Genomic DNA, 144,179 nt, shown 5'->3' with positions numbered 1-144,179 from the left:
ACAGCACTGAAGAGCAGCCGCGCAGCCAGCTCGCAGATGTTTTCTATCCCCATCAGGTTGTTTCCTTGCATACACTGGGCCCCGTAGCGAGACGTGGGATAGGGCTCAGCGCGCAGCAGCAGAGAGATGAACCCAGATAGGTAGGGCTGGCCGTTGTAAGGGTCGTTGCCATTGGTCAGGTACTGGCCGGGGCTAGATTGGGAGTTGGACATGCGGCCTCTCTGGACAGCTGAGGGAGGGAAATAAAGGAAGGGTTAAAAATACAAGGGATTCGGTACAATCTTTTCACATTTAAAGGATAGTAAAATAAAGAGGAAGAAAATCTATCATGAAGCTGCTCATTTCCTCAGTTGGAAGGTTGTCGTTAAAACAGCCTTAGAGCATTAATAAGCTGGAGAGGTGAAAAATCTGTCATTCTGTCCTTGAGCAAGGCAGTTAACATTAATTACCAGTAAATTGGAGGGATGGAGGCCTAAGCGTTTGTTAGAAGGTAACTGTTTGACAAGTGTCGGGTGCTAAGAGTGATGACTTACGTGTTTAGACATCTACATCCCTCAATAATGTGGCTGTACACTATCCATCTATCCTAAGAGGCTTTATTTCAAACCAGCCTGGCACAGTTAGCGTAATATTTAGGACCCGATGCCTCCCTGTCAACACGTAGTCATGGCCGCGTCCAGCACTAACCAACTTGATTTAGTGGCATCCAATTACCACGGTGTCATTAAGCCCCGTCTAGGCGCACTCAGACCGCTCTGCTCTTTCTAAAAAGGAATATATAGTGCCAAATCACATGGGGCCTCGCAGCTAAAACACATGTCACGGGAGGGAACACGGGAAAGGTGGACGGGGTGGCGGCTGCAAAGTGTGGCGAAACCAGGGAAATATCCCGGCTCTAAATGTGTCGACACTCTGTCTCCTGACCGGCAGACCCCGGTGCCATGCATCAGCGAGTAATGACAACCAGCAGCCGGTAAAGACACCCCAGGTCTCCTACTCCCCCGCCACACACCCACCTTCACCCCACGCCACGGCCAAATGGCTCAGCCAGAGGGGAAGGGGGCACGCAGAGGCCAAGCCACACACCACCCCCACCCCCAACAGGCTGCGATGCGGCGGCTCAAAGCCCATTTGGAAAACACCTGTTCGGTCATCCCCGCGGTTTGACTAATAACTCCATCTACAGTTACAGTGCTGGGGGGGGGTGTGACAACGGAAGGTGGAGGCTGTGACAGAAAGAGACGGAGAGATAGAAATAGACAAGGGAGTGACATGTAGAGGAACAGAAAGGAACGTAGGAGAGGGGGAGGGTGGGGGCGGGAGACAGGCCAGGGTCTGGGAAACAATTTGGAACTCGGCATCAACATCCCTTGGTACAACAGGGACAATATAATCCACTACAGTGTGTCAAAGAGGACAGGTCAAATCCATCAGATCACATCCACAGAATTCCAAGACTGTGTACTTATTAAAACCATTGTAGTCTGGGACCTTACAATGCTCCTTGTCCCCACTGTCTCCTTCTGCTTGATAACATTGTAAATACAGAGGTGGTTCTGGATGCAGAACAGGGCAGACCGGGTCACTCTTAAAACCACGTTCAGAACAAGCTTTTATAAAATAATGTAAGTTAATGTGCTATCACTATCTGAATTAAAAAAAGAATAATCAATGCCTCATAGTGGAAATAAAAGACCCTCCAGACCCCAAATCCACTCAATCCACTTGACTTTTGAAAAGCCTCTTTGAGTAGGTTGTGCAAGAGCCAGAGTACTTGAGTCAGCGTGTCAATTCTATCCCTTATTTCTGAAAAAATATGCATCAAAATTGCCTCTTTGTTAAAGACCAAGGGAAAAGAATGAGAATGAAAGGGCAAAGACAGACAGAAGGAGAGTGGGTGGCATGAAAGAAAGATTGCAAAAGAGAGAGAAGGTAGACAGATGTGAATGCCAGCCATAATCTGTTCCCTGATTTCTATTTGGTCAGCGGTGGCTTAGTGTGATTAAACACACCAAAGCCATTTTGTCTAATCCAGACAGAAACCGGAAAACAGTGCAACCAAACAACAAGGGCACCACAACTGACCTCATGGAACTAAAATGGCAAAATGTTGCACGACATTAAGAAGCATGGAAGATTTTAGCAACAAAAACGTCCCCACAGAATCTCACAGAGAGTGTGGGTTGTTAGAGTTAAGTACGCCAGTCCTTGTTTGGCCTTTGAGTTTCTGTGCAAGAAGTACAACACTGACTCAGCAAATAAAATAGACTAATGTGCAAGTGTAAATGGCTAGTTTAAAAGGCCAGTCAGGGGTTTTGCACTACAAACATGACAGATTTGGCACAGCCGCATCGCCAACCATGATCCTTTAGTGCTATAAGGGTTTTCTTCAAGTCCCATTGAGGTCTGCTAACAAAAAGCACTAGCGTTCAGATGTAGTGAGAAATAAGAAAAGAGCTTGAAAGTAAAGCAGTTTGTATATTGTGTGAGCCCATTCAGAGAAGGACGAGTGGATGATTAGTGTGTGATGTGACATTCAGGTGTTATTCCAATGCTTCTCACAGTGACTCATTTAGCTTGGATTCAACTCTGACCTCTGGGTTCACTTCTCTCTCATGCAGCATGCAAGTGTCACAGCAAAGCACCAGGCCCTCCGACAAAAGGTCAAACCCTTTACCCTTGGTGAACTACAAACACACAAAGAGGGAGAGGCCAAGGCTGTGAGAAAGCCAAGGAGAGAGAAAGAGAGATTTTGATGGTGAGCATCGAGAGAATTGAGAAATGGGGGAGAAAATGCACTACACAGAAGTGGTGACATGGCTTTGTCCACTACTTGACTGAGTGAGAGAGAAGATAAACAGAAACAGAGAAAGACACAGGTATAGGACATAAGTATAGAGAGCTGTCTGTGAAGACGCTCAGGCGTTTTTAGCTGCAAATGTAGTCACTTTAATTTGTTCAGTAAGGGTAGGCAGTTCTTACCCGGTGATAATGCATCCGAACAGCTATATGTTTTATGATTGCTTTTTTTAAAATCTAATACTTAGCTATATCAATGATTGTGGAAGATTATGTGTAAAAAAAAAGGAAAATATTTACTAAAACTTCATCCACAGGTGCCAATGAATTGCTTATTGCCAAATCACCTAATAAATATTGTTGTTGTTTGTCATGACAAGTAGCTTCCTAGCGACATTTTAATGAGCTCCGCTAGCTTGTTTGTTTAAAACCGAATGTGACTGAGTTGAGTGTGCTAATCATATAGTTCCTCCATCAGTCTTTAGTGCCACCTGTCAGTTGTGGATAGCCACATTTGTGTTTCATATGGCGGTTTATATGTGGTGAAAAATATATATGAATTTTGCTTAGCCTATATAACTGGGTGATTAACTGGATCTTTCTGGTGAATGGTGAACTTTTCTGAGTGAATCTGGCATTGATAATAGCCCGTGCTTACCCAGCCACTGACCTAACCGCACATCACTGCTTGAATATCCACCTAGTCACGCTGGTAAAGCTTTGATGACGCAAATATGAATTAGAAACTGAAATGTGACCTGCACAGAGAAGTGCTCTGGCTTTCTATCCGGCTTTCTATTCACTTATTTTTCTAGTCTGTCCATTGCTACAATGGGAAATATCAAAGAGCACGCTTTGTAGTGACTAAATCATTTTCTATTGCATTGAGTTTAAAAACTCTCTCTATAATAAAGATAATTTGTGTGAAGTCACCTGAAAAATAACACATATTTCATTAAGTACCAATGAATAAAGATAATGCTAGACTCACAGTAAAGGCTAACTGTTCATTTTGGTGAAGGCCTAACCATGCTATTGTACAAATGAGAATACATTATGACAATACTATATCACAAGCTTTATTGTAGACTGTAAAACTATTCACCTTGAGGTCTCAAACAAAGCCCATCTATGCACAGTGAGCTTCATTCCTCCACACACCTCCCCTCCTTTAAATATTAAACCTGGCCTTGGGAATATCAGAATGGAAAACGAGTAGTGCTTTGGTTCTTTTGGCTCTTCAGGGCCTATCACTTGAATGGTGGTTGCTTTCAGGCAGTGAATTCTGACCTCTGTCAGTGTAGAAGGCTCTCTGCTAGAACCTCACACACAGTTTGGACTGGGGGAAGTGAATGAGCCTAGCACCTTTATGTAGAGAGACCCATTCTAAAATGTCAATAAACGATGACAGTGTCGTAATAGAAAATGTTTTAGCGGCCGGTGTTTAGGAGGCTAACTAGTCTTGGCTTTTGATTGCCTTCTCATACAAGCTTGACAACAAGTATTGATTAGTCAATAAAGTCAGTCCGTTAGCAGACCGGTGGTATTTACTCAATAGAGACGTTTGGACTTTGCCTTGAACATGTCCATTATTAATGTTTAGTTTCTGGTTCCTGTTGACATAAATCTTCCTCTGTGTTTGATGGGTTTAAATGAAGGGTCACGGCTGTAGCAGGGAGTCACGGAGAACATGATATGTTTTGTTATCCTACGTACGAGTAACTCAATATTAATAACAGGGCTTTCCTTGTGTCATTTACCACTGAGGGAAACACACTAGAAAAACACAATGGAGGGAATATGTATTAGAATGTTGTCAGTGAACAGTTGTAACTGTCTATTTACTATTACCAATCAACAGTTTGTACACTATGTGAACAGACCATGCCAGACTCAGTTTGTGTGCATTTCAGCATGTGAGTTGGTATTTGCGTCCATGTCATTGTGTGTGGCAGCTGGCAGGGAATGTATTGTATGCATAGGAAGGCTAATAGTAGTGAATGTAAATTGTAGTGTGTCAAATACACAGTGGGGTCAAATGTGTGGATTTGACAAACAACAGTCTATATTCATTCTATAGTTGCCATGGCGCCTTAGCAGCCTTAACACAGAGATTCTGTACAGTTGTTCATATTCCGTTCATTTTGTGTTTTTAAATACTTTTTTATGAACTGTTTTGCCTTTTTTTGATTTTGACTGGCTAAAGTAGCTAATTCGGCATTTATTTTTTTGGTAATCAGGACATATCACCGGCTGTCTGTTTCACTTGGAAGCACATTCCTGACTTACTTTAAGAGACGCCTTGAATGAAGAGTGAGACCAATATGAGATGAGGTGCTGAGGAAATAGACTCATAGAGGGGGCAAGTGGCTAGTGACGCATCACCCAAGTGGTCCAGTGGTGATCTAAGGCTTGCCCTAGACAGGATCATCAGTAGGTTCCATAGCCTACCATCTACCTCTGAACACCTCTATCTGCTCATGACCTGATCCTCTCCATCTACTTAGAATGCTCTTAAAAACCTGGCCTCAGTTGACTGACCTGTCATGATAAATTGCTTGATTGTTTTTTGCTCTTGAATCACTCTGAGATTCTATGAAAAGCACTTTACAATTCCAATAAATTATTATTAACAGTTAATTTGTATTACTATTCTTTTTTGTACTCACTATTTGGAGCGCATTCAGAATATGTAGACAGCAAAACAAATTAATGTTCAGTCCCAACCATCCCAAAGAACTGTCAGCCAGTTACACAGATTCACTGTTTCTCCCTCTCTCTTGACTTTCTATCTTCTGCTTCAGAGTTAGGATCTATCCATTTAAACTCCTGTCCATTCAGGCGAACCAAATTCAAATTAAACTGTTTACTCTTTGAAAAGAGTTGAAAAGGATTGAAATAGTTGTGTACTTTCTATTGAATTGACCCCAACATTGATGTTTACTATATAAATCAATTGTTAACACACATACTATCAAGATTTTAGATATTAGATATCCATATGTATGTGTGCTGTAATAGAGTGAACTTTAAGTCAAGATACACATAAAGGGTCACCCTAAAGATCAGATAGATCCAAAGAACACTCCCAAAATAACCACATCCCAAGAGAAGTTGACACTCCTGAAATAGTGAAGCACAATACTGCAACTTAAGAATTCTGTTGCTAGCACAATTATTAAATAAAAAATTGTTGTGTATAATATACACTTGTAGTATAACAAGAATTACAATTGCAGTATTAAATGTAACTTTCATTGTTTTGCTATTGGTTTTGATTTAAGTCTCACATTTCTTCAGTCTTGGTCTGGACTCTTAACAAACTAATGTTAAATTACAAATACTGGCAAAGGTAAACCAATGTATTAACACTTCCTACTTTGTAGAGTATGAATATATTTATTCTGACGTAGTATTAAAACCATTTGGTCTGTTAAAGACATGTTGCTATATATAAGGAATTACTGCCTACACCTTACTACATTCGTTTTAAGCATGTTAACAATCCATGTTTTAGAATAGCGTGTTACAGTATGTAGGCCTATTTTATTATTTTTCCCATTGTAGTGTGTTTCTTTAAACGGTAGAAAATTAATTAAGCTATTTCTGAGACGATGATGGATATATGCCTGGATGTAGCCTCTTACATTCTTTACACTAAGTGAAAACAAACGTTTATAAATGGCTATTTATAAAAAGTTAATTAATGATAGTTCAAAAGATCAAATTGAGATTATTTGGATCCATATTAACGACAGAAATATAGCATTAATTTTAAGCATTTGGGTAGAAACGTTCGTGTTAGACTACGAGATGACCCTTTGAAAAAAGTTAATACTGAAATTATGAAGTAAGATAATTTCAAAATGCATTATAGTCTACTTTGGGTGGAATTTGACATTTGATTGGGAAATATCTTGTATATAACAATTCGGAAATTCACACAGATCATGACTCCAACAATGCACTCCACTCGTCAATCCACCGGTTGTAGGATATACTATAGAAGAAACATTACTTTGGATGTATGTCCTCTGGTAAGACGAAAATTAGTTTCTTCAATCAACAGTTTTACTGTGTTCTCGCTGGTATAGGGGGCTTCTAAACAGATCTCTATTGCTACATTTTGAATGCTACTTTAAAATACTCTCACCATTACATTAGGGCGAATGGACTTTTGGGGCATAGGTTTAACTGCATCGTTTATTCAGGCTATATGATCAGTCTGTCGAAAAATTGTGTTTAGGTGTCCAAAAACATAATTAGGTATTGGGGAAGAAACCTCGTATTATTGTTTCGTCTACAATCTCACAAACGTTGACATTTCAAAGCAACACTGCAAACAATCGCAAAATATTTCAGTTGAAATTATGGACTGAAAGTTAGTTTTAAAACTGTATATTATCCACGTGGTCATGTTTAACTTAAACCAAACGCTTTTTACGTTTCAAAGTCGTTGTCCCCGTTGTCCAGAAAAGAGTATAATGTCCAACAAGACGCAATGGTAATTATGCTAATACCTGTACGGAAACTGAATAATTTCTTGAAAGAGTGGGTCTATGAAGGTTATGGTGAATTCTGGTCAGTATTATAAGAGTAAAACAACAAAACAAATCCATTTCGAAATGTCCTCTCACAGTAGTTAATATCTAATGTAGCCAAATAATGATCAGATAACAGCATGTTTATGTAGATGAAAGGTCAACAGGCTGTGGAGCGTCAGGCGATTTCCTCGGGTTCATTCAGTCAGAAAGCGGCATGACCAACTACATTTGCCCCGCAGTGCTCTACGAACTGTGTATAGAACACTAAACCAGATCCCTTAAAGGTCATTTTAGGTAATAGGACCGGTATTTCCGCCTCACGTTTATTGTAATGGTTCATGGTGACGCACTGGTGAAATAAAGATTTAAAGTTCAAAAGATGAATAATAAGGTCATAAGTGCACAGAGGCTTCAGAAAGGTTATTCTAAATTGATCTTGGCCTACTTGTCACACTCGCACACTGGAAGTTTACAACGTTTGTCCTTGCACAAAGGGAGTTGTCTCCCGTTTGCGCCACTATTTGTGGTCATATCATAGGGCCCTTTGGAGTTTACGAAGCGCACGTGGCCAAGTTTACCTAAATAATTACAGTAAGCCTATTCTATTTGCGATAACATCTGTTCACCAATAGGCCAACAAGGGTAAGTATTTAAGCCAAATGTATGCACCTACACATACATGAGAAATAAAGTGTATTCAGTAGGTAACGCATACACGAGCAATCAGAAAGCAACAGTAACATCCAATATGGAGGAATTTACTGTATTGGCAAAGCGTTTTTGAGGTTTTCAGTTGCCATTGATTCGCGCGGTATTAGGCTACAATTACCACAACTAGTCTGATTGAACATGACGAGGCGAGGTCCTAGCTAAATAATTAGAAGTGAAACGGTGCTTTGCGAACACTTTGCCAGTGTTCATCTTTCGCACTAATTGACCCGTTCTTAATCATGCACAACACAATAAATGTAACAGGGCCCCCTTGTAACGGTTAGGGTGTCGGGCAGCAAACACCAGAATTAATGGGAAAACAAAGGGAGCTCTGGAGTGAAAAAGAACTGCATACATACGGTACGAATAGGAAATACAAAGGTAGCCTATACTACTTGAAACCACAATCGCGTTTTATTACCATGACTTTAAGCTGTACACACTGCCCGGTGTGATAATGTGATTTTACATGTTTACATGTTTAAATGTTAATATACAGAAAATCGAACAGTGTTCACTGAATCCCACATTTTGCCGTACCTTCTCTTCTCATGCCGACTTTGAGGCACTTCTTCAGTCGGCAGTACTGGCACTGGTTCCGATGATGTTGGTCGATGGGACAGTCTCGGTTCCCCCGGCAGGTGTAACTAAGGTTCCGTCGCACCGAACGCTTGAAGAAGCTTTTGCAGCCCTCGCAGGTGAATTGGCCGTAATGCTTGCCACTGGACTTATCTCCGCACACCATGCAGTCCACGTTGGGGATCTTGTCCCCGGAAAGCGCATCGTTCCCCGGGGTGGAACCAGAGGGTGTTCCCGGTGTCCCGCCTGGCTCCTGACTGCAAATCTGGAGCTGGGACCCGGGATCCGCCGAAATGTTCTCTTGCCACTGGTTTACTACCATTGCCATGCTATCCTCAAACACTTTGGTTAACCAACAGATAGAGTCCAACTCCGAGGCGCGAGGAATAGATAAGAATCCGTTCTGACGTCTTGGGAAAAAAGGCACGGCAAAAAGGCGCTTCCAACCACCTCCAATAGAATGGCTTTAAACTATTCTATAATATATTTTCTCTAGTTAAATCAGATTTTCCTTTAATAAACGTATCTTCTGTAAACTTTTATCAAAGTTTACGAAGACAGCACCGTGTCAACATGACCATTACGTAAGAATGTAGCCTACTGCCAGGGATCTCTTCTGCGCGGAAATCCATAAAACACGCTCTCCCCAAACTTTGAATGTTTTTGAATAATCGACTACCTTTACCGAAAACAGGCTGACGTGGTCTTTAAATGGTCATTTTCATGAATAAGCCAATGTTTTGCTAAATGATATAAAACACAAAAAGCTATTTGGCTATAGACTATACTTTTTTAAACATTAAAATCTCAATCAGAAAAACGCTATACCGACTGACCACAGTTCTTCACAATTGTGCGATCGACCTCGTATTTTAGTCTCATACGGACGTGCAATTCCGAAAAATGAATTGCATTCGTTCCTCAAATTTTGTGCGACACGATAAGGTCTGAATAGAAACTTCCATAAACCACGGATGGAGTGATCTTTGATAGATACAGTATGTTCACAAGCAGATATCTTTGCCAATCATGTACTTCACCCGTCGGCTGTCGGTCCCATCTCTGAGAATCATAGTTAGAATTTGGTGAAAGTGACACTAAACACCCGTGCTTGTATGGGTCCCCCCTTCGGGTTCCATATAAGGTCAGAACGACCATATAAGGCATAATCCCTCCTCCTATTGAGAACGATGGGCAATGAACGAGCAGATTCAATTGGTCAGGGTAGCCGAAAGATGTAAGGAACTGTCCAATTGGACAAGAGTCGATCATGGAAGATCTGATTGATAGAGTGGGTGTTATTATTGTATGGAAGTGTAGCCTACTCGGACCGCGCGTAACAGAGAACAGGTCCAAAACAAGCTCGCGTCTTTCAGGCACATCGATCACAATTAAGAAATTGGTCTTGTATAAAGAAATCTATGTAGAAATAAATCTGGATATTGATTTCGCATAGAATTTCAAATACACTGTCTGGCCTGAAATGATTGCCGCAGGCTATTCAAATGGTATGCGGTATGAAGGTAATACGCTTAAAATAAGTCTCAAAACATCAGTCTTTCTAAACATTTTCAATATAACTTTTATTTTCATTGTTTAGTAGAAGCCTATTTCAAGTCATTGATCCATACTTTAAGCATCATTAGTATTAGGCTACTAAAATTGCTGCTTCGCAATATTAATACCAAAGTGCAATATTTTTGTGTTGCCTAATTATACAAACTTATCATAAATATATTATGATTGTGACGAACGAAGGTGACAAACTTCTCACCAAAAGACTACTGTTAAGTTACAGTGACTGTGCTTTTCAGTTTTTTTTCAAGTTGAAATAGGACGGACATTTTTTTTTAACCAGATGTGCCTTGATCTGTCATTTCAAGAGTAATAATACTTTTGTTGATGATCGGAACTGAATTCCACGTAAAGGCTAAAAGTGAATTCAAAAGTAATCAGTGTTGTCAACCTTTCATCGTGGGGAATTTGAATGCTATATTAATAGCTGTCCTTAAATGCCAATGTGCATGCAATATCCATCCTTATGTGTAAATCGACTGTCGGCCTTTTAATCAAAGGCAACAATATCACAGTTAACCATTTCGAAAAAGACCTGACACCTTTGAAATATCAAATACTGATAAAAGCATTTAGGCCAAACAACTTCGAAGTGATTAACACTGTATAGCCTATGTTTTCTGGCAACAGGTCTGTGAGAGATTGTCCTCAGACGTTGTCATAATATAGTCCTACAGAGAAAAGGACCCCTTAAATGCCCCCCTCTGGTGTGCCAAAAGTCAGCTTTCTCCCATAAGGCCAATAAATTGTTGTCGCAAATGGAAATGCCATCAACCTGTTAAACCCATTATGACCTACATTAATTTATGCAGTTTAAATGAGTGCCATTTAGAAAACCTTCTTTACTCACCATAATGCTGTTTGAACAGTTTAACTTAACAGACTGAATTCGAATAGTGTGTAACGCTTTGTTCGCGTTTAGAAATCTACATTAGTCTAGGGTTAATTGCGACACATTCTACTATGATTGTTCTTATAATATATGTGTGTGTTCAGTAGGACTAAAGTAGTATATATACACTGAACACAGCCTGGGTTATTTACAATCACAGAGATAGGCTAATGCTTCTGGAACGGAAATCTTAATTCATGTCGAAGTGATTTCACTATAGGAAAAAAGCGCGAAGGACAGGACCTCACTTAGCTTTTGGCCAGGTTGAGTGCAGTGCTTCACGTGCCTGAGGCAATATAGCTGGCCTCGCGCTCAGCTTAATTGTTGTCACATGTAACCTTACCTGTCTTCCAATTAGCCCCTTGACTTGCTATTAGAGCATTCCTTGGGCTGTAGGCTAGTGACCAAGGGCACTTTTAGTTTTTGGGTCCAATAATTAGGGTGTAATTCAATACACTGACGGGTTATGAGGAAGGTGGCATGAGTTTCCAGTACATTTCAATGACAAAAGCAAAATTGACAGTTTCAATCTTATTTGCTTCATGTGTTTGAATTAATACTGTCTCCCTTCTCCATAATTTATGAACATAGACCAAAAGTTGTGAATATTGTTTTCAGAGACTCAAGTGAACTGTTTAAAAAGTGGTCAGTTTAATTGCACATTAATAAGGATGCACAAAAAGATCAAGGTATTTCTTTGATGGACCTTTGACTATTGGTTATTGTTAATAATATCTAACAAATTAATAAACAGCTTCATGAAGAGCTTTTCTCCCACCTAAATCACCAAAGGAAAATTGTAATACATATACATAATAATATCAAGAATAATATAAAATCAAAATCCAGAACATTAAAAGCAGAAAACAATTAGTGCTATGTACCGGTGATGTCAGATACAGTAGATAATAGAGCAGACTTCAAGGTCTTTTTTTCTTTAGCTGTACTAAAAAAGACCAAAAAGCTACAAAACTGAAAGCCCTATTACCCAGACTATTTAGTCTTCTGTGGTGCTGCTGAATGGAGATGGACTAGGAGGAGTGAAATGTATCTGCGTGGGCAAGAGGGTAGAATGAGGTCACATAAATACTTGGGTCCACAGTTGTTGGGTAGATTGGTAGAGGTAAACCAGTATTTAAAGAAGCGCATGCATGAGCATATCGGAAGACAGGAGAGGTTGAAATGCACAGGGGTAATAAAAGTGAAAGCCTAATGCATGTCTCCTTTACCTCTTTTCCGCTTGTGGCATGTAGATTCAAAACATTAGCAGCCCTAAGTGTCAGCCTTGAGGGACTCCCTGGTAGAGCACCACTGTGTCTAATGCTACTGGGGCTAATGTCAACAAACTGGGAGCAATCATAAATAGGACCTAAACCAGACCCATGATCTGTGTCGGACAGGCCCAGGAGTATCTCCATGCAGTCCAGCGTGTCTCACTGCATTGAGGTCCAGCAGTATGAGGATGCTGGCAGGCCCAGAAACAGCATTTACAAGGAGGTTATTGGTGACCCTCACCCAGGCAGTGTCTGTGCTGATTCTAATGCACAAACCTGACTGGAACAGCTCAATGAGCTTATGAGAGGCCGATCGGTTTTGGAGTTGGCTACAAATAGGTTGAAAATAGTAGTCCGCAGTTCCAATTTTCTAATCAGCTTGTTTGAATCAGCTGCAATTATTATGGAGAAAACGGAGCATAGAATTGTGACAAACAGTGCCTTACTCGTAAACTGGATATCAGGAAATTGACAGGGCAGACACAAATTGGATATGTTTATGGTACAGCTACAGTACAGTTCCATGTGTTACGTGCATATGTGCACGTCACTTTAATTAATGTGACGTTTTGCTAGGGGGTCTTGTTTGGGGATGGTGGATTGGCGTGAACACCACCTACTTGGAACCCAATGCTTCCAAGATTGAATTATGAGAGATGCGTTTTATTTTTTTTCTAGTAGCATTTTTTGTTGTCTAACCTTACACCTAACCTGGAGTATTAGGAGTACTTCCCTCTGTGTTTGGGAGTCAATGACACCAACACCGAAGGACTCCCCATACATCGCTTATATACAAGAACCAGAACACATAATTACAAGTCTATACTACCGTTTACAGGTCTATGTTCATATTCAGAAATTTGGTGGAGAAATGGGATTGAGTGAATATAAATGATCACACAGATTAAAGTTAGCTGATACAGTACAGAACAGTGTTCAGGCAAAATAATTAGACGAGGATGTGCAAACACAGCATTGTACACAAAAATTCAGGTTCGTATGTAATGGTTCTAATTACAATCGTAGAGCACCACAACACTTCTCTTATGTCTCTTTTCATTAAATATGGAAATATGCACTAAGGGATGCTGGTATTAATTTGAGAGTGGACAAACATGTGCAAGGAGCCAGCATTTCCCTATGAAGTGATTGTTTGACAAGCAGATCTGAGCATGTTTGAGAGTTCTTTGATAGTCCCCTTTGAGATACATTAAATGGTGTTTGTCCAGCAGTCTAGATCAAGTCCAACTAGAGTGGCAAATTTTCAAGAATCTAGCTAGTACAGGGACCGACTGAAATGTACTTTATGTGCAAGGATTAAAGGTGTGCGTTTGTGTGTGCGCATACATGCGTGTCAACATTAATTTGTGAGCATGTTTACTTTATATAATGGTCTGAGCTGACCATTTTTAGGCCATGCTGTTTCCTTTGGCCAATTGGGGTTGATTAAGAGGTTAACCATGGAGAAGCATGGCGTCTTTAAAGGAGATTTATCTGTTCCTACATTGACCCCGTAGGGGTTGCTTCCCTCACCCCAGTGTCCTTAGGATTTATTTAGTTATTTGTTTATCTGTTGGAAGGGGTCACTTGTTTCCCCACTCCATTTTCCCCCTGTTTGTTCATCCCAAGCTCATTCCTCATCCTTTTTTTTATTTTTTTGCAGTGATTATGACGTTGGTGCCATTTTGCTGACTAAGTTATGACATAAATATAGGCTCCGCTAAGTCTCATGACCTTTAACAAAACCAGTGAGACTCTCCCTAAAATTATTTTATTTATCAGTTCAACTTTGACCCTAAAGAAATTACTGTGTTTTTTACAATGTTGGCTGCCAATTTAAATGTACTAATATTTGAATGTGTTTATTTGATTTTTTAAGTTTGCTATGCCATTCATTTATTTATGAATGTTTGTACTAACTCCTAAAAAGTACATAAGTCAATGTAGTCCAAAAAGTGCATAATAAGTGAATTTATATCCTTTTAGAGTGCATTTGAATGTATACTTACACTATAACAAGTACTGTAGTTAACTATAACAACTCATAATAAAAACATGTCACTGATGGTTATTGCAGAATTACTGGTGGTCTGTAATTACAGAAATATAACACCAAATGGTTGTTACCTAAGCTGCAACCTGTTAACATCTGCAATAAAGGATGGGATCCCATATGGGTGTTCTGGGTGTCTGAGAGATTACAGCCTATGCGTAATACACTAGACTATGTTTAAAATACATCTTTGTTCAACATTATAAACACTTCCACTTAAATAAAGTGTACTTTCTGTGTTAACTTGGTTGACGGAAACAGACCAGTAGGGGATATCTGAATCTAATCTGAATATCATTATTAGCTAGTTTCTGCCCAACCACATTAGTGAGCCCGTTCCAGAGAAACTAGTTAGCCGTTTCTCTGGAAACGGTAGATAAATTTTTTCAAACTACATGCAAACACACCCAGTGGTGTTCTATATTTAAAATAATAATGATAATCAGTATTTTCTTCTCTTTACTCTCTCTAAATGGAAGGTTCATTCATGTCAATTATCAAATAGCATCAGAAGACCATTGTTTTAGGTTACACATTTTTTTATATTCTTTGTGTAATCTTCTCTTTAAATTAGCTACAATATGCTGGCCTAGCAATGGTTCAACTGCTGCTGTTTATTTAATGGCAAAGTTTTTAGTAATAACCAATAATAGATCCGAATTATATGCTTAATAATTTCATAATCTGCCAAGTTTGCCTACTCGGCAGTTTTGGGGAAAGTTAAAAGTTCTTCTGTTAGGTAGGTAGTAATCAAAACCCAAATGGGTGCAGCATATAGACAGCAACTATTGCTGAAAAAATTGCCCGACCTTGTATTAAGTTGCTCTTTTTAAGCAAATAATTTGATGAGTTGCTATTGCTGGGAGTGTGCCATATTTGAGCTTTGTTTATGACAGTTTGTGATGAAAAATCTGAAAATTGCACATACTTTAGAGTGACTTCCGATAGTATTCAGACCCCCTCAATTTCTCCTATTTCTTTTGCGTTATTGACTTAATTCATAATTATTTCTAATTTTGCCATCAATCTACACACCCAAAACATGATGCTCCCCCCACCATGCTTCACCACAGGGGAGGTAGTAGCCAGGTGATGAGCGTTGTCTAAATATTAATCTTTAGGCCTAACAATTAGGCATTTGGGCCGAATAGTTCAATGGTCTCATTAGACCAGAGTGTCTTTTTCCTCATGCTCTGAAAAGTCCTTCAAATGACATGTCATATGCTTTTTACACAGGAATGACCGACTATCCACTCTACCCTAATTGATGGGGTGCTGCAAATGGTTGTCCTTGTGGAAGGTTCTCCCATCTCTGCAGAGAAACTCACTTGAGAAAGTGAAAGGGTCTGAATACTTTCTGAAGGATATTATGAACTGGGTGGTTTGAATCCTGAATACAAATTGGGAGATTGTATGTGGTATGTTTAAGAAAAAAGGCACAATTGTTGTATATGGTCAATATACCACGGCTAAGACCTGTACTTGGGCACGACTAAGCCGTGGAATATTGGCAATATCAATTTCCGAGATGTCTTACTGCTCTTATAAACCGATTATCAATGCACCTTCATAGGTAAGTCATTGGATTCTGTTGGGTGTGTAAGCCATGATCTCACAAACACCCTGCACATAAAAAAAGATTCCCATTCTTTGTCACAGTTATTGATTAATAGCTTGCATCTTATTAAAAAAATTTAACTTAAAGAATTTTGTGGAAACCTGCCCCTTTGTAAAAAGCATGGTAACACAGATTTGTTGTTACACATGTAATTACACTGTTATAACAACCCCTTGTTATTTACAAGATATGCTTTTTTCATAATGAGGTTATTCTAAATATGCTATATGTCATAATGAAGTTAATTTAAACAACTATATGTGGCCTTACCTTCTTTAAGGAAATTAGTATTGCGTAAACACTCATAAAATCTTCTAAACAAATGAAAACTTTCTCCCAAAAGTCTTTAAACATTTTCAACCGACCGTTTTTCAAACACACATACTTACTCAAACACACACTTACTCACACCTCTTCGGTTAGGGGCCAGCCACAGGCTTAAGTCTGTGGGCCTTTTCAAGGGAGCTATACAGGGAATGCTATGTGCTAGCATGACCCGACATGCCTCTGAAGCTGGAGGGGGTCTCGACCTCTGAACTCGGGCTCCAAAACTAGGAAGATGAAAAAAGGGATTGGGTGCGAGGGTTGCTCCTAAACAAGGGCTTCTGTTTCGAACACTCCAGGAATGTCAGTTCCATAAAAAGATGCCTACTGAGAGAAATCAACAAAAAGAAAGAAAGAGGTGAAAGTGGAAAATACAGAACTTTGACCATAGCCCTTTACTTATTCACCTAAAAAAACGATACGTTATCAGATTTCCACACCCTTTATGATGCTGAGAGGGTCCACAGTTAAAGAAGTTGTTAGTTAACATAAATTGTTACAATCAAGTAACAGAAGCATAACTCCTTTGAAATATCAACTGCATGTTAACATTCCAGTATCTTTTCTGTCAAGCCACGTAGGGTAATGTAAATGCGTAGCGGCGTTACTCGTCCCGTCAGACTGTGTAAGGAGGCCTTGAGGCAGGTAGCCTTGTGGTCTAGTACAGCCAGTATTTAGATTTCCAGGCGTTGAGACTGTGACCAATGGGTTTAACAAGGCAGTGTATTGGGGGCAGAAACAGATACTCTTCAATCTAGCCCTCTCCACCTCCACCTTCATAATGCTAGGTTTACAGACATTTCTACCCTGAACTGTGGTCATGCGATCAGGCAATAAATTAACCCCTGGCCCTTGCAGAGCGAAAGGAAGCCCTTGTAAATGGCTCACTAGCCTAGCCGGAACAGCTCTGACATGGCATGGCTGGGGCCACATCAGCAGATAACCTTGTGTTTGACACTGTTTACCAGTGAAAAAAAGCACAACGACGATATGCATCTGGACCGAAGATTACCCAGCAGGGACCCTAATCCGTTCCTATTGGATCCCTGCTATTTGATATAGCCAAATGTGGCGATAAGGATGCCAACAACAGGAAATGAGGCAGCATACGAGAACAATGTGAAAAGACTCAGGATCTGGATGACGTGTAATTTATCTCAAATAAATCCTGAAGAAGATTAATTAATCTCCCAGTGTTTTACTTTCATGGTTGTGGAACTTCATGTGTAGTTGTCATGCTTTGGTCCGACATAGATTTAGTCTCAACTCGTATCAGGCTGTATACCTTTGTGTACGTTCTATTTTGTGATTATGATTCACCAATGGTCATGTCAAGGGCAAAGCACACAGCCTTTCATATAACTGGTTTATGACTGATCCCAGACCTCCAATAGCCTCTGATTGCATCAGATGTCCTCCGTATGTCCTCCCGATAATGGAATCTCCACTGGGCAAGCTACAACATATAGTCCAATCTCTAGGCCCCAGATGACCAAAATCACCACCACGTTTGCAGAACTGCTCTGATCTCATTAACAACCACTTGGAGAAGTTTCCTCTGTTCTTAACATAACATTAGGCCACCAGGCCCGGTCAGTCCAGCCGTCCTCCTCTGCATAGTTAACGTGTGCAGGAGTGTAAAAAGGCCAAATTCCCTCCCTGCAGTTAAAATCTCAGACGGTGGTCTTTAACACATTCTCCCTCTCTCCCTCTCCCTCCTCTTCTCCCAATAAAATCCTCTGACCAACAGTTGACCTCCTCCTCTCCTTCATTCCCTCCTTCTCTCTCCCTAACCTCCAGCACTGAGACCTACTTCGAGCCAATAGGAACCAGCAGCTGTGTGGAGTTGGGGTGGGAGGAATCGGGGACCTGAGAGGGGGGAGGTGTGAGGAGGTCGAGGTCACCAGGGTCATGGCACTGGTAAAGTCATCGCTGAGGCTCCAATGTGGGGCATCACTTCCCCTTCAAAGGCTGTGTGGTGACGTCTATAGCCCCTCCCCCCCGCCCACTTTGGCCCTGCTGTTCCTGGACTCTCAGGGTCGAGACAGCCCAGAGTTAATAAAGTGATACCAGGTGTTGACCAGAGAGGATTTTTTTTCTTCTCCTTTTTTTCCTCCTCCACCAAACAGGGGCCCCCCATTTTGCACTGTGGAATCAATCCTGCTGAGGATCAGACGTGAGCTCGAACTAGCCAGGAGTGGTGGCCACGTACTGTCTACCGAAATAAAAGCACCACTCAGATAGCAGACTCACAAAAGCATTGAGGCCCGGGACGTGTGGGTTCCTGAGCGTATGAGATCGCGTTGGACACACTAAGCACAGGGGAGGGCACAATGAGAACATGGTGGATGAAAATGTACCATAGAGAAGGATTTCAGCCCCAATCCCAAATCCCACCAGCCCACCAGTCCCCAACCCCCCCGGGTCAGTGAGCACACAGGTCTACAGTAGGTGAAGGTTTTTTTAGGCTGGTTCTGGGTATAGGGGGGCACACTGGGTGTAGAGGAGGAGCTGTGAACATAAAACCCGGGGACAGAGCCAATAACCTCAGACAACAAGGGAAGAGCAAATGGAGCGAAGCCGTCAGTGGACAAGTGCTAGCGGCTGCAGTTGTGATACCAAACAAGATTCCTTGGCTTGAGTGTTTGGGTGTGTGAGTGTGTATGAGTGGGTGCTTGGTAAGAAAGCCGACAACATGCACGCAGGTTCCCCAAAAGGTTCCACGACCGTAGCCCCATCCCGTTAAATGAGGGGCTCCTAATTAACACTAATTAATTTCAATGACAGGCAAGGGGCCATTAAGCTGGGCTAATCCACAGTTTACATTCTCCCCTCTCCTGGAACCCTGCTGGCCAATTCTCACCCCAATCACAGAAAGGACACTTTGTTAAGAAGCCCGACTAGCATCAAAGCCACAGCCCTCTCAATGAGTTGCCGATTAGGGCCTGAGCTAGAGAGCCAGGCCTGATCAGAACACATAACTCAGCACAGCCCAAGGACTGGAAGTGGTGGTTAGTGGGGTAAGGAAGGGCCCCCCCCAACTGAGTTTAGATCCGTGTCCGATCCATCAATGACTCGTTTGGGCTCTTTCATGATCCCTAGCTGCGTAAAAATTGTTGAGCGTGAAAGATCTGATTCTTAAAAAAAAAACCTCAGTGTATGGTCTCTGTTGGGATGGGCCGGTCGAGGGGAGGGTGGTTTGTCTGTGAGGGTCTGAAGACAAGTGGAGGGGAGGTGTGTTAGGGTCTGAAAGCGATGGGAGGGAAGTGGTGAGGGGCTTATGGAAAGGGGAGGGTGAGACGTTCTGGTTTTGGAAGTGGAGCTGGTGGGAGTAGGTCCTGACCTCTGTGTGTTTCTCTGTGTGATAGCCCTGTTCTCTGAGACTGGGCTGTGCAGTGAAAGATCTCAAAGGGACAGTGAGAGGAGCGCTTGTTCACTGTTACACTGTTCATGCGGAATAAAGCAGAGAAGTACAAAGAAACTGAAACCGCATGATCTGCAACGCACATTTTGTGCACCAGTCAAATACGGCAATTAACTTTGTGATGTTGGAATGTCATCGGAGCTTCTTGAGACATTTCTGAATACATGGGTTGACATACGTTGGGGAACTTTGAAGCAGCACTACTACCTGGAATATTGTATGTGTTGCTTCAGTTAATAAAAAATGACCAGGTGGTTCAATGAACATAAAATCACCACCTCCTTGATGGTATGTGAAATGTACCCAGACAATAACGCGGCTACTACCTCCATGCTAATATAACAAACATGGCCTGTGGGAAATGTTGCTGTACTTCACTGACATTGCTTCTGCTCGCGATGTAAACATACAAGACAGTTCTCTGAAGATTTGCCTGGCTGGGTGTCCTTCTAGTCCTCCTTGGACTTTTATCAAGCCACAAAGAAACTCTGCGCTGCCTGAATGTTCATAAATCACTCTTTTTCCAATCATACAACTGATCTCCCACGTTTACTCAAGCGCTTCCGATGCATCAATCGTCCAACGCCTTTCTCACTCTTCTATTCCAAAGCACGGAAAGTAAACACAGTAAATTCCGGCACGTAGCCAGGTTGTAGGTTTGGGGTGCTGCATTATTTTGTGGGTCTGCGCGTAAGTACAATGGAAACACAGCTGTGCTCCGTTTGAGGTCCTGGAGCCCCTGGAGACTGAAAGCACATGTTCGTTAATGATCAATTACAAAGGCTACAATAGAGGAACTAGTTGCTGAGGGCTGTAAGTCCTTTGCATCTCCAATCACTGAAATAACTGAGGATGTCATCTTAAATTGATCATGGATGAGTCGACGATTCAGACCCATTGTGTGTACAATCGGTCATTAAAGCTAGAATCACTTTTAAAGCCATGGCAATGGATCAGCCTTTCACAGACTTTTAGAAAGATTCTATCCATGTAAATCCCCATTTCCAAAAAAGTTGGGATGCTGTGTAAAATATAAATAAAAACAGATTGCAAAGATGTGCAAATCATTTAAACCCTATTTTGAATAGATAATAGTACAAAGACAACATATCAAATGTTGAAACCATTTCAGACATTTCATTGTTGCTTAAAAAATATATGCCCACTTTGAATTTGATGCCAGAAACAAGTTTCTGAAAAGTTGGGACAGAGGCAACAAAAGACCAGAAATGTTGTGTAATGTTAAAAAAGTAAACCTGGTGGAATATCACACAACAAATTAGGTCAACTGGCAACAAGTCAGTAACATGATTGGGTATTAAAGATCATTCCAGAGAGGATGGGTGTGTCAGAAGTGAGGATGGGGAGGGGTTTATTACGCTGTGAAAGACTGCATGGGCAAAAGAATAAAGTTTCTCAATGTAAAATTCCAGTTTTTGAGTTTGGGGATCTCATCATCTAAAGTACATAATATCATTAAAAGATTCAGAGTATCCAGAGAAATCTCTGTATGCAAGGGACAAGGCCCGAAAAACCAATACTGGATGGCTGTGATCTTCGGTACCTCACGTGGCACTGCATTAAAAAACAGACATGATTCTGTAGTGGAAATCATTGTGTGGGCTCAGGAACACTTCTGAAAACCATTGTCTGTGAACACAGTATGTCACTGCATCCACAAATGCAAGTTAAAACTAAACCATGCAAAGAAGAAACTACATATAAACATGATCCAGAACCACCTCCACCTTCTCTGGGCCCAAGCTCATTGAAGATGGACTGAGGCAAAGAGCCAAACTGTCCTGTGGTCTGACAAATCAATTTGAAAATCATTGAAAATTATTTTTGGGAATGGTCGCCGGGTCCTCCCGATTAAAGAGGAGAGGGACCATCCGGTTTGTTATCAAGACACAATTCAAAAGCCAGCATGCAGTGATGGTCTGGGGGTGAAGGCACCATCTGTGAAGGCACCATTCTTGCTGAACAATATATACAATATACACAATACACTGCTCAAAACATTAAGGGAACACCTAATCATCACAGTATAACAAGTCAGTTATACTTCAGGGATATCAATCTGTCCAGTTAGGAAGCATAACCAATTGTGAATCAGTATCACTTGTTTTGGTACAAATCAAAGTGACAACACGTCCTCAGACAATTGTTCTCTCCTTATCCTTCCTGACTGATTCTTCTCTAGTTTCGCATTTTCCTTGTCACTACTGGTAGCATCTGGACAGGGCTGTAGAAGGGTACGGTATCTGCTTCTTTGTGCGTGGAGGAACAGGAGGTGCACTGCCAGAGCCCTACAAAATGACCTCCAGTGGGCTACTGGTGTGCATGTTTCTGACCAAACTGAAACAGATTCAATGAAGGTGGCATGAGGGCCCAACGTCCTCTAGTTGGACCTGTGCTCACAGCCCAGCAATGTGCAGCTTGATTGGCATTCGTCAGAGAACACCAGAATTGGCAGGTCCACCATTGGTGTTCACAGATGAGAGCAGGTTCACACTGAGCACATGTGACAGACGTGAAAGAATCTGGAGACCCTGTGGTTCACGTAATGCTGCCTGCAACATCATCCAGCATGACTGGTTTGGCGGTGGGTCATCGATGGCCTGGGGAGTCATATCCTTGGAGGGTCACACTGACCTCCATGTACTAGCCAACGATACCCTGACTGCTGTTAGGTACCGGGATGAAATCCTCAAACCTTACGCTGATGCAGTGGGCCTTGAGTTCCTCCTGGTGCAGGACAATGCCTGGCCTCATGAGTCTGTACACAATTCCTGGATGACGAAGGCATTGATGCCATTGACTGGCCCTCACATTCCCCAGACCCAATGCCAAACCACATTTTGCATTTTTATGCTCCATAGTAAAAACATTTGAGTTCTAAACTGTCCTGCCTGCAGTCCAGACCTGTCACCCATTGAAAACATTTGCCGCATTCTGAAATAAAAGATACGATAAAGGAAACCCAGAACTATTGAGCAGCTGAAACCCTACAGCATGTCAATCATGAATGGGAATATATTTCATTTTCAAAAGTACAGCAATTGGTCTCCTCAGTTCCCAAATAAATACAGAGTGTTGTTAAAAGAAGAGCTGATGGAACACAGTGGTAAAGATGCCTCTGTCCCAAATTTTGGTATCAAATTCAAAATGGGCATGTATTTTGGGCATGTAAATGTATTTTTCCAAAAACAATAACATTTCTCATTGTCAACATTTGTTATGTTGTCTTTGTACTATTTTCAATTAAATGTATGGATGAATGATTTACACATCATTGCATTCTGTTTTCATTTGCATTTTACGCAGTGTCCCAACTTATTTGGAAACGGGGTTTCTGTGCATATATTCACATCTGTTTCTGAAATATATAGCCTATGGCCTATGTTTTGTAGGCTATCGTTGTCAGGGTATGTCAGGGTATCGTTGGCTAGTACATGGAGGTCAGTGTGACCCTCCAAGGATATGTATACCTGTTAATTTATGATTTTATCAAGTTTATAGTACGTGAATTACACCAGCCTGCTGCTTAGACACATAATGTATACTTTTATGTGTCATAGAGGTGCCATATCAAGTTAAAGTTGACTACATTTAATTGCTTGCCTGCCTTTTTAGGCCATATTAATATGTTATTTTTTAAATAGCCACTGGGTTTTTATGTTGGCCTTTATTATTTTGGCTCGGCAACAGTATTATATTGATCAAATCAGAGCAGTGTGCAAGAAACATGGAAGTAGGGAAGAATTCAGTAGCAGATAATAAAAGTTGGACGGGACGAGCTGCTACTAGCCTACTGTGGAAAGACTATATAGAGAATAAAGACATGCACAGAACGTTATCCTCACCTGCTCAGAAGCTTCTGGATCCTTAGTGAAAGGGATACTTATTCTTTAAAGGTCAGGGAACAGATAGTTCACCAGCCACTCTGTGTACATTTACATACTGTATACCTGTTAATTCTTCAGGAGCTTACTGTATTTCAACTGCCGTAGTCCACCAGATCCTGAAATAAAAGCTAATTTCACCCCAATGTTCCTAGAAATCCTGTTTCTCACAGCACAGTGAGAAACGTGATGTCTCTGTTGATTCTATCTTCGTAGTGTGAGGTTTAAGTAACACTCTGTTCTGGCCTGGTCTGGTGAGATGGATTTCCCCAGGCAATGACGTGAACTCCCCATTGAATTGGATAATAAACCAATAAGAATGTTTTTTGATAACAAAATATATGTGTTTTCTTTTGACTGTTTAACAAAGATTGTTGCACATGTTGATTTTATGCTATACTTTTTTAAGGATAGACAGTCAGTCCTTGCATCCATACCTTGTCTACAAACTTAAGATTGGACCCATTTCTGAGACCGATTTCAGACTGTTTCAAGTAAGGAGTCTAGCTTTAACAATTAAGCACCAATTTACTTGATTTCCTGAAGAAACAAGTTCTTCATGTACAGTATTTGAAAACACCTGTTATGGTTTCAATCAGGGATTTTCAACTTTTTTATACTCAGTTATCAAAAACGTCCTGTTGAAAGTTAATAAAAGATAAATAGCTAAGAGTATGAGTAAACAATATACAGTATGTACAATTTTTAAATATGACTGATTATTTTGTTCTGCATCAACCGTTTTTAAGTGGGAGTCAGTCACTCTTTCAGCCACAGGTAAATTACTCTAGCGTTAGAAACGAGCCATCGAAGCCTTTAGTAAACTCATTGCTTTAAAACAGCAAATGTTTCTATGGATGTGGGAACCACTCATGATCAGTACAGATTGTTTTCTGGCCCCACCCCATTAAAGTTTCCTATCTCTGGTAATGTATTTCAGTCAATCTACAAGTGTTACTTGTTAAAAGTGTTCAGAATTAAACAGATGTTAAAACACAACTATTAAGGTGCGACAATTTTAGAAGATTAAAAACTCTCTCTATATCCTGCCTGTAGCATTTCAGATGAAGAAGCTTTGGTTCTGTCTATAAATCTCTTCACAACAGAGTAACTTTATCAGTGAAGGCTTACAATAAAAGTCATTACAGTTTGATGGGGATGAGACGTTCTAATCCAGAAATCAAGATAAGAGGGTTAGGTTTGCAACATGTAGGGCAAGTTTTTACTAAAGCCTTTCACAGAGTAGTGAACTTCACTAGAGGATTCCAAATGCTGTGAGTACTCACGCTTTTTAAATAAAGAGCTGCCCGGACAAGCTCACACACACTAACATGCACATGCACATGCACGTACACACACCCACACACACCCACAGAGGCACCTATCCCTCTAGGGCAGTCCTCATCCCTCCCCCACCCCTGAAACCCGATCTGTCGGCATGCAGCACGGAATTCTCCAATCGCCCTGACTTTTGACCTCTGCCCTTTTTGGCAGCACAGAGAAGAGAAGATGAAGTGTCCAAGCCTCTCTTTTCCCCAACACAAAAAATCCCCTGTTCTAGCAATCCTCCCACACACACACACACACACACACACACACACACGCACTCACACACACGCACACACACACTTAGATACCCATTTGGGACGCCTCTAAGCCAATCCCTCCACTCCACTCAGTTCCCGTGTGGCATATGGCATATTATGGTGGAATATCGTGGTCGCTAACTAAGTTTAAATGTTTAAATGTGTGTGTGGGTATACTTGAGTAAGTGAGCTCGAATGTGTATGTATATACATATATGTGTTTGGGTGTAAATATAAGTGAGTGTGTGTGTGTGAGATGGGTCCTCCGTTCTCACCCGGCTGTCCCAACACAGCCCCAGTGAGACTTTAAAACCCCAGGGTCCACCTCCTCCCTTTCCCCCCACTGACCACTGCCATTTGTGCATTGTGTGTGTCCGGCGTGACTGCTCTCGTCATTTTCCTCTTTGATTGGCCCTCTCACAATGTAATCAGTGTTGCAGTCGTCTGAAAAGGCCTCTTGTGTAGTAGTGGAGCAATGTCCATCAGACCAATGTGTCCGTATTTCGCTTTTAGTTCCATTCAAGTTTGTGACAAACGGCAAGCTGTCTGGTGACCATGTGTCAAACCACTTGATTTACTGCTTTGTTTGACTGTGGTGGCCTTTTAATGTCTCTTCGTTCCTGTATTTCTAATTGCCATGGCCATAAGCTTGAAATTCTAATGTACAGACTGATAGACTGGGAGAATAAGACCACAGTCTGAGAAGAGAAAGTCACATGATCCTGCAGACCCCGAAAAAACAGAAAAATAGATTTGTTTTTTCCTCCTTTGCAAATTGTTCAAAGATTGCTTCGTTTTGAATTGATCGATTGGTTCGATTAAAAACATGGCTGATCAACTGAACTACCCAGTCTAGCTTCTCAGATGATTAAACAATCCTTAAACATTAGTTGTTTAAGTTTGAAGCCCAAAGAGAGGAGGGACCTTATAGGAAACACCATGTGGTTTCAGTTTGTTAGTGACTGGCATGCCTTCAGCTAAGGTACCTCAGTGTGGTGGATCCCTAAACTGTAGCCAATCCATTAAGACAAAGCTCTCTTGATCCCATTCTTTAAACCCTGCACCGTGCCTGATTAAATGTAGCCAATTTTTACGCCTGTGGTATGGAGGCTATGAGCTTGAATGGGTCCTCACAGTCGAACCACGGTGTGCTGTCACATCAATAGCCTGAGGAAAATAAGCCCAACAACCTCCAGACTGGTTAAACTGCCAGCTTGCACTATGAAGATACATTTCATCTAGAGCTGTAGGGAAGGACGGTTCGTAGTTGTTCTCAAAGAGCTGTAACATAATATGCCACTCTAGATGTACAACATAGAATCCATGTTGAATCCAGAATCGTTAATTGAAATGATAGCAACCCTGCACTGCAGCTGTGTTGGTAATAAGTTCATCGGATGGGCCCAGTGAAATGTGACCACTCTCAAACTCATGGTCCTGGCTATTAACCATCTATACACTGTTTAGATGTACAGTCTTCACATAGCTTTTACAATCACAATTCAATTGACCAAAGTGAGTGCTGTAGATTGTGTCCCAAACTAACCTTGCAAAATACTAGGCCCGTAAAAGATGGTAAGAGAAAACAAGCCAGTTGAAGACAAAATCTGTAAAATAATCAGAAACAAAGAATTAATTATGCATCGCTCGACTCTTAATACCTGTCCCCCAGACAACAACTCACCCATTCCCTCTATTCACCCCTACCCCCCCCCCCCCCAAAAGGGCGTCCCTACTCTCTCCCTTGGGAATCCTGGGAAAGGAAGGCCTCGGCATCTGTCCTCAGCCTCAGGGGGAAGAGAGGGAGAGAGAAAGAAACAAAAAGGGACATCGAGAGAGAAAAAAAGAGGGAAAAGAAGAGTGGGAGATCAATTAAAACAGAGAGAGAGAAAAGAGAGGAGAAAGATGGAAAGAGAGAGTGGCTGGAATTCTTTACCACTATCAGGAGAGACAGGGATGGAGACTGATGAGCACCTCCGCCATTTGCAAAAGTTTCTCAAAGCTGGGGACTGAAAATGAATGGTGTTGGGGTGAATTAGATACTCGAAAAGCAAGGCTGCTGGCGTCACAATTAAGTTAAATACCCAAATTTACAGCCATATCTTTGGTGTTTGTACAGAAGAATGAAAATATTGTTTTATGGTGCATGCATTTGTAATTTACCTCCTTAACTAAATATCTAATTATTAGAATGGATTATCATTTTAATTTCAAGTTTTCTTTATTGTTTAAATGTGGACCATCATGGTCTAGGATCGCCTAGAGGTCTATGCCAATGCCTCCGGTCCACATGTACTGTTGCAACATGGGTTCGAATCCCGCCTGTTGCTCTAATAGCAAAAACACATTTGTGTCAAATAATATATACAAATTTCAGGAAAATGTGTTGCTTTGCTAGTCAGAACTAGAAAATTCTAGCATGTCCTACTTGCCATTACTCTGCCTTGACTTTGGCACCATGTAAACAAACAAAAAAATATATAATATTATTATTCTAAAATATTTTCTAAGTCCTTTATACCGCAAAAACTTTAATTATTTTAAAACTACTGGAGGCCTTAGGAAATTGCCTTGTTCCTTTGGTTTATGGGATGCAGGGATTTTGGAATAGTGGACAGTAAGCAAAATTATGTATTATATTTTAGCAATCAATAAAAAAGCTCTTAAAATGATTTACTTGTATAATGCATACCTATCGTATCATTTGATATAAAATGGAATAAAACCCCCACATTGAAATGGCAAACCCAAATGTTTTTGAAAGAATGTCCCAATTGTATATGGGGTTATTGATCCTTTCGCCCCTCTGGAGGTTTTCGTCAGCAGCACAGAGCTGGTTTGGTATTCACAGAGAGTCTTTATGAAGCCATCCATCACGTCTTCAATAGCCCAGCGGGTCGAGGCAGAGAACCAGGCACCCCGGGCCTCCCCTCAATGGGATGGGGAGGATAGAGGGAGGAGAAAGGAGGAGAGGAGGGAGCAGAGGGAGGAGTAGGGCACTGCTGCAAGGTGCTAGCGGGGCTGTGATCTTTCACTCCTTCCCCTCTGAGAAGTCAGTGGGGAAAGTGATTAAGCAAAGCAACCTCTCCTCCTTCTCCACCTGTTAATGCAAGTTGTGACAGTATGCACTGCTAGTGAGCCTTGTTGCCACTTCCCTCACCTCTCAATGGACTGGACATGCAGGGTCCTCCTATCTTCACTTCCCAATACACATCCTGGCTCCCCCTCAATACACATTCGAGCTCACTTACTCATCTTTCTCTCGCTTCCTCAGTTTTGCCTCTCTTTGTCTTGTTCTCTCGCCTCTCTTTCTGTCTTTATTTCTTCCTGTTTTCCAAATAAGTTGACTGTGATCATCACTCTATTTCCAATCTGGCGTTAACATGTCTTTTAAGTTGTCCATCGAACTCCCCATAAAGAAAAGTGCATTGCACACCAAACCAATGCAAAGCCATACTCGGGCAGAGTTCATCATTGTCACCATTGGGTTTTTGCTTGCTTACTCTGTGCATGTTGTCAGACGTTTGGGATATTGTTGACCTCAGCTTGTCCTCTCTCTTTCTCTCTCTCTCTCTCTCTCTCTCTCTCTCTCTCACTCTCTCTCTTTCTCACTCAGTTTCTAAACATAAAGGTCACAGCTCTGCAGGTTTTATTGGCCCTCTAAAGTCATCAGTGCTTTGGGATTGGGTGAAAGCCTACTAATGGACTTGGTAATTGGTCCAATCAGTTTATTAGTTGTTTTGGAGGTGGGAATAGCTATAGAAGAAGTTTATACAATCAGCATAATGGTATTTTATTCCATCAAATCACTAACACAAATGGAATTCAGGAAGCTAAAGATGATTTCATTTTAGAGATAAACATAACAAATAAAAATGAGAGGAAAGGGGTTGATGTACTCTAGAAATTATTTACAAATGTTCTCAACCTCCCTAATTGTTTAACGGTATTTTAAAGGGATTCCCTAAGGGTCTTTCCACAAAGTGGGTGCCTTTTCCATGCATCGATACTCTAATTCTATATTGTGTACCAGTAAGTAAAAGACTATCATTTTATTAAGTTCCAATTAAAGCTGGCACACTTACTTTTAACAATTACAAAGCAGTCACCTCACCAGTGTTTGCAGAAATATGAAGTTTTCACTATCATTGTCAAGCCCTTGTTATTTAGGTAACAGCTTTTACATCATGTGATTATTAATGGAATTATGTACAAGGTCTACTCCCTGGTATAACCTGAACACTTGTGATTCTCAATATGATTAAACCATTGCTGGACAAAACAGGAAAACTGAGCAGGTTGAGCATACCACATCAACCCTGTTACCCACATAGGCTAGACATGTTTTAACAATGAAATTTTTTGGGTTGCAAAGGTTGCATTCAATTATCTGTCCCTGTTGTTGACAACCTTCCTTCACCCCTGTCACAAGGGGATTCATGGCTGATTTAAGATGACCATTGTCAGCCCTGGTACGGTCAGCCCTGCTAATAGGGCTGGTGGCTCGTGCTATATCTTTTGTCAAATTCAACCTCATAAGATAGCATAATATGTTATGTATGCTTTTTATGACAGTGTTGAAATGAGGTGAAATCAATATATTTTAAGGGCCCGATTCATACATGCACACTGGTAATGAAAGTGAATTTCCTGCGTATATTTCCTGCGTGGTCTGCAGTGGGAGCTAAGAAGACTGACAGAGCTGTAAAGAATCTCTCCACTGTGCCTCTGAAAAAGGAAAGCTTTGGTCTTTAGCCTCCTGTCTCAACCCCATTATCTGTGTGACCTGTCCTCTTAAAACACATAGGGAGGAGTGAAAGGTCCTGACTTTGTATTAAGCCTCAGCTTAGATGTCAAACTATGGCATTCAATCTGCAACACCACTCTCTATGACAAGGAAGCTGCATAAACCCCCCGGCCCCCCAAACCCTCACTTAGCTTGCATGCATGCACGCACGCACACACACACCTCGATAAAGGAAGGTCTTCTAAAACCAGGGGTTCTGCATGAGCTGACGAGAAAGAGAAAGAAAACAAGAGTTGGACAAGCCACCCCCCCCCCTCCCCCAAATAGCCCAACACCCCTTTTAACCCCCAAACCCACGAGGTCCTTTCTCCACTGACCACTGTTTGGAGGCACCCCGCTTCCCCCCAACCACCTCCCTTCTCTGGCCCTTTCACCCCGGCACAATGGCGGCCTGGCCGTGTTATTTGAGGCACTAAAGACGTAGCCCTCCTGGCCGCCCCCAGGACAAAGGATCTCCATTGAGGCTTTTCTTCCCTTCAACTTTCTAATGACAGGTTTCATCCTCTCTGCCCTGACCTCAGGGAGGGGCCCAGCCCAGCACAGCCTTTCCCCTGCTGACTGACCCACCAGCCCTACCACACACACACACACACACACACACTCATGAATGCACACACGCGCAGACACACGCAAACGCACTCAAACATGAAAAGTTCACGTAAAAAAGCACACACACACACACACACACACACATACACACACACACACAAATGTCCACACCCATGTGTACTGTACATACCTGCATACTTTTATACAATTGCACCAACACAAACTACATGTAAACTAAAAAAGATTAGCAGAAAGGGTTTGTAAATGTACATTGTTTTGGGGATGTTTTGTAGTCAGTGTAACTCAATGTAAGTATTTATGTGATCATGTAACAAAAATTCATCTTCATCTTTTCCATTTTCAAAGCTATTATAATAAATGTTTACCACCCAACACGCCTCATCCTTTCCATCTCTGGCTCCAAGGCTTATCCCAACATTCTGAAACTCCACTCCCGTTGATTGGCCTTTACTGAATTTCTCAGACATCCCTTCCAAGCGGTCACCAAGGCTACCATTAATGCTTGTACATTATGTGAACTTTCAGTATGGTGGCATATAACCTCACAAGGAATATTAAATCACTCAACATGTTCTTACAATGAGTTTAGAAAAAGTCTCACCTATGATCGATTATGGTTTGGATTCAAGTTCTGAACAGTTTAGATGTGTTGTACAGCTTTTCATCTTCCCTGAGTGACAATGATTAAAGCATCACTTTCTTGTATTTTTCATTAGCTTAGGTCCAAATCCTAACTTAAGACCTTTGTGCATTGCTCATGTTTTACCCTAATTCTCCATGTTTGGGACGAGAAATGAGAACACCTAATTCAGGGCTACTTGTAACCATCATAGGTAGGATTCTTAAAAATCTAGATAACAGTACTATCATGAACTAACAGTATGTTTGAAGGAAAGATAGTGAGCCTAATTAGAAGAAAAGGTAGTGAGCTAAGTGTGACTAAGGGCCTATTTGCTTTAACCACGGAGGTTGTGATATTTCAATTTAAATAACATTTACATAATATGTAAATACATCTTTCTATTTACAAATTTTTCACATTTGCAACAGGAACATATTGCATCAAAAAAGCTCAAGTGAAAATACATTCGGGGAGCACCTTATCTGGTCAAAATATTATCTGTGCCTTTGGCAGCAGGGCTAGCTTGCTTTATTAAATGTTTTTTGCTTCAGTTATTTTCATGAACTGGACTTGATTTCAATACAACAACTGATTATATCCACATAGATTACTAAATTAATTCTAAAAATACAAACCCTGCCATTTCTGTTAATTGATTTCAGGCTGGAACAAAGCGAAAGCTAATGTGGTTCATCCCAAATTCAGTGCTCAGAATATAAATGTTTTGCTATTTGACATGTTAAATTACGAGCCTATATGACATGTCAAATAGTATTATTGGATGTTTTCATTTTGACATGCAAGCCAGTTTTAAAAGGTAGCATGCTAGCTAACACTGTAGCCTTGCCAGCCATTCAAACCTGATTTTAAATTAAAGAGAATAGGTTTAGGGATACTGATAACCAGTGAAGCCCGCATAAGCTTGAATATAATGTTCAACAAAAAGCTAGCTAACTAGCTGCTTTGGCTAAGTTAGTAATGACTTAGCAACACAATTTTCACAAATCAGCTGTTGCCTTCTCCTGCTAGTTGCTGCAGTGCGCATAATATATCAACATGAGCACAACGAAACTGATATTCAATAATTCAGGGCAAAGTTAATGACATTAGGACTTAACGAAACAAGGCATATTTAAATATCTCTGAAATTGCAGTATAGGCACATTTAACTTCCAATGAAACATACATTCATATGATTCCACAACAGGAAGTGTCTTATGACCTCCTACGTCAACACAGATGTTTACAATACAGGCTGAGCAATGCATTCTATGGACACTCCAGTGATCCACTACGGGAAAAGAATCCCATGTTACCTTGGAATGTAACAACCAACTTTATCAAAAAATCCAAATTGTTTTAATCTAAATAAAACAATCATAGTGTGAAAATTCCCTACGTATGCCGAAATAAAGATGGAAGGACAATACATTATGAAAAGACAATGCATTAGTAAACAAAGGGTAGGCATAACAGTAGGTGGGAGGAGATGTGGTTCTGTATGGTAGTAGAATATAGCTGTGTTTCTGGTGGGTGTATTGTGGTTCTGTATGGTAGGTGGGTGTATTGTGGTTCTGTATGGTAGTAGAATGTAGCTGTGTTTCTGGTGGGTGTATTGTGGTTCTGTATGGTAGGTGGGTGTATTGTGGTTCTGTATGGTAGGAGAATGTAGCTGTGTTTCTGGTGGGTGTATTGTGGTTCTGTATGGTAGGTGGGTTTATTGTGGTTCTGTATGGTAGGTGGGTGTATTGTGGTTCTGTATGGTAGATGGGTGTATTTTGGTTTGTATGGTAGGTGGGTGTATTTTGGTTCTGTATGGTAGGTGGGTGTATTGTGGTTCTCTATGGTAGGAGGGTGTATTGTGGTTCTGTATGGTAGATGGGTGCATTTTGGTTTGTATGGTAGGTGGGTGTATTTTGGTTCTGTATGGTAGGTGGGTGTATTGTGGTTCTGTATGGTAGGTGGGTGTATTGTGGTTCTGTATGGTAGGTGGGTGTATTGTGGTTCTGTATGGTAGGTGGGTGTATTGTGGTTCTGTATGGTAGGTGGGTGTATTTTGGTTTTGTATGGTAGGTGGGTGTATTGTAGTTTTGTATGGTAGGTGGGTGTATTTTGGTTTGTATGGTAGGTGGATGTATTGTGGTTCTGTATGGTAGGTGGGTGTATTGTGGTTCTGTATGGTAGGTGGGTGTATTGTGGTTCTGTATGGTAGGTGGGTGTATTGTGGTTCTGTATGGTAGGTGGGTGTATTGTGGTTCTGTATGGTAGGTGGGTGTATTGTGGTTCTGTATGGTAGATGGGTGTATTGTGGTTCTGTATGGTAGGTGGGTGTATTGTGGTTCTGTATGGTAGATGGGTGTATTGTGGTTCTGTATGGTAGGTGGGTGTATTGTGGTTCTGTATGGTAGGTGGGTGTATTGTGGTTCTGTATGGTAGGTGGGTGTATTGTGGTTCTGTATGGTACGTGCTGACGTAGAGAGAGGCCGTCAACTGTGATGACAAAGGGTGACAGTGGCGACACGGAATGACAAGGATGAATAGCTCCAGGGCGAATAACTCGGAAACTCCCATCTATAAACATCCACACACACACTTCATTAGCACTTACTCACGCACACATGTCACAAAAAAAATATTACACGCACAAAAACACAGAGTTAAAACATTCATTGTATTCACACACACAGACACTCACATACCTTTCCAGTCCTCATGGCTCCTCCCTGGGGGGTCACAGTGGCAGAGAGGGGGAGATTTCACGGTTGACCTTCTCCTTACGCCTTTGTGAGCCCCTTCACCCCTGTGTTGATTCTCTTGACCTAGTTGCCATCCAGAAGCAAGCCACTTATAATATCCACGTCTTACCCAACAGCAACCTCTTACATCTGCCTGCCTGCCTGCGTGTGTCTATCTGCTGTCAGCCTCCTATGTGTTTTTATTGTCAGTGGGAGACATGGAGTTCAACCCTTGCCTTTCTACTGGTTGTGCTTTTTTTTACAGTCGTCTTAGAATACCTGTCTTGGTTTGACGCTATCAGGAATCTTGCCGTATTCCACAATGAACAGGTGACATCCCTTTGAGCTACCTGTGCTGTGTTGTGCTAAGCTGGGCTAAGTTAGGCAGTTCTGGGCGAGGCTGTGCTTCGTAGAGTTGTGTATAACTCCTGTGTTTTCCCCAAGCTCTGGGGTTTCCCCCCACCAGGGAAGAGGCTGGCACTCCGTCAGATTCCCTCTCCCAGAGTGGGCTAAGTACTCCTGCCTCGCACCACAACTTGACGCCGGTCCCACTGCTGTTGTATGTGAGGCCGTTTCTGCTCAAATGATCCCAAACAAAGATGTGCATGTGATGAAAGAGGGGAGGGCTGCCTGAGGCTCTGTTTACTAAACAGTGATGGGAGCAGCAACCTGTAAAGTGGAGGAGCAGGGGAAGGAGGGGGTACCCAGAGCAGGGGGGCTCTACGGGGGCAGTGGAGCGGAGACCTTCCGCCTGTGGACACTGTTTACTGTAAAGGGGATCCAGGAAGGGCAGGGGCTGCCTCCCCACCACCACTACCACCCATCAGGGACAATCACAGAGTGATGTCAGTGACGGCAACAGCCTCTGGCAATGAATACACACCATACAGGGCTTATACAGGCGTATGTGTGCGGGTCTGTGTTTGTGTGTGCTGATGATAGTGAGGTAGCTCATTCAGACATCCTAAGTTGTGTTGGTCGCATACACTTTACAGCCGATATTCTTGGGCTGTATTGAAATAGTTGTGTTTCATTTCTGAAACAATGCATCTTGTAAAATGGGTGAGGTTGACACGAGAACAAAGTGTACATTTACAAATGACAAAGAACACATTCCTGCAAGCCGGTAGTTGAAATGGGAGTGTGTGTGTATTCACCGGGCAAGGGCTTTTCTCATTTGGTGCTTCCCTTCCCCCTCTTTTCTCTCCACACTTACACACCGGTCCAAGTAGCACTGTGGAAGACAAAACAATGCAAGTAACAGGATATGAAAATGAAAGGTGTCCGGTCAGTGTTCAGCATAAGTGTTCATTATGTGGAAGAAGAGCAAGAACCAGATGCATGTACACTATATGATCAAAAGTATGTGGACACCACTAATAATTATTGAGTTCAGGTGTTTCAGCCACACCTATTGCTCACAGGTGCATAAAATCCAGCACATAGCCATGAAATCTCCATAGACAAACGTTGGCAGTACAATGGGTCATACTGAAGAGCTCAGTAATTTTAAACGTAGCACTCTCATAGGATGCCACCTTTGCCATAAGTCAGTTTTTGAAATTTCTGCCCAATTAGATCGGCCCCAGTCAACTGTAAGTGCTATAATTGTGAAGTTGAAGCGTCTAGGAGCAACAACAGCCCAGCCAGGAAGTGGTAGACCGCGCAAACTCACAGAGCAGGAACGTCGAGTGCTGAAGCGCGTTTTGAGTAAAAAACGGCCATCATCTGTTTCATCACTCACTACTGAGTTCCAAACTGCCTCTGGAAGCAAAATGCGCACAAGAACTGTTCATCAGAAGCTTCCTGAAATGGGTTTCCACGGCCGAGCAGCTATGCGCAAGTCTCACATCAACATGTGCAATGCCAAGCGTTGGCTGGAGTGGTGTAAAACATGCCACCACTGGACTCTGGAGTAGTGGAAACATATTCTCTGGAGTGATGAATCACACTTCACTACATGGCTGTCTGATAGCGTTCTCCTGGCGCTACCTACCGGAATGGTAAGTGCCTACAGTAAAGTTTGGTGGAGGAGGGATAATGGTCTGGGGCTGTGTTTCAGAATTTGAGCTAGGACCCCTAGTTCCAGTGAAGGGTAATCTTAATGCTAAAGCAAACACAGACATTTTAGACAATTGGGTGTTTCCAACTTTGTGGCAACAGTTTGGGGAAGGCACTTTTCATTCCAGCATGAATGTGCCTCTGTGCACAATGCGAGGTCCATAAAGATATGGTTTGACGAGGTTGTTGTGGAGGATCTCAAGTTGCCTGCACAGAGCCCTGACTCATGGGAGGAATTGGAACAGCAATTGCGAGCTAGGCCTTCTCGTCCAACATCAGTGCCTGACCTCACAAATGCTCTTTTGGCTAAATGGACACAAACTCTCACAGAGACACTCCAAAATCATGTGGAAAGTCTTCCCAAAAATAGTGACGGCTGTTATAGCTGCCAACTCCATATTAATGCCCATGGTTTTGGAATGGGATGTCCAACATGCTCACATAGTTGTGATGGTCAGGTGTCCACATACTTTTGGTCATACAGTGTATGTGTGTGAGTGTGTGTCCATGGTGAGTGAGCTGGAAATTTGTAATTTGTATTTATTTCTGCTAAAAGTCTCTGTGGTGCAGATCAGAGTGTAGGGCAGAGAGGTAGTCAGTATAAAAGTATTTAAAGGACTGGGGGTACAACAATGTCTTCAGTTTCTGTCCTGTTATGGTGCTCCTTTGTCTCTTTTAGTCGATAGCAGCACAAAGTGGCTGAGGTCCACGAGGACCTTGGAGGTCTCTCTTTGGCACCACGTGGAGGTCACATTGTTGAGGGCAGGCATCGGGCCCCAGATGGTGTTGGGTGGATGTCACCACCCTCTGAAGAGCCAGGTGATTGGGTGAAGGTGACAGAGCGTATTGGTAGATGTTCTTTACGGTTGAAGAGTCATGGTTGGCCTTCATTCACCACGGTGTTGACGTAGCAGTACCATCCTAGGGCCCCTGTGATGTGGACGCAGAGGAACTCCAAGCACTTGACCCTCTTCCTGATGATTTGTAGCAGGCGTGCTCTCTCTCCTTCAGGTCCTGAGCACAGCTCACCTCATACGTGTGTACGTAAAGTTTTTGCATGTGAGCTTGGTGGGGGAGGCGGGGGGGGGTTAGGGTGTAAATGAATAAAGATAGAGAAATAAGCTTCGTCTCGTGCCTCTGTCTGAGGGCATGTGGTATCCAACCCCTCTAATTCACTGATGTCAGAATATAATCTGAGGTGGAAATGTCTTGAAGTCTGTGTTTTGAATCATTTCAGAGCTTTGAGGTCAAAGACAAAACAGAGTGGGTTCCTAAAATCAAACACAGCGACCCCCCCATCTGACCCTGCACTTTACCCCGGCCCTGTTGTTTTATTTGAACCCCAATAACTCTTCAAATTAAGGGGATATACTATTTTCCCTCTCCTCCCCTTTAAAAGGCCTGAGTTTCAAAGTGCTAATAAAATAAACTAAAGGGCCCCATTTCTTTATTTGTGTGTGAAGGTTGTGTGGGAGAGTGAGGAGGGACGAGGTTTTAAGTTCAGATGGTGGGGAGTGAAAGGAACAGAGGTCACAGCGAACAAAAGAGCAGAAGACCGAACAGGTCAAGCGGCCTGGTGTCCAAACTCCCTGAGCTGGCGTTGTTGCAGGCCAGCGGCCCCGCTTGTATAATCGCCGGGTGTGTTTTGTCCGAAAGTGTAGGATAGAATATATCACCGGCGCCCGACAGATGAACAATAGATCACGTTTTGTCGGAGCGTCGAGTCAAGCATTCAGGCTCTTTTCAGTTTGACCGTACATCTGGAGTGACGAAGATTAACCCCCTATTCACTGGCTTTGCGCTGAGATGACCTTTATGCCCGACACCGGACTAAACAGTCTCTCCCGTGGGTTATTGTAGAACACCACTAACACTGCCAGTCCCCACCAGGTGCCCTACCTCAGCAGTTCATCAGTTTGGGATAGAATGGGGGCCATTCATGAGTTTACTGCAACGATAGCATTGGATGACCCAACTGTGAACACAACAAGAAATAAAAAAAACACAAGCACTGTGAGCAATCACTACTGTTTTGCTCTTAAATACTTCCTCATAACCTAAGAACGAAGCTTGCATCTGTTGGACTTATCTGAACGTGGTCCGGTCACAACCTATAGATAGAGAATGCGTGCAGTGTCGAGGTGACATTTACAAGCAACCATCAATGGCGACAGGTTTTGTTTCCGACAAACTAAACCACAAATAGAATATAAGGAAGAGAGAGTTGCTGCTAAAGCAGGAGGCACACCCGATAGCCATGGGCTCATGTTTCTTTGTTGGCTGTCACACTAAATACTAAAAGATTCCTAACATTGGTGTTTGAATAACTTACAACCTCCAACTAAAAACACAAGCATTAAATAATACTCAAGGGGCAAAGCAATAACATCATATTGTAATATGATAATGGCTTCAGGCTGTGCATTAAACATAAATATAATCATAGGCTCTGTCAGCTCTCTGGGGGGCTCCGCGTTGGTATTCCTCTCTATAAGGAGCAGAGCATGGGTCTCACATGAATGGCAGGGCTGTCCAGATGAGTGACCCAAAGACGCAGGTTGTTAAGGGGATTTTGAAAAACCTTGAGGGGAGGTTGGAGGACAAAATGCAGAAAGGCTACGTTAGGGGGGTCCAAAGTGGCTTGAGATTAGGGCCTAGAAAACGTTAAAGGTTCAAGGAAAGGATGATAGAGGAATGGAGAAAGTTCAAGGTTGGGAGAAGGGTTAAGAGAAGTTAAAAGATAATGTTGAGGGAGCAGAGGTCGTGATATATCAGAAAGCGTATTCAAAGGGACTGCTTTGAATCAGTCGAGAAACAAACCTGAGAGAGGACTGAGGGGATCGAGAAGAGACCCTGATCTAAAAACGGTTGAAGGAGGATCAGAATGTAAGGCAAGTGAGAGAGTGGAACAAAAACATTAACAGTTGGATCATGGATCAGCGAAAGATTGGAGAGGATCGCAGAGGTTGAGCAAACGCTGTTGGGGGTCAGGGAGGTAGCTCAGAAAGAGAAAGTCGGAGATACGCTGGTGGGTGGACAGAGACAGGCCATGTTGAATGAGGAAGTCTTGTCTGTGTCCCATCTGCCTTGACATGTACACTCCCCTTGGCTGAAGCGCTGCAGGGGAGAGAATGAGGCATGCGTGTCAGAGACTGAATGTGGATCCTCCACAGGGCTTAAGGGTAAGGCCAGTGATCTCTGGCCCAGAACCAGCCTAACCAGCCCAAGCCTCAACTCTCCTGACTTCCAGCTGTCACCTGAGTGAGGGAAGCACGTACACACAGTCATCACACAGAGCCAGAGCCACATGCCATTCCATTTGCACCTTTTTTTTAAATATATATTATTTTACACAAAATAATATCTGAGCTTTGGTTGTGGTCATTCCCCCCCAAAAAGAAAGAAACTATGGATGTGACTGGTTATTTAACTTAATGAATGGAGTATGTGTAGATGTCAAATGTTCTTGAACCCAAACCAAACCATAAAATATATCAAACCTAGGACAGAAGTGTAAAAAAAAGAAAAAAGAAAATCATTTTGAAATGCTTCACAAACGCACAGAATGGAGTATTTAGATTGATTGCACAAGATTGATTGCAAAAGTGTGTTTAATTCGTCTTCCATGGAGACTAAAATATGCTTAGCCTCATTCTCACCCTCACATCACAAACCAAGTAGTTACGACTGTTTACTGACCATTACAAACCAAAGATGTTTCATATCAGGCTAAATGTTTTACTTGACTTGGCTGCGCAGCACACCTGGGAGATTTGCCTTAATGAAAACCTGATGTGTAGTGCCAGTTAATTCCCCTATAAAATAACTCCCTTCCTTTTTCCTGTGAGCCCGGCTGGTGTTTATCAAACGAGGGAATGTCCTGTCATGTGACCCTGGATTCTAGAACCCACCTGTGTGGACTTTTCTCTTAATCCCCACAGCCCTTTTTCACTGCTTTGAATACTTAGACTACTGAGTGTAACTAATTCTCCCATACAAGGATATTGTCTTCCCTTATCTCTTCCTTTGTCCTTGTCTTTCAAGCTCCCTATTCAGCGATTTCATTAGTAGGCAGTGTGGTGCAAGAGAGAGAAAAACTTTCCAATTAAAGGACTTATGAGGCTATTACCGTCACCTTAAATTCAACACTTGTTTTTTTCTCCTATTGTCAAACCGGATAATTATTATTTATCAGATTAACGCAGATTTTAAAACCCATTCTGAAGTTTATAACTTGTAATTAGTGTTTTGAAAGGAATTACTTCTCTGTTCTGATCTACAAGTCTACGGTGAGGGGAGACCAATGTGTTTTCAATGCAAAATAGGATAGACAAATTAGTTGAAATCTTTCCAGCAGTATATATGTTGTGGTTCTTTGTGACTTTCCCGTATGACGAATAGTTTTAACCTGAAACACACCCAGATCATATTATTTAAAACACATACTTCTGACATTATTGTTATTAGTAGTGTGTGTTCCTCCACACACATGCTACACAGATACCTCAGTGGACAAGGGGGCTGAGGAGACACGTAGACCCCTGGGACCGCCAACCAGGCCCCGGCAGGGGCTTTTCTCAGAGTAGACACCCATTTGGTGTCTCCCTCCCCCTCTCCTCAAGCCGCGCTGACCCCCGACCTTATGGGGTCATCTGTGCAGAGGGAACCCTGGTCCAGAGCCGGGGGCATAAATCAGGGGCCATCGCGGGAACCCTGCCTTGCCCAGGGTCTCAGCCCGGCCTGGCACCATCCCTCCTGGTGCTCTGACGCAGACCAGGCTGCCACTGAGGAGGGTTCCCACTGACGAAGCACAAGAACTGGGGTAAACAGGGACCCCGGGACCCCTGGAAGATTCATCATTACCAGGAACCAACCAGAGAGAGCAGCCTATCTAAAAGATCGGCCATAAATTATTTTGAATCAAGTTGGTTTAGGAATTGAATTCCATAATATTTAAATATCAATAACATTATTTTTCAGAACGATTCACTGATTCAAACTGAATAAAGATACACTGTGGGATCTTAAATATACCAAATTCATACTGTCCTCTTACAAATTAGATTTGGAACTGAACGGATACAAAAACTCCACAATGCTTCATTAACTTTAAAGTAGTACTAACTGAAAAGAAAGTGACCCCAAATCTGCTACGCATACAAGACTATCTTTAGAGTTGTGACACTGAGATAACTCGTGAATGATAACAAGCAATTATGAAAAGAGTTAATGTCTGTTGCTACAGTGATGATATCCTGGTTTAAAATGCTTTATTTTTTTTCTGAAAGTGAGACAAGTCTGTGCACCCTCACCATCGTGGCAGATGTGTCCTCCTGGCCACTCCATCATAACAGCACCTGGAATTGTGACACGTAAATCTAATTTGCAGAGACAGTCTTTGCTTCCCGGGGCAGTAGACCTTATTGCAATTGCTTTCAACCTTTGCTTTCTTCCCCTGTGTAGTAGGTTATATCTCCCCCTAAGGCCTGACTCCAATACAGGGTCATAAAATGGTTGTGTTACTATTTTCCTTTCCAAACCAGTGACACCAGTTGTTCACCCTCCTCACAGGACACTTTGTGAGGCCTGACAGATCGTCTATTCCAGACTGGAATGACTAGACTTACCTTGTGTTGGCTCTCCATACTGACTGAAGGACCGTCTTAATCAACTTAACAGCAAATGTTGGGGGGAAACACTTGCTCGGACGATTGTTTTTGCTCTGTTAAATATTGTTGATTTTGTAACATAGCTTAAAGTTATCATGCTTGTTGATGCAGTAACATATTTCAACACGACTCTTTAAACATTAAGATGTTAATTAATTTATTGCATCAACAACACATTGGGAAGGGATGTCCGTTCACTGTTATTTTAGGCTAACACCAACAATGGTTTTCATGCCATTACTCTCACATGCATTTATAACAACATATATTTTGGCATGTCCTGGGGTTGGGAGAAGGACAAGAGGACATTCACCATGACACAGAGCTTAGACAGAAATAGAGAGACACACGGCCAGGAAGGTGTTAGGACGTGCCATTCTGAGAACAAAAGAGTAAACTACCAAGATGGTTCACCCTGTCTTCTGGCCTTAAGCCATTAACAATAATTAGCCAAGACATGCTAATAAGTCAAAATGATAAGGAAATAAGTGAACTGTGATACACTGTTTTGTGACTCAGGAAGTTTGACCGTCTCTACTTAACACCACTCTTTATTCCACACTTGGAGTGATTTTCCTGTTGCTATAACACTTATATGTTGTTATGGTGGGAAATTAAATTAAAAAAATATATATTATGGGATTTGAGAATGACTGTATTTAAGAATTGATGCCAGGCAGTGTTCATAATGAAATAATGAAGACGTGTCCTCATTCTGTCAACCCTCTAGTTCACAAAACATAATATTTGCACATACCGCCCTCAAGTGGTAAGACTGAGACATAAGTATGTTTTATATGGAGTTAGATTTCTATTAAAATGAGGAAAACGTGTAAATTGTAAGACACAAATATATACAGCGAATCACAAATAATCACTGCCAAGAAATACACTCACCTAAAGGATTATTAGGAACACCATACTAATACTGTGTTTGAGTGGTTATTTCAGTCAAAGTTGCTCTTCTATCAGCTTGAATCAGTCGGCCTATTCTCCTCTGACCTCTAGCATCAACAAGGCATTTTCACCCACAGGACTGCCGCATACTGGATGTTTTTCCGTTTTCACACCATTCTTTGTAAACCCTAGAAATGGTTGTGCGTGAAAATCCCAGTAACTGAGCAGATTGTGAAATACTCAGACCAGCCCGTCTGGCACCAACAACCATGCCACGCTCAAAATTGCTTAAATCACCTTTCTTTCCCATTCTGACATTCAGTTTGGAGTTCAGGAGATTGTCTTGACCAGGACCACACCCCTAAATGCATTGACCAGGACCACACCCCTAAATGCATTGAAGCAACTGCCATGTGATTGGTTGATTAGATAATTGCATTAATGAGAAATTTAACAGGTGTTCCTAATAATCCTTTAGGTGAGTGTATATGCAATATGTACTTTCACATACATATGTCCAAATCCCCAAACAAGTACTGGCTGTGTGCTACATGTGACAATAATCTCCCTTATTGTTCATATGAATGGGCTATGGGGTAGGGTGGCAAGACGGAAGCCTTTTCTTACAAAGAAAAACATCCAAACCCGGCTGAAGTTTGCAAAAACAAACATCAAGTCTCCTAAAAGCATGTGTTATTGTCTGATGAAACCAAGGTTGAACTTTTTGGCCATAATTCCAAAAGGTATGTTTGGCGCGAAAACAACACTGCACCACCCAAAGAACACCATACTCACAGTGAAGCATGGTGGTGGCAGCATAATGCTTTGGGGCTATTTTTCTTCAGCTGGAACCGGGGCCTTAGTCAGAGTGGAGGGAATTATGAACATGATTTATCTTTGTCTCATTCTTTTACATCACAAGAACCTGGCATTTTAACAGGGGTTTGTATACTTTTCATATCCACTGTAAGTATGATATATGTTTACATATTTCAGAGTTCAGCATAATTTTAGGCTGTATGTTGTTGATTTCTACCACTGACAGCATTGTGTGGAAGTTAGTTTTCAAACATTCCAGACAAACATTGACTTTGAACATTGGCGGACGGAAGTCGTCGCAGGTGTCTTTCAAGTTTTCATCACCCAGTTAGTCAATTGAATATTGGCAGTCATTCTAATTTTTCAAGTGTAGCAGTGTGAAATGGTAAAGTACCCCACTGACCCATGTTATGCGTTACAGTAGTCAAGTTTAAAAAAGTGTTACTTTAGGAAGACTATACCATTCCATTAGAGGGGTGTCCAATCAAAAGTTTCTTCAACTTCCATTATGGGATGAAATATTTTTTTCTTACAAATAAGATCACAGCAGCATCATTTTTTTTTTTTATGTACCATTCTGCACAGGTGGATACAATTGTTTTATCCGATATAAGATTTTGTCAATTTTGAGATCTACCCTATTTGCATGTCCGAAAGATGCAACTGATAAGCATATGGAGCCAAATTGAGCTCAAATGTATTGACTGTAAGAAAAGAAAAACATAACTGAAATATTTAATAGTATTAAGAACTAAATTCAAACGTATGAAAATTTTGTATTTAAGCGTGGAAAAGGTGTATGCTAAAATTTTTAAATGGATTTTTGCGTCCGATCTTAAAATGTCTTTGTTCAAAAAAAATTTCCATGTTGGCTTCTTCTTAAGATAATTTATTCCCACCTTTGTTTGAGTCATGTTTTCTCAAAACCAAGTTTTGAGCCTTTATTGGCCTGGAGCCAGTGTGAGGCTGGCAACAAGCTAGCCACACATTGAGCAAAGATGACTACTCTAGTAACCAAACATCCTTATACTATTACTAATTATGTTAATACCAATATTATTATTGCCTGAATATCTCCCTTGGTGCTTCACTATAACATACTACATATTGTCAATTAGGTGACTTGATTAAGTAGAAAGACTGGCAATATTCAATAAGATAACTGGATGATGGAAACTTGAAAGTCACCCGCAACCGACTTCCATCCGCGTTCAAAGTCAATGTTTGTCTAGTTTTGAAATTCTACACAATGCTGGTGAGCTGTATAAATCAACAACATACATTATTTGATAAAATTATGTTGAAGTGTAAAATGTGTAAACATATATCATACTTATTGCCCAACACTTTATTTGGTAAGTAATTATTTCCGGTGTTATTTTGAAAGTACATTTTAAACATATAAGCTTTCTGGAGACTAAGCATAACCAGAACTAAAAAGGTCCTAATCCGGATGGATTCCGTATGAAACTGATCCATAAAATAAGACTCACAAATATGAAATGCGACTCATAAATATGTGGAGCAATTCACATTTAAGTAAAAATAATGCAAGTCACAAATCTGTAAAAAGCAGTTGACAAATGCTAGAACATTCACGAAAATATGTTTGAACATAAAAACCGTCTTACATTTATTTGGTAATCATCCACTGTTTTTGTTAATGATTCATTATTTGTATTTTGACATATGTTTGTGAAACTATAGGCATATATTTCTAGACAGTGATTTTTATGACAGTTGCATTATGTATTTGTGACTCACGGTATATATATATATATATATATATATATATATATATATATATATATATATATATATATATATACGCATACATACACACACACACACACACACACATATATATATATATATATGTGTGTGTGTGTGTATGTATGCGTATATATATATATATATATATATATATATATATATATATAAAACACTGTAATAAAGGTGTGGCCTCACTGCAACAGGTTTGGGGTAGTTGAAGATTGAGACATGCCATTCTGGTTCTTATCACACTTCTTGCTCAACCAAGAAGTATTTGCTGACACAATAGGAGAGCAGTAGAACAACCACGATTCAGCTGACAGTTGCCTGCCCAACCACAAGTTGCTAAAGAGTGACAAGGCAATTAACAACCCTGTCAGACATCCCTCCCACCAAGTCCAGATGATGGTGAGTCAATTTGAACAGCCTTATGAAAGACCCCAGGCACTGTCAGAAGGTGACATCATTTAAGCCATGAAACTGTTCCAACACACCTGCCGTACTGACTTTGCTGTTGCAAACTGAACAGTTCTTCCTAACAAAACAGAAACAATTAACTACTTGTCCTATCATATTTTTATAATTATTTTACCTTTATTTTACTTTCTGGAGAATAAGCATAACCAGAACTAAAAAGGTCCTAATCTGGATTCAGTCTTAAATTGATCCATAAAATAAGACTCACAAATATGAAATGCGACTCATAAATATGTGGAGCAATTCACATTTAAGTAAAAATAATGCAAGTCACAAATCTGTAAAAAGCAGTTGAAAAATGCTGGAACATTCACAAAAACATGTTCGAACACTAAAAACGGTCTTACATTTATTTGGTAATCATTCATTGTTTTTGTAAATTATTCATTATTTGTTTTTGGATTTTGACATACGTTTGTGAAACTAGGCATTTTTTGCATGACACCTGGATTTATTTTACTGGGTAAGTATGCCTGAAAACAACTTCACATTTTCTGCAATCTGGAATCAAGTAGGTTTAACTGTCAGCAGGGACTAAACAGATTTTGCCAACTTGGGGATTTGGTCTAACAATTTTTTGGTTACTGATTAGATGCTTGAACCCACAGTTAATGGCCCATATACAGTAACACACAAAAGTGAGTACATCCCTCATATTTTTGTAAATATTTGATTATATCTGTTCATGTGACAACACTGAAAAATGACACTGACATGTGTTATTTCTTCAGTGCTGTCACATGAACAGATATAATCAAATGTTTACCAAAATGTGAGGGGTGTACTCACTTTTGTGAGATACTGTAAAATTGGACCATAAAACATTCTAGTGATGTCCATTTTTCTGAAGAAAACCTCCCCACACTGTTGAGAAACCAGTGTTTATAGGCATCTTCTTTCTGCATGTTGAAAGTCCAGTCATATGGGCTACACAGGCCTTTTCTTCGGCTAGCTCTTGAATACATAACAGTCGGATTTGTTGGAACCACCTGCACAGATGGCTCAGTCAGAACCAGCCTTGAGTTTCTCCTCCACGGTGTGGTCCCCCTTGGATCCTCCCAGGCAGGGTGGACTCTTGGCCAGGCTGGGGTTGCTGAACCACTGCTGGGGCGTCTTAGCCTGGATGGCCAGGGCATGCACACAGGTCCTGAGCTCCTCGGCTAGGGTCTCATTGACCAACCGGTGACGCTGTAGCAGGGAGAGTCCCTCGAAGCGTGGGCTGACCACCAAGACTCTGAAGTGAGACTCTGAGCCCGGGGGGACGGCGTGCATGTGGCTCTCGTTATGGACCTCTAGGTGTTCTGGCTCCAGCTGCTGAGTTAGCTTGGTCCGTATAGCCCCCTCCACGGGTCGGTTAGGAGCCATGTGGGTTGTGAAGTTAGCCAGGGGCCTGGTGAAGCCGAGGATGGTAGAGAGGGGACGGGCACAGAGGAGAACACTGGGCAGCATTCAGAAGACTTGGTTCAGCAACTGTTGGCAACCTGCAAAGAAGTAGTAGTTTGGTCTCTTTTCATGGTCACTTCTCATTGGATCCTGAGTAGAGATACACTTTAGCAGGATATGCTAGCAACATCATTGTGTCACCAACCTTTTATGACCTGTGCAATTTCATTCTGTGCATTTGTGTTCTATTGATAGGCCATTTTACGGTCAGCCACGGTCAAACGATGCACTTCATATGCAAAAGAGTCACAACACAGCGACAGTGAAATTGTATTGTTATTGACAGCATAAGGGAACATAACGTTAGTTAATGTCAGTTTTAATCTTCCACTGTTCTGTGTGGATATTTATTCTCGTCAAGCGTCCATGTTTTTGTGTTCTAAGTTTTGTACGTGACTTGCGATCATAACTTGCTACAGTATAATTTGGCTAACATCTCAATATCTTGTTTACGTTTACTGCTTAATTAGACTGTTATTTTACAGCAGTCTCTACTTCAAATAGCTACGGTTTCGCTATAGATTCAAGAACATACCTTTACCAGCTTGCAAGTTGTACTGTTGTTGTGGGCGATGCAGATAATACATGCCTCCAATAACGATCATCTAGGACGTTACTCAGCTACACTAATAACCTTAGCTAAGTACTCAAAATGTAATCGCTGATTTGGATAGAATAAATTGTCTCGGACCCAATATGGTTGTAATAAATGTCTTAGCTAGCTGCTTACCTTTTCAGTGTCCTCAGCCGCAGTTTACGTCAAATATTGCATTGTAGAATATGAATATACGCAAACAGTGCTTCTCATGCCGACGTTAACTTACTAACCGTGCGCAAAAACACGTCATTGGGTTTACTGTTTTGAGGTTTGTCTTGTCCTGCTGCGTACTGGGTTTTTGAATGACGTTTAATATTAAAACTCTGCAACTACAAACTGTACGTTACGTGTGGACGGTCCGTGACCTTAAATTTTGTGTGCATTTGTAGTCTTGAGTGCCTGAGACTAGTTTCTACACAAAGGTGGTTTATGGCGTATAGCGTTTCCTTGAAGAAGACAATTTACGCTTTTTACTCTGGTTAAGTGTCTGCTAATGAATAAAATGTCATAAATGCATACAAATGACAAAAGAAAACAATCTTATAGAAACTCTAAACAGAATTGTGACATTGAAATAACCAGTAGTATTTATTTTGTTATATTTACCTATTTTCCATTCTCATTTACAAAATACACAAAATCAAAGACAACATACAATTAATAGTATTCTTTCATTTATACTTATTTTTGTGTACTTTTTTTGTCTGCATGTTTATGGTTCCACATGTATACAGTATCTATAATGAAAAAAAACACTACAGATTCTACAGCACACTACAAAGACAATGTGATAAATTATCTGTAATATTTAATTAATTGCAATGCATTCTTAGACATGAACATAAGCAATTCTGTCCCATTTAGTTGAACCCAACCCCCAGCATTTCAGTGGAAAAGGCCCAACATATAATGTGTTTCAATTCCCAATAGTTTTGGGGAGAGAGAAAAAAGGCAAATACTAACACTTATTGCTATAATTACTTTTTGCACTCATGATTGACCGTTGACCAAGCAACAAGTTTAGAATACAAAAAAACCCTGTAACAGAATTAAAGATTTGCAACTACAGGTACTAGAAACAATCTTGACTGACTAGATCCTGAACTGATTCACTGAGAGTAAATAGATAGTTAAGAATTTCACAGCGTTCCATTTCATACTGTACAACATTAATGACATCCTTGTATAGCATTTCATGAGTGGTTTAATTAGGGCAACAGATAGGATGGAAATACAGACCTGAAACATGCTGCAATGCTGAGGCTGGTTCTTCAACAACAAATTAGAATATTTAAGCATGTGCTTCTTAAATAAACTGGGAACATTTACTTTCAGACTGGCAGTCCATGTCCCAGTACTGCTACTACAGAAATATTTAAAAGTTCAAAAATCATTCATAGCTATAATATGAATACATGATCTTGGTAATATTTGATTTCATTAAATGTACATATTTATGTTATAATATACATCTATATATATGTATATCTATATTTCATAATTGAATGTGTAAACTTAAGACATAGAAAAATATTTGGCGATAATCAATGAGAAAATGTACTCATGGTACAATTATCGATGGGCAGTCACTAAACCATCAGTAAAGGTTTAGGGTGTTGACCACTGCATGTTAATAGGGAAGAATGTGGTAATGGCCTGAAGTTCTTGAAGGGTCCTACGTTATACACACAAGGTGGTGTAACAGAGGACGGTGAGAGGTTGTGAAGTCAATGAATTGGCAACTGCATTGGACAATTGTAAATCAGTATTGAATCAGTACTGGTTATAACGTGTCACCCATTTCGTATCCATTAGCATTGTGGGTACTGGCTACCATCTTAAACTGGTCGCTTATGAGCAGTTGCTGTACGTACATCAACTGCTTTTGTTACCCTTTGTGTAGTAGCTGCTGATATCTCATACCACCTTTGACTCATCGTGAGCCTTTTTAAGAACACAAGGCATTGAAAACTGTGCATGTACAGCTACGGTACATTTAGTGCAGCGGATTGGTCTTCATCTAGAATTATTTGAAGTTTTTATATGGCTGCTATCCTACAAAATGGCAGGTTATGATAGTATCCCTTTGTGAATCAGTGCTTTACCCTTTTTTCTGTTAAGGGGAATGTGACATTTTATTTGGTACCAAACCAATGTATAGGAAATCTACGGATACGATATCCCATAAGGCCACAGCCCTCAGCAGTGTGTTTAGTCCAAGTCGTATCATGTGCAAGACCTATGGTGTGAAAAACCCATGCAAAATAAAATCAGTGTGTGTGCCCGTCTATCATGTTGTTCCATCCTTGAAGAGAGGGACATCAAAGGAAAGGTCTAATACTCCCTTCTATTTCTATATTTAGTCAAACCGTTCTAAGGGGCATCCCACAATTTCCAATGATGTTTCTCTTTCCCATCTAAGGTTGATAATCGATCAATTAAGCAGTGTATACATGTAATGCTAAATCCGTTAATAATATCTCTTGGAATAAAATAAAACCACAAATAAACATGTTTTCAAGAAGCCTTAACAAAATACAATACCTGATGAATGAAAAGGTGATCAGTAGAAAAAGAAGAGAGAAGTTCAATATTGCACCAACAAACAACCATATTCTCAAACCCATCCAAACACCTAACTCAGAATATATAATGGGTTATGGTGTACATGTTAGGATTATTTCAGTGCATACGCTATGTGCTTACTAATGTAGTCTCTTTTGAAACACATATTGCACCCACAAGTTAATATGCCTTTATATCTTTCAAATTGAAATTAAAAATTCATACATCATATGTCATCTACTCAAAAGATTTTACATTGTTGCAACGTTTCAAAAAGTTTCAAATTCAGTGCACCCTTTCTAAATCTGTGTATTATTCAGTGAAATTATTTTTAAGATTTCACTCCTTCTGCAGTATATCTCCAGTCAACATAGCTTTTTGAACAGTGGATTTTCTCTAAACTGCCTGGTACTTAATCTTCCTTTCAAGTTTCAATGTTTTCCATCTAATTAGAAGGAACATTAAATAGTACAGACTGTAATATGGGGTGTATTTCTTTTACATTACACTATCATTCATCCAAAATGTAGCATCTGACACAAAAACTGATACATACGGAAATGTTTTGGTTGTGCATTTTAAAATGGATTGGTGTGCTTAAGGGTTGTGAGAATGTTAAATAAATCAACAAGATCAACATTGAAAGATCATAATAGTAGCAGAGGCAGTATGATTTCTCTAGTATTGTAAAGGGCTGTTAGAACTGACACTAATATAACATCTAACATCTGACTTATGGATATAGTGACATGACACAAGGAAGTGCCACTTTGAATTGTATCTTTCAACAACAACAAAATAAATCTAAGAATTCACATACATTGTTACATGCATAAACAGATTCCAAAAACAGATTTCATAGGAGCAAAACATCATGCCTATGATGTAGAGTAGAAAGAAGGCTTTTTGTTCTACGGGATATATGAAGCCAGAATGACGATTGTGGGACTGTAACGGTTTGTTAAAAATGTATCAAGAGTAATTACTATTGTAACAAGTTGTGGCAATGGTCATATTTGTGCTTTAAATACGGAATGTTAAAACAAAAGAGTTGTTCCAAACATGACAAGTCACCAATGCACAAATGTCCACATTGGAAATTAATCCATTGATTTTAGTGACCTTTCATGACTGAGATATACAAAGTCTTGAAGTAATGTTTTAAAGGGAACAAATTCAACAGACCACCTTTGTCAATAGCCTCATTTAAACAATAATGAAAACAAACACAGAACTTTCTAATACCTATAAATTGGCAGTTATTCTATACATAAAATCAACTCAAGGTCATGAGAGTTTTAAGAATGAGAAGAGGCTTTGGTTTAACAAAGTGTCTTGGTTTACCCATTAAGGAAACCGATTTTGAAATCAAGGCATAACTTTATCATTTTTGATAAATGAGCTGAGCTTAACCCGAGAAATGGATGGGATCATGGACTACTCCTGAAGTGGATGGCTAAAGTTAATTTCTATTCCGGGTCTATTGGAATGGCTTATCAAGTAGACCCCTGTCCCAACCCCATAAGCTAAGAGATCTGTCTTCATTTACTGAACATGCATTGAAACTTGCCCCTTAACCCTCCTCTGAATACTGTGCTGAAAAACTCATACGCTACAACCATTAATGTTGGAACAGCTTGTATTGGTCTAGGGGTAGAGTTTGACTGCATTTCTCTTGCTCTACATCTCACAGCCTATTCATGGGGATGAATGGCAAGGAGTGGCTGGACAGTTCCACAGATCTTAATAGTATAGAGATGTGTCTATTTAAACAGTACTTCCAATATTAGGCAATCCACAATATTTACAGCGTAGTGGATCTGAGAAATATCTGCAGTGAACTGATTCCAGTGAATAGGCTGTTACTATAATAGTGCTTACGGGGCGGGGTTCAGGGGTTTCTTGTGGTTCCGCACCCCCACCCCCACGTCATCCCCTGGGGGGTGGTCACACTACTGCAGCACATGGCCCCGCGTCTCCGGCAGCTTGAACGCCAGGAAGCTGCCCGCTGCCAGTGCCCCCGAGGCGAAGAGGATGGGCACTGCCTTGGTGATGCCCACGAAGGAAGTGAAGATGCTGATTCCCAACACGGCTGCCAGCTTACAGAGGGCGTTTAGGAAGCCAAACGCTGTGCATCTGGAAACGGAGAGGAAGATCAGTAGGTTCCTTAATTAATGGCCACTTCTCTATACACGAGGGCTGTGTTCAACAGGAAATAGGAAGTAATTGTATATGAAACCCAGGGGCTTTTGCCTCAAATGGAATTCATACTGCAGCACCTACACTTGTACTGTTCAGCCACTTGGGGGCGCTCTACATTTTGACAGTCGACGTAAATGTGACATCGGCCAGAAATGTCCCAGTCAACCATAGTGAAGCATGTATTCTCATTATAGTTTGGTTGAACCAGTACAGACAGAGTGGCAGTAACCATTCCAACCCAGTCTCACACACAGACACCAGCCACTACCACCAATGCTGCTCTACTGCCAGTGTCACCAGTGCCTCCATCTTCCTCCTGGTAAATCAAATCATTTACAACTTCCTGCAGTGTCATGGAGGTTTTGGTGTGGGGCTCGGGTTTGGGGTTTCCCACCTCTTGTCAGAGGGGTAGAGTTCCACGGTCAGCACATCCAGGGCATTCCAGGAGGCAATGCTGATGCCCCCGAACAAACACAGCAGAGCGATCATGGCCGACTCACTGTTCCCGAATGACAGAAAGAAACAGCTGACACAAGAGATCACGCTGGAGCCCGCTGGAGAAGGAGAAAAGGGGGAAGGAGATGTGTAGGGAGGGAATGAGAGATGGTGGAGGAGGGTGGGGTAGGAGCCAGAGAGTGGAAGAGATGGAAAATGTGTGAATCTATTAATATGTCCTCAACTATTGACAACAAATAGCCAAATGTTGTTTCCAAATACAATTAATTGAATGGCTTTTGGCTGTAAATTCAACCTCATGTTGTGTCATTAGGTGGCTGATCTCTGTGTATTTAATTACACGCGCTCACAGTAGGGTTTGCGACTCGATGACCACAGTGTCACCGTGACGGCACTGTTGCCTATCATCGCTCAATTACCCAGCATCCTCAGCCGTCCAATCTTGTCCATGAGCAGCGCCGACACAATGTTGCCGGGCAACACGGCCAGAGTGCCCAGAAAGCTGACAAAGTAGATCATGTAGGCATTGTTCTCATCGCTGAAGTCACTGAGCATGCAGCCCTCCTTGTTGTGCAGAAAAGTACTGTTGATCAGCTTGCTGTTGATCAGCCTGTACTTGAAAAGATCTGCAGGGGAGACAGACAGGCTGGGGCTTACTGACTAGACTTGAGGTTCATGTTTTCGGGCTGGGATTCAGGTGGATTCCCAGCCCGAAATAATGTCAGGCGTGACCAAAGTACTACCCCTGCGAACAAAACCCAATTCAGATATTCTTCCTTCTTTTAATCAATCACAACGAAAAAAACATATTTAAGCGGTTGTTCTCATCCACAATGATTTAGTGACTGAATAATATAGTCTTTGTACCTCCCTCTGTGGGAACAGGCCCCCAAACCCCGGCAATGCAAGCGCCATGCTCTTCCTAAGTGAGCTACATAGGACCTTTTTAAGAGCTGCTCTGATTATCTGAATTGAGCATGTCTGTGTGTAAAAGCAGCATGAGTGGATTAAGATCATTCACTAGGGAAACAACATCACAGCTTCTTCCTTTTAGTAGGACAGCACAGAAGGATTAATCACCAATAAAGCAATAACATTGAGATTAATTTCCTATTCAAAAGGGGACCTCCTGGGTGTCATTGATAGCAGGAAAGAGTAATCTCTTGACCACTCTAACAATAGAGAAACAGCTAACATAGACAGTGAGGCATTTAGACCCTTTGTATAGGTCTGATAATGTTTTTAAAAAGAGATAGAGAGACTATGCGATTACAGTCTTATTATATATTTGATGGTGTAGGCTAAACGTCAGAGATAAAATTAGATTTCCCTTTTGTTTTCATCTGCTATTGAAATTATCTGCTGGTACTACTTAGATTTTGTTTTGAAAAAATATATAATTTGGTTTGAGATTACTGGCATTCTGTTTTCATGCTGAACTAAAATGGAATTGGGTCTATGTTGCTAGGATACCTCTCTGTGATCTTGGTTGATAGTGGTATAGGCTCATTAAGTACAGTGATTTAGCCATTATGTCTTGCATTAGGCAGAGTATAAATACAACATACTAACAAAACTCTTTATGAAGGGCACTGTCAGAGGTTTAAAACCAGTAAGTAACACCCAAGAGACATTCATAGCTCCAACAACAATGGAGAATTTTACGTGTCAATCAAACACAGAAGAAACAAGAAAGTTGAGGTTACTTGAATGGTTATCACCTTCAGGCCTTGGAAAACAGAGTCCTGCACCTTATCATTCTAGTGCTCTGATTAGGGACCATTCAGACTTGGTTAAACTGGGTGACCATTTTGAATGACTGCTTGGTAGAATAGAAAGAACAGAACTCCAGGCCCCTAGGTTTAAAGCTGAGAAACCCTGATAACTTCATTAACAAAATTTTTTTATATAATCTAAACAAGACATTCACAACTTCTAGACGCAACAAACACAGATCCAATTCAAGCCCCTGTGTGATCTGTGGGAATATTTTTAGGTGTAATAGCTTTTTTTAACAGAGAATATAAAGAACCAACCTGTGTTGTAAAAGAGGGTGGCAATAAATGTACAATTCTTAAAGAAAGTGTTGCTGGAAGTTATGTCCTCAAAGTAGCACTCATCAAATAGTGAATCCTCAAACACCATAGACTTCATCTTTAGATTCATGAACCTGGCAGAGAGATCAGGAGAGAGAGCAAGAAAGAGGGAAGAGAGAAATGAATGCTTTTAGGACTTCGGAACCCAAACAAAATAAAAGTTATTGAGTCAATTACAAGGTAAATACTGACTAATCCTTGACCTGTGTCTTCTAAGACTGCCTGTGTACTCTGCTTTGTTACCATGACAACATCACTGAGGAAAAAGGGAAGGCGACCTACTTGTTGTTGAAGTACTCTCCATTGCGGTGCACCTGGTTCTCCAGGGTGAAGTTGAAGGTGACGTGCTCCACCTTCTCCTTGATGAAGACCTTTGTGCGGGAGGAGTACTCCTGTTTCTGGAGGTACTTGATCATGTCAGGGAACCACACTGTCAGCCCATAGTAACTGAGGGAGAGAATGGAGATAGATGTAGCAATCGTGATGATATGCTAATGGTAGAATCCACTTCAAAAGGGGATAGGACAGAGGAAGTGTTTACTTGGTGTTAACTCAGACACTCTAATTTCGAGCAACTGGAATTATGTGCCTAGGATTCTGAGAAAACGTTTGATTACTGGCCTGACACTCTAACCCCTCGGCTATCTGTAGTTGATTCTAGTTGATTCTATGCTGATCTGACTTTGGCTGTATATTATTTTCCACTAATGTGATAGCAGCGTTATGACTTTACCTGAAAGACATTGAGAACCACACAGCCATCATCATTAAGGTTGTGCGGCGGTACTCAGGTGAGAAAATAGCAAGGAAGTTGCTCCATACCTGCAAAGAGGTTTTATGCGCAAGCATGCACGCGCATGCGCACACACACACACACACACGCACACACACCAAAAATATCACAAATGATGTCACTCTGCTATGTATGTCTGCATGTATGTCTGTACACTAACTCCCCACATAAGTACACTAACTCCCCACATAAGTACACTAACTCCCCACATAAGTACACTAACTCCCCACATCATCTGGGAATCATAAATAAACAAGAAATAACATTCTCCTATTATTGTATACAGGATCACCAAAAACAGGAAAGATGAATGCAAACTGTCACCATGAAACCCTTTAATTTACAAAAAAGTAAGCACCCCTAGAAAGTTACATACCATACTTGGACAAAAGAATATCTGAGTTAATTCCATCCACATTAATTGATACAACTAACCAAATTGTAACTAATAATACAACAAAAATTTAAATTTGAAACATCACAACATAGTGATTCACGCTTGAGTTCCCAAGACACGTTGGGGAAGGTTTGGTTGAAAATGATTATTTATTAAACTAATTACATTTGCACCCGGAATTTCTCAAAACTTCCTAATTGGCTAATGAAGGCTCGGTTTGAGGATTGGTCCACCAGACCTCCACCATATCCACGGATCTCAGGATGCTCTCCTAAAATTACACTTTGCATCTGGCCCATGTTAGTGATCGTCAGGAATCTCTCCTGTACTGACTTTGATAATGTTGACTCCAATGTGATGTGAAGCCCCAATGAAGGCTTAATGCAAAATATCATGTCTATATCCTACATGACTTCCAGCTATTTCCCTTTTAGGCTAAGCCTGACCAGGACCAAAGGACATGATCTGTGTCAAGTGTGTGCATTTCACAGATACAGGAACCAGATCAAAGGGTTCTGTTAATGAGACCAGCTCTTTCTCTGCTTTCCCATATTGGTTTGGGGTCAGGCTCTGTATAAGCACAGCCTCCTTATCATAATTATGACTGCAGAAGTTAAAGGTTTCCAAACAAGGTGCATTCTGGGCACTGTTCAAAGGGTCGACTGAGGCAGATATTAGTGCGACAGCATTTCAATTTCCTGTGACACACCCAGAGTTCAAGACATAGACTATGAAAAACACTGCCCTAAGATCCCACTTCTCTGTGGGCAAGTCAGTTTCCTTTGGGTAGGCTGCCAAGGGCCACCTTACTTAGGGTGTCCAATATTAATAAATATGAAAATGCATAGGTACTCACTACTGTAAGTCGCACTGGAAAGGTGTATAGACACCCCACCATCAAGGCACAATAAAGACCAGACCTGAATCAAATTGTGAGGACCAAGCTGTGATTTCACCTGGATGTTGGGGCTTACAATGGGCTTGAGACATCACTGGCCTTGAAAGGTATGATTGTATGAGTTTATGCAATTACATAGCAAAATATAACTTCTCTCCCTTCTTCAGGGAAATGGAATTATAGACATCATCAACGCCCAACATTTTGGCTCAGGAATCATCTTAACTACCCCAGGACACCGTTTTCAAATGAAATTAAGTGTGTAAGACACGGCAGAAAGTTTCAGAGCTTTCGGTTGCAATAGCATTGGTCACTGACAATCATTAAAATAGGATAGAATATACACACACTTTGTGTTCTATGTAGAATGTAGCTGTTCATTTAACATGCATTAAAAACATTATTCATGTAAGGTAGGAAAGCAACCATTACACTGGATGATGTTCTTTACAACTGTAATTCAACCTGGTTGACATGGTTATAATATATTGAGGTACACTATGTTACCTGGCCAAACAGGTCAGTCAGCTTCATCCTCCATCTCTGATGCCAGGCAGTGCCTTCTCCCATGTCCACCAGCTCATCCATTTGCTTCACAGTCTTGATGGTAGTCACCTGGGGGTAGTGTCAACACCTCTCATTCATAATGTGTAGCTCAGTGGAACGAGCACTGAGAGAGCATGGAGGTGTATGCATGTACAGTATCTCAGAAAAGTGAGTACACCCCTCACATTTTTGCAAATATTTGATTCATACTTTTCGTGTGACAACACTGAAGAAATGACACTCAGCTACAATGTAAAGTAGTGAGTGTACAGCCTGTATAACAGTGTACATTTGTTGTCCCATCAAAATAACACAACACACAGCCATTATTGTCTAAACCACTGGCAACAAATGTGAGTACACCCCAAATTGGGCCCAAAGTGTCAATATTTTGTGTGGCCACCATTATTTTCCAGCAATGCCTTAACCCTCTTGGGCATGGAGTTCACCAGAGCTTCACAGGTTGCCACTGGAGTCCTCTTCAACTCCTCCATGACGACATCACGGAGCTGGTGGATGTTAGAGACCTTGCGCTCCTCCACCTTCAGTTTGAGGATGCCCCACAGATGCTCAATAGGGTCTAGGTCTGGAGACATGCTTGGCCAGTCCATCACCTTTACCCTCCGCTTCTTTAGCAAGGCAGTGGTCGTCTTGGATGTGTTTTTGGGGTCGTTATCATGTTGCAATACTGCCCTGCGGCCCAGTCTCAGAAGGGAGGGGGTCATGCTCTGCTTATATCACAGTACATGTTGGCATTCATGGTTCCCTCAATGAACTGTAGCTCCCCAGTGCCTGGCAGCACTCATGCAGCCCCAGACCATGACACTCCCACTACCATGCTTGACTGTAGGCAAGACACACTTGTCTTTGGACTTCTCACCTGGTTCCCACCACACACCATCTGAACCAAATGCGTTTATCTTGGTCTCATCAGACCACAGGACATGGTTCCAGTAATCCATGTCCTTAGTCTGCTTGTCTTCAGCAAACGGTTTGCAGGCTTTCTTGGGGATCATCTTTAGAAGAGCTATTCAGACCAATTTGATGCAGTGTGCGGCGTATGGTCTGAGCACTGACAGGCTGACCCCCCACCCCTTCAACCTCTGCAGCAATGCTGGCAGCACTCATATGTCTATTTCCCTAAGACAACATCTGGAAATGACGCTGAGCATGTGCACTAAACTTCTTTGGTCGACCATGGATAGGCCTGTTCTGAGTGGAACCTGTCCTGTTAAACCACTGTATGGTCTTGGCCACCTGAGACCTTGTAACACTAACGAGTCACATGACCCCGGGGAGGGAAAATGGCTAATTGGGCCCAATTTGGACATTTTCACTAAGGGGTGTACTTACTTTTGTTGCCAGCGATTTAGACATTAATGGCTGTGTGTTGAGTTATGTTGAGTTATTTTGAGGGGACAGCAAATTCACACTGTTATACAAGCTGTACAATCACTACTTTACATTGTAGCAAAGTTTCATATCTTCAGGGTTGTCACATGAAAAGATGACTTGACTCCCATTCTAGTAATTCTAAGTCAAAGCTCCACAACTCAAAGCCACCTTCACAAGTCAGAGTTTTTATCATCCAAATGCCATATATCCCGCCTTTTAATTCTCATTTGACATTGTTTCTTTACAGGAGCTAAATACTCACAGGATTTGGGTAAACAAGGTCCTTAATGAAAAAATTTATAATAATACTTTCATTTGAATTGGGTTGATCATGATTTTGAGTGTGCGTGTGTGCGCGTGCATGTGTGTGTGTGTCACTCACAGAGAAGACTCTCTCTGGGTAGCCCTTGGCCCTCATATTGGTATCATGGACTTGCTTCAGTATCATCCAGGCTTCGTCGTGTTTCCCATTCTACAAGAACAACACAGACCCATCATGCTATTTTTACAACTAATCAATGAAACACATCAGCACAACAGGAATGATGGCATTTTAACAAATAAGACTTGATGTGAGGTCAGTTCAAAACAGTCATTTAATGATCATTAGTGGCCCCATTATTTGGTCCTTCCTCTCTTCCAGGGTTTTTTGCATCTTCATGCAACAGCATCGGTTGGATCTCATTCAGTTCTTCTAACAGTCAATTCAAAGTTCCAGACAGAAAATCAGCACACATTTCTTTGTTGTGACTTGGGACTGACCTCCAGGAAGAAACGGGGGCTTTCAGGCATGGTGGTGAGGGCCGAGATGGCTGCCACGGATGGGAAGGCACACACCAGCACAAACACACGCCAGCTGTGGAACTGGTACGCGGATCCCATCTGGAAACTCCAGCCTAGGAGTCAGACAGAGGGAGCAGAGTTTCAGGAACTATGTAACTGCCAGGGCAGTGCCAGAGGCGGAAGATCTGAGAGGACACATAGGACATGTCTGACCATAGTGAGGGATGATGGCCCAGGCCATGGCAGACGCGTAGATCCCACCGATCATCCAGAACATACAGAGCCAGCTGAGGTGCTCTCCCCTCTTCTCCTGGGCTAGGAACTCTGAGTAGTAGGAGAACACTATGGGGATGGAGCCACCGATACTGAAGAGAGGAGAGAGACATAGAGACAAACAGAGAGAGACAGAGAGAGAGAGACAGAAAGAGAGACAGAGACAGACAAAGAGAGACATAGAGAGAGACAGAGAGAGACAGAGAGAGAGAGAGAGAGAGACAGAGAGAGAGAGAGAGAGAGAGGTGGGTAAGGGTCCAGAAAACCAAAATAGGGGGGTGAGAGGGAAAGTGAGGGACAGGTAGAACAGGGCAAACATTGGAAAGAGAGGAAGGAGAAAAATGTGTATTAGGACAGACAGAAAAGGGAAGAAAGGAAAAAGAGAGAAATAAAGTATCTTTGTTGTAAAATGTGACCAAACAGTAACATGACCAACACCAACAACAGAATCACCTACAGACCTCCAGCTTTGGGAGTGTTCACAGTTTCTGTCTGTTTCTGTCTGTTCAGGACGAGTCATAGTGTGACACCCCGTCCTTCCTTACCCCACACCGGAGAGCAGACGGCAGAAAAGAAAGGAGCTGTATCCTTGAACGAAGGAGGAGAAGAACGCAAAGACACTGTTGATGGAGAGAGAGACGAGAAGGGTCTGTCGTCGTCCGATCCGGTCGGCCAGGCCACCCCACACGAAGGCACCCACCATCATCCCCAGGTAGACAATGAGACCTGACACAGGGAGAAGGTGAGGGAGCACATGGATGAGGGAGAGACGGGAAATCAGTCATTCATATGTTTCAAGTGGAGGATATGGGTCAACACACTCTTCAGCATTTAATTTAGTTTTCCACAGAGGTTCAAAGAATCTTTCACCCAGAAAAAAGGTAGACATCAAATATATACCTTTTGTACCAGCAAATGTTCATAAACAATGTTCTGTCATTTAAATATTATATATCAGCTGCCATATCTAGCCAGTGTCTCAGATTATGCTGTTCCAGGACCAACTGTAATATTTACTCACCTAAAGGATTATTAGGAACACCATAGTAATACTGTGTTTGACCCCCTTTTGCCTTCAGAACTGCCTTAATTCTACGTGGCATTGATTCAACAAGGTGCTGAAAGCATTCTTTAGAAATGTTGGCCCATATTGATAGGATAGCATCTTGCAGTTGATAGAGATTTGTGGGATGCGCATCCAGGGTACGAAGCTCCCGTTCCACCACATCCCAAAGATGCTCTATTGGGTTGAGATCTGGTGACTGTGGGGGCCATTTCAGTACAGTGAACTCATTGTCATGTTCAAGAAACCAATTTGAAATTATTCGAGCTTTGTGACATGGTGCATTATCCTGCTGGAAGTAGCCATCAGAGGATGGGTACATGGTGGTCATAAAGGGATGGACATGGTCAGAAACAATGCTCAGGTAGGCCGTGGCATTTAAACAATGTCCAATTGGCCTAAAGTGTGCCAAGAAAACATCCCCCACACCATTACACCACCGCCTGCACAGTGGTAACAAGGCATGATGGATCCATGTTCTCATTCTGTTTACGCCAAATTCTGACTCAACCATCTGAATGTCTCAACAGAAATCGAGACTCATCAGACCAGGCAACATTCTTCCAGTCTTCAACTGTCCAATGTTGGTGAGCTCGTGCAAATTGTAGCCTCTTTTTCGTAGTGGAGATGACTGCCGCATACTGAATGTTTTTCCCTTTTCACACCATTCTTTGTAAACCCTAGAAATGGTTGTGCGTGAAAATCCCAGTAACTGAGCAGATTGTGAAATACTCAGACCGGCCCGCCTGGCACCAACAACCACGCCACGCTCAAAATTGCTAAAATCCCCTTTCTTTCCCATTCTGACATTCAGTTTGGAGTTCAGGATATTGTCTTGACCAGAACCACACCCCTAAATGCATTGAAGCAACTGCCATGTGATTGGTTGATTAGATAATTGCATTAATGAGAAATTGAACAGGTGTTCCTAATAATCCTTTAGGTGAGTGTATAAAGCAGTGTTCTACAATCTATTTGATGACCTACTGTAATATTAAAAGCAGTGTTCTATAATCTATTTGCTGACCTACTGTAATATTATAAAGCAGTGTTCTATAATCTATTTGCTGACCTACTGTAATATTATGAAGCAGTGTTCTATAATCTATTTGCTGACCTACTGTACTATTATAAAGCAGTGTTCTACAATCTATTTGCTGACCTTCTGTAATGTTATAAAGCAGTGTTCTATTATCTATGTGTTGACCTACTGTAATGTTATAAAGCAGTGTTCTAAAATCTATTTGCTGACCTACTGTAATATCATAAAGCAGTGTTCTATAATCTATTTGCTGACCTACTGTAATATTATAAAGCACTGTTCTATAATCTATTTGCTGACCTACTGTAATATTATAAAGCAGTGTTCTATTATCTATGTGTTGACCTACTGTAATATTATGAAGCATTGTTATATTATTTATGTGCTGACCTACTGTAATATTATAAAGCAGTGTTCTATTATCTATGTGCTGAACTACTGTAATATTATGAAGCAGTGTTCTATAATCTATTTGCTGACCTACTGTACTATTATAAAGCAGTGTTCTACAATCTATTTGCTGACCTTCTGTAATGTTATAAAGCAGTGTTCTATTATCTATGTGCTGACCTTCTGTAATAGTATAAAGCAGTGTTCTATTATCGATGTGGTGACCTACTGTAATATTATAAAGCAGTGTTTTATTATCTATGTGTTGACCTACTGTAATATTATAAAGCAGTGTTCTGTAATCGATGTGGTGACCTACTGTAATATTATACAGCAGTGTTTTATTATCTATGTGTTGACCTACTGTAATATTATAAAGCAGTGTTCTATTATATATGTGCTGGGCTACTGTAATATTATATAGCAGTGTTTTATTATATATGTGCTAACCTACTGTAATATTATAAAGCAGTGTTTTATTATTGATGTGGTGACCTACCGTAATGTTATAAAGCAGTGTTCTATTATCTATGTGCTGACCTACTGTATTATTATAAACCAGTGTTCTATTATCTATGTGCTGACCTACTGTAATATTATGAAGCAGTGATATATTATCTGTGTTGACATACTGTATTATTAGAAAGCAATGTTCTATTATCTATGTGCTAACCTCCTGTAATATTATGAAGCATTGTTATATTATTTATGTGCTGACCTACTGTAATATTATAAAGCACTGTTCTATAATCTATTTGCTGACCTACTGTAATATTATAAAGCACTGTTCTATAATCTATTTGCTGACCTACTGTAATATTATAAAGCAGTGTTCTATTATCTATGTGTTGACCTACTGTAATATTATGAAGCATTGTTATATTATTTATGTGCTGACCTACTGTAATATTATAAAGCAGTGTTCTATTATCTATGTGCTGAACTACTGTAATATTATGAAGCAGTGTTCTATAATCTATTTGCTGACCTACTGTACTATTATAAAGCAGTGTTCTACAATCTATTTGCTGACCTTCTGTAATGTTATAAAGCAGTGTTCTATTATCTATGTGCTGACCTTCTGTAATAGTATAAAGCAGTGTTCTATTATCGATGTGGTGACCTACTGTAATATTATAAAGCAGTGTTTTATTATCTATGTGTTGACCTACTGTAATATTATAAAGCAGTGTTCTGTAATCGATGTGGTGACCTACTGTAATATTATACAGCAGTGTTTTATTATCTATGTGTTGACCTACTGTAATATTATAAAGCAGTGTTCTATTATATATGTGCTGGGCTACTGTAATATTATATAGCAGTGTTTTATTATATATGTGCTAACCTACTGTAATATTATAAAGCAGTGTTTTATTATTGATGTGGTGACCTACCGTAATGTTATAAAGCAGTGTTCTATTATCTATGTGCTGACCTACTGTATTATTATAAACCAGTGTTCTATTATCTATGTGCTGACCTACTGTAATATTATGAAGCAGTGATATATTATCTGTGTTGACATACTGTATTATTAGAAAGCAATGTTCTATTATCTATGTGCTAACCTCCTGTAATATTATGAAGCATTGTTATATTATTTATGTGCTGACCTACTGTAATATTATAAAGCACTGTTCTATAATCTATTTGCTGACCTACTGTAATATTATAAAGCAGTGTTCTATTATCTATGTGTTGACCTACTGTAATATTATGAAGCATTGTTATATTATTTATGTGCTGACCTACTGTAATATTATAAAGCAGTGTTCTATTATCTATGTGCTGAACTACTGTAATATTATGAAGCAGTGTTCTATAATCTATTTGCTGACCTACTGTACTATTATAAAGCAGTGTTCTACAATCTATTTGCTGACCTTCTGTAATGTTATAAAGCAGTGTTCTATTATCTATGTGCTGACCTTCTGTAATAGTATAAAGCAGTGTTCTATTATCGATGTGGTGACCTACTGTAATATTATAAAGCAGTGTTTTATTATCTATGTGTTGACCTACTGTAATATTATAAAGCAGTGTTCTGTAATCGATGTGGTGACCTACTGTAATATTATACAGCAGTGTTTTATTATCTATGTGTTGACCTACTGTAATATTATAAAGCAGTGTTCTATTATATATGTGCTGGGCTACTGTAATATTATATAGCAGTGTTTTATTATATATGTGCTAACCTACTGTAATATTATAAAGCAGTGTTTTATTATTGATGTGGTGACCTACCGTAATGTTATAAAGCAGTGTTCTATTATCTATGTGCTGACCTACTGTATTATTATAAACCAGTGTTCTATTATCTATGTGCTGACCTACTGTAATATTATGAAGCAGTGATATATTATCTGTGTTGACATACTGTATTATTAGAAAGCAATGTTCTATTATCTATGTGCTAACCTCCTGTAATATTATGAAGCATTGTTATATTATTTATGTGCTGACCTACTGTAATATTATAAAGCAGTGTTCTATTATCTATGTGCTGACCTACTGTATTATTATAAAGCAGTGTTCTATTATCTATGTGCTGACCTACTGTAATATTATGAAGCAGTGATATATTATCTATGTGCTGACATACTGTATTTTTAGAAAGCAGTGTTTTATTATCTATGTGCTGACCTACTGTAATATTATGAAGCAGTGATATATTATCTATTTGCTGACATACTGTATTAATAGAAAGCAATGTTCTATTATCTATGTGCTAACCTCCTGTAATATTATAAAGCAGTGTTCTATTATCTATGTGCTGACCTCCTGTAATATTATAAAGCAGTGTTCTATTATCTATGTGCTGACCTACTGTATGATTATAAACCAGTGTTCTATTATCTATGTGCTGACCTACTGTAATATTATGAAGAAGTGATATATTATCTATGTGTTGACATACTGTATTATTAGAAAGCAATGTTCTATTATCTATGTGCTAACCTCCTGTAATATTATAAAGCAGTTTTCTATTATCTATGTGCTGACCTCCTGTAATATTATAAAGCAGTGTTCTATTATCTATGTGCTGACCTACTGTAATATTATGAAGCAGTGATGTATTATCTATGTGCTAACCTACTGTAATATTATAAAGCAGTGTTTGATTATCTATGTGCTGACCTACAGTAATATTATAAAGCAGTGTTCTATTATCTATGTGTTGACCTACTGTAATATTATGAAGCATTGTTATATTATTTATGTGCTGACCTACTGTAATATCATAAAGCAGTGTTCTATTATCTATGTGCTGACCTACTGTATTATTATAAAGCAGTGTTCTATTATCTATGTGCTGACCTACTGTAATATTATGAAGCAGTGATATATTATCTATGTGCTGACATACTGTAACTTTAGAAAGCAGTGTTTTATTATCTATGTGCTGACCTACTGTAATATTATGAAGCAGTGATATATTATCTATTTGCTGACATACTGTATTATTAGAAAGCAATGTTCTATTATCTATGTGCTAACCTCCTGTAATATTATAAAGCAGTGTTCTATTATCTATGTGCTGACCTCCTGTAATATTATAAAGCAGTGTTCTATTATCTATGTGCTGACCTACTGTAATATTATGAAGCAGTGTTCTATTATCTATGTGCTGACCTTCTGTAATAGTATAAAGCAGTGTTCTATTATCGATGTGGTGACCTACTGTAATATTATAAAGCAGTGTTTTATTATCTATGTGTTGACCTACTGTAATATTATAAAGCAGTGTTCTGTCATCGATGTGGTGACCTACTGTAATATTATAAAGCAGTGTTCTATTATATATGTGCTAACCTACTGTAATATTATAAAGCAGTGTTCTATTATCTATGTGCTGACCTACTGTATTATTATAAAGAAGTGTTCTATTATTTATGTGCTGACCTACTGTAATATTATAAAGCAGTGTCCTATCATGTGCTGACCTACTGTCATATTATAGTGTTGTATAATATATGTGCTGACCTACTGTAATATTATAAAGCAGTGTTGTATAATCTATGTGCTGACCTACTGTAATATTATAAAGCAGTGTTGTATAATCTATGTGCTGACCTACTGTAATATTATAAAGCAGTGTTGTATAATCTATGTGCTGACCTACTGTAATATTATAAAGCAGTGTTGTATTATCTATGTGCTAACGTACAGAAAGTTCACATTTACATTCATTCTTCAAAATATTCTAAAATATTTAAATAAACCAGAGTGCAATAACAGTGATTTATAATCTCAATAATCTTTAGTTTCTAGTTTAAATCAGTAGCAGTGAAATAACCACGCCCATTTGCGGTATTACACATTTCTTTTTCTTCAAACATGGTTTCTCTTGTTGCTATATGTTCATTTCCTCCTGAGAAAAACAGTAACAAATGCCTGGGATGGACATTGATTTGCCAATCGCGGATTTCAGCTTTAACAAGCAACAAAGTGGTTGACAATGTAACCATCGCCACCATCATTAGTCTTAGTGGGTGTGATTCATACCCAAACACACTTGCCAGGTGGGCAGATCAGAACAGCCAGACACACACACTATCTCATTCCCTTTTCCTTTCTCTCTGCCTCCCTCGATCTCTGTCAACCCCATTGACTTCCTGTCAGTACCACTGACACTTGCTAAACACCAAATGAAACAAGATAGTGGGGTGACCACCCTGACTAAAATAGGAAAGTGTTCGGTACATTCTGGCTGTCTGACAGCGCATTATCCAATCCTGTTTATTGTCTCCTCCCTCTGTGAGAGCTTCTCTGCTGCTTATTGAGGCTAATTGATTATTGTGTAACTAAAGCAGAGGAAGATAAAAACTGTTTTAATGTATCCTGGTTCAGGGGTTACTAGATATAATGTCATTGTGAACAATTTCTGAGGTGAACAAATTGAGGATGCATAGCATTCGTACGGGCTGTAGTGTACATGAGGATGATGGATGGCAGCCATTTTCCTCCAGGATGCTTAGTTGTTCACCACACAATGGCTATGAGGGGGAAAGCACCCAATCTCATTGAAACACTAGCACAGCCGCACCATTGCTAAGTGGCACAACCAGTGTTTATAACCCACCACGGGTCCCCTGACACAGATAAGGCAACAAGCCCATAATGGGTTTAAGGGATCTGTAATATCAGCTGTGCAAATCCATCACGGAGGCTGGGAAGCGAACCAGAGTGTCAGTATGGTATTGTACTGGTGTTGTACCACGGCTGACAGCCGCACTACGATGCCGTCTGTGACTCAGAGAGCAGTGAGAGGTCAGGTGTTCCACCACTTTAAGTTGAGGACACCACAGAGGTCAGAGTCTTAGAGGAGGCAACATTCTCCGTCTTGCTAGCACTGTTCACAACAGTGTCTGTGTGTGTGTGTGTGTGTGTGTGTGTGTGTGGGCCCAACAGCCCCCTGTGGCCGACGGCGGTGTGGAGAGGCAGCTGTCAGCACTGTCACTTCTCCCCCACCTTAACAATGGGCCTGAGCGGCAGGAGGGAGCTGGCGATGATGACTGAGCTTGATAGTCATCGCCGCAATGCAGTAGCACTGGCAGCCAGTGGCCTGGGTGGATGGGGCTCTTCTCTCCGTCTCCTCTCCAGCCTATTGGATCTGGGAGCTGTACTGCACACTGTATCGGCCCTGGTTTTTACCAGGAGTCAGCAGGCCTTTGTCATGGGGCTCGGGGACAAAAGTATTGCCATTCAGGACACAGACTGGATATCTGTGGTCAAGTTATCCAAAAACATTATCTCAGCCACTGCCAGCAGCAACTCCTTTATCTACTGTATAAATGTAGTGAAGATATCCACCAACATTACCTCAGACACCTCAATAACTCCTATAACTCTATCTGTAGTCAGGTTAATTACTAACATTATCTCATCCACCGTCAGTAACAACTCCTAAATCTCTATCTGTAGTAGGTTAATTACCAGCATTATCTCATCCACCGTCAGTAACAACTCCTAAATCTCTATCTGTAGTAGGTTAATTACCAACATTATCTCATCCACCGTCAGTAACAACTCCTATATCTCTATCTGTAGTCAGGTTAATTACCAACATTATCTCATCCACCGTCAGTAACAACTCCTATATCTCTATCTGTAGTCAGGGTAATTACCAACATTATCTCATCCACCGTCAGTAACAACTCCTATAACTCTATCTGTAGTAGGTTAATTACCAACATTATCTCATCCACCGACAGTAACAACTCCTAAATCTCTATCTGTAGTAGGTTAATTACCAACATTATCTCATCCACCGTCAGTAACAACTCCTATATCTCCATCTGTAGTAGGTTAATTACTAACATTATCTCATCCACCGTCAGTAACAACTCCTAAATCTCTATCTGTAGTAGGTTAATTACCAACATTACCTCATCCACCGTCAGTAACAACTCCTAAATCTCTATCTGTAGTAGGTTGATTACCAACATTATCTCATCCACCGTCAGTAACAACTCCTATATCTCTATCTGTAGTCAGGTTAATTACCAACATTATCTCATCCACCGTCAGTAACAACTCCTATATCTCTATCTGTAGTCAGGGTAATTACCAACATTATCTCATCCACCGTCAGTAACAACTCCTATAACTCTATCTGTAGTAGGTTAATTACCAACATTATCTCATCCACCGTCAGTAACAACTCCTAAATCTCTATCTGTAGTAGGTTAATTACCAACATTATCTCATCCACCATCAGTAACAACTCCTATATCTCTATCTGTAGTAGGTTAATTACTAACATTATCTCATCCACCGTCAGTAACAACTCCTAAATCTCTATCTGTAGTAGGTTAATTACCAACATTACCTCATCCACCGTCAGTAACAAATCCTATATCTCTATCTGTAGTCAGGTTAATTACCAACATTATCTCATCCACCATCAGTAACAACTCCTATAACTCTATCTGTAGTCAGGTTAATCACCAACATTATCTCTGCCACCGCCAGTAACAACTCCTATATCTCTATCTGTAGTCAGGTTAATTACCAACATTATCTCATCCACCGTCAGTAACAACTCCTATAACTCTATCTGTAGTCAGGTTAATTACCAACATTATCTCTGCCACCGTCAGTAACAACTCCTATATCTCTATTTGTAGTCAGGTTAATTACCAACATTATCTCATCCACCGTCAGTAACAACTCCTATATCTCTATCTGTAGTCAGGTTAATTACCAACATTATCTCAGCCACCGACAGTAACAACTCCTATATCTCTATCTGTAGTCAGGTTAATTACCAACATTATCTCAGCCACCGACAGCAGCACAAGACATGTGATGTAGCACTTAAAAACATGGCTAATGTTTATTTTACATTACTGCATAATTCAGTGAATGTATTGTAACTGTATAGTGCCAACTTGCGTACAGGGGTGGTTTGTATCATGTGTATTTGATGTACTGTACCCAAGAGGCCGTTGGCAACAGTAAGCTGAAAGGGAGACTCCCATGAGAGGACGTTAAGAAGAACAGAGCGAGGTAGAGGCTGAGGTAGAGGGAGGGCTACTTCTCTTTACCTCTACCCATCTCTACCTCTCTTTAGAGGTAGAGGAGATAGGGGTGGAGACAGAGGTAAAGGTAGTGGTGGTGAGGTCGGATGAGAGAGGAAGAAGGAACCTCCAGACAGCTGAGCTACACACCAAAAGAGAAAAATGACGGGGGAGGGGAGGATGAGAGAGATGAGAGGTGGGCCACAGTCGACCAGTGGCAGCACTGTGCCCGAGCTCACTGAGGCTCCAGGGCTGTGGGATGGTTTGTTTGTGTGTGTCTGTGACAGAGGAAGAGAGGGAGGAGGGAAAGGGGAGGGAGGAGGGCAAGGGGAGGGAGGAGGGTAAGGGGGGGAGGAGGGCAAGGGGAGGGAGGAGGGAAAGGGGAGGGAGGAGGGAAAGGGGAGGGAGGAGGGCAAGGGGAGGGAGGAGGGAAAGGGGAGGGAGGAGGGAAAGGGGAGGGAGGAGGGAAAGGGGAGGGAGGAGGGAAAGGGGAGGGAGGAGGGAAAGGGGAGGGAGGAGGGCAAGGGGAGGGAGGAGGGTACGGGGGGGAGGAGGGTAAGGGGGCCCTATTAATAGCCATTTCCCCTTTCTGCGAGAGAGCACTGAGCTTTCTGCGAGAGCCAGGGGCAGAGGATCCATCACTGAGTGAAGAGCAAGGCGGCCAGTTGATTTTACCTCAGGCAAAATGCTACTACTCTCCCATCTCAAAAACTGCCCTCTGACGAAAATAGAAGCGCATTTGAACACCAGCTTCTGGATGTCCATAGAAATAACACTAATGTTGCCCCTAAAAATACTGAACACATCTTTTAGCTAACAATGGTACAGTAATTGACTAATACACTAATAACATTGCTAACATGCTGTCTTCATGGAAAATACCAATGCATGGCCAAAGTTTCTGCTGAGAGAAACAGGCACAGCTCAGCTCTGATGTCACAGTCTGTCCCTTTTACATCTCTCTCTCCCTTCTATCCATCTCTCCCTTCAATCCATCCTTCCTTCATTCCATCTCTCCTTCCTTCCATCCCTCCTTCCATCTCTCCTTCCTTCCTTCCATCTCTCCTTCCTTCCATCTCTCCTTCCATCCATCCCTCCTTCCTTCCATCCTTCCTTCATTCCATCTCTCCTTCCTTCCATCCCTCCTTCCTTCCATCTCTCCTTCCTTCCATCTCTCCTTCCTTCCATCCCTCCTTCCTTCATTCCATCTCTCCTTCCTTCCATCTCTCCTTCCTTCCTTCCTTCCATCCCTCCTTCCTTCCATCCTTCCTTCCTTCCATCTCTCCTTCCTTCCTTCCATCCCTCCTTCCTTCCATCCCTCCTTCCTTCCATCCCTCCTTCCTTCCATCCCTCCTTCCTTCCCTCTCTCCTTCCTTCCATCTCTCCTTCCTTCCATCCCTCCTTCCTTCCTTCCATCTCTCCTTCCTTCCATCCCTCCTTCCTTCCATCTCTCCTTCCTTCCATCCTTCCTTCCATCCTTCCATCCTTCCTTCCATCTCTCCTTCCTTCCATCTCTCATTCCTTCCATCTCTCCTTCCCTCCCTCCCTCCATCCCTCCTTCCTTCCATCCTTCCTTCCATCCATCCTTCCATCCTTCCTTCCATCCTTCCTTCCTTCCTTCCTTCCTTCCATCTCTCCACCTTTCCACTGTTACTCTAAGCAGTTTATTTTGTGTTACCATCTAAAGGCCAAGGAAACAGCGGGAGAGAAATGTTCTCTACCCCCTTGGGGCAAGCAGCCAAGGTAGGCCTAAAAAACACGGCACAACACACAATGGAAGACCAAAGATGGCAATAGTAATGATCCCAAGGTTTTGGCTGCTCACCTTGAAAACATCCAAGGTAAAGCCTAAAGGCAACATGTCATTTCAATCTAGTCTTACCATTCAACTAGACCCAGTGGTATCAAGAGAAAGGACTCTTGATATTGTCACTAGAAGTTAATTGTGCGGTACAAGTGGTATCTGTTCAACAGTGAACTATTACAAAATTATCCTCAGCAGTTCTCCAGTAATATCTTGTGGGAGACGGCAGAGACATATTCTCCATGTCAGTCATAAGTTATACAGATACATGTGACAACGCATGTTTCCTGTACCAACAAAAATCCCATTCCCATACCTGTGCTGCAGACCCAGCCAACAAGATTCCCAAAGCCACTTTTAGCTCTGTCTGCTCCCGATGAGCGCGTCCATCCACCAGTGAAACACGCGTCACTACGGCTGGAGTCCGCCTTTCATCCGTTCGATATCTGTTCAATACCCCCCATCCCACCTCAGCCCTCCTCCTGATCACAACATGTCCCCGTGGCCATTTATGTTCCAATCACCTAAAGCAGTGTACCTCCACCCTGTTCCAGAGAGCAGAGAGATCTAAAACACGCAGGGCAGGAGAGCGTCCAGGAGGAGGGTGGTGAAACACTGACCTAGAGTCTCAACATATACATCACCTCTTTTCCTCAATAATAAGGCTTACTGCTGCTGTGTGAGTGAAGCAGGTGTGAATATACTGTGGGCCATTACCGCCCATACACACAGACACACACACACACATACACACACACACACACAAGCTGTGTTGTTCTGCCAGAGCACTTGAGAATATGGAGACAGGCTCCCTGACAACAGTAACAGTGCTCTCTCCTGACCTCAGTGTCAGGCTGGGTGGACACTAGGACCCAGGGGCAGCGTGGCAGCACACATTAGAGGCACTCCAGCATGAGTCAGGCCGGTTGTGTAACGGGGAGAGACCAAGGGCCTGTCCCCCTACTGTCCCCCTCCCTCCCCCTCAGAGACCCAGTCAGAGACACACATACTGTACAAGACCACAAGTGCCCACACACAGACACAGAAACAGCAGAGAGAGAGAGACACACACAAACACACACACACACACAGACTGACCTCCTAGAGCACATGGGGGTGTGTGGCTGCTGGGAATCCATAGCTAGATCCATTACACACACTTGAGTTGTCATATAACATACAGAACTAGAAAAGTTACATCCAAATGTATGGATGTCAAATGGGTCATTTCTATGTTAGTGTCATGTGGGATGTATAGATATATTCCATCAGCCACAGCACCTGAAAACAGAGCCAATGTGACAGATTGACTTGGCAGGACTGGAGAATATACACAATCAGCCATAACATTATGACCACTGACAGGTGAAGTGAATAACACTGATACACCAATCAGCCATAACACTATGACCACTGACAGGTGAAGTGAATAACACTGATAATCTCATTATCATGGCACCGGTCAGTGGGTGGGATATATTAGTCAGTAAGTTAACATTCTGTCCTCAAAGTTTACCTCTTTCTATCTGTGAATTTTGTAACGCATGTAGACATGCAGGCAGAAAAATTCTAACACTGACATTGAGATGGAGTGATAAGACTAAAAAGTGAAAAAGACCAAATGGACCAGGAATTCAGAGAAGCAACAATATAGAGCAGCGGGAATAGAGAGCATGCTATATACAGTGGGAATATTATATAGCATGCAGGCCATTTGAACCATCTTACCCAACATGCCCTTGCTTTCTTCGGACAGACACATATCCTTCTCTGCGCTAGGCAGCACAAAGCCCACCACAAAGATCTCCACGCCGTCCGCCATCAGAGCCAGCCCCAGCACGAAGTACAGCGTCCACTGGAACTTTCCGTGGCCACACTCCTGTAGGATGGTTTCGTACTGCTGTGCCAGCTCCTCCTGGTCCTTCCTTCTCTCTGCCTCAAACTGGGCCAGGTCCCGGAACTGTGCCTGTTGGGCCATCCCGTCCACGGGACCCATTTTACCAGACTCTGCTCCGGGGATACCCTGGTACTCGCCCTCGTAGATCTCATCCTCTTCGTCGTGACCTTCTGTGGAGTCACTGTGTCCACCGTCATCGTCGTTGGCTCTGCTGTCGTTGCGGTAGTATCCGTCGCCATCTTGGCTCCGTTGCACAGGGTAATCATCATCATCGTCCTCTTCTTCAAAGCGCTTATACGAGCGTTTGGTGTATTCATCGGCCACTTTGTCCACGCCGCGGCCCACCTTCTTGCCTGCCTGCTTCTTCACTACCTTGGCGATATCTTTGGCACCACGAATGAAATCCTGCCGTCCGTCTCGACCATAGTCGTCATCCATTTTGGCTCTGTAGATGAGGCTGGCTGCTGCTGGGAATGGGAGATATCACAAGTGGATCAAGAGCATGGAGTTCCACTGTCTGGTATTCAGCACCACAGGACTCTATCAGCTGCAGCCAGAAGACTTTCCTCCAAATACAGACCTGGGGATGAAAGAAGGAAAAGTGCTTTTAGGGAACCTTACATTTTTAAAACCACTATAACACAACATTTTCAGCTTTCAAATATAAACTGTGGTGTTTCCATACTGTTGCAATTACAGCAGGATGTCACATGTCTATAATACAGCAAAAAGGCAGAGTCAAAAAACAATAATCATCAGTCCAAAACAAAAATGAGCTTTCATGTTTTTGGTTGAAGCCCAACTCATCTAACCCAATGTAATGGCCTAAGTAAGTGTGGACATGACAGCTTTAAGTAACTAACGACAGAAAAACTACTGTTCTAATTCAATTGCCTGCATTGATTTCACAGTAGTTATCTCATATAGCTCTTTCCTAGCTTCTGCACAGTCCACAGCATGGCTCTCGGCATTAATCAAACCTTCAAGGGAACTTAATAGCGAAAGCAACAACCATGGATCTGGAACTATCTGTGCTGACAACCCCATTAGAAGCTCATCACAATTGCTCACAGGAAGTCTACAAATAAACATAATTTCCTGTCGGGCAATATGTCTTACAGCTACATCACTTCAGATATTCTCTGGCAGTGTTTAGTGAAATAATGCATGGAAATAATACTTTCTTGCAGATTTTTGGTGTTTAATTTAGTGTGTCTAGCTCATTTCCTTTCTTTTGTTTTCCTTTTCACCTGTCTCTGCCCTCCCCTATTACCCATCTAGTTTCCAGTCACCTCCCTTTCTCCTCTTCTCCTAGTCATCTCTCCCTCTGCTCCTCCCCATCTCTGGTTCTCTTCCTCTTCCCCCTGGCTTCTCTCTGTTATTTGTGGCTACGGATAATTGGTTTTCAGCATTGCTCTGTTCTCTCTGTTGTGTATTCCTATCAGCAACGCTAACCCGGCTGGTCTGGGATATTTAACCCCCCAGTGTCTGCCCTCCTGCTACAGTCCCAGAGATAACAGGCAGGTCTGACATCCACCCGGGGGAACAAAGTCGTCTAAATCTGTCGGCCGAGAGCCCTGCTTTTTTTCCCTGCATCTCCACCACACAAAAGCCTGGCTTATTTCCTTCACAAAGATACACAACAGTCAAACATGCAGTCTGATTGTCAGATTAGTATAAATAAATCCAAAATGCGCACACTTAATTAAAATCCTTGCATAATGTGGGCTATTGAGTTTTCAAATACAAACATGATTGTTTAAACAAACCGAATAGAAACAGTTGATTGGGGGTTTTCAGAAGTCGACTGTTTTCTGTTGCTGTGAGAACAATACAGATCCAAAGTGATGGGGCACAGGAGAGCCGTGTGGAGCTTGGTTTGCCTAGTGCTGTGACGCCCAGATGACCAACTGCATGACAGAACAGACTGAACCATTCATACGACCGTCCAGATACACTCCCCATCCCAGCATGGTAACAGCGGCTGACTTTTAATCCGTTAACACTGTACAGTCAAACACTAGGAGACGTTCGACGTAAGAGGTACTCTGGTCCTGGGACATGGTATAATCCGTGTCTAAATGGCACACGCATAATTACCAAGGCAACTGTGTAACAGCCAGCTAATGTGATACAAGAGGCATCAGATGTGACAGAAACTAGAGGAGAAAGGCTGCAGGGTTGAGGAGAGACGCTCCCTCAGGGGGTCTGGCACCTCAGACGTCATGCTGGCCCATATCCCCGAGGACTGCTAGGAACACTCCCTTTCCAAGAGACGTTCATTTAAACGGACTGAAACTGATCCGCAGAAACAGTAGCGTCGTTGTCCGTTTGTCACACCTCTGCTTGCCACCAAGGTATTGAGTAGTAATGTGCAGCAACGTCCGCCGTTTCTTTGCTTTGCATTATGGTTCCAGCATTATGGGTTTTACATTCCTGTTTCAACTAAGATTGCCAGCTTTGATTTGAAGATCAATTTCTGATCCTCAGTGGTTTAACCGTTAAGATAATGCAGCAATTTTTGTACATTTAAGTTCAGTATTTCAAAACAAATTGCAGTATTTCAGTATTTCATTCCCACATTTCTAGCACACAGTGACTACATCTAGATACTGTATACATAAATCACCAGCGACCGTGACACTGACACACGGTCAACAACACTGCTAATAGCACAAAACTAGCATTTGTGGGAGTGCATTGAATTTTAGGTTCATACAATCCTCTGTACATATCTTGTCGTCATCTCATTCGCTGCTGGGCAAATATAGGTCAGTATATTGCACGTGCATTTTCCTCATTCACTTCCCGCTGTGCATTTTGTGGCACCAGAATGCTGCATAAAAGCCAGCTCTCCATGAAGACGGCAGTCAGGGAGATGACCCACACCGGTCCTTCCCATCCCTACCTCTGACTCAGAGCTGCTATAGCCCTGGCTCGGGAATCCTCTGGTCACTGCATTCAAACCACGGTCCGTCCTACCCCATCATCCAGGGAAGAGAAAGCGAGAGAATGAAAAACACAGCCACAACAGTCTTTCGATAATGTAAAGCCAAGAGGCTGAAATAGTTGAAAAACAGAAAGGGAAGAATCTGAAAGTGAAATAAATAACGATAAGTAGAAATCTACATGACCAGTGGCTGTTGAATGAGAGCAGCGCCTCAGTATGAATAAATCATGAGGCTTGCAGTAAGGTTTCCCATGAAGGGGATGACCTTGTGCTTGGCTTTCGTACACAGACAGTGAGGAAGTAGAGAGCTGGAAGCTCAATAATAGTTATTTATGCCGACTGCATGCCAGAGGCATTTATAAGAAAACTACATTTACTCACGGAATACCCTGGGACCAACATATCAATGGAAAATAACACGGGTGGGCACGTGCACAGGTAAGGCTCAACCTGTGCAGAGCACATGACACTTTGCTATCTAGTGCCCTTTCCATTTGACATGTGCCCGGTCGCCCTGGCGACATACGTCGTGCACACCGACCGGTCCGTTATCCGCACATCACTCACTCTGATGGGCATGTGTCATCCGTCTTTTTACCGCGTCACTCTCTCCAACACATCGTCCGTCCGTGTACAGCACATGCCCCTCGGAAGGCCTGTGCACGGTACTGAACATGGGAGATGGGAGATGAGAAGGGAATCCTATTAAATCAGCGACGATATTCTCCCATCCAAGCATGAAAATGACATAATACAACACAGACTAATAAATGACCAGTTAGTAGATCTTAATTTGACCGATTTGGTCGTAGAAGTAAATTAATCCTACAGCAGAAAGACAATAATTTGTGATTCCTCTGTAGGCTTTAGCTGAGGTGTGTAAACTAAGAGATGAGGAGAAGAACGGCAGGTTTTAGTTGCAGTACAGGAACGCCATGTAAAAACATCGGTGTCCTCGGAGCCTGGTGGGAGTTTTGCCTGACATCATCATTAGTGTAACTAAATGAACGGCTCCTTTTCCCAATGCGATCAGTTTCCAACATTCACCAAAAAGAAACACCTAAAAAGAACCATCTGTTAGTGATGAACCATCACTGGAAAAAAACAATTCCCCATCAGAAAAGTATGTTACTGCAAATATGCAGATGTTTGCATTTTAAATTGAATGAAAAACCATTCATTTCTCAGAACTGTTGAGTCACGACGACGCTTACCATAACATAACAACACATTTATGCAACAACGTATGGCTTAATATAGCCTACAACAGAGAGACATTTGATAAGATAACAGGGTAATTAGTTAGGCTATTCCAAAATAAAGCACATCTTGTACTAGCTCTGGCAACTTTAATTAACTATATATTGATAATAAATTAAGTGTCAGAGAGCAGACAAACAAAAACTGTTGTTTGCCAAAGATGAAATAATTAATTATGTAATCTTATATCCTTCTAGTGAGCTGACAGAATGACAAGGGGAAAGTTGATCTCCTCTATCCACCACACACTATAGGAGTAGCACCAACTGGCTTACAACAAACGAGAGAAAAAACTAACTGGAAACTACCAGATCCCTGAGGCTAAGATAACGCTGTGCTAAAGGAAAAAAGTAATTTGCTTGTCTTACAGATGAACTCCAGGATGTTAGGCACAACAGATTTATAACATAATACATTGGTTTTGTAACATGTTGCAGGTTGTAACGAATCATATTAAATGGGAAAATGAACAGCGTAATACACAAAAAGAGAGTTTTGGCATGTGAGCACAACTTTCAAAACTGCTGGCTGAAAATATGGAAAACCCCTGGAGCGCATGTATAGCAGGTCCTGCCAAGCTAAAGTAAAGGTAGCATTTTTCAGTTACATAAGTGCTAATGCTAACAAATCTGTAACTCAAATATATACTGGAAGATAATATAACCGACATAAGCCCATCTTTATGTCATGCTGGATAAGCGTACTGTAAGAAGACATCAGTAAAGTTTACATCGTAGTTCATGGGTCATTGGTTTTGTTACTCTGATTAGTTAGAGATGATCCAATTACTTTTTGTACAGCACTCTTGATTCTAACATCACCACAAATGTTTTCCAAAGAACAGTTTCAGTCTCCACAGAAGCAAACAGAGCTCCACAGGATTTCAGTTTGAATTGTCAGGCAATGGCTGGGTGTCCTCCAATCTTATTTGTTAAAGAGTACAGAAACGATGCATACCTTTTGGTGTAGTTTAATACGTTAAGCTTTATTGATTTTTGCACACAATGTGGAGGGAATAGGTTTAGGTTTTAGTCAACTCAAACTGACTCCTCTGTTTGCAGTTGATTTGAATGCAAATTGCCATTCCCTTTGCTAAGAACAAGTCAAGAGCCCATTAGAAAATGGCAGCAGTCAATTAGGGAGCCCATCAGTAAAATCTACTTTCTACAACATCTTCAGGCAGAAAAAAAATCCAACAAAAAAATCTGAAATACCCACAATTGTGCTTCATAAAGACACTGGCAAGCTAGGTTAGGTATGAAATATGCATATAAATCAGTAATTGGGCAGTTTGGGATTTACCAAAGACATTAAAGTGATAAGGGAGTGACATTTTAATCAGCAGCAACTCCATAAACATTTAGGGTGAGACAGGGCTGCTAAGAAGAGGTCAGCCAGTAACAGAGTTAGAAGATGGATGACAGTCGGACTAAACCACTAATGAGATAGATGGTGCACCCTGTAGACAGCAGGGCTCGACTCCCTCACTTAAATCAAATCCCACTGACTCATCTGTGCTTCGATGAAACCCCACAGGTACTGTACGTGGTTACATAAATATACACTAGTAGCACTGTTTTTCTGAAAGAATAAGTCAAAAATCTATGCTTTGACCGTCCAGTGCAGTAGTATCCCAAGTGCTTGGATGACCAAGCCAATGAGATGTCTTGATCTACGCATTTTATCTGACAGGGTACAGGCATTTGTATAGTGTTGGAAAATGAATCTCAGACAGAAACACAGAGAGCCCATCACCACAATACAGCAGAGACAGATTGTTCTATTGTTCGTCTTCTGAGGGAAGACCGGTTATGAATGTACAAAACCTGCTAGGTTGTACTGGGAGAATCAACTGGTGAGGGACTGTCAGTAAGCCAACCACTGGCTGCCAAAAATCTGCAGAACATATAAAAATTCTGAAATAATTTCTGTCCATAACTGAAAAGATGTTAAAGACATTCATGCCGCATCTTATTAGCAGCTTCTGGATTTCAACACCGATGACTCAGTTTGGTATTTTATTTATAACTCATCCGCTCATTACACATATACACTCTTCAGAACACCTCCATTTTGGACCTCTGCCACCTCACCTGAATGCAGACGTCTGTAATTTGTTTCCTGTGTGGCTGGGGGTGAGCCACTGCTGTCACTCCGGGTTAAATCACATTTAGCAACGGCCTTCATAAAAGGAACCATGTTTGTCTTAATGATTAAACACTAAACCTATAGGCTGTTGCTTCCACAGCTTAGCTCTTCACAATACTGAGCAAACAGCACCAACTGCACACTGTAGGACAGGCCTTTACCCATGATGACCCTTCAGACGATAGACGTTGTTATGATTTGATGAGAAATGTCCTTAGTTACAACCCAAAACAGAGCTGGTTAAAAATCCAATAGGCAGGTAAGTACATATCAACTCTTTGATGTCAGAGGTTGCATAATAGAAGAGTAAATGTAAACCTAACCACCATGGAGCAAAATAAAATTATTCATTACATTTTCCCCCCTCCCAAATGAATGAGGTCCAATTTGTGACTATGGTCTTACCTCACATGTCCTCCAAAGTATATATTAAAAATATGTGTGTGCTTCCATTTGGTGAAGGTTAGGAACCTCTGATTCAGGACAGAAAACAATTGTTTTTTTTTTTTTATATATGGGCAAACTAAGTTATTAAATTACACAATGACGTCTGTAATTGGCAATCAGAATTGTAGCATCAACAAGCAAATTGTTATTGGTTTGAACCATAAGACTTCATAAGGTGTTCTGTGAATCACTTAGAACATAATCACAGTTTTTACAATAGTTCCCAGGGAATGTAATTCTTGAGATATACGGCAGTAGTGAAGCCATGTCTCGCCTGTGTTATGTGAGCATTAGTCTCACCTGTGTTATGTGAGCATTAGTCTCACCTGTGTTATGTGAGCATGTTGCATGCTGGGCCGTCAGCGTGGCTCACTCACTGCCGGCACACGTCTGGTCTGTTGAATATGATCCTGGCAGAACCCAGTCAGGAAACACCTACGCTGGTTCCATGCTGTCCACCACGCTGAGATACACACTAAGGAGGACTGTTCACTCAAGTCTATTGGCTGGGCAGTATCCAATCTACAAAATGTTTCACACTTACCGTCGGTGAAACAAAGAGTTAAGCCTCATAGAATCATGCAGTAACAACGATAAATCTGAAGTGAACAATCATAACATGGTCATTACAGAGGAGAAAGCAATTCCCAGTAAATCTAATCATCCCAAATATTTAACATTTAATAGATTTAGTCATTTGGATTGGCAATTCTGTGAAAATGCCATGCTGGACAAGGTTTTGTTTGGGTGGGCTGGTCGAAATGGAGACAATAAATTTTTTAGATACAAATCGTGGTGTGAACACACCCTCTCCTGCACCAGTGTGGGGCCAAGCCCCAGGGAGAACTACCTGGCCTCGGCTGCGATACAGGGCCCTGTTTCGAAATGCAGCTCGGGCTCCACCCCTTGACGAGGCACTGATGCCCCCAATCAGGCCTCGTCAGGGCGAGGCTGAAAAGGCCCCTGGGAAAGCAGAAAGTGTAAGTTGTTCAAAGAGCTGGATATTGGTCCCTGCGCCTGGGTTTATGTTAGTTTGTTGTGTTGTATTGATTTTGAACACTTTTTGTGAATAAGTGCCCTCCAGGGCCCAGGACACTGGTAATGTGTCTCAACGTGTTCCAAAATGAAATGACCTGACCTGGCCTAGATGTTGAAGTTACTGTATGTATAAAGATCCTATGACGCAGTTGGTCCTGTGAATGTAACTGAAGAATCCTCTTGAATTTGTGCAATGAAGTGTAGGCTATGTGCTTAAAATGGTTCCCCTCGAACAGGCAAGGTGCAATTCTAAATGGCCAGAGGTTAAACCAATACCATTTCACTTCATTTAATTCTACACGGAAGAGAATCTACTGCATGAATTGGAATTCTGAGAATACTCCAACATGACAGACTATGCTGTAAGTAGTAAAGTAATTGAATTGCCCTCAGATTATACATCATGTTGGACAATTGAGATCTCTTTTGAGATGAAGCAGACAGATAGAGAGTCTTAATTATAACCCTAATCCTAAACTCTTGCACTAGAAATGTAAATATATTGAACATAAAACTTGGAATATTTGAATCTCATGATGACACCTTCCATAATCATTGATGCTTTAACAGAAATATATATTATACTGTAAAAAAAAAAGCCTACAACAGGATCTCTATTAAAACATAACTGTAAAAATAGTAATATAATAATCTTGAACATTTTAACAGGCACTATTTCCCTTCAATCCTGTTTTGAGACTTTGCTCACATCTTGTCAATGACACATGCAACACCAGAGTTGTGGGTTCAATTCCTGGAATAACACAAAGATGTGTGGACTTACACAATTCTCAGATTTACACAACACAAAAGCAGAAATATGCTAATGATATTATTAACGGTATTTGGAAAATACGTTATTGGGTACGGAGTACCTCGCAAATAGTATGCTGTCGTTGGTGTATTCACGCTGTTATTTTTGGTGTTTTATTTTTCTCTAATAATTGTGTAGTTGCCAGGGTCAAAGAAATTCAGATAAAGCTCTAGAGAAAAATCTAATAAATATAGATCTAGAAATATAGAAACCTTTTAGCTATGGAGGAATACTGATATGGATCTGAATTGGGCTGTCATGATTATTTTAGATTTAGATTTAGATTAAACTTTATTGTCATTGAAAAGGACAGTACAACGCAATGCAGTAAACATCTAAACTAAAGTGCAAATAGAGGGCAGAAGTTTACAAGTATTTACAAGTATTAAGCGTATGCATATTACAAGTAGTAAGTGTAGTTGTCCAATGAAAGCAAATGCAGTACAAATTGCAATACTAAATGTGCAATTAAGGCAAATAGAGGAGGGTGGAAAGTTTACAAGTATTAAGTGTAGTGTATGTTACAAGTGGGATAACAGTTGTTCGGGCACAATTGGCAATTTCTAAATGGCACATAAGATGTGCAAACGTGGCAAATTAAGGAGTACTGTAGGAAGGTAGCATGAGCAACCATGACGCAGAAATAGCAGCACTAATGTCCTCGAGGTAGACGTGTGTGTAACAACCGTAAAAATGCAAGTACAATGACAACACTAAATGTGCAAAGAGGCAAAATGAATGTACAAGGAGCATGCGCAACTGAAATGCAAGGATAGCAGCGGTGAGGTTCCTGAGGTAGACACATACCAGTAACAACTGAAAACGTCCATTATTAGGCATAGCAAGGAAGTGTCAGAGTAGTACAAGGGAGTAGTGCAACAAGGTCCCTGAGTGGTGGGGTGGGGGGGGGTAAGTGATGGGTCACAGAGTTCAGCAGGGTTACGGTGGATGTGAAGAAACTGTTCCTGAGCCTGCTGGTGCGGGACTGAAGAGTCCTGTACCGCCTGCCTGATGGTAGGAGGGCAAAGGGTTTGTGGCCTGGATGTGAAGGGTCCCTGATAATCCTACTGTGCAGACAGCACTTGCGCTGGAGGACTACGATGGCAGTAAGCTGGGCAGCAGTGATGTGCTGGGCGGTTTTCACCACCCGTTGCAGGGCCTTCCAGTCGGTTATGGAGCAGCTGCTAAACCACACTGTGGCACAGGTTGTCAGAATGCACTCAGCCTCCTCAAAAAGTACATGCGCTGCTGTGTCTTTTTGACCAGAGTTGAGGTGTTGAGGAGAGGTCCTCTGAGATGTGGACATTTGATACCCTCGATGAGGACTGGGGCATGGCTGCAGATTTTAGACTTCCTGTAATCCACAAGTTCCTTATGACATTTTAGTTCATGATTAACTGTCACACAATTAATTGCTATTAATGATTTAATTGTCTATATTGTTGATTTTACGGCACTATTATAGTGTAAGACTAATAATACTGTAATAATACACCTGGTGACCAGGAGATGGTTCTTCAGATTTATAGTGTTCGCGCTTTTGACCACCACCGTTCTGGAACAAATCCGACAATTCGGCTCTTCCAAATAACTGGTTAATTTGGCTAAAACCCAAAATGCGCTAAGAGCGGTGCAGTTGTATTCAGCTTTGGAACTACCACTAAATCGGCCCACCTGCCCCATGCCCCCGAGTTTTTTGTCACCCTCTTGGATGGTGGACAAAACATAATAAAGTACTCTCTACGGAGGCCCAGTTTGCAAGAAAACGTGACAATGTGCCCTCTAGGGTGCCCCAACGTGCGAGAAAACGTGATGTAGGGCCTTAATGGGCGCCCTTCCAATAGAGAAACTGTGATGCAGTGCCCTCTAGGGTGCCCATACTTGTGAGGAAATGTGGTTAAGTGCCCTCCAAGGTGCTCCTTTCTTTAAAAAAAACATGAATAAGTGCCCTCTGGGTGCTTTTCCAGTGGAGAAAATATGATGCAGTGCACTAATGGGTGCCCTTATGTGTGAGGAAATGTGGTAAAGTGTCCTCCAAGGTGCCCCTATGTGCAAAATAATGTGATGAAGTGCCCTCTGGGTGCCCTTCCAGTGGAGAAAATGTGAAGTGCTTTCTGGGTGCCCTTCCAGTGGAGACAATGTGATGCAGTGCACTAATGGGTGCCCTTCCAGTGGAAACATTTTATGCACTGTACTCATGGGTGCCCCCATGTGTGAGGAAATGTGATTAATGATCCTAGTGGGTGCCCTTCCAATGGAGATCATGTGATGCAGTGTCATGTAGACTGCCTTACATTCTAGAAAATCTGTTGGCCTCTATGTGCTCCTACATGCAAGACAATGTGCCCTCATAGGATGCCTCTATGGTGGAAAATGCCCTCCTGGTGCCCCCGGTTTTTAACGTTTATCTACTCTGATTCCACCACCCTGACTATCTCCCTACCCTGACTATGTTCCTCAAAATACAGTTGAAGTCGGGAGTTTATATACCTTAGCCAAATACATTTAAACTTAGTTGTTCACAATTCCTGACATTTAATCCTAGTAAAACGTCCCTGTCAGTTAGTATTGCCACTTTATTTTAAGAATGTGAAATGTCAGAATAATAGTAGAGAAAATGAATTATTTTAGCTTATATTTTATTTCAACCCATTCCTAGTGGGTCGGAAGTCTACATACACTCAATTAGTATTTGGTAGCATTGCCTTTAAATTGTTTAACTAGGGTCAAACTTTTCAGGTAGCCTTCTACAAGCTTCCCACAACAAGTTGGGTCATTATTGGCCTATTCTTCCAGACAGAAATGGTGTAACCGAGTCATGTTTGCAGGTCTCCTTGCTTGCACACACTTTTTCAGTTCTGCCCAAAAATGTTCTTTAGGACTGAGGTCAGAGCTTTGTGATGGCCACTCCAATACCTTGACCTTGTTTTCCTTAAGCCATTTTGCCTTAAGGAAGTACTCATGATGCCATCTATTTTGTGAAATGCACCAGTCCCTCCTACAGCAAAGCACCCCCACAACATGATGCTGCCACCCCAGTGTGTCACAGTTGGGATTGTGATCTTAGGCTTGCCTAAGCCTCCCCCTTTTTCCTCCAAACATAATGATGGTCATTATGGCCAAACAGTTAAAAAAAATTTTACATCAGACCAAGGGATATTTCTCCAAAAAGTATGATCTTTGTCCCAGTGTGCAGTTGCAGTCTAGCTTTTTAATGACGGTTTTGGAGCAGTGGCTTCTTCCTTGCTGATCGGCCTTTCAGGTTATGTTGATATAGGACTTATTTTACTGTGGATATACAAATGTTATTTTCAGGGAAACCTGGGCTACAAGTACATCTGGACAGTAATATTTGTCCATTGATCAATAGTGATGAAAAATGTTTTATAAAATAATTAGTTGGAAGTTAAAACATGTATGCTTGGGTTTCTCACAGCATTGCACTGGTGTAGTTACACAGTGCAAGATCACAGGCTGCTGTCCTGAAGCAGCAAACAAAGACAGGACAATATGTATTTATTTTTGCTGTTCTTTGTCCAGCTCGAGTGCCATGTTTGGATGTGCGTAAATATTTAATTGCTCATACAGTAGCACCAACCACCCAGATATTGGGGAGGGGTCTGCAGAAAGAGGTCCCTTGGAAAAAGGCACAGCCCAATGTGTCAGTATTCCCCAGGTGTAACCTCCGTGGGCAGATCCACCCTGGGCTCAAAACAGCAGTCAGCAACAACATGTTAAACAGCATGTCATCCCTGCATTTAGTCTTTTCTCTACCCTGGCATATTAAGTGGGAAGAAAAACAGCTGAGGATGCATTCCTGTGTTCAGTAAGTGTATCTGTGTGAACATCTACAATCCATGTATTCAGGAATGACTCTACATTTGCACTATTTCTTCATTCAATTAATGTTACTAATTATAACACAATGGATTTTCCCCTTCATATTTTCCAGATCTTATATGTACTGCAGTGAGACTCGTCCACTCTAAAATAAAGCAATATAGTAATATGAGTCTAGATTATTTGCTGTGATTTAACATCTTAAAGTCATCTTATCCCACTGCCTATAATGAAAAATGCTCAAGGTTGTACTGTAACATGTAGATTGGCTCAATCTGTACTGTAATATATAGATTAGCTCAGTCAGTACAGTAACATGTACATTGGCTCTTTCAAAATTGATATGTTAATATGCATGTTTGTCATCATACCTTTTTATGTTGCTGTTAATCTATTTTTTTTACTGCTCAATCCCTTTTAAGCATGAGTGTTTTCTCACAACTCTACAAAACACACCTCAGAGGAAGGCTATAGTCAATGCTTGTATCTTTACATCACTAAAGATTGTGTGCCTCTATCTGAAATCATTCAAAGGTTATGCCCAATACTACCAGTTAAGTTTTAATAGAGATCCTATTAAAATACTAGTGTATTAGACTGTGTGTGTGTGTGAGTGTGTACAGTGTGCCAGTGTTAGATTTTGACTAACCCTGAACCAGGTATGTAGGTCTAATTAAACATTGTGAGCTTTAATTGCTGAAAACTACATTGACTTTTGTTATTTTTGCTATTAAAAACATTCCAGAAAAGGTGTTTTGTGTTACCACCCCTGACAATGAGAACTTAGTATGCCTCTATGTCAGTGCACCCTAAATTAAGTCTCACATTAGGGCCCAAAAAATATAAAATCAGATGTAACTAACAGAAACTAACCGGGCAGATCTGAGCCAGTGCTGTGGAGGTACATGTGTAATGGACCCAGTGGCTTAAACGGCCTATAGGGCACATACTTATTTTCATTTCATATTTTTATATAATTCAACAACCCTTATAAAAAAATATATGTGGCCGTCAGGATAGTTGCTATTTGAACACGCAAAGGTTTACTGCGTTTCAAAGGCCTACTTGAGATAGCTTCAAAGGGGAAATGGGAGGTTGAAATTAGTTGATTAATGCAGCGTGAAAGTAAATTACATTTTTATACCCATCAATGACATTATGGTCCACCCCGTAGGTGTTTACAGTCCCACACTAAAAAGGTTATGTAAGTGGTGTATGCACGTCATACCAGTTGTGTCCAACATTAATCAAAGACTGATACTCTAGATGCTATTGGCATTATCAATCTAATTTGACCTATAGCAGTTTAATTGTGGCTTCATGACTCATAGCAACAATTTGGTACTTGATCTGCAGTTTCAGCAGGCATGCGTCAAACACATAAGCGAGAGCAGGCACTAACATAACTACGCCTTTGAACAGAAATGAGTTAAAACGTGACCACTTGTGCCAGATTGGGGAAAGTTTGGGGAAAGTATACAGCTTCCTTGATGCAGGGAAGGGAATCATTCAGAGCATAGTGGCAGGTTAACAATAGCTTAGAAATTGTACACTGCAGCAAAATACCAAAAAGGAGAGGGACATTTCTCTAAAAGAACTGCAGAATATTCTGCAGGGTTTATAGGTGGAAAAGATTATAATGCTGGCGTCAGAGGTACCCGATATCCTCAACACCACATTCTATACATAAATATACTACATTTCCCAAAGTTCAATATTATGCATTGGTTTATATTGTTGCGAAATTGTGTTGTTGGACAGTAAAGTATTTACCCATTTTGAAGCATGGTATTGTGCTGTGCATACTGTGCAATGAGGTGTTTAAAATGACTACTGTACAATTACATGGTTTGCTCTTGTTTTTCTACAGGGTGCCGCAAGGCTATTTGTTTTGCTGTTGTGCAGTTGAACTGTCTGGTTTACTACCTCTTTATACCATAATTGCCTTGTCTGGATTATCACACGATGTGCCTTTAAGGTAGACCCCCCATGACAGATTAAAGGTAAATGTGCTGTCAGTGGAAGACTGATGTTAACAAGCTTTATACTAATCACTGTTTCAAGTCCTCTGTCGAGGGGCAAAGAAAGGCATTGATTGTTTCTTAGTAGTACAATAAATCCATACTGGACAAGAAATGTCTAACTTGTAGTGAATCTGACCAATGGTCTGTGTATTTCTTGGTCCCTATAAGTGGTGAGGGAACAGGACTGTCTAAACTTAGTTCCCCATGGATCTAGTGATCTCAACGATAGTGGATTGGAAATTGGAGGATGGGGATGAAACCCAGTGGAGGACACTGTGCCATGGTCCACAGCCTGTATTAGGAGGTGTTATGGTAATGCAGTAAGTCTCAGTGCTGTCAGTTTTCACAGAGGCAAAGCAAGTGTTAACTTGTGACAAGGCTAATCTCTGAGGAGAGCCAAAGCACACCCTAATCAGCAGAGCAAGTGGAAAATAAGACCCAATGCCCAACAGTCCCGCAGCCTTTCCTGGGCTCTTGTTAACTAAGGAGGCACAACCTGGTGTCTCATACCTGGGATATTATTGTCTTTAATGGAGAACTTCAAACTGAACTGTTATTGCATTATTAGAACTACTACCCTACAAAGCCAGTGCTTCCCGACACTGTCAAGCTTGCTGGACTTTTAGGGTTGTCCTGTGCCACATGACCACTTAAAGAAATGTGACGTCCACTGTATTTCACAAATACTGCCTTTAACACAAGTATGCAAATAACCAATCAAGCCTCAGTGGCTTCTTTATACAGGCACAAAAAACAGGAGTTATATTGCAATGCCAATGACGATCCTCCACTGAAGAGGAACGTGCGATCATGTGCAAAATAGTTGTACAAACAAACAGTTGAGTAGTCTCTCTAGGTTGCACTACAAAGAGCACCACAGTACCGGGAGAATTAAGTCAGCCAAGAAACGGACAGGGGGATAACTGCAAGGTTAAAACATAAATCAATAGCTGAGTCACCACTGGCTTCACGGGCTGCTACAGACGGAGTTGACTGACAACCAGCATGTAAAAAGAGAGGGAGTGTATACTGTGTAAACCTGGCAGGGACTGTGATCTCATGCATATGCCTCATTAATTGGATGATAAATCTGATGTAAATCACAAAGCATTAGTCAATTACATTTTAATCTTTATGTGTAAATCAACTCCCCCTCCCAAATAAAATATCTACAGTGGCAATCAAAAGTATTCACCCCCCTTGAATTTTTCCGCATTTTATTGTGTTACAACAATACATCGAAATTGATTTTGATTTGTACACTTCCAAAGCAAATGCGGAAAAAGGTTCTTCTAAAGCACCAGTTATGTCTATTGTAAAGAAATTACAAGAATATGGCACATGGGTGAATCTGGTTAGAACAGGCCATACTCAAAGATGGAGTATCTGGGTGAAAAATTAACTAGTTACCAAGGTGGTCACCAAGATGTCTATGACAACTCTAAAGGAGTTGCACTCTTCCATAGCTGAGCTTGGAGACACTTCAACAATAACCTAGGTATTTAAAAAAGTGTCAAAGAGTGGAAAGAAAACATAAAATTTCAGCTAGAGGGCATGTAGAAGACCTTGAAACAAAGTGGAAGACGATTCCATCATCTGATGAGACTAAAATAGAGCTTTTTGGCCTCAGCGTTAAACACTACGTTTGGTGCAAGCCTTACACTGTACATCATCCTGAGGACACCATCCCTACCATGAAGCATAGTGGTGGCAGTATCATGCTTCTTCTCATCAGGGCCTGGAAAGCAAAATGGATGCAACCAAGTGCAAAGAAATCCTGGAAGGGAACCTGCTGAAGTATGCAAGAGACCTGGGAATTGCGAGAAGATTCATCTTCCAGCAGGACAATGACCTCAAACATACAGCTACACAGAGTGGCTAATACAAAAATATCAATGTCCAGGAGTTGCCCAGTCAAGCCTGCTAAAGGAAGTAAATATTTATGCAAATAATAATTTTCTGTTTAATATTTGTAATACATTTAGATTTCATTTAGATTTTATATTACACTTTCACATTATGTTTTTTTTTTATGTTGTTCAGTGGCAGAAATCTGAAATAAATCCAAGTGATTGAATATTTTTGAGAGCTACAGTCAATAAAAAGGCAATCATTTTATGCTTAATCATATCCAAGGAGACAACATATTCCCTATCCAAAATATGACAGTGATTGTGAATAAATAGTTGTGAAAGGTCTCAATTGTTTACTGCTAAAATATATATAATGTCAGATTTTAGTCACCAAAAGTGGCTTGTCTATTTGGTTAACATGCATATCAAGGTATCATATCAAGTCAAAGACCGACAACATAACATCGTAAACATAAAGCCTCTTCAATCCGAGCCTTCAGAAATCAACCGTAGTTTTATTTTAATGGCAAGGTTATGGAAGCAGAACTTACGTGTCACTGAAAAGAGAAATATAAAAGTAAAAAGTCTCTCTGTCTGGTTCAGAAATTCGTTTCAAAGTACTGTAGTAAGTGCAAGGTCACTGTCGCGTACGGTTGAGACTGACGGAAACGACGGCCGTTTGTGGTGATCATTTAAATAGAGAGAAACACATTCACTGATGTTCAACGTGCTTTGTCACGTACAGTACGTTATGGTTCAGGAAAATGAATATACCCAAACATCAAACATCTTTATCTAAATCACATAAAATAAACGATGGAAGTTACCTTACTACTATAACTGCATATGTATATTTAAACAGGTTACTTTAAATTTGAGAAACTCAGCTTTTAATAGTAGCGGTACGCCGAGTTGGCAAGGATAGAGCGAGGGATCTAGGTTTACAATATTACACACCAGACCCCGGGCCAACGAAAGACATTTGATGGCTATGGAAATTGTTTTCGTCCTATGCATATATAGTGTTTTTCACCGATGTGTCACTCATAACACACATTTTCCCAATAGACCTTTGACTTCTCTCTTTACCTATAAACAGTCTATTTCAGGATGGGGTGGAAGGTTATTTTCAACCCGTTGTGCTTCTCGATATCAATGAACCTCCATAGCAGAGCGTGGACTGATGTGAAAGACTAAAAATCTTTAGTATACAAAATTACCTAGATTAACAACAAATGAAGACGAAAAAAACATGCAAACAACACGAATGACCCTACCTTCGGTAGGAAATGTTGGCGTTTTTCCAGCTGAACTTACTGGGTTTGTATCTTGAAGTTGTCACAGTGTAAAAATAAAGAAATCAAAAAGGTGTTAAATCCGGTGTATGGAAAATGTCATCAGCCTACCCAGTCTGGAATACAACCTAAACCTAATATGGGCACAAGGCTGACGTTGATGAGAGCGTTACCCTAACGCGTACAGCATCCTTCTTGGAGCAGCCCCCTCCTCTTTTTACATTCATCCCTCTGCGCTCGCGTACACCATTGTCTTTGTAGAGGGGGTTCCTCTTTTGCTTTAGAGTGGACGTTAGAATTTTAACGGTGCTGTATGCTGTTTGTGGTGTGGCATTCATTAATCATTCAAAACCCCTGGAGCCTTTGAAGACATATTGGGTAATATGATATCTAGTATCATATGGGGTTTTCGTTTCTTTATGGATTTATTTTCAAAGTGAAATGGATGCGACATAGATTTTTGGCCATATATGCTGCAAATTGTTGGTGCAATGAACTGTGCACCACACGTGCTGGAGCTCGTGCCTGTAATTGGCCACGAGAAAGGCGACTGATTGACATAAACGAAATATGACTAAAGTATTATTCTGAATTAAAGAAGCACTGAATTAAACTGAAATATGACAGTTTTGTAGCATAACTATAGTTTTGGGTTTTAACAATCGTTTAATTAGGCCTATGATTTCTTTCTCACATTTTAACAAATTTTCTACAATCCCAATTCATTGAAAAATCGAGATGTAAAAAATGCAAACACAACAAAAGGCACTGATTTGAACAAAAAATTTTGAATCCTTTGCGTAAATGTACTTTTACGTATTAACTTAAATTTCATTCTAATTTATGACAACAAGAAAATTATCTGCAGTTGTTAAAGGAACCTGTTTATATTGTCTTTTTGATAGGTCTTTTTTCATTTCTTTGGAATATGCACCAAAAAAACCATATTTTTCTCCCCTCACAATTCTGTGAAAGATTGAGATGTAAAAACTCCTCAATTCTATACCTAATCCTTACAGATAGACCTCGTAAGTACTGTGCGAATGGAATGTTGGCAAATTTCATTAATGCCCTCTGTCAGATTGTCTGCATTGGAGATGCCAGATTTTGAGGGGGAAAAAATCTGACTGTTAAATAATCTTGTAGAGAAATGTCATATATTTGTAGTCCTTTATGCAATTTCTCAAATATTTTTGTTCTCTAGTTGCATTCCCTACCCTTTATTGGCACATGAACTCAATTTTGTCTTTCACATGCACCTTTCAAGAGACTCAGTCAGAGTCAGGAAATGTACTAATCCATGGTACTCCCCTGAACTCCCCTGATCTTTTCATAAAAATAAATCAAGTTTAGGCTAATGCTAGAAAGACTGGATTTTTAGCTGACTGGCAGCTCTTTAAAAAATTAAGAAATATATGTACTGCTTCCATAACAAATGCCACATCAAACTATTTAGTTAGTGCTCTGTTGATACTACTTCAGTATTTTGGAAAGCTTTTAATTCTCTAAAGTGGGGAAATATATTTACTTCTTTATAACGTTTCTGACTTCTTCATGATTGCTGGGAAAGCAAAGAAATGTGATGCTTTTAATCAATAATTTATCTCTGCTGAGTTTTACTTGAAAGCAAGGTGGTCTAACTAGCCTTGACCAGTTTACTGCTCTGCCAATAAAGAGCCTCCTGCTACCTCAATAGAGGATCAGTCACTTCAAGTGACCTGAGAAAGAGTAATCAAGTTAAATAAATATTCTGTTAGTTAAGTTAGTGCAAAAACAAAATGCATGTTTTTTAAAGGTCACATAAATCAGATTTAAATTAATACTAGTTCAACATTTTAATAAATTGAAATTTGTATTTGTATTTTGCACTAGGTTACTGGGAGAAGTTTATATTGAAAACATTTTCTTCACTAAATTTTTTTGTGTTTGATAGTTATCTCAGATAGAGTATTACCCCAAGTTTGGGAACCACTGTTCTAACTTCTCTTCCTTCTTCTCTCTCTCTAACCCTCTACTTTCTCCTGCAAGAATTGCAACCTGCCTCACAATGAACACCACTGACAGTGGCATGTTAATCTACTCTCTGTAAAGGAAAGTTATTATGAGAACTAAGTAGACAGTTCTTTGCTCTTACTCAGGCAAGCACCTTTTTATGTTGGTTTCTTAGGTACTTCAACTTTATAGCTGAGTACTATCCTGACCCATTGATATAATCTTGTTCAACACCTGTTAATTATCAACAGGTAAAGACTAACTGTGAATGCTTACAAACAGTCCCCTTTCCAAGAATGCAGGTTGAAGCAAAATAAATATTAAAAAGAGAAAATTACACAATATATTGTGCACAGTATTGTGAATAACAACACCAAGGAATACAAACAAAATGATATGAATAAGAATGTATACAGAGTAGCGGATCTATGTGGGGGGTATGAGTGGTTTCAGTTTATGTACATATTATAGGTAGGGGTAGCAGCAGATATGCAATAAACTACAGCAGAAACTATATACTGTATGTTAGGTTAATGAAGTGGTGTGTGAGTGGAGACGAATGTGTCTGTAGACAATACCAAAGAGATTCAAAAATGGAGGCTGTCTCATTGTCATCACTGATGAAGCTTACCACTGTCGAGTTGTCAGTAACTTAATTACGGTCTTGAAATCATCAAGGTCTAGCAGTTATGGGTGAACAAGGAGGAGATTAAGTTTGTTTCATATCTAAGCCCATTGGCCTTTTGCTTCAGTGGGTGAGTTACCATTAGAGATGGAGGTTAAAAAAGGCAAGTCCGTGGGATGCGTATTAATATAACAAACAAACCACGGTTTATAATTCTACTCATTTGCAGGCAGCCTGTAAATTCAGATCAAGGAGCACTCTGGGCCGTGATTAACCCTGGTACAGTATTTAGATGAGGTCCAAACCTTTGTCTTTATAAATAGTTACATTCATGAGAATGTTATAGGCAATTTCATTTAGGCAACCTGAGATTAAATTGGCAACCTTGCATGATACTGTTTGAAGTCAGCTTTTTAGTCAGCATGTGTATCTCATTTGCACTTTAGTCAATTATCAGACACTGTTATCAGGGTAACTTACAGTTTCCAGCTGCACTGGTCACCTTGTTAGCCAGTAAGATATTAGCCTGCATCCCACTGCTGGCTTGCCTAAAACTAAGAAAGGTCAGTCCTGGTTGGCCCTGGATAGGATATCAGATGCTGATGGAAGTGGTGTTTGGACGGTCCTCTTAGATTGCATCCTAATGCCCCAGGACAGTAAATGAGACATTGCCCTGGATAGGGCGGCTTCTTTTTTACTAGACATTAAATGGGTGTCCAGGTTAACCCCAGTGTGTCACGTCATTCAGAGTCTCCATCCTATTAATCACCAGTCCCAGTTTCCAGTAAGTCGCAAGGCCCTAAGTGGACATGAACTGAGCAGCCACACATGTGTTCTTTTTGGGATTGGTGGGGTATTTAGCTCATAGGTTGGCACCTGTATTTTGTCGTTGATTGTCTTTTGGTTGTAGGGGACAGGCTATGTATATTTTTACGTTCATTCAGGCGAACATTACAACCTAGCTTCAGGATTTCTTGGTGTGAGTTTTGTAAGCCTGTTTTGGGCTCAGTGCTCTGGTTTTGTTACGTGCCCTTTTGGAAGGTTGATTTGTGTTTGGAGCTACCATTAAACAACCTGTTCAGTTCTACCTCCCTGGTGTCCTCGCAATTGTTTCCACCATCCATGAACGTTACACAGTGACCTGGATACATTAAAAATGTTGGCCAAATCATCATGGTCACGCAATTCACCTGTCACAAAAAATATATAAAATGGTGTTACATTAAAATCAGGTTATAAATATAAAATGTAAATAAAACAACAAACAGAAAAAAATGTGTAAAAAATGTCAAATGTAAAAAATTTCAATATTAGTCTGGATGTATTTCACCTAGTCTGAGATACATATCTAATACTTAAGAACTACTGCAACAGCACAGGGTTTCAGTTGAAATGAGACACCTCCACTTATTTCTCCTATTTGAAATTCTACATGCCTACTTTTTATTTTATTTTTAAAATGTTTTACTACGTTGGTGCACTATGTTTATTCTATGTTGGTGTGGGGTTTTATTTTTGGTTTGCCTCTCCATGAGGGAATTTCATTAGGGCTATCTTTTAGGGCACATTTACTCAAGGAGTATGCTGTTCAGAACCTGTTTTTACAACCATACGTTTTGCTTTTAGTCATTAATGACTTCTTTGTTTAGTTTTAGCGATTATATTTCAGTTTTTTGGTGAATAACTAGCAGGGGTAGCCTGGAATCTCATCTAAACATAATTCCACAGATGGCCCAGACTCCAGGGAAGGGAGGAGGAACAACACCTATCTTTCCATTGCCCTCAGAGGAAACTTTTAGAAAACTGACAGACCTGATCAACACTCCCACCCAACTGCACAAATTGGCCCCAAGCCAATCAGCAGATGGTCTGGCTGTTGTGAGACACACACATAACTGACAGAACAGATTAAAATCTTATCAAACAATTGTGTCTGAAAATAAACAACACAATTCTAGCTAAATCTGATTGTGGCCTAATAGAGTTTGGTTAACTAATTATTCATATCTAAAGCTACAGAGCAATCCATAAGCACTTGGTGACACAAGTTATGTTGTTTTGGCTTGGTATTCCTGCACTTTGGTTATTAAATTAAATAATGATAATAGGGTTAAATTACAGAATGTCAGATTTAATTTGAGGGTATTGTCATCCATATCAGAGGAATAATTTATAAATAACAGCAAGTTGGTTACATAGTGCCCCCGCTTAAAGATAAAAATATAAGGACAATTTGATTCTCTGGTGTCTCTCATTAGGCAAGAGTGTTTGTTTGCAACATTAATGCATGCACAAACTGTCAATGTGTAGGCTTGATTCTAGGCATGACATTTGCATTTAGAGTTGGTTGCTTGTGTCTTACAGCATGAGGACTTAAGAAGTGTTAATGCAAGACAATCTGGCCATTACAATTTAGATTAACCTGAATTCACAGAAGATTTCACTTGCTGAACTACAAGGTCCGGACTGCAAGGTGCAAAAAATTGATGGCCTACAAATAGCAAAAATAGCTTAGAGATCTGGAAAAAGGTATTGTGAACAGATGAGAAATGTACCAGATTGATGGCAAGCGTGGAGAAAACAAAGGAACTGGTATACCAACTTTTCCGGTGGGGGGTGTTATGCTTTAACATGTGTGCCACTAGGACTGGCTCACTTGTCTTCATTGATGATGTAACTGATGGCAGCAATAGGATTCATTTTACATTGCACAGAAAGATTTTGTCATCTCAGATCCAGCCAAAGGCCTCAAAATGAATTGGACAGCATGTCACCTTGCAGCAGGACCACCCCAAACATACTGCTAAAGCAAGTAGTCTTCAAATCCAAAAAGTGCAATGTTGTTGACTGACCAAGTTAGTTACCTGACCTAAACCCAATTGAGCATGTTTCACTTGCTGAAGACAAGACTGAAGGTACAAATGTCTAAACAAACTGGAAATGAAGATGGTTGAAGTACAGGCCTGGCAGAGCATCACCATGGAAGAAACACGTCTGTTGATGTCTGTGTGTTACTCAAGACGTACTGGCACCCTTCATGAAACTTAACAAAAGTGAATGCAAAAAAATCAACAACAGAAACAATTAGTCATATTTTCAAACGCAAGAGTGAGCCATATTATTTAATGTTAACACAATAATTTCTCAAACAATTCTTTTTAGTATTATGATCTGCAAAACATATCCAATTCTGTTCAACCATACTGTGACTCAAGAAGTCATCTTGTTATGACTGATGGAATCATCTACAAGGGACTGTGCATACGGTAACATGCTAAGGCTCATTCACCAATCTCACTTAGGAATGGTGAAGTGCAAGCAGAGAGCTTGTGAGATCCTATACTGGCCAGGCATGAGTGCTGACATTAAAGAAGTGATCAGAATCTGTAGCAAGTGTGATGATTTTCAAAACAAGCTGCCCAGACAACCTCTCAAGCCAACCGAAACACCAGAGTTACCTTTTGAAGAAATAGCACCATATCTGTTCGAGTCTGAGAAAAACTGTTATATACTGAGAGCGGATTATTACTCAAAGTTAATTGAAGCAGATGAATAAAAAAACCAGCGCAGCCGTACAGTAATAGAGGCCTTCAGAATCTCAATTCAGCAGATATGGGATTCCCACCACTCTTTGGACAGAAAATGGTCCACAGTACTCGGCGGAGGAATTTGCAGACTATGGAATCACACACAAGACATAGTCACCAAACACACCACACTCTAGTGGTGAAGCAGCGCCTGCATTACAGACAATGAATAATTTCTGGAGCAAAGCTACAGACAAACACTTTACACTGCTGGACTACAGAACCACTCCACTTGAATCTGTAGCCCTGTCACCTGCTCAACTCCTTACGGGCAGAAGGACTCGGAACAAACTACCCACTGCCCATTCCTGCTCACACCAACAAGCTATGACCCGTCGAAAGTCAAGCATCTGCTGGATAAAACAAAAGATGTACAAAAATTCTACTATGACTGCAAGAGAGCAGGTAAACCCTGTGCTGTTCTGAAGCCTGGAGATGAAATCAGGATGCAACCGTATCCTGGAAACCGCAATTGGTCCCCTGCAGTGGTAATGAAGCAACACAGTGCTCCCCGATCCTATGTAGTGGATTGTGGAAACAAAGAGTACCAAGAGTCAACATCTACAGTGAGGTAAAAAAAGTATTTGATCCCCTGCTGATTTTGTATGTTTGCCCACTGGCAAAGAAACGATCAGTCTATAATTTTAATGGTAGGTTTATTTGAACAGTGAGAGTCAGAATAACAACAAAAAACCCAGAAAAACCCATGTCAAAAATGTTATAAACTGATTTGAATTTTAATTAGTGAAATAAGTATTTAATCCCCTCTCAGTCAGAAAGATTTCTGGCTCCCAGGTGTCTTTTATGCAGGTAACAAGCTGAGATTAGGAGCACACTCTTAAAGGGAGTGCTCCTAATCTCAGCTTGTTACCTGTATAAAAGACACCTGTCCACAGAAGCAATCAATCAGATTCCAAACTCTCTACCAAGGCCAAGACCAAAGAGCTGTCCAAGGATGTCAGGGACAAGATTGTAGACCTACACAAGGCTGGAATGGGCTACAAGACTATCGCCAACCAGCTTGATGAGGTGACAACAGTTGGTGTGATTATCCACAAATGTTAGAAACACTAAATAACTGCCAATCTCCCTCGGTCTGGGGCTCCATGCAAGATCTCATCGTGTGGAGTTCTGGGTAGTTCTGGGCTGATTCCTTACGAGAACAGTAAGCAATCAGCCCAGAACTACACGGGAGGACCTTGTCAATGATCTCAAGGCAGCTGGGACCATAATCACCAAGAAAACAATTGGTAAAACAATACACCGTGAAGGACAGAAATCCTGCAGCGCCCAGAAGGTCCCCCTGCTCAAGAAAGCACATGTACAGGCCCGTCTGAAGTTTGCCAATGAACATGATTCAGAGGAGAACTGGGGGAAAGTGTTGTGGCCAGATGAGACCAAAATCGATCTCTTTGGCATCAACTCAACTCGCCGTGTTTGGAGGAGAAGGAATGCTGCCTATTACCCCAAGAACACCATCCCCACCTTCAAAAATTGAGGTGGAAACATTATACTTTGGGGGTGTTTTTGTGCTAAGGGGACAGGACAACTTCACTGCATTAAAGGGACGATGGACAGGGCCATGTACTGTCAAATCTTGGGTGACAACCTCCTGCCCCCAGCCAGGGCATTGAAAATGGGTTGTGGATGGGTATTCCAGCATGACAATGACCCAAAACACACGGCCAAGGCAACAAAGGAGTGGCTCAAGAAGAAGGACATTAATTTTTTTGTTTTTATTCTGTCTCTCACTGTTCAAATAAACCTACCATTAAAATTATAGACTGTACGTGCAAGCACTGTAGCCGCCAACCTGCCACTCCACTGGGTTTGTGTTGAGTGTTCCAGAACAATCGATCCTAGCTCAAACAAATCCTCCTCATCTGTCTTCTACTAGGTGGGGCAGAGTTAAACCTCCTAAAAACTAACATAGTAAGGGGTATATTTTGCTAGCAACCTCTCCTCCCAAGCTGTTGTGTTTAGTAGTATACGGTGACAGGACATTGTAGTGTGGTAGTTCAATGTGTTTTGTTTTTAGCTGCTAACTCAATATATTTGTTTACAGCAGCTATTCAATCTATGATTGCATAACTTGTTCACATTTGAAGCGCTATGCTCTGCAAAGGATATCGTCTCTGTCTCAGGAAGGAAGATGTAACATATTTGTTGGTACTAACAATGTAATCACGCAAGTGCAAATGTACACTTCTGTAGCAGTGGATTTGCACTCGTGCATTAATTTATGTTTGACGACATAACATTTTCTGTGGAACAAGCCATTGGTGTCCGTGCCTGCATATGCCAGTATATTACATATAATGCGCGTTAAATGCATAAATGCATATAAAAACATATCTGTTGTCCCATTGCATATTTAGGCCTATAAAATGAATCGTCCTTCTACATGTTTAACTGAATTTATCAAATGAGCGTTAAAACACGTTTAGCTACGTTAGGAAGGCCTACAAATTGTCAATGTCAACTTTATTTATATAGCACATTCAAAACAAGCATGGTTGATCAAAGTCTATGCTGTTATGCAAGCAAGTCCACAACCAGCAAGCCCACCCATAAGTACGTCCACTCAGGGGCGTGGCTATCCAAATTATCGATTTCAGTGTGTAGGGGCGATGTGATGTAAATCTTATCACTCCACCTACTTCAAAGGACTATCACGAGATTGTGAGGGGAGTGCTAAAATAGACCATTTTGGAATGTCTCTAGAGGAACCACTGGCGGTGTTAAAAAGCATAGGCTATTGGTTGTTGCAGTTAGCTAATATAAAAACCCAGCGCAGCCATACTTTGCAGCTATACTTTGGTGTGTATCGCCACTCTGTGGTTACTTTCTGAAGGTTTGTCTTAATATGTAGTGATCAAATGGGCTATTGCACAGTCCACATGTTCCAAGAGAAGCAAAACACGACGTGGTGCATTTAAGATTAAAGCTTTTCAGAATTTTGTTATGCACCGCATCATAAATCAATGACGAAACATTTACAACGATCAACATACTGTCCCAGTTTCATCACATTGGTCAAATCCAGTCTACGTCGCGTTCACGTCTTGTTGGATAGATGGGTCGAGTAGCCTGATTACTCTAGCTGCGATATTTTTAATCCGTTTCTGTTCGTACGCGCCGTGGACACTCAGGTGTAACCTACTGTAGATTAAACAGCAATCGAAAGCTATTCCCGGTTTCTCGACTGGAACTGGCACAAAGAGACTGCTTTGTGATGCTTTTCGATTAGCCTAATTTCCATATTTAAATGGTGCTGTTTAACTGACAACAGCGACAGTGTAACATGACTGACGCAAAGAGGATGTGCCCCAAGAAACCAGGTCGATGAAATATTGGCACTATGAGAAACAGCATTATGGACTTTTTATGGAAAATCTTTGCTGCTCTGAGCTTCGATTGCTTTAAGAATTCGTCGTCTTCACAGAGGTAAGTGTGTGTGGAACATTTCTTTTTTTTTTTTCAACAACGTGCATGTGACCCTACAATACATATTTTTTCATTTGATTTGTTTATAGAATTGACATAAAAGCATATGCATAATCAATTGATCTCAAAAGTTTGTCAAATCACAGTATTGGCAATGATTGATTTGAAAGGGACAACCCTTTCTATGCAGTTGTTATGACAACAGGGCTGTGAAGTAAAAAATATCTGCCTTCCTTCTCCAACATTGCCTTTTTGACCAAAAATATATAATAATGTTTTGGATGACCTATATAAAACAGATTTATTAGACCTTTCTACCTCCATGAGTTAACATCTCTTCTATGCAGGTTGATACAGGGGGCTCTGTACTGATATGACTCAATTACATTATATTTTGCCTCACAGCTTGGTTGGGCTGAATTTATTTTTGAAAGATTCTCAGTGAACTGTACATTGTATTGGCTATTCACACTGCACCAGCAGAATTCAGCAAACACTTTTCACCTAGAGTCCAACCCCAAATTCTCATACCCTTTTCAGATCTCCAGGCAAGCTGAGCTCCAGCCAGGCAGGTAGTCTGGAGAGCAGTTCCCTGACTGGCTCTCTCTCCCTGGGGCCAGACTTGCCTCACTGTCAGTGCTGTATCTCCTATGAGGCTCGCCTAAAACGCTTGTCCTGCGGCCACCTCTACTGCGACCCCTGCACAGACCAGATTGTCAACCTGGCCTTCGAGGACATTGAGGGCCTCTCTGACTACCCCTGCCCCATGTGCAAGTCCCTCCGCCAGCTAGGGGACCTGGGCCCCCCCTTCGGGTGCCAAGAGACCCCTTCCTGTGGTCCCCGTTGGACCCTGCAGCAGCAGGTGGCTAAAGAGCATGGGAGCAGGTGGGGGTAATGTTGAGCCAGTTCATACTGTGCACCAAGGGCTGTGTTAATAAATTAAGGCCTAAACATTTTGCTCCCTGTCCGGATGGAACAGGAGCCATCATGTCTATTCAGCTATGTCTGAAGTGTTTTGATTTTTAATATTTTAATGCAATACCATGTGCTAAGATTGTGATCTGGTCACTTGTGATGGAAAGTGTCTCACTGTCTTTCTTCTTGGTGAAACTAATTAGTGCGTAACATTACCGATAATGTCCATTGATGTGCCCTAATGTAAGTGGATGTTGAAAGGTGATTGAGCGAGCACTAATATAAATATTAGATGTTTGTTTCAAACAGTTATTTTTATTTGGGTGTAGGTTATTTTCTGTGAAAGTTTTGTATTGAAAGTGTACATACATTCATTTGACTTAAACTGTAAACATTAAGTACAGTCCCATGCTGCTTTTAATGAATTCAATGTCATATTGTATATATTTATTTTGCTAAGAAATAAAGTTTGTGTTGTATATTACTCTCATTTTAAGAGTTGAATGTCTTCCAGAGGTGCCTGCTCTCCACAGGGGTGGAACTCCACTGTCAGCTGGTCCCCATACAGTCTGGGATCTCAGGCCTCACTGGTAACATCCAGCGGTTGATTAGCAGGAATGTTCTTCTCCCTGCAGACATGGCTGACCCACATACTGTACATATACACAGAAAACAAAGGCAAGAGCAGGCAGAGATTTTATGAACTTAGAATAGTTTATTAATCACGATCTTAACATGATACAAAAAATATGTACATCTGGCAACCTATGTGTCTACCGTACCCAAATATATGTATAACGTAAAAATTTAGGACATGGGGTTGCATGATCAAAGGGAGTTTCATTTTGTTTCTTGGGAAGATCTCCACAGGTTCTTCCTCATCTCCTTTTCAAACCCATTGGAGTTCGAAGTGTAGGGACTTACAGTACTACCAATGTGTATGCAGTTGAGATCATCCCAGTGTAGTCATGGTGATGACCTAGTGCAGTTTTCCATGGAAGACAAGGGCAAAAGTACTGGCATCAAATCCAAAAACAGACAACCTGATATTCAGTAAGTGATATCAAACAGTGTGCTTTGATATTCAACAATGAATATTTACAGCCATTTAATAATTTAAAGTGTCCGTCATAATCAGACAGGAATGACATGAATCTAGGTGTACACCAATGTAAGTCACATACCAGCCTTCTGCCAGTTACTGAATTAGGTTAATGTGGAGCCCCCTCTACTGCGCCAAGGCAGGAGGATAGCAGGGAAGGAGTAGGACCCCAGGGAGAGCAGGAACACAGGTACATTTCATAGCATGGAAATGCTCATTTGTACAAATATCCCTGTCATCAGAAGTAAGCTACAGTGTAGGGAAATAATGAAAGCGTATTTGCTGTTTAATTTCCACATCATGCAAGCAACAAAGCTCTGGTTGGACTGGCCCACTCCCAATAACTTTCTGGGCTTTGAATGAAGTGACGCATTTAGAAGCCCTTGACCTGAACGCTAGCTGCATACGAAACTACTAGCATTGAGGACATGAAAAAATACACTACTGAAGAAGTCTACTTCCATTTTTTTTAACTAGCAAATGTACCAAAACATATTTAATTATAAATATGAACCATCTGAATGGATGGCTTGCAGAAGTAAATCATAAGGGTAAAAAAAAGAGTAATACTTTAATTTGGTCACAAAAACTTACATTTCATCATTACATTTCATAAATGAATCTGCAAACAAAAGTAATACATATAACTTTCTACCTAAATTTACAGACCATAACAACAGCACGTATAACAATAGCATTGATAAAACTCAGCGTATGCCTCTTGTATTTCACTAGTTAGCATACATGCAAATATAAACTATAACAGTAACAAAATAGCTCCAGTGGCCTAAATTCCAGATCATAATTGCTGGACCCAACACCTGGAGCTAAAACTGCCCATTTGTGAGCAAGTCTCTCCCTAGTGTTTAGTTGGTAAACAGCTCTCTGTTTTGGAAATGGCGGTTAATTATCCCCTTGTCATTAAAATGGACTTACTGTAGGGACAATAGAGTCAGGAAAACAGAAGGAAAACAGAATCAAGGCTGTGACCACTGTATGTTGAAACAGCTCAAGTTTTCAGTAAATGCATTAGGTTCCGTAATTTCAGTCATTTGTGCTCTCGTCTTTAGCTTATCAGTCTTTACCATTATTCATTTAGGGTACTAGTGTACTCCTTTTGGAGAGAAAAAAGTAAGCAATACTAATAACTTGGGAGACAGAGGCATAATGAATAACTAGCATCCACAGTGGGGAGAACAAGTATTTGATATACTGCCGATTTTGCAGGTTTTCCTACTTACAAAGCATGTAGAGGTATGTCATTTTTATCATAGGTACACTTCAACTGTGAGAGACGGAATCTAAAAAACAAATCCAGAAAATCACTTTGTATGATTTTTAAATAATTAATCTTCATTTTATTGCATGACATAAGTATTTGATCACCTACCAACCAGTAAGAATTCCGGCTCTCACAGACCTGTTAGTTTTTCTGTTCTCCACTCATTACCTGTATTAACTGCACCTGTTTGAACTCGTTACTTGTATAAAAGACACCTGTCCACACACTCAATCAAACAGACTCCAATCTCTCCACAATGGCCAAGACCAGAGAGCTGTGTAAGGACATCAGGGATAAAATTGTAGACCTGCACAAGGCTGGCATGGGCTACAGGACAATAGGCAAGCAGCTTGGTGAGAAGGCAACAACTGTTGGCGCAATTATTAGAGAATGGAAGAAGTTCAAGATGATGGTCAATCTCCCTCGGTCTGGGGCTCCATGCAAGATCTCACCTCGTGGGGCATCAATGATCATGAGGAAGGTGAGGGATCAGCCCAGAACTACACGGCAGGACCTGGTCAATGACCTGAAGAGAGCTAGAACCACAGTCTCAAAGAAAACCATTAGTAACACTACGCCGTCATGGATTAAAATCCTGCAGCGCACGCAAGGTCACCCTGCTCAAGCCAGCGCATGTCCAGGCCCGCCTGAAGCCCCAAAACCTGAAGGATCTGGAGAAGGTCTGTATGGAGGAGTGGGCCAAAATCCCTGCTGCAGTGTGTGCAAACCTGGTCGAGAACTACAGGAAATGTATGATCTCTGTAATTGCAAACAACGGTTTCTTTACCACATATTAAGTTCTGCTTTTCTGATGTATCAAATACTTAAGTCATGCAATAAAATGCAAATTAATTATTAAAATATCATACAATGTGATTTTCTGGATTTTTGTTTTAGATTCTGCCACTCACAGTTGAAGAGTACCTATGATAAAAATTAAAAATACCTTTTCTCCCCACTGCACATGCTACAGTGGTGTCAGATTCAGTAATAATAACAAATATTGGGGTTCCACCCTGCACTAACAGAAATGTCCTTAATGCTTCTGCAGATCAAATAAATGAACACACATTTGTCTGCTGTTTGTTTTGACCTCTGCGGCTAAAAAAACCCCGGAACATTTAAAGGAAAATGTTTGGTTAAAAATAAAACAGAATGTGTTAAACAAACCATTTTAAAGAAACACTTTTCAAATATTATTTGTGCTTTGCTCTACTTGCATTATTACTGCAGTTCAGTACCTCCTTTCCGGCCAGTTCATGACTTTCCTACTCCCATATTGCCTTAAAGCCATTCAAACCAGTCTTGACAGGAAAATCTGGTTCCACCAAGAGATCAGCAATGATAGGGAATGAAGTCTTGCATGGTCTGTGGTGGGTGAATTAATTTAGAGTTCAGAGCCAGGGTTAACACTCAGTACTGTTCTGGTTAACTGGCAGGGGACGCCCAGAGCTCAGGACCCTAGTGAAGAACTGTTGTTCTTTGACAGCTTGGCATTATTATTGGCCACTGGGAAGTAGCGTGTGTCTGGACGGGCCTCTGAAGAGGATGGGTGGCTAAATAGGAACGTGTGCTTGCTGCCGTCTCTGTGGCCAGGTATAGATGGAGGGGCGGAGGAGGGTGTCGGACCCCAGGGTTGCAGGTTGGAGGTAGGGAGCGTGGGTCTAGAGGCTGGGAAGAGGAAGGTGCCGTTGTTGGTGTTCTGGTTGAGGTTGGAGTCTTTCCAACGGGGCTCCTTCCTCTTGGCCGGGGCTGTTTTAGTGGGGGCTAACGCTAGCTTCTCTCTGAGCTCCTGGACTTCCCAAGCTAGCAGATCCACTGGGTGCTGGCTGGATGAAGAAATGGGGTGGGAGAAAGCCTGTCGACAACACGGCAACAATTAAATGTCCATATTTATGCAAATAAAAATGTTATATTCAATAAATGTTTATCAAATTTAACATTTGATTTTTATATAAAAATGGCTGTCCTGTCCACCAAACTGCTTCACCAGTTAGCTACTTACCAGCTGATATTGTGCCCCGTCATACATCAGTACTGTTTTCTATTATAAACACTTCCAAAGCCATGGGCCCATAAAACAACATGCACTTCAGGGAACATGTGCAACACATAACATTTGACCTTTTTAATTGTATTCACAACACAAGATTTACAAGATACACTCTTTCACGTATTTCGTATTTTTCACAGCATTTTAGACCCCCTCCTAATGTACCTGAGCATGGAGGGCTCCACGGAGGTAGCAGTCTTTCCACACGCCTATGCAGGGCCCCAGGAGCAGGGGGAGTAAGGGCTCGTAGGGGTCCAGGGGCCCCTGGAGGTTAGCAGTGGAAGTGGTTTGGCCCTGGGGAAGCTCTGTGAGGGAAAAGGCCTTCATCAGCCTCTCCAGGCCCGGCAGATTCTCTGAAGAGGAGCCTCCCCTCCGATGGCTCTTCCGGTAGGCACCTGAGCCCCCTCCGCTGCGCCAGGGCAGGAGGTTAGCAGGGCAGGAGAAGGACCCCCGGGAAAGCAGGAACACAGACCCTTGGATGGTATCACTCAGCTGGGGGGGAGAAAAGGGGAACGGGGAGGGAAGCCAAAAAGGAGAGAGGCAGGTAAGGAGAAAGGAAGGGTGGGAGGAACGTTGGGATAGGGGGAGGTGAAAGAAAAGATAGAGAATAATACATGTGAACATCTTCTATGTATGAAAATAAAAAAGCACAGATGCTTCCCATACCTACATCCGTTGCAGTACTGAGACCTACCACACAGGGGTGTAGTGAACCTGTGCTATACAAATAGCATTTCATGTGTTGGTGGGGGGGCGGGGCTCATGGAGACAGCAATGTGACACATAGCATCATATCATGAACAGTCCTTATGCCTGCAGAACGTCACGCTCCTCCTACCCTGTGTGTGTCAGGGTTTGTGTTCAGGTTGCCGTTGAGTGTGGGCTGAAGAGGGACAGGCGGTGGAACGGGCTGGGTGAACCGCGCCCGTCTCTGGCTGCTGTACTGCAGGACCCAGTCCCACACAGGGGGCAGAGGGGGGTCGGTGGGGTCCAGGGAGGTACCCCTGGGAACCGCGTCTCTCCAGCCATTCACCGGGGTGTAACTCTGGGACAGGTTCTGGCGGAAGAGGGGTAGGGGCGGAGGAATGACAGCTCAGACGGAGTTCGTACAGCAGTTATCGTTGAACAAACAGAGCTGATAGTTTTGTGACAACTGAAAACACGGAATTCAACGGAGACATCGGCACACTATGAGAAGTTAGCATTAGCGCCGGCAGCGAAGTGGCTGACTGCAGGCTACCTGTGAGCGCTTGCACCTCTCACGGTTGCAGTTGGCCAGGAAGCTGCTGAAGAGGGGCAGGTGGAGGCTGTCGTGGAGGGCTAGCAGGAACTCTCCTGTCAGCTGGAAGCGGGAGGGGAACTGAACCCACAGCTGCCAAACACAGTCCAGGAAGAGGAGGAACACTGGCGCCTATTGGGAAGATCAACACGGACCTGTGAGGGTCATCCAAGGCTGGGCCCTAACTCTTACTCCATTAGTTTCCTGTCATGACGTTAATTATCTCATGATGTTTGATCGGTGAGGTGACATTCTCTCACCTCCTCCTTGTCACTGTCCCTGTGGTAGTTGATGCGGCTCAGAAAGCGGTGCCCGGCCATAACCCATTCCTTCTGCACCAAGCTCTGGAAGCCTGCCTGGGTCCTGCAGTGAGGGTCACACATCACTTGGACCAGGCTGGACAGCAAGCAGGTCATGTCCCGGTCTTCCACCTCTGCACACAACAGGAGCACATAAACCATTAATAATCAGCAGACGGCGTGAGCTGATCTGATAACACAATCCGGCCGTCCCCGTGAGCTTCTGTACATTCAGCACAGTGCACATGTCCTGTTCCTGGAGAGCTACTGTCCTGTAGGTTCTCTCTCCGACCCCAGTTGTGACTAATCTGATTTCGCTTTTTATCCAGTTTTCTTAGAATCAGGTGACATAGATTAGGATTGGAGAGAAACGCTACAGGTCGGTAGCTCTCCAGGAACAGGGTTGGATGGAGAGAAAAGCTACAGCCTTTGTGGTATCCATGAGACCAATTCTAACTACAAGACGGCTGCAATATAAAAAAAATATTAAAAAAAGATTGTTCTAATTTATTGGAAAACTGTCACACATTGTGTCTGAATTACTCTAATGTATGCATTGTCGCCATTAGACCTAATTCAGCAACTGCACGCATATTCAGGGTGAAGATATCAGATAAGAGAAGTATACTTGAGTTTATCGTCCCCTCTGAACACACACACAGAAGAGATTTGAAGACCGTAACGCCTTAAAAAGAACATCAACATGACAGATGCCAGTCTCACAACAGGCTCTGGGCGGACTAGAATAGAAGCACTCCCAGAACCCCACATGTGCTGGGCAGGTTTCCCCATGCCCGTTGTTTTCACCCTAACAACAGGGTGGAGACAGGGTGTTGGCTGGGCCTGTCTGACTAATGCCAATGGGTCCTTTCTGTTCCTGTTGACCTGGTGATCAGGACACTCTGAGCTCTGTGGTTTTAAGGGGGGTGACCTACTGCATGAGCAGAAAGACCAAATGAGAGCGGCCAGACAACACAAGTCATACACTGAGGTCAAGGTTTGCTAGTGTTCATAGCACCTATAGTTCTGTGGACAGTCTGTTACCATTAGGACTCAACCACATGTCTGGTCTGTGGAAGGGTAATAATAGAATGTTTGTAAGTGCCAGAAGATTGTCTTCCCCATAACACATCCTCATATAACACTGTTTTATCTCTTCAAGGCTTTGCTTACAGACTGTTTTTGTTCCACAGCACTTCATCCTTCCTAGCAGTCACAACACCACTGGCCCAATCTGGGTATTCAATGGGCACCAACCCAACAATAAGCCCACTACAGCCCAATCCTAACACAATCCGGCCCAACGCCAAGCCCGCTCAGACCAACACAAACCCAACATGGAGCTCACAACAACCCATAGCAATACCACTCTAGCCCAACACAAAGCCTAGATCCAGCTTAACATAGGCTAGTGCACACCAGTTCCACTTGGGTTAGCTTCAGCCGTGACTAAGAGAGCGAGATATTTGCTTAAATAGACACAGGAACAAATTTTGCCAGGTAAAGTATTTTGTTAGGAATAAAATACATATAAAATAATCCAAGTTATATTAGCCTGACTAATTGTCCAAGAACATTGTTCTTTTAACTATTGAGCTGTATGTTGTGGAGAAGTGTGCACCATCTCTTTAAAAATAGAAAGATCCTATGGTAAGTGAGGGAGTGCATTTGGAGTTCACCATTTTATTTTAGTCGAGAAAGTTCACTAGCCACAGAGAGAATGTATCTTAATATTCTATATTGTTGACATAATAACAATGATTAATATATACATAGATGAGACAAAACATTATGACCACTCCCAGGTGAAGAGAATAACGTTGATCATCTCCTAACAAGGGCATATGTCAAGGTCTGGGTAGATGGTTGTTAAGCAAACTATCAGTTCTTGTAGTCAACGTGTTGGATGTAGGAGAAATGGGCAGGAGTAAAGACCTGTGACTTTTACAAAGGCCAAACTGTTATGGACAGATGCCTGGTACAGATCATCTTTAAAATGGCAAGGCTTGTGAGGTGTTCCCGGTCAGCAGTGGTGAGTACCTATCGACAGTGGTCTGAAGAGGGACAAACCACAAACTGGCGACAAGATGTTGGGCGCCCATAGCTCGTCGATGCGTACCGAAGGCTATCTGGTCTGATCTGAAATGACAGTAGGTCTACTGTGGCACAGGTCACAGAACATTTTAATGATGGTTATGGGAGGGATGTGTCACAACACACAGTGAATCTCACCCTGCTGTGTGTGGGGCTGTGTAGGCACAGACCAGTCAGAGACCCCATGATGTCCACACCTTTGGCTCATCAGTGTATATTACACTATAAAAATAAACTTAATGAGTGCAGAAGACATCATGGAACTTTGAGAATCTTATTATAGTTAGAGCCTACCCTACAAATTCATCAGATTATTTAGTTGAGAATTAAAAAAATATTACAAAATTGCTTATTCAAACAAATTAGGGTTTGGAGCCAATTTATTTATCTCCAGTTACAACCTTCTAAAGGATTACAATATTTTTGTTAAACTGAAATATAACCACATTGGGTTTTGGTTTCTGGTTTCACAATGTTTTTTTTTTTAAACCATTGCTGAATGTTTTCTGTCGACTAAGATCTCTGGTTAATGGCCTTAGATCATTTGCCTTTACATGACCCTGCAGATCAGTCATTGGACCCAATGACTTCCACAACAATGCTGGGCAGCAGACACTGTGGGGCTGATGGCATACGTTCTCAAAACGTAAACCTGTCCGGAAAAGATGACTCATCAAGCAGCAAGCAAGCAAGCAATTCAATGTGCTTTACAAAGAAAAATTTTAAATATAAAAAATACAATAACAAAAACAAATACTCAAATGAAAACATCAAAACAAGATCATAATAAAATATAGAATAATAAAATATAACAAGAATAAAACCGGGATAAAAACATAGGAAGCTACAAGGATAAACAGTGTGGTTAAGTTTAAGTGCTCAATCATAGGTACGTGAAAAGAGAAGTGTTTTTAACCTGGATTTAAAAACTGATACGTTTGGGGCACGTCTAATATCTTCTGGTAATTTATACCAGCATAATTGTGTACAGCATAATTGCTAAATGCAGCTTCTCAATGTTTAGTTTGGACTCTGGGCTCTACTTGCTGACCTGTGTTCATGGATCTAAGAGCCCTGCTCGGTATATATTCTTCAAACATATAAGAAATGTATTCGGGTCCTAAACCATTCAGAGATGTATAAACTAAAAGCACCACTTAGAAATCTATCCTGTAACTGACTGTAAGCCATCAGACCATATTACTTTTCCATTTCACAGGGATCCACGTTTTGTGCTCCTTACACCAAATTGTGTGTCCCTGTGTGTTGGCCTTGGATACAAGTGGTTTCAGAATGGCAGCCCTGACAAAGTTTTTGTTGAGACTGTGTCACATGTGCTGATTCATTTCTTTTGTACTATTCAAGGCTGTGCTTTTGGGAAATCTATCAAAAAACCCTTTTAACTGTCTGTGTATCCTTGTCGGTCAGCTTTGACTTGCAACCACCACTTTGCCAACGCAATTTGTCCATGTTTGGCATAAGCTAATTTTTGAAACTATTCCTCTTGGAGTTTTATGACCGATGCACCAGCTAGTTGGGCTCTGACTATTCCTCTTCTTTGGAACTCTGTAAGTTAGTCCATGGTGATTTGAAAACACAAGCATCAAAGTGATAATTGTCAGACCTCTTTTTGCTAACACATATGTACAGCTAATCTGCAACCAACTTAATGGGACCTCAGGGCTGCGTTTGTGATTGTGATTTAGTTACTTCAAATAGCCCTTTTCCATGTGGTGTTTCTGTTATATTGTCCACACCCTGTATATCCTGCAAATGTGAGTATGTTTGCTGAGTTGTCATATTTGGCAACATAACAACAAGCTGTCTAAAACAGAAAAGGACAGTACCCACCTTGAACTTCCAACTCACTGCAGTAAACTTCTAGAACTAAAGAAGCCAGTCAGCATGACCAGCTAGTCCAGTAACACAACACAATCTTACAAGACAAAATACCACCTGGTAGTGTTCTAGTAGAAAGTGTTCCAGCATGGGAGAGTGCTGAACAATATGCGTCTCCCTCAGGGTAAGCCCTAATGTTGCTTTAATGAGAACCGCAGTGTGAATAATGAATGATATGGATTGAGTTTTCAGAGCAGCTTGACTCTCGTCATGTGACTGACCTTGTAGCACAACGGTCAGGTGACCTCCCCGGAGCAGACATGCCACCTCTGCAGCTTTCCGCAGACTGCACCTGTGGAGAGAACAAAATGCTAATCAGATTGCTAATCCCAAAAAAACACTTACAGCTTCACTGCAAATGAATACGCTAGGTCTTGTTCTACTGTGCAGCTAAAAAGCTAACACACTAATAGCATAAGAGATATATTGAACATGCAAGTATGTGGGCCTGCTATGGCTAACTGTACGTTCTGGAACATAACAGTAGGATGTTTAAAATGCATGTTACCGCTACTGTAACAACTGGCTACTGGAAGATCAGTGTAATGGAAAATGAATGCTACATTGAAATAATGCTACAGGCTTACACGAGATAAACTAAGCTATTTTCTATCATTACTAAGTGGACATTAAGAATCAACCAAATCCATGTCAGTCCTGCACATTTATTACAGATTACTGAAGGCTTTGATGAACAAACCGATCAGTAGCTCTCACCTGATGTAGTCCAGCCAATGAGTACTCTCCAGCGTAGACAGCCATTTGTCATCTGGGACTGACACAGATGTGGAGATGTCTGTAGAACCAAAACAGAAGACAAAGAAACCTTATTTAGCATGTAGAAGAGGAGCAATTAGAAGAGTGTGGATTCCGCCTGGGCAAGGAACCTAGGAACCAGCAGCAGTCCCTCCCGGCATGTGATAAATAGCCAATCAGAGAAAACCATGGGCACCTGGGGAATTAATTACCTGTTCCCTATTAAACAGGTGGCCTTACTCAGTTCGTTAAGGACCAGCTGCAATTAATGAGTTACATCTGCCAGTTATTTAGGTATATCTGCTAGTTACTGAGCAACAGCTGCCAGTTACTGAGCTACATCTGCCAGGTGCTGAGCTACATCTGCAAGTTACTGAATTACATCTGCCAGTTACTGAACTACATCTGCCCACAGCAGCCAGTTATTGAACTACAGCAGCCAGTTACTGAATTACAGCAGCCAGTTACTGAACTACATCTGCCAGTTACTGAAGTACATCTGCCAGTTACTGAACAACAGCAGCCAGTTACTGAACTACAGCAGCCAGTTACTGAACTACATCTGCCAGTTACTGAACTACATCTGCAAGTTACTGAACCACAGCAGCCAGTTACTGAACTACAGCAGTCAGTTACTGAACTACAGCAGCCAGTTACTGAACTATAGCAGCCAGTTACTGAACTACATCTGCCAGTTACTGAACTACAGCAGCCAGTTACTGAGCTACAGCAGCCAGTTACTGAACTACAGCAGCCAGTTACTGAACTACAGCAGCCAGTTACTGAAAACGTTTACATTAATTCGCCACAGCTCCATGTCAGTTTATTTCTCCTAAAGAGGATTTATGGTCAAACTGTTGTATTGTAAAGAAACAGAGTGTATGTCAATTTTCTGAATCACTGACACAGTGCCCTATATGAAAAACACAAAACATCATTTATTGCCACTTGTCCCACTTCATTTTGGCCATCACTCCCCCCCCAGGACAACCCATAACAGATAGACTAAGATTGATGAGGCCCATTGATGGTGTTTTTTTGTCCTAATACCAGACCTGGTTTGGCTGTGTTACCTCCACATGGGAGGGAGCATCGTGACCGCATTTTACTGCACTGTTGACTCCAATCCACTATGGAATGTGCTGTCTGAGGTGTCTCCGCAAGGACAATAACAACAAAACGGTCTGAGAAATCGTCTCTCAATGCTGTTTGGACTTCTCAGAGTAATTGAGGAGGCATTTAGGAAAAACATGCCATGAAGGGGCCTGAATTGATTCACTGTCTGTGGCTTGAATCCAGTTCCACCATTTCAGGACAGAGGGTAAACGTCTACCCCGTATGACCCTCCATATCTGTGTCAGTAGCATTGTAATTGGAAGCATATGGAAGCAGAGGAACACCAGTTTATATTCCCTATAAACCTGCTCACTCACTGCCCCTGAGGGATAGAATCCCCTCTGTAGATGCACTATAAACCCTGTGCTCCAGTTAATGAATTTGTCAACAAATTAAGGAAACACCACGGGAGAGGAAATAAACTGGGCAAACCCAATCACACGACCCAGGTTATAGCATGGGATCCAATCTTTCATCTCTGTTTCTTTACCCACAAAATCTGGTTTAATTTGAAGGATCTAGAAAATGTCTCATATTTCTACCTACAGCCCTGTTTCCAAAACAGTTGGGACGCTGCATAAAATTAAAATAAGAACAGAATGCAATGATTTGCAAATCATGTAACCCAAAATGTAATTGAAAATAGTACAAAGACAACAAATCAAATGTTGAAAATTAGAAAATGTATTGTTTTTGGAAAAATACATGCCCATTTTGAATTTGATGCCAGCAACACATTTTTACCACTTTTTCATCACCTCTTCTTTTAACAATACTCTGTAAACGATTGGAAACTGAGGAGACCTATTTCTTTAGTTTTGAAAGTGAAATGTTTTCCCATTCTTGCTTGATATACGATATCAACTGCTCAACACTTTGTAGTCTCCTTCGTCTAATATTTCATTAATGTACCAAATGTGACAGGTCTGGACTGCAGGCAGGCCAGTTTAGTACCTGGAGTCTTTCACTACAGAGCCATTCTGTTGTTATACGCACAGAATGTGGTTTGACATTGTCAGGGAAGCCATGCCTTCCCTGAAAAAGACGCCTGGATGGCAGCATATGTTGCTCCAAAACCTGTATATATTGTTCAGCATGAATGGTCACCCATGCCATGTGCACTTATGCACCCCCATACCATCACAGATGCTGGCTTTTGAACTGTGCGCTGATAACACAATCTTAGTCTGGAGGACGCAGCATCCATGATTCCCAAAAATTATTTTGGTTCGTCAGAACACAGAACAGTTTTGCACTTTGCCTCAGTCCATCTTAAATTAACTTGGGCGTTTGGGGTTCTTGTTTATATATGGTTTTGTCTTTGCATGGTACATTTGTGGATGCAGCAACGAACTCAGTTCCTGAGCCCATGAAGTGATCGTGTCTACAGAATCGTGTCTGTTTTTAATGCAGTGCTGCCTAAAGAGGCCCAAAGATTACGGACAACCAATATGGATTTTCAGCCTTGTCCCATGCAAACAGAGCTTTCTCTTGTTTCTCTGAATCTTTTAATGATATATGTACCGTAGATGATGAGATCCCCAAACTCCACAGACTTATCCTTTCTGGGATGCACTTATTATACTCAGTCATGTTACTGACCTGTTGCCAATTAACTTACAGTTGTGTTCATAAGTTTGCATACCCTGGCAGAAATTATGAAATGTGGGCATTGATTTTGAAAATATGACTGATCATGCAAAAAAGAAAAGAAAAAGAAGACATTTATTTTCAGATCATAATGATGACAGAAATCACGCAAATGGCCCTGATCAAAAGTTTACCTACCCTTGAATGTAAGGTGACACACACAGGTGAAAATGGCAAAGGTGAAGGTTTTGTAGTGGCCATCACAGTCTCCTGACCTTAATATCATCGAGCCACTCTGGGGAGATCTCAAATGTGCGGCCAACAACTTTGTATGACCTGGAGGCATTTTGCCAAGCCGAATGGGCAGCTAAACCACCTGCAAGAATTCAGGGCCTCATAGACAACTATTACAAAAGACTGCATGCTGTCATTGATAATAAAGGGGGCAATACACAGTATTAAGAACTAAGGGTATGCAGACTTTTGAACAGGGGTCAGTTACATTTTTCTTCGTTGCCATGTTTTGTTTTATGATTGTGCCATTCTGTTATGACCTACAGTTGAATGTGAATCCCATAAGAAATAAAAGATGTGTTTTGCCTGCTCATTCATGTTTTCTTTACAAATGGTACATATATTATCAATTCTCCAAGGGTATGCAAATTTTTGAGCACAATAGTAGTTGTGTGATATTCCACCAGGTTTTCATTTATCATTACATAACTTTTGTTGCCCCTATCCCAGCTTTTTTGAAACACGTTGCTGGCATCAAATTCAAAGTGGGCATATATTTTAACACAAAACAATAAAACAATTTCTCAGTTTCATTAAAATTATTTTCTAATGAATATAGGATTTTAATGATTTACACATCATTGCATTCAGTTTTTCTTCACATTTTAAACAGTGTGACAACTTTTTTGGAAACAGGGTTGTAGTTCTACAACACTTGTGACATTATTTAGGTAGACAATTTACTACTTTTACTACTATTAATACTAATACTAATTTAATTTCTAGTAATTATAATAAACCCTATTTCACTAAATGCCACTCTGCTACCAAATTTGTGGTATCTTTTTTTGATCATTTATATTTATATATACAATGTGAGTAAAAGCACCGTAACAGTAGTAACATTTTAACTTGTCTAGGTCTCGGTCGTTGGATCATAATTCATCCTGTTTTGTCACAGCAGCAATTAAATCCTGCGACTGAAACATCCAATAATATTAACAGGGAAAATGTTTGAGTGGAGAATAATATCTATCTTGCAATAAATGTTTTCAGAATCGACTGGGGCAGCAGCATGACTTTTAGTCTAGTGCTTGTGAGGGAGTGAGAAAGACATTCTCAGCAAAGCAGTGATCAAACGAAGATATATCTGTACAACCTATACTGTTTATTGCATGTAAACCCTGAGACTGGGGCAGTGCTGTCCTTCTGAAAGTTGAATGAGTTTTGGTCCTGACCTCCCAGACAGAGAGCCCGTAGGCGGGTGTGTGCCATCTGAATGTCTGTGGGTGAAGGCATCTCTTCTCCCAGCTCTACCACCACACACACAGACTGGCCCCCGAACAGGATCAACTCCAGGTTCCTGCAGAAACATCCCACAGAACACATAGACAGGGAACCATTCATCTCTGCTATTATATGTGTCTCAGCACAGAATAGCATTCAACGATAGCCTGTCTCATCTCAGAAACGGCCAGGGAACATCAAAAACGTGTAATTATATACAGTATTTGATTAGAGGTTGGCTCTGTCTTTATGCAGTCTATATGCTTAAATGCTGCTGTAAACCAACAGCTGTTGGAATGGAGACGTCTATCTTGTAAATAGTCTCTCACAATCTCTCTCTCACACACACACACAAACAAGTAGACTGATAACACAGGCAAACATTCACAAACAGACAGGCTGACGACTACAGCTGAAGGCTCTGTACGTGAGAACAGCTAAGGAGTACAGATAACATTTCTTTCTCAAAAACCACAAGGAAGCCTGCATCAGTTTTTTATATTAATACCACAATGTTTGTTTATGATACTGACTTCCTGTACAGTTAACACCTTCGGAAATCTGCAAATCAGCCAGTTTTGTATTGATGGCCCTGAATTGCTGTGAAACTTGTCTAATGTTCCGGTGATGAAAACATTTACTCAATTCTTTGTAAAACTCCAACCATGAGAACTAGATAATAAGTTACTGAAAATGAAATAATTAATTCTGTAACAATATGACACGAGAATTATAAATGGGATGGTGGCTTTTTCCAGAATGTCTTCTTACAATGTTGTATTTTAAATGCTACATTTTTGGTAACACTTTACGATATGGTCATATCTGTATAGGGTTTATAAATGGCTTAAGTCTTTTAATCATTATAAGTCCATTATAAACAATTTGTCAAAAAAGTGCATTAACTAATCAGTTCTTCCAAATTAGTGAGCCCCTTCCATTTATTAACCATGTAGAAATGCATTTAATGTATATTTCTTGAACCTGAATGTATTGTTAAATAACCATATTGTCAGTGGTTAAAGAGTTGAATCTTAGTTCCTTAATAACCGTTTTGTCTGTCTTTGAACAGTTGAATCTTAGTTACTTTATAACTGTTTTGTCTGTCTTTGAACAGTTGAATCTTAGTTACTAAATAATCGTATTGTCAATGGTTGATTGTGGAACCTTAGTAATATACTGTCAATAAGTTATTCATAACTCACTGTAGAAACACTGCATATATTACCTCATTATAAAGCATTCCCTTTTTTTTATTTCACTCATCAACATTACACCGGCGACACACAAACACACACCTGATGTCATCCTTCTCGTGGTAGATGTTGTTCTGGAAGCTGGCCATACGTAAGAGATCACTGCCCCGAGGGTGTCGCCAACACCAACGCTTTAACACAACAACACAGGTTTAGACACAACATGGTCTGAATAGTAGTGGCTTTTGGACATATTTTGGAAGTCACCAGTGAGCTCTCACTGACATGGGCATGCCATTTAATTGGAGTATTCTGGGGTGACGGATATTCAAAGGTGACACGATAAGTGGCTGAGATCTACTTACAGGTATTCGTCCCTCATTGAAGTGGGCAAATGTCTTCTTCAGCTCAGTGTCTAGAACTTTTTGAGGGACCACGTTGAACCTGGGCAAACTGATATGAAACGGAAGAAAATGACCGTCCCTCTAACGTGACATGTTTAATGGGCATTTTTTCAGGCTAGTTCACAGGGGGTATCCTAAATTTATGAGCACTGAGCAGGTCTTTCAGTTCCAAAATCAGATAAACCACGCATGCAATTGGCTGTGTGTGTATGAGCTACCTGGTGGACATCTCAAAGCGGTCATTGACAGAGCTAACTCTCCAGCCGTGAGCCCCAGTCCTCTCCAGCTCTTGTTCCCAGTCTGACAAACTGTCAAACCAGTTCATGTGAGCGTCACGCCTACGGTTGCTTAGAAACTGCTTCATCTCTGTGGGGATGGGGGGCAGGTGGACAAGTGGTGGAGAGAGTTAGTGTCCCTTTAGAGTAACTCCACTTCAAACTGATTCATGCTGATTCACTGTGTATTCCCATTAATTCATTATTTCTCTATCAAAAACCTTCTCCAGTCACATTGGTGAGGGAATATTGGTGTGAATGGAATCTTAGAGGTTGTGGTGTGTAGAAGTAGTTTGTGGTCGACTACTGTGAGTAGAAACTAGACAATGTAGCGCTGAGCTTAGGAGATCCTGACCATGCTGGAACATTTGACAGGGTTCAACAGGGTGACCTGTTTCAGATGGCTTTACATTATTTATATGCCTGACAGCTAGCTGCCTGTATTATGGCCAGTGTAGCATAAAGTTGTATTGCATAGCATGATCAGGGACACGAACAGGAATGACAGGGCCTGGGACAGAATTTAACGTTTAGGACCCAAACCACGGGCCACATTTTTTTTTTATAGTAAATAAAAAACAAGTCATGAACATTTTATTCTTTAATACTTTAATTCATAACTAGGCCACATTCAAATCCTTTTGTTTTCAACACAGGTAATTAATTATGTCACATCTTTTCAATTCATAACCTACTCAGTCCAAATCAGCCATTACTGAACTGCTACAGATATTTAGACGTTCTCTTTTAGATTTGTCCTTCCATTTCAGTGGGGGTGAACTGGGAACGTCTGGAGGAGGCCCCTGTCCGAAAGATCTTCAACTCACACCTTCGGCTGAGCTTTTCTGGCATCCCTGTGGAGGTTGGGGGCATTGAACCTGAGTGGTCGATGTTCAAAGCCTTCATTGCCGAAGTTGCGGCGGGGAGCTGTGGTCTAAAGGTCTTAGGTGCATCAAGGGGCGGTAACCCTCGAACACCCTGGTGGACACCGGTGGTCAGGGAAGCCATCCGACTGAAGAAGGAGGCCTTCCGGGATATGTTATCCCGGAGGACTCCGGAGACGGTTGCAGTGTACTGACAGACCCGAAGGGCTGCGACCTCTGCTGTGAAACAGCGGGTGTGGGAGGAGTTTGGGGAAGCCATGGAGAAGGACTTTCGGTCGGCACCAAGATGTTTCTGGAAAACCGTCTGCCACCTCAGGAGGGGAAAACGGGGAACTATCCAAGCTGTGTACAGTAAGGATGGGACACTGTTGATCTCAACTGAGGAGGTAATAAGGCGATGGAAGGAACACTTAGAAGAACTCCTAAATCCAACTAACACGCACTCTATAGTGGAGGCAGAGCTGGAGGCTGATGGGGAAGCATCGTCAATCTCCATGGCAGAAGTCACTGAGGTAGTCAAACAACTCCACAATGGCAAAGCTCCGGGGATTGACGAGATCCGTCCAGATCACGCCTCTTCAACATTGTGTGGGAGTCGGGGAAAGTACCTAAGGAGTGGTGGACCGGGGTGGTGGTTCCCTTGTTGTGTGCCAATTACAGGGTTATCACACTTCTCAGCCTCCCTGGGAAAGTCTACTCAAAGGTACTGGAAAGGAGGGTTTGGCAGATAGTCGAACCTCAGAGGAACAATGCGGATTCCGTCCTGGTCGTGGAACAACCAACCAGCTCTTTACTCTTGCAAGGATCCTGGAGGGGGCCTGGGAATATGCTCATCCAGTCTACATGTGTTTTGTGGATCTGGAGAAGGCATATGACCGGGTCCCCCGGGAGATACTGTGGGAGGTGCTGCGGGAGTATGCGGTGAGGAGGTCCCTTCTGAGGGCTATCCAATCCCTGTACGTCCAAAGTGAGAGCTGTGTTTGGGTTCTTGGTAGTAAGCAGCCAAGTGCGAAGAGGTTGGGATAAGGATTAGCACCTCTAAATCTGAGGCCATGGTTCTCAGCAGGAAACCGATGGAGGGCCTCCTCAGAGTAGGGAATGAGGCATTACCCCAAGTAAAGAAGTTCAAGTATCTCGGGGTCTTGTTCGCGAGTGAGGGGACAATGGAGCGGGAGTTTGGCCGGAGAGTCGGAGCAGCGGGGGCGGTATTGCATTTGCTTTACCGCACCGTTGTGAAGAAAAGAGAGCTGAGCCGGAAGGCTAATTTTCGTTCCTATCCTCACCTATGGTCATGAAGGCTGGGTCATGATCGAAAGAACAAGATCACGAGTACAAGCGGCTGAAATGGGTTTTCTCAGAATGGTGGCTGGCTTCTCCCTTAGGGCTAGGGTGAGAAGCTCAGCCATCCGTGAGGAACTCGGAGTAGAGCCGCTGCTCCTTTGCATCAAAAGGAGCCAGTTGCGGTGGTTCGGGCATCTGGTAAGGATGCCCCCAGGACGTCTCCCTAGGGAGGTGTTCCAGGCACGTCCAGCTGGGAAGAGACCTCGGGGTAGGCCCAAGACTAGGTGGAGGGATTATATTTCGACACTGGCCTGGGAACGCCTCGGGATCCCCCAGTCAGAGCTGGCATATCTGGCTCGGGAAAGGGAAGTTTGGGGTCCCCTGCTGGAGCTGCTGCCCCCGCGACCCGATGCCAGATAAGCGGATGAAGATGAGATGATTTCTGTGCTCCTAGTTTTGGATGCATGGTGGCAATGTTTTAGCCAGATAGCTACAGTACTGTAGTTAGACACATTTATTGGTTAATTACTTATCCGTCAGAAAGCGATTCTGCACCAATGCCCGATAGAGAATGACGTTCCGAATAAAAATATGAAAAATGAAATTACCTGTTCCAAAAAAAGCACTAACTCAGAATTCGACGACGTTCTTCTTAGCCTTGCTAATCTTAGTTTAGGGTTTCTGATAGATAGCTACAGAGAGTTGGTCTAAGCCTTTTTTCACTTTGCTATTTTTGTAGTGTATGCTGTAGTAGACAAGGGAGGGACTGACGGTTTGTCTTCCTGGTCTCTAGCTGCCATTATAGTTTCTTACAGTAGGCAAACTTCGCCCCTTACAGCATAGTTATGCTATATGTAATATAATCCAGGTAAAATAAGCCAAGGCAATTGGCTGGAACGGGATTGGCTGGGATGTAGCGGCATGCTCCAAAAATGACAAAATAACTTTTTCTCAATAAATCCTATCTAGTGCAGCTTTAACAAAGTTATGTTGGCACTGGTGTTTAGGGTATCACTCTGATTGGCTGTAGGTGTTAGGGTACATATATTTTTACAGAAAAGGGTTTAATCATAATGCTTTCTAAAAAAGAAAACAGTAAAAAACATGAATCCCTTCATCAATGCAATTCTTCTGTTTAAAAACTGTTAACCTTCTCGACAGTACTGAATACAACACTGACTGACAAATTAATAATAATATGTAAGCCAACCAAATGGGCCCCCACATTCACGGTTGTCCCCCCCGTCGGCGTTACTGAGCATGATGTACAGTAACGGCTCATGTTTCTTTATGTGACCTATTCAGTCAGGTATACATTGTAATGATGCTGTAACGCTAACTTATGTTTTTGTAACCAGCAAAATTGTTTCCACATGTAAGTTTCCATTAATGCATGGCCTAAAAGTCCAGCAATTTGAACAGCAGCAACGCAAAGTAAAGTGTTAGAAAACTCTAATAAACCAATTTAATTATTTCAACATAGGAATAGCTTTGCTGTGCTGTAGTAACAATATATTTACTTTTGTTCTTCATTATGCGGGGATCTTTGAGCGCCAGAGAAAATACCTCTAAGCTGGAGATCTTAAGAGTCTGAATATAAAAGCAATTTATTTCCAGCCACATAATCTAGCCTCTCTTTCTGACCCAGAACCCTCCTCTGGTTACATATTGGACATGAATGTCTGTTTGTGTGTGTCAGTGTGCGCGTGAATGAATTCAATTATCCGTACTTGTCAAAGAAAGTGGTCCAGCATGTGACTCACCCACACTACCCAGGGCTGCGTTCTGGAAGGACAGGACCGTCCCTGGCTTCACTGGCTGGTAGGTCTTGGCAATGGTGTACGTTATCTGAGGAGCAACAACCAGACTCAGTCTGCGGATCGGCATGACAACGTGCATCAGCCTTCAACATGGAGGGAGACCCTGGATGCCTGGTGCAGAACTGCCATTCAAATCCCCAAGAATCTGAAGCCAACCTTGACATAAGGAAGCTCTGGGCATAATGGTTATTGTTCAAGTGCTACGTTTGCTTTACATGGTATACCAGCACTCTCTCACACACACACACACACCTCTACAGCCTGTGTGTCGGGGGTGAGGCGATCGAAGAGGAAGCAGAGAACACGCAGGTCACGGCAGTACAACACCAGCTCCTCGGGAGTGAACTTCAGAGAGGAGTTAGCCGTCACCAGCTTGGTCCGGGATGGGCCCACTGTTGAGATTACACACAGCCATGTTGCAGCCAGTCAAATATCTACACCACAACACACCACTGATTAGTGACAGCTAACACATCCAGGGTCAAGTCTATGTCTTGAATTAGGTTTAGAGACATAACACCATGGGCTGATATTTAGATATTCATATATATTTTACAAGCCTCTCATGGGTCTCGTTATACAAAGGGGTTTGGGGCACACTATAACTATGAAAGTGGAATTGTAGGAGTCTTACCAGCTACAACCTTCTCAATGGAGGCCAGTGCCACGTCATGATCCCCAAGGAGCACAGGGTCTGCGTTGTCCTGGAGGAGGAGGTTTAGAGAGATGGCAGAAATATACCGTAGGTCAGTTTGTCTGAAATTTGGTTATTTGAAAACATTCTATATGATGATGATGATGATGATGATTGCAATGATTGTTCTACCGAAAATCACTTTGATCTGAAGAACGCTTTTTGGAGACAGTGGCTATTCTTAAAGCAAATGTTTCTAGATGTAAGGAATTTTTTTTGGAAAAAAGGGTTGTTTAATGATTCTTAGAGCAACGATAATCCCATATAACCCATTAGAGTGATGTCCAAATCTCACGTCAGGTTTGGGGCAGTCCTGAGGCACAAAGGCCACTCTGAAGTGGGTACAGAACAGAGTCCCGGACAGCCATCCGCCCCCTTCCTTGGCAGTCAGCTTCTTCCTCACCAACACAGCCCTCTGGAGAACACATTCACCTGGGAACACATCAGGACAGGTGAGCGCGTAGACAAATGAAGAACATCCAGTCACTTCTGCATGTTTACATTTATTAATAATCGTATCAACAGGACACAAGGTAAACAACACACCAACATTGCTACTAGCCAGTTCCTCCTGAAAATAGATAATAATAATAACCACAATGGAATACAGTATCAATACTAATAAACTTAGATTACTTATATATTTAGTTAATATGTTCAGTCTTTCTCTGACGGAAGGCAAATTAACAGCATGTGGCTGGTGTGAGAAGGGTCCTTTTTAATGCCGGAGGATTTTCTCAGGAATAGTTTCAGATGGTTGTTAACATATCATAAAAAACACCCCAACATTTTATAAGGACCATTCAGTTGTCAATGGCCATCTGCAGTACCCCTGTCAGCCTTCAACTTAAGATAATCAATGAAAGGGGGCAGCACTGAGCTAGGTTGCAATGTCACATCCTGGAGTGCAGTAGCTCAAACTACTGTTTACATGGTTTTATCTATGAAATGCTTAACCCAACTTCCATGGCTTCAAGTTCAATATGAAGTCTTTACCTGAGAGTCAATGGCTTTGTCCCAATATTTTACAGTCCTGGGTTTGAGGGAGGGTGTTTGGTGTTTTATTTCCGGTTTTACAGTCCTCGGTTTGAGGGAGGGTGTTTGGTATTTTATTTACTGTTTTACAGTCCTCGGTTAGGGGGAGGGTGTTTGGTATTTTATTTACTGTTTTACAGTCCTCGGTTAGAGGGAAGGTGTTTGGTATTGTATTTACTGTTTTACAGTCCTCGGTTTGAGGGAGGGTGTTTGGTATTTTATTTACTGTTTTACAGTCCTCGGTTTGAGGGAGGGTGTTTGGTATTTTATTTACTGTTTTACAGTCCTCGGTTTGAGGGAGGGTGTTTGGTATTTTATTTACTGTTTTACAGTCCTCGGTTAGAGGGAGGGTGTTTGGTATTTCATTTGGATCCCCATTAGCGGCAGTTGAAGCAACGACTACTTGTCATGGGGTAAATATTAATGATAACATATGCTGTGCTGTTTTATATGTTTTTACAATCTGATTTCATTGCCAGCCTTTGTTACCCGGGGTGGCAGAGAGTTCATGGCTCTATGTAGTACAGAGCCTCTCCCAGCCTGCGAAGGGAGAGGGAGGGCAATAGTTAAGTGTTATAATATGTATACAACTTCTGCATGAAGATTATCGAGGTGTTATTCTCTCAGCTATTTCTTAGATTACTGAAGTGTTATACTCTCATCTATTTCTCAGATTATCAAAGTGCTATTCCCTTGGGACAAAGCCATTGACTCTCAGGTAAAGACTTCATATTGAACTTGAAGCCATGGAAGTTGGGTTAAGCATTTCATAGATAAAACCATGTATACAGTAGTTTGAGCTACTGCACTCCAGGATGTGACATTGCAACCTAGCTCAGTGCTGCCCCCTCTCATTGATTATCTTAACTTGAAGGCTGACAGGGGTACTGCAGATGGCCATTGACAACTGAATGGTCCTTATAACATGTTTGTGTTTTTTATTGATTGACAGAACTATGGACACAATGACTGCTCATAAAATAGATTAATATTGCTGTAGTAAAAATTTTTTGAGACGATAAAGCGATTAACTGAAAACAAACAAAAAGAAACAGGCATTTGTTTTGTTGTATTCTCAAACATTAAACATGTTGAAGTTTTCCAACTGAAAGCTGAATTGCTATAAACATCACATGGCCAAAATAAATATACGACTTCAAAGATCAAAACACTGAACACATTTGAAGTTTGCCATCCAGATGTTGCTTTCTTTGGGAATAGCCTTGTATGCAGAACTAGCCGGGCAAAATCAGTCAATGTCAAAACATCATTGGTTACAACAATGTATGACTAGCCTGGCTCCTGAAGTAGCCTGGCTCCTCCTTGCCTTCCAAATCTTTCCAATGTCTTAATTACTTTCCCTGCAGCATTTCCTCCAGCAGCTCCTTAGTCGCCAGTCCCTTCACTGAACCAGCCTGGGTAATCTGCAGTGGGGTTCTCCCGACTGAACTGTATCCCATTCCCTGTGTAGCAGGGCTTCATTACAGTGCTGTGACTCAGTACTGAGCATGGGTGGTATAACTGGGTATTTAGAAAAACCCATGGGATGGACTTTCAATATCATCATATTTTCTTTTAAAACATGCCGCAGCAGTCCTTATTGTGCTATAATTTAGGATTGGGGCTGTCAAAGTTAACATGTAATGTTTGAAGGGGAAATACAATTTATAAATGCCTCATGATCAGGGTTTAACTGTTTTACTCCAGTAGAATGTAAAATATCATATTGTTTAAATCAATAACAACAAAGGATGGATAAACACTCATTTTTATGCAGAAACAGTAGGGGGAAAATGCTATGTTTTTGTTTCGACCAGTGATTCCCGCTTTAATACAAGAAATGTTTATGAATTCATAATTTCAAAAGAGATAGATACACTTCCTATTATTGCTTCTGTGAGCATATGGGCAATGTTATTGAAGCAATCTCTATTTAGAAGAAGTACAGTAGTATATATTCTACTTAATGAATTGGCTGATGGCTCCACTTCAACTTCAGCCATCATCAGAAAGGTCAGCAATTGAAGTTGTCAGTCCCACTCAGTATACTAATTACAGCCTTCGCAGCACTAGAGGCTTCTATCATTCTCTATGACCAGATGCTACCCAGAAATTCTAAACAGTCCATTAATTGTCATTATACAGTTATGAGTAGACGACATCAAAAACAGCAGTTGACCCTCTTGGATGCTGTCTCTGGATCTTTTGTTGCTTAATGGCTTCATCCCAGAGGTGTTTTTAAAGCAAATACAGGAATATTCAGTCTTTATATAGACAACACTGCAAACACTGAGTTGATTACGAAACATTTCTAGGACTTGTATTGTGGGACTTCTTAAATTCTTCTTAAATCAAATTTTTCATAAATACACATCATAATATTATTATGTTAATGCTATTGTGCATTGTAATTCAACGCATTAAAAAAAAAATTGTCAGTTTGTCTGTTTTGTTCAAGCTTGAAAATAAAAACATTTCAGGATTCTAGTACTTTCCAAACAAACTTCCAAAAATGTTCCCTGTTCAACCAGAAACATCTTCCATTTAAACACACTTAAGCACAGACGCCCTCTAACACAGAATAGAAACTGAGACAGCACATTTCTAATGCACTCTCACAGCAAAACAAAGCCTTTGCCAGCTAGACTTGTTTCCATGGCAACAGATTCCAGTAGTGTGTACGGGAGAAAAATGCCCCTTCTGTCTCATGAAAGGGTAGTGTTTGGCCAGACACATCTTAAGTAGAGAGATGTTTTTTTCCTGTATTTATTATCATAAAAGGTTTTTGGTTGGTGATTCACAGGGCTGTTTTCCTTCAAAACAACATTTTAGTCAGAAATGTCTGCACAGAGATGTACATTTTGTGGTACAATTCAATCTCCTTTGATAGCCAAATGTGTAAATCCGTTAAGAGAATATGTTAGGGGATACTGAATGTTGAAACAAAGACATTAATTGAACATATCAAATTCTTGTTTCTCCTATCACAAGAGGAAGTGTGGTTGAAATTCAAAGTCAGTAATAGCCAATTGTACAAGAGGAACTGAGATTAACACCAAAGCCAAGCAAATGCTACAAAGAAATCTTCAAAGCATCCCTCAGTAAAACTCCAATATCTTTGGGCTGTGTTAGCTGAGGAATGAAATAAATCAAAGCACTGCCATTACACTATGTTTACGCCAACTTTGGTCTTGCAATGCAGGATCAAAGTCACAAACCATCAGCGCAAGTTTTTCTGTTTCTAAGGTCCTGGATTTAAAGCTACAAATTAAACTTTGGCACCAGGCGCCCTAATGACACTTCAGGTTTCAAACACAAATGAGTCTTTGTTTCTAGGATTGCCTCGTATACGTTGTGGTCAATCAGGCTTATTGCTCCAATTTATGGCTCCCTAGGGTATAAGAGTACTAAAGACATTCCTCAGGCATCGAGGCCCACCGATGTGAGAGCGTGGACAGGAAGTGACTGTTTCTGGAAGTTCTAGACTGGAGGTAGTTTACATTCACACAGCATGGTAAGCTCACAATTGCCACAGTCAATACTCTGAACAGTGAAGCTTGTTTACGAGATGACACTGGCGGTTTAGCATTTTAAACAGTTACATTTTCTTCCTGCAAAGTGTATGCCCCACCACACACAGACACAAAGCAATAAAACTCCCTCCCTTACCTTTTCTAGCACACAAAAACATGTACACAGACACAATGACATGCAGAGAAGCTTTAATCTAATACACAAAAACACAAATATCTAACAAACCAGACCTGGCATCCCAGGTGGCGCAGTGGTCTAAGGCCCTCTTTCATAGCACCAAGCAAACCACAGTCTAGATTATAGTTTTGCCTTTGACTCTAGCTGAAGAGAGGCTGGGAATGGGTGATGCATATTGGCCAACATCGCCAGGGAAACGGAGGACATTTAAGGGATTTCCTGGTCTCATTGCCCACTAGTGACACCTTCAGGCGGCTTGGATACCTGCACAGCTAACGAAAGTCATCAGGTGAGTGAGCATGCCCACACACTCGTTGACCACCATGACTTCCTAGTTAAAGAACAGTATTTGCATAATGCAACATAGTTTGTTGTGAATGCCTATGTGGAAAGCTGGCCACAATGTTCAACTCTCCTGAATCCCATGGGAATTGTTGCAATGAGGCAGGTCCTTAGATTCAGCAATGTATTGGACAAATTTGTGGAAGGGAGAAAATAGGGTAAAAAAGAGGGTATTAAAAAATGGAATCTCCACGGTGACTGTCTTTGTACAAAGGTGTTCTGCCAGTAGCTTAGAGCAACCGGAGAGATGGGCAGGAGTGGATAAAGCTGAATGTGATATGAACCACATGCTGCAAACATGCTTACACTAAATTTGTTTCCAGCCACATTTGTTTTCGATTTTGTTCTTACTGTATGTGCGTGCAGGGCAGACATTTCTGGCCTTTTGTTGGGAGTGAATGTGGCAAAAGGTTTCCTAAGTTCGGCACTAAAAAATGCACAAAACTCTTTTGCTACTTTTTGAGGCCGTTAGTCTGTTATCCTAATTGAGCATTTATGAGGACATTCAGCATAGAACAGAACAATTCCACACTAATTCTTTTCTATTCTTTAGGCCTGCTCTTTTCCTGTGACTCGGCAAGGCCAGAGGTGACCATCCAATGATTGACACCGAACCAAATCCAGTATAACATAAGCGCATGGGTCAGAGGATTGTGGTCATACTGTGAAGAGTGTCCTGTCCACTCATCATTGTCTGAGATCTACAGTAGGTGGGCCCCTCACATTCAAAAGCTACATGATCTATGTGTTCACCCATGGCTGATTGTGCTGCCCGGACCCGTTCACCCCCTGGAGCCTGCTCTGGTTTCCCACGTCCCATGTCCCAGGGTTATCTGAGAAAGGGGTGGATGCCGTGCAGAGTTTACAGTACACCTCTTGAAAATACCCCCGTTAACGATTCACACGGTGTACCAACCAGGACTAACGTGAGCCAGCTTTCCATGGCTAGCAGGGTTTCAAATCTGCCAGAACTATAGAGTGAAAAAGGTAGAAGGTCAGATGTGTGTGTGTGTGAGGGAGAGAGACATTCACAGTCACGTACACTAACAAAACAATCCAAAAACAGAACCACTGGGTACCTCAAACAGACTGGGATATCTGAAAAAATCCCGATCAGACTGAAGAAGCGAATGAAGTGGGAAACATGGGGGCTGTGAGGGCTGTGAGGGCGTGGGTGACTCAAGGGCAGTAATACAACCTGGGAGTTGAAAGAGCTGAAAGTGAAAGGGACAGTGAACACACACCGATCCCACAGAGGTGCAGTGGATAACTGCTGATATGAAACGTTAAAGATTAGCTTGGCTCTCGAAGGGCCCTGGCCTGCCAACATTCCTGTTTAAAGCTCCTACCGCGGCACGCTGCTGACATCGAGATTATGTCCAGGAGCAGGAGCCTGCCGCACTCCACAGCACACTGAGAGCACTGTTCTCACAGAGGCTACGTTACAGTAGCTCAGCATTAGGTTTTAATGACACAAATCTCACAGAGATGAGTGTGGACTTGCCTTAATCGAGTACTGAATCAAGTTTTTTTCAACTTGATGTTAATTGGTTCCTTCCCCTAAAAGTAGTCCATGGGCCAAGAGAAACAGTAATCCACGATTCAGTTTCCTTTAAACAACCATTACCAACTGAAGCAAACATTTGGCACTGCTAGATTAAAAAGAAATCAGGCAAGGCTAGTTTAAGCCCTCTTGAGATTCGAACCCAGGTCACCCACGTGAAAGGCTGTGTCGCTAACCACTACAACACAGAGCTCTATGTTCAACGTATGTCAGTCCTCTTTTGTCACTGGCCGTTTTAACCGCTTATTTGCCAGTAATAGGCTTTAATAATATCTAGTATCTTACTGGAATAGTCATAGAAATTGAGCAATTGCTAGCGAGTCTGCCAAAGCAATTTAATTTCATGGCATAAGAATGTATTTTTTCTTTCAAGGCATAACATACTTTTTTCTTTCATTCGTGAATTACATTGATACAATAAATATCAACAAAGGTGACGATAACTAACTTTTTCATCAAGTGAAACAACGAGAGAATCGTGGAAATAAAATAAATAAATAATAAATAAATGAACTTGAGCCTTCCACGTGAGAGGCACTGTCTTTAACCATAACGCCACGGCATTATGCATTTCGCCAGTTGCTAAACACTATTGAGCATTGTGTTAAACTGACTAACGTTTTTTATTAAGTTTATCTCCACCAGAAATGGCATCTATGAGCTGTTAGCTTTTGCCATTGGCTGTTTGAACAGCTTATTAGACAGTAATAGGCTTACTAGTATCTACGAACTTCCTAAAAATAATCATAAGAATTGAGCAATTTCTAGCGGGACTGAAGATTAACTTTTCCATGCCAGAAACAGTCGCAATATAACCGTATATCGGCCAGCGACGTTTTCGGCAATATGGAATAATTCGCAATGCTTACTTTGCCTGCGAGGAGATACAAACTCAGGACCTATAGTTCACAAGACCACTTCTTTAACCACTACGCTATTTAACAAGGGGTAGATATTCAGGCATTCAGTCAGTCACTCAGTAAGAGACATTCGTTCTTCTTAGCTGGCTCTGCTTATGCGGTCAGGCAAAAACAAGTAGTTAAGATGTGTGAGCATGTTTATTTTGAATGGCCAAGTCACCTTTCAGTAAAATCAAACCAATTAAGTTGATTTGGATATATTTTCTAAACGTGCTCACATGCCCATCTACTTCCATATCATTTATTTTTTAATCTATTCTTTTTAAAGATGGACTACAGACCTACTTGGCATCACAAGCATCCGAGGTCTCAATGGGTGTCACATTCATCCAAGGTCTTACCTGGCATCACATTAATCTGAGGTCTTACCTGGCATCACATTCATCCAAGGTCTTACCTGGCATCACATTAATCTGAGGTCTTACCTGGCATCACATTAATCTGAGGTCTTACCTGGCATCACATTCATCTGAGGTCTTACCTGGCATCACATTAATCCGAGGTCTTACCTGGCATCACATTCATCTGAGGTCTTACCTGGTATCACATTCATCCAAGGTCTTACCTGGCATCACATTAATCCGAGGACTTACCTGGCATCACATTCATTTGAGGTCTTACCTGGTATCACAGTCAACCTGAGGTGATACCTGGCATCACATTCATCTGAAGTGTTACCTGGTATCACATTCACCTGAGGTCTTACCTGGTATCACATTCATCTGAGGTCTTACCTGGTATCACATTCATCTGAGGTCTTACCTGGTATCACATTCATCTGAGGTCTTACCTGGTAAGCAGCGTAGTCCAAACATGTCTCTCCCCCGTGCATTGGCGCCACTGTGACTCAGCATCCTCTCCTGTTGGGGGACAGAGAACTGCTGATAGTACTGCATCCTTTAAAACAAAAATATAGAACCAACTCCTTTTCATGCAATTTTGCTTTAACTCAAGGCCTTATTAACTACATTCCCAAAAACCATAACCAATCCCACACTGGTCTGTGAAGACTTCTAGTTTCCATGTTTCATTTGTTTTTTTCCCTCTGTACTGTATGATTTAATGCAGTCTTAAAGTGCTCCAGGCTGTTCTGCTTGCAGCATAATCATGTCCCACAGAACCACATTTTGCTATTACCAGACCTATGGCTAGATGCTAGCACATTCTGTATAGGCCCATTTAAAGTCAGTTAGCAACCCCAACATGAGACCATTTACAAAGTGTAGAAATCCCTAAATACACACAAACAAAAGAGGCTGATGGATTGAAAAAAGTAATTGTTTGTTTGCTAGTACTAACCCATCAGATGGTGAAATATATAAACAGGGAAATGGATTAAGGTTGAGATCAAAGCATACAATGAATGTTAAAGCTACTGACACCTCACTCAGCCATTGTTGGCAGCCTACAGGGCCACAATTCATAATTATGTTAATTTTTAGCAGTTTAAAATAATGCTAATTCTAACAGTTTTTTCAGATTTCAGTCAGATTGACCTTAGCCAAAGTCTCACACAAGCCTGACAAACCGATGCCTCTAAAATAAGTTTTAAACTGCACTTATCTATGAAACAGATATTCTGATAATGTTTTCTACAGAGACCTAAAAACTTGATGAACCTTGGAATTATGCTAGGATAGACAGTAGGAAATGGGAAACGTCAATAAAAATCATAACAGAAAGTGTACACCTATCTATATACTAGTTTGGCTTTCAGGCTAACATGGCATTTCAATTAACCACGAAAACATTAATCTGATGTCAAGCCATGTGATTAATTCATTTCTCAAACTAATTCTATTTAGATGCAGTGGGTGTGACAGAAGCCCCAACCCCAAACTACCAACCAGATCTCCTCTAACCAAAATTACAGAAATTGGGCTAACCTTATCCCTGACTTCATCACAACAGAAGACAAAATCTGGTTATAGTTCCATCAATTCTATTGACCCAATTCTTCACCCAGGACCTGAAGCAGAATGACATGGTGAAAAACAATCCTGTTTTCAAAGTACAAGGGAGAACACTTAAACTTTACAAGATTTTTGGTTTCTGCTTTCCAGACGTCCATTATTAAAGGCCCAGTGCAGTCATAAAATATTTTTTCCACACTATGAGCTCAAAATGCAGTTCCCATTGTATATATTGGGAAAGTGAAGAATTTGGTTTTTCATATGGCTTTACACTCTAAAAGTTTGATTGGATTGAAATTTGGAGATTAACTGGGTCAATTAAGAACTTTCAACCTGTTGGCCTAAAATAAATAAATAAAATAAATGTTCAGGGTTACAGCCTTGCTGTTTGATTAAGCACTGTTCAGTGGGTTTTGGAGGCTTATGCTTGTTCTTTAACAAAGAGTTGTACTGAATTAAATCTGCTCCTGCCAACAGCAACTGCATCATCAATGAAGACAAGTGAGCCTGCTCCAGTGGCAGCCAAACATGCCCAAGTCGTTACAACACATTACAGAGATATGCTGTGGATCTTGGGCAATTTTTTCTTCACATTAACTTTGTCATAACGTCATGTGAATCTTTTATATGTCCCAAAGCTTTGATTGGACTGGTCATGACAAGTTTCATGTCACTGTTTACAAAATTTTACATTAGCTAGTAGCCAAGAATACTTCGTTGACAATCTACAAAATATTTTCAAAATGTTTCAGATGTTGAAAAAGGACAGACAAAATATGTTTGTGCTCATCAGTCAATTAACACAAACATAACACAAAATACTTTGTCTTAAAATCTGCAACTCAAAGAAGTAGTTAATAGCCAGCATCACAAAACACGCCATATTTTGTTTCCACTTGGTGGAGAGGGTCTGGTTTGAAATATTTAAAACATCTTAGGTTTGCCTAGAAAAATAAACTCCATATGGTTGAGTCCAGAAATAAGGATTATAGGGATAAACTACATTACTAGAGAGAAATGCATATGCATAATATATGTAAGACAGCCAAACTGTGTGGTGTGTAATATGTAGTTGGTTGTAGCCTAATGTGTCTAGTCCTGACACAGTTGTCTCTCTACTCCTAGACCTTAGTATGTTATGTCTTTGGTGGTGTGCATGTAGCCAGTTTCTGAGAAAGGCAATATTCTAAAATTGTATGAGCTATGTCTGCTTCTATAAAGGGAGATAGGGTTTATTTCTGACGTGTTGAAAATATATAGCAAATTCAGAAAGTATTCAGACTTTTTCCACATTTTATTAGTTACAGTTACAAAATATTTTTTTCCTTATCCATCTACACACAATACCCCATAATGATGTTAGCACAATCATATACATTTTGGGGGGTTTCTCCCATTCCCCTATTCTGCCTTATATTGACAGGTGTGAGTCTTTCCAAATTATGTTCAATCAATTAAATTGAACACAGGGGGGGCTCAAATCAAGTTGTAAAAATTTGCAATTATTGTGTGTAGATTGATGAGGAAAAAGGTAACCTACTTTTGTGTAACCTACTTTTGAATAAGGCTGTAACGTAACAAAATACTTTCCAATTGCACTGAATATATTTGTAAATATACAGCATATACATTTAAGCAATAAGGCACAATGGGGTGTGGTATCTGGCAACGATTACCATGATTCTTGGACACAACACACTGAGGAATATCTGGCTGCCATGCTTAGCTGAGGTCTGGGGCTCCATGCAAGATCTCACCTTGTGGGGCATCAATGATCAAAGGTGGAAGGTTAGGGATCAACCCAGAACTACACGGCAGGACCTGGTCAATTGACCTGAAGAGAACTGGGACCACAGTCTCAAAGAAAAGCATTAGTAACACACTACGCCATCATGAATTAAAATCCTGCAGCGCACGGAAGGTCCCCCTGCTCAAGCCAGCGCATGTCCAGGCCGGTCTGAATTTTGCCAATGACCATCTGGATGATCCAGAGGAGGAATGGGAGATGGTCATGTGGTCTGATGAGACAAAAATAGAGCTTTTTGGTGTAAACTCCACTTGCCGTGTTTGGAGGAAGAAGAAGGATGAGTACAACTCCAAGAACACCATCCCAACCGTGAAGCATGGAGGTGGAAACATCTTGGCCAACAACATCCTTCCCTCAGTAAGAGCATTGAAGATGGGTCGTGGCTGGGTCTTCCAGCATGACAACAATCCGAAACACACAGCCAGGTCAACTAAGGAGTGGCTCCGTAAGAAGCATCTCAAGGTCCTGGAGTGGCCTAGCCAGTCTCCAGACCTGAACCCAATAGAAAATCTTTGGAGGGAGCTGAAAGTCTGTATTTCCCAGCAACAGCCCCGAAACCTGAATGATCTGGAGAAGGTCTGTATGGAGGAGTGGTCCAAAATACCTGCTGCAGTGTGTGCAAACCTGGTAATGAACTACAGGAAACGTATGATCTCTGTAATTGCAAACAAAGGTTTCTGTACCAAATTTTCAGTTCTGCTTTTCTGATGTATCAAATACTTAAGTCATGCAATAAAATGCAAATTAATTACTTAAAAATCATACAATGGGATTTTCTGTAGAACATTTAAAAAATGTTCACGTTTGTTGCCGTACAGACTGAAAATAAAACACATACAATGTGATGTTTTCTGGCCTTATACACACAGTGGCACAACAATATCCAAGCACAAACTTTTTTTTAAATTGTTTTATATCAGAAGCAGGATTAACGTTTGTCATTAGGCAACTGTACAAGGGCAGCCTGTCTGTCTGCTGCCTGTGTGCACACATCGCTTCCTTACATTAGGGTTGGTTTGACATGAATTAACACAATATTTAGTAGCAATAATAGCCCTTCTGCGACCCTACCATAAACAAACAGAATAAAAAATCTGTACTTTATTGGATATTTAGAATATATTATAAGCTTTGTTCATTGAACCGGCCTTAGTGAATTACCTAAATTAAAGTACTTTGTCTCGGGGCCTTTGAGATATCTTCTATTGTTGTTATATTCTGGCAATCAGTGAACAAATAGAAATAGGAATACATCAAATGTATTTGGGGATGAAAAAGTTACTATTTTTACTGAATGAAATAAACAACAGCAACAAGTCAATACATTAGGATTACTATACAAACACAAAACAGGTCATCAGAAAGAGTATACAGAGCTGATAAAATAAGAGTAAAACAGAGAAGGGAGATTTGAAAATCTCTACATGAAAATGTACTAAAATCCTGACACAATGAGGGAGAGGAGAACATTCCCAAATTTGAAATGCATCCAAAAAGTAATAACCCCATTTTCTGCTGAGGTTTCACTCCTTGACTTCTGGTTCATTGTGTGGCTTCTGGGTGTGCTCTATAATTTTCACAGCATCTGTCTACCCTGAACCACCTCTCCCTCCCTACTGCCCTCCTTCTCTTTCTCCTCAGGGAGAGCTAAGCCCATTGCAGTTTCCATCGCTCATGGCTTCCCCTTGCTACCGTAGCCAAACCTCTTCTGCAGTGTGTTTGCTCCTGGGAGGAGAACGTACCTCCTCTGTCCCTGAAATAGGCCAAACTCAAGGCAGGGGAATGTGGCAGTCCAATACCACAAAAACCTAACACCGTAGGTTGAATGGGCCTAGCTGACAAGCACAACAAGGGGCCTGTGTGTAGGTCAGGAAGTTCAATTTACTGGTTAGGTAATTAAAAACACTGTTTCAACATGTGGGACTGCTGCAGAGCGAAGTTAGCCTGTTTGTTTCTGTGGTATTTCCTCACATCAATGAGGCAGCTTGTAGTATTGTCATAGGTGCTCTAAAAATGTGAACAATAAGGATATGAGGTATTTTCTTCAATGATGGACTCACTTTGAAATGTTCCCCCTTTCCCCATTTGGAGCAACTTGTGGAAAAACAAATTTTGTCCAGACAAAAGTCAGCCTGAAACTCAAAACCGTTTCGGTCCTGTTATGAGCCATGGCTTTGCTTTAATGCTGCCTCTTGCTTTTGCCTTCAAAGGGGGACACTTTTATACAATTCCTAGTATACATATTTTTATAAAAATTCACACTGTATATGTCTTTATGTTCTTTACAATTAAAGCATAGAACAAATAACAATTGGAGACAAAAAAGGAATTATTGTTTTGATTGTTTTGTTTAACAACATTTTATCTACATTTTTGACTCACCAAAGCAGACACCTTTTGCAGACATAACAGCTGAACACAATTGTGGCATTCTTTTTACAATGAAAATAAAATACTGTCCGGAAAGCTCTTCCCAACACTTTTGCAGAAGTTCCCATAAATATTATTGCTTTGCTTTCACCCTTCTGCCCAGTTCATCCCAAACCAGCTTGATGGGGTTTAGGTCTAGAGACTGTCCTGGCCATTCCGTGATTTGAAGCCTACCGTCTTGTTCTTGTAAGGTAGTTCTGATTTAGCCAGGAGGTATGTTTTGGGTAATTATCTTGATGTAGGCTGAAGCCCTGACAAAATAGGCATATAACAGAGGGTACTGCATGGCGCTGCTACATGCTGTAGTAGCCATTTTGGTTCAGGCTGATACTCACTCTGTGCCAGTATCATACACTGAGGAACCATCCTTTCGGTTACTTGACGACATACAAATACCTTGCATGATGAAACGAATAATTACAATTTTTATTCATCAGATCATAACACCTTCTTCCAGTCTGCAGTAGTCCACTGGCAGTGCTTCATGACCCAGGCAAGCCTCTTTTTCTTATTTTGCCATCTTAGCAATGGCTTTCTTACTGCCACTCGACCTGTCAATCCTGCTGCTCCAAGTCTTCTTTTCAGTTGAAACTGAGACTTGTTTACTTAACCAGTGTTAAGCTGTGCTTGAAGCTGTTGTCCTGTGAGCCGTCTATCACACAGGCTGTGGAGTCTCAGAAACCAGTCTTCTGATTCTGTTGTGTCTTTGGGTCTGCCAGTGTACTCACTGACACCTTGGCTTTCTATGCCAGGAGTGTTCTAAAGCTTTTGACCGGTAATGTATATATACCTAATACATATGGCTAAGAAACATTACAAGAAAACAATAGGGGCTCTAGAACGTGTTTTTATCCTGGTTGCTACATTCTGACCATGCCGAGCACATGGAGGGTGGTACAAATTAGCTCAGCACAGTGCATGTTGGGGGAGGGATGTTCATACAGGGTTGACTTAACACGCCACACTCTACTGTGGCAGGGGTGGCACTTGAAAGCTCAACTTAGTGTTTTCTTCCAAGTGTGTCATGGCGGAATGTGCTTCCGAGGACATGTCCAGGTTTCGAACTCTCCCGTGCTAGGAGTTACTGCCATGATAAAAGGCCACACAGTAACAAAATATAATTGTAAAAACATTTTGATTGTGTTATCTAAAGTTTCTCTTGGGCATAACATTGTGATCCCTTAGGATAGTACAGCAGCAGTTGATAAATGCTTTTGTTTTGGATTTGATAGTTGTATTCAACTGTTATATTACTATTATTATTATTATTATTGTTATTATTACATAGTAGTTGCAATACTATTTTGTTATTAAGTATTGTTTATTTATTTTTTATTGTCATCTCTTGAGAACAAGATGATGAATCTTAAGTGATTTAATCCTGCAAAATATGAAATTCAAAAACAACTCAAAAGGGGCATTTTGGTAGTTAAGAAATTTCGCAATGCAACAACCTGGGTCTTCTCAAGACCGCTACATAAATGTGGCTAATGAATTGCCCTGAATGATATCACATCCAAATGCTTTGTTGTTCATATATTTTTATCCCAATATTCTTTTGAACATCCTTTCCATTTGCCTGTGTATCTATCATCTAGTTTGAGGAAGCTGGTGATATATTTCATGATGCATTCTCTGTCGGAGTGTTCAAAGTTCATTCACAGGGCAGTGTGGCATTTGACAGAGGGAGCACTGTTTGGGAGTCTGTGTTTCTTTGCCACTGTTTCAGTACATATTTTGTGTTACTATTTGTAACGGTCTCTGCGTCAGTACATAGGTTGTGTTACTATTTGTAACTGTCTCTGTTTTAGTACACAGATAGTGTTTTGAATGTGGGTCAACGTTATAAACAAGCTATGCTTCCACAACTGTTGTAAATGATATTCTTGTTTAACAAACATTCTAAATACTCACCCACAATGGGTGTTGTTCAAAACATTCTAGACACATGAAACAGATAAACATAGGCTACCAGCCTTATTTTTCCATTTCCCTGGTGAACGGTGCCAGAACCATTAAACAATTTGTGCCCAATGCTTGTTGTCAAGAGTTTATTGATTCCCCAATGTATGACAAGTTGTTTGATAATGAGATAGGGGCATTGGTTTGTTCTTTTCGTGGGAAGCACTGGCAGTTACATAACTGGTTCAGGATCTGAGGTATTGGTCCTATGGGATTGGGTGTGTCTCTAGCATTTTGGCCTGCTTTTGTCAACCCTCTAGGATCTCCAGACACTCTGAACGGAGCCGAGCCCTCTGACTCTGTTTTCACTACTGTGGGGCTTAGTTTGTATTGTGTGGCAGACCGACTGCTTCCAGATTCTGGCCCACAGACGTATGTTATGTAGAGATCCAGCATGTCAACTCAGGTGTGGGAAACCAGAGGGGGGGGGGGGGGGGGGATAAACGTGCCACTAGATATGAAAGGCAAACTCTCCTCATATCCAGTCTATAGCTGATGCCATTTTCTAGTCATATAATCATATTCAGAAACTCCCGTGGCTCCTCAGACTGCTGTTTCCATGCCAACAGCCAGATGTTGTGCACATCACCCCCCTTCATATTTCAGGCAGCAACGCCGGAGGGTGGAGTTTTGTGGCATCTGTTAGTGTTTCCCTTGTGGCCGCTCAAAATAACCCGAAAGAAAAAGCTGAGCTGCACAAAGAGCACAAGCACGCGTGAAGAAAATGGGAGATTCTAAAGAAATATCTACATGTTTTCTCTACACATCATCTAGTCATATCAACTTAATAATCACTCAACACAAAAGAAGAAACATAACCCTTTGATGGTATTGACATTGATATTTTGTGCATACTCAGTGCTTTTTCTACCATTCAGCCACAACTTTGTTCACGCACGTGCTTCCATTTTCAAGAGGACATGGTTAAAACAATTTTCAGAAGTAGAGGAGATGGCTTTTAGAACTTCTTGCAGTTAGTAGGGATGCTAAACTACAAAGACCTTTTCAAAGTTGAGCTTTACAAAATATGTTCAATGTCATTCAACAGGTAAAGGATTTTCCCCATTGTTCTGAAAACTCAGTCACAATGTAGACCAGGGCAGGCAGACCAAAATAAGTCAAGGTCACAGCACTTGATAAAAGATCTGACACAATGGTGACTGTGAACCATAGGAGCTTTTTTTGTCTTGGCCCATTGAATTATAAAGTCATAGTACGTAATGATCACAGCTCCCTGTGTAATTGTTTCCTGGCCACCCATGCCTATAATCACAACAGTGTGTCTGAAGTATTGGTAAGAGATACTAAAGAGAAAATGAAATAGCTCCATGCATGTGATCAAAGGTATTCTTGCTATTCCTACTTGTCCAAGTCTATCATAATTACACATTTAATGATCATATTGGACTGTATACCACTGTAGGGTTTTGGTTTTGGTTTGATCCTCCATTAGAACAACTTTCTGTCAATACGTCTATCGATAATCATTCATGGCGAGCAAATGTAATGAATATTTTCATATGAATTACAACCAAATTAACAAAACAAAAAAGGGAGAATATCAGGGCCTCCATCCTCATAAAGAACCCTAGTGCATCAAAAAGAAAATGCTACCATGTATGAGGCTGAAAGAAAAAGAAAGAAAAGAATCGTTAAAACAAAATATCCCCCTCATGCCCTGACAATATCAAGAAAGGTCTTCAGTCTTGGATGTGGAATGTGTTTATCCACGAATACATATTCCAATATTTCCTGGAATCCCACAGTTGACTTTTAATATATCTAACTATCTGACAACTGAAATGAACGTTGCTGGACACAAAAAGATCTACACCTCCTACATCTGTTGATATGGTGCCATAATAAAGAAACGAAGTGTTCAACAGTTCACTTGTGGTTTGTTTTCCCCTGATAAGTTCAACCATACAGCAGGCTTTTCGATTACGAAGAGAAACAGATGTAAATACTGAGTCGAAAGCTTACCTTCATATCTGGCATTTGTCTCACTTTAAACGTCGTTTTGGATCCCGTTAACATTTTCACGTCCAATATAAAAATCTCTCGTCACGAAATATATTAGTTGAATTGCGACTATTTTGACGGCTATAAGAACAGGGATTTATTCGCTATTTCGCTCCATATCAGGAAATCATAAGAAACGGTCCACTTTCTTCGAGGGTTGTCAGCGATACCCCGCATTACCGGCATAAAGAACAGAGGTGTTCTCTGTAAAATACTTGGTAAACTAATGTCGTTGGTTTCATGTGTGTCATTGTGGTAAGCATCCATGTATAAACTCTGAAGAGAACGCCCCAAATAAGCGTACCGCCCGTCAGTGATATTTTCTAAGTTGTTAGTCACTATACCGGAATAAATGTGTTCATCTGGTACCCTTTGCTTCCATTTGTCTATTCCCTCGCCATAATGAAAATGACACAGCAGTGAAAAAAGCTGGTGCGGTAGAGTCTCTTAAAGGGCTAGCAGTGTGAAAAATCACATCTCAACGGGTAGATACAGTAGGATCCCAATCGCTATTTTCCAAGAAATGTGTTCACAAAAACAGATTCAAGGCGTTACAGGTACGTTTTCTTCATCACACCTGGTTAGTTCAATAAGGTTACACATCTGTTACTAAGTATTGTTGGTCGCAAACCCACGAAGCAGTGGTTGCTCTTCACCTCGAGATAATTAATTTCGAGTGAGACAGTTAAAGGGGCAATGTGCAGAATCCTGCCTCTAAACAATAAAGGACGCTATTTTCTAAACTGCAAGTACCCTATAAGGAGTCAACACAAACTGACAGATCGGCAAGAAAGTTAAAATATGGAATATGTCAATCACTGATTAATTTTGTAGAAAAATATTTGAAACTTTAACTTGAAACATAAACTGTTGATGTCAACAGGAAATGTTTGCTTGTTTTTGTTTGCCTGGTACATTAAACATCTGGTACATATTGCCCCTTTAACACAAATTGTTCTAGTAAATCGCTTTGGAAGAGCGTCTGATAAATTACTTCAGTGTAGCCTGTTGATTTAATTCCTTTATTTAATTAAAACAAAAAGTAAATGTCTCATGTAGATACACTGTCCTGAAAATCTTGTGGAGGAATCTCCTCTTATAAATATCCCCTAGGTTTAGGGTGCCGTTTTGTTGAGGTTAGTTCCTGATTTATGCAGGATTTATTTCCCGGAAGACTAGCTGCAGTATTCCTACAGGATCCTCCAAGTCCTGTACTATATGCGGCGTGGAGTCCATCTGGGAAATACGTTGCCTTGTCTGGTGGGCTTTGGGTCTTTTTGATGCTGAAAGTTGACAGGATTCACCTGAGCTTTATTTGTAGTGTCATGGCAAAGGGGCTGAATACTGGTGTCAATGAGATATTTACGTTTTTTTATTTTCAGTAAATTGGTACAAATTTCAAGAAATATGTTTCAGTTTGTTCTTATGGGGTGCTGTGTAGACAAAACAAGTACAATTGATTACATTTAGGTCTATAACACAAGCCTGTCAGCAAATCCACATTCAGGATTCAAACCACCCAGTTTATAGTATGGGTTATAATGTGTAATGTACTTATATTGAAGTCTTTAAAAATGTATGGTTTTACATTAACACAATCACTTTACATTTCTCCATTTCATGTGGTTTCATACAGTAAGAAAACAATATAAAATCAGAAATGGCCTAATGTAGCATTTTGGAGGATTTAGATGTGTTTATTGATTTATAGGCCAACTTTCTGCAGAGATGGAAGAAGTTACCAGAAAGACAATCATCTTTGCAGCAATCCATTAATCAAGCCTTAGGGTGGCTAGACAGATTAAAAGGCATATGATATGCCATCTGAAGGAATCAAAGAAGGTGGAAAAAGATGTCTGATGAGGCCAAAATCAAACTATTAGGCCTGAATGCAAAGCACTAGGTCTATGTACAAAGTTAAAAAAAACAACAAGGTACTGCTCTTCACCTAATACCATTCCTACAGTGAAGTATGGTGGTGGGAGGATCTTGCTATGGGGATGCTTCACAGCGACACGGACTGGAAAACAGGTCAGAATTTTGGGAAGAAGGTATAGAGCAAAAAACAGAGGTCCTTGAAGAAGTACTTTGCACTCTGGATCAGTTTGTCAGACAGGGGCCAAGATTTGTCTTTCAGTATGTCATCAACCCAAAATTCACAGCCAAGACAACAGAGGAGTGTCTTCAGGACAAGTATGTGAATTTCCTTGAGAGGCCCAGCCAAAGCCAAGATTTGAACCCCATTGAACATCTGTGTGGAGACTTGAATAATCACTATTCACCTGACAGAGCCTGAAATGATTTGCAAGGAAAAATGGGAGAAACTGCCAAAATCCATGTGTGCAAAGCCTGTAGAAGACTCCTAGCTGTGATCCCTGCCAAAGGCATTTCTATGAAGTATTGAATAAAGGGTCTGAATATTTAAGTTCATGAGATATTTTAGTTGTTTATTTTCTACAACTGTGTTCGCTATTTGTGTTATAATTTGGATGGCAAAAAATAATGCAATTAATTATAAATTAAGTCGAACAACAAGATATGGATTAAGTGAAGGGGTCTGAATCCTTCCCGAAGGCAGAGAACATACAGTATCCGGACACTCCACATTGTGTCATGCTCAACGACAGCCCATGGCCATATATCACACCTCGTGCCTTATGGCTTGATTATAAACAGCATTCTTCAATTCCTGAAAAGTGATTGGCTAAAGGCCATGGTATAAAGATGACAAGCATGTTTATTATTCGCATGGGCAATAAGGGATCTCATGGGGTTGTGGTATATTGTGTGGTGCCTATGAACAGCTCAT

At 41.2% G+C, this 144,179-nt stretch overlaps 4 protein-coding genes across 6 annotated transcripts in view; all 4 read right to left on the bottom strand.

The window, feature by feature from the left end:
* The window catches only part of nr2f5 (nuclear receptor subfamily 2, group F, member 5), a 14,348-nt gene extending 4,654 nt beyond the window's left edge, over window positions 1-9,694 (bottom strand). Inside the window, exons 1-2 of the mRNA XM_010863785.4 lie at window positions 8,595-9,694; window positions 1-229 (exon numbers count right to left, since the gene is read on the bottom strand). The exon at window positions 1-229 is cut by the window's left edge and continues 52 nt beyond it. Coding sequence (XP_010862087.1) covers window positions 1-229; window positions 8,595-8,961 — 596 coding nt within the window. The 5' untranslated portion in view covers window positions 8,962-9,694. The remainder of the gene's footprint in view (window positions 230-8,594) is intronic.
* A 36,756-nt stretch (window positions 9,695-46,450) lies between these two features.
* Window positions 46,451-47,997, bottom strand: bola1 (bolA family member 1). 2 transcript variants are annotated; one of them, XM_010863786.4, is made up of 2 exons: window positions 47,888-47,997; window positions 46,451-47,195 (listed from the first exon to the last, which is right to left on the bottom strand). In XM_010863786.4, the coding sequence occupies exon 2, from the start codon at window positions 47,161-47,163 to the stop codon at window positions 46,717-46,719; it is 447 nt and encodes a 148-aa protein (XP_010862088.1). In that variant the 5' UTR covers window positions 47,164-47,195; window positions 47,888-47,997; the 3' UTR covers window positions 46,451-46,716. The 2 variants fall into 2 exon arrangements, with proteins under 2 accessions (XP_010862088.1, XP_010862089.1); XM_010863787.4 differs by lacking the exon at window positions 47,888-47,997 and adding an exon at window positions 47,693-47,878.
* A 322-nt stretch (window positions 47,998-48,319) lies between these two features.
* sv2a (synaptic vesicle glycoprotein 2A) lies at window positions 48,320-91,776 on the bottom strand. Of its 2 annotated transcripts, none has more exons than XM_013131764.3 (13): window positions 91,536-91,776; window positions 73,716-74,464; window positions 60,705-60,885; window positions 60,100-60,251; window positions 59,866-59,999; window positions 59,486-59,575; window positions 57,670-57,777; window positions 55,808-55,896; window positions 55,357-55,521; window positions 55,015-55,148; window positions 53,398-53,604; window positions 52,917-53,076; window positions 48,320-52,456 (listed from the first exon to the last, which is right to left on the bottom strand). In XM_013131764.3, exons 2-13 carry the CDS (start codon window positions 74,320-74,322, stop codon window positions 52,273-52,275), a joined length of 2,211 nt encoding a protein of 736 aa, XP_012987218.1. In that variant the 5' UTR covers window positions 74,323-74,464; window positions 91,536-91,776; the 3' UTR covers window positions 48,320-52,272. The 2 variants fall into 2 exon arrangements, with proteins under 2 accessions (XP_012987218.1, XP_012987219.1); XM_013131765.3 differs by having other exon boundaries at window positions 91,576-91,776.
* A 13,604-nt stretch (window positions 91,777-105,380) lies between these two features.
* mtmr11 (myotubularin related protein 11) lies at window positions 105,381-141,982 on the bottom strand. The gene is made up of 17 exons (XM_034289093.1): window positions 141,332-141,982; window positions 132,027-132,096; window positions 123,960-124,096; window positions 123,605-123,674; window positions 123,223-123,362; window positions 122,914-122,998; window positions 118,929-119,076; window positions 118,672-118,759; window positions 118,409-118,497; window positions 117,062-117,186; window positions 112,845-112,923; window positions 112,349-112,419; window positions 108,096-108,268; window positions 107,797-107,967; window positions 107,395-107,613; window positions 106,722-107,048; window positions 105,381-106,361 (listed from the first exon to the last, which is right to left on the bottom strand). The coding sequence occupies exons 1-17, from the start codon at window positions 141,383-141,385 to the stop codon at window positions 105,957-105,959; spliced, it is 2,451 nt and encodes an 816-aa protein (XP_034144984.1). The 5' UTR covers window positions 141,386-141,982; the 3' UTR covers window positions 105,381-105,956.
* Between the last annotated feature and the right edge of the window lie 2,197 nt (window positions 141,983-144,179).

This window comes from Esox lucius, chromosome 20, assembly GCF_011004845.1.
Source record: "Esox lucius isolate fEsoLuc1 chromosome 20, fEsoLuc1.pri, whole genome shotgun sequence".
In the NCBI taxonomy this organism is placed as follows: Eukaryota; Metazoa; Chordata; class Actinopteri; order Esociformes; family Esocidae; genus Esox; species Esox lucius.
Note: the sequence above shows the minus strand (reverse complement) of the source record. Positions and strands in the feature narration are given on the sequence as shown.

Excerpts from the sequence above, each read along its gene's own strand:
- bola1 (XM_010863786.4), bottom strand. The coding sequence starts at position 47,163 with ATGCTGCCCAGTGTTCTCCTCTGTGCCCGTCCCCTCTCTACCATCCTC.
- sv2a (XM_013131764.3), bottom strand. The coding sequence starts at position 74,322 with ATGGATGACGACTATGGTCGAGACGGACGGCAGGATTTCATTCGTGGT. Across the intron at positions 60,252-60,704 it reads CGTCTGCTCTCCGGTGTGGG|TATCGGTGGCTCCATCCCCA; the intron begins GTAAGGAAGGAC and ends TCCTCTCTTCAG. Across the intron at positions 55,522-55,807 it reads TGGTTCTCAATGTCTTTCAG|TTACTATGGGCTGACAGTGT; the intron begins GTAAAGTCATAA and ends TCTCTCCCTCAG.
- mtmr11 (XM_034289093.1), bottom strand. The coding sequence starts at position 141,385 with ATGTTAACGGGATCCAAAACGACGTTTAAAGTGAGACAAATGCCAGAT. Across the intron at positions 122,999-123,222 it reads CCGACACACAGGCTGTAGAG|ATAACGTACACCATTGCCAA; the intron begins GTGTGTGTGTGT and ends GTTGCTCCTCAG. Across the intron at positions 119,077-122,913 it reads CGCAGCCCTGGGTAGTGTGG|AGATGAAGCAGTTTCTAAGC; the intron begins GTGAGTCACATG and ends CCATCCCCACAG.